Source organism: Brassica napus, chromosome C9 (genome assembly GCF_020379485.1).
Source record: "Brassica napus cultivar Da-Ae chromosome C9, Da-Ae, whole genome shotgun sequence".
Taxonomy (NCBI): domain Eukaryota; kingdom Viridiplantae; phylum Streptophyta; class Magnoliopsida; order Brassicales; family Brassicaceae; genus Brassica; species Brassica napus.
This window is the reverse complement of record NC_063452.1, coordinates 51,553,268-51,697,446: the sequence shown is the minus strand read 5'-3', so window position 1 is coordinate 51,697,446 and position 144,179 is coordinate 51,553,268. Positions and strand designations below refer to the sequence as shown.

Sequence of the window (144,179 nt, the reverse complement as noted above, 5' to 3'; positions counted from 1 at the left end):
CTTGTCTGACCTTGTGATTTGAAATGTTCTCTCAACACTCTGCATTGGGGTTGTACTGGAAAAGTTTTGATCGGAGCGTTAGAATAAACAAAAGGTGGTAACAGTTTTTTTTCCAGTTCAAAGTTAACAGACTAGCAGAGCCGTGATCTGAGACTTAGCTCACCACTATTACCCCTTCCTAAAGAAAGGCAAAGACAAGCGAAAAGTAAAGTACTAAATTCACACAATGCAGATGGATTATTAGTGAGCGCTTTATTGCAGAACATTGGAGGAAACAAAAACATGAAAATATATAATGCGGGATGAACCAAATGGTGATGTATCCATCTAGGATAGATTATCTAGTACTTCGGCTTTCTAAATTAAAAAAAAAAAAAAGTTAAAACAATTTTAACGTCTATAATGAGAGCAATACGGAAAATATGAAGTTCTTACCCATCAGATGAGATGGTAGTTGGAGTAAACCTCACTGGACAAAGTGGATGTGCCACTGTAACCAAAAACCTGCACAAGGAAAACCATGTAGGAGACAACCGTGAAACACAATCCTAATGGATAGCGAAAATTGTTAAGAAGCAGAACTTACGGGTCAGCTCGTGTAAGTCGACAGACTTCACAATAAAAGATTTCAGGAAGCGGCGGATTTGCATCCATAGACTTTTCAGGGACAATAACACAGCCAACATGCTCCCAAACATGGCATCTTGGATCCTCACACTGAAACCGAAAAGAGAACATAATTCAGCATCACAAACTGAACCAACAGTAATACACGTCAGGTCTATCGGTCAAACAGCAATAGACGCACTGAGTTTTACCTGTATCATTGAGTCAGTCTCCAGAGAACTTCCACAAACACATCGAACTTTCACTTCTTGTCGAAAGGAATCTTCAGGCTCTCCCTTGACTTTGGTATCTGAACTTACTTGTCCTTTTGATGCTAAATCACTTGCCCCAGATACTTGCATTTTCCTATGGAACACAAAAATAAATAAAAAAAAAAACATTGTGGTAACAACGAACCGCAATTCAACCAAGAAATCCACTGTAAGAAACGATCCCTCACCTGTATGTATCATCCACTAGTTTTGCAACGTCTTCCCTCGCCAATGTATTCTTTTTAGACCACAACCTGGCAGCTGTCCATATGAAACGAAGACAGAAGTGAGTTTTTTTTTAATACACAAAGACATGAATAAACAAAAGAGAAGTGGTTCAATTAACCTTGTCCATCAGAAACAAGCGTCAAAACCCGCTCAACAAGATCCTGTTAACGAAAAAAAAATCAAAAGGAGTTTAAAAAAAAAAGCAGATACTTCATTCACAATGGCAATACTCAAGATGGCACTACGGCTATTTAACAGTGCCCTGTGAGAGCCACAAACACAATCAGCAAAAAGATGATAACCTGTTTCTTCCCCTGTTTCGAAAGTCCAAGCTGAGTGAGCACATCCTTGAGCTCTTTTATCCTAAAAGATGAAAGTTTCTCCTGCAACACACGACCACAACAACCAACAAGAACTAAACTTTGAGAACATCCACTAATAACAATCAAAACAAAAGAAGAAGAAAAACAAAGCTTCTTGAAAACATCCGTTCTAAACACATATCAAACCACAACGCATCATATAAAGCATCGATCTCTCAGACGATAAAAAATACCTTACAGCTAGCTTCCAAATCCATGTCGTGAACCACCAGACACAAACAAGAAGCAAAAAGCTCTGCGTTCTAAATTTCACAAAATCAAAACAGAAACCAAGGGATCGGAGACTGATGAGAAATTAGGGTTTTCTATAGGTCGATAAGATTTTCCACCCAGGAAAAAGGAAAAAGAAAAGATGGATCCCCTCTCAATCTCAACGAGAGGAAACGCACACAAAAGAAAGGGTAGCCCGGACCAGTCGTCGATTATTCTAATCCGGTTTAGTCACGCGCAATACGTCCGGGTTTAGTTTCCGTGCGGTCACGTGCACGGTCCGATCCCTAAGTCCCCCCCCCCCCCCACCAAAAGTTGACGCGTTCTTTTTTTATAATTGACTTTCGTTTTCGTCTTCTTTCTCTCTCTCTCTCTCTCTCCACCCACTATTTAATTTAGATTTTACAATCTAAACGGTGCAGTTTCGTTGGTCTTCTTATCGAAATTTCCTTGATGACACCAGCCGTTGGATCAACCGGCCCGGTTTATAATACTTTTCTTCTATTTGCTTTCTAATCTCCCGGTTTATAGTATCTCAATGCAATTTGGAAGTATTACTTTTTTCAACTAGGGTTGTGTGCATCATATGCGTACCCCATTACTCGGTCAAATTTGGTAGGTAATATATACCTGAATTCCAAAAAATATTGATATCTAAATGTAAAAGGTCATTCTAGAAGAGCGTGCTATTCGATTCAGTGATTATCTGTATCTAAAATTTCTACAGTTGTATTTTTTTTTTTTTTTTTTTTTGAATTATACACAGTTGTATTTTAAACAATACACAGATTCTTCTCTTACACGGTTAACCTCCTTCATGTTGATATAGTTAAAACAAAAATTATACTATATCATAAAAATATCTTATGGTAGAGAACATTTGTCTATAATTATTTACGCTTTAATTTGTGGGCTAAAAATGTGGTTTAATCGTTATCATGGGCCGAGCAGGTTTTTTTTTTTATTTTCCGTCGCTCTCTTAATCCAACATAAGCAAGACTGCAAGAAGGTGGTACGTAATTGGCGGAAAGGGAAATCTGGAGGAGACTTTAGCTTTTTAATGTTGTTGTTTGGAAAATCTTAACGTGTTGCTTTTGTGCTAAAATTTCACTAATAATTATAACCACTTCCACATCTATGGCTACTTTGAGGATATTACATGTCATTCCAGCAGGTTACTGAATTATGTAGTACGTTCTCGTGTACAAGTCTGATATATTTTTTGTATAATCAAAAACTTAGAACTAGATTTTCATTTATCTACTTAGTGAAGATTCTTGAGTCTTTGGAGATGGTATCTTATTTAATTCGTTTTTTGCTTCCAGTGGAAACTATTTAACCTTTGAGCTAAGCGCATGATGTTGATAGTATTCACGGAATTGTCAACCTTTTCGTCTAAACCTTTCAATAGGCCCCTTGTCAAAGACAAACAAACAAAAAACTAAAGAAAATATTTTTTTTTTCTCTAATGGATGAGAGAATCAAACACCAAAAATGTGTATTCTGCAATACAATTCATACGTTGATAAGCTTTTCTTGTAGTTTTCAGACTGAGGATGTGCTAATCTTCAAGAGCACGCCCATGAGAAAACTAAACAAATTAAGACAAAAACAACTTTGAGAAAAGAGCAGGAACCAGATTGTCGTTTATAGTAAGGTGATCCAGAGGCTCAAGCCAAGGTCATGTAGTGACCAATCCTTTAACTTATTGCAATGTAAGTACAGTGAGAATATTTATAGATGACCATGTTACTTAAAGAAAGAAAGAAAAACAAATACGGCTTGAAATGGTATGCATCATTTGTTAGAGTGAAAGGTAATATTACAATATTAAACTGCAGAATGGTTTAACCGAATTACCTTGAAACTTCGAACTGTATCTCTCTGCTTTTAGACGCATTATATAAGGATTGCTACGTAGGAGAGATACCGTCACCATCTTCTAAACTCTTAAGAAGAAGTGATGGCGCTATCTCTCCTGCGAAGCGAACCTTTATTTGCAGTTTCCAAGCCATTGAAGAAGCAAGAACACTCATGATGATTCTGTATATATATGTGTGCAAGTGTAAACACTCTATTAGATTCATCTCATCCATGTATATATATCCAATGGTTTTCAAGAGAGAAAATATATACTATCACAATCGTTGCTCTTTAGTTGTCGTTTAGTTTGCCGCTTTCTTTGTGGCTACAATCAAATGAACTATTATCTCAAGTGAGGTCATCGTTTTCACGTCATGTCCAATTATTTGACATTACCTTTCACCTCCAAGGTGCTCTATCAATTTGATTATATTTCTTTTAAATCTTTGTCTATAGGTTTTGCTCTTCAATTTATTTGAGCTCTTGGTTTTGCATTGTTCTCAGATGTTACATATATACAACGTTCACTGACAGTGGCGAAAAATCTAGCAAGGTTTTATATGCATATGGAGGGGAAATGCGACATAAAGACCTTGGTTTTGCATCAAGGTCTCAAAAAACATTGACGTCTGATCCTTGTATAATGGTTTGTACTTTGTACTCCGAGTAGCTCCTGGATTGTCACTCTGTGGCACAACTTGAGCCATTGTATCGCTATGGCACTTATCCATACCAACTAAGATTTACACATTCTATTTGTAAGTATAATCTCATAAAACATTCTTTGAAATTTTTCACTATCACAATATTATTTTAGTAGTCTTTTTCTCTCTTGCAAAACATTGCAAGATTGGTTCAATCATCAATTCTATTAAATGGTATTGGATGAATGATGGTTCTGCTTGATATGTCTCTCGTACTGTGTAATAAATGGTGACAGTGACGTCAAAACTAACGTGGCTGTGTTTAAGACTCTGCTTGATATAGAAGTTAAAGGTGGAATTAACGTTATTAAACAAGGAACTCTTAAACAAGTTGGTTGTTTGACAAAAAAAAAAAAAACAAGTTGGTTTTAGAGAACAAGTTGAGGACTTGGACGATTTAACAATCGAGACTGCATTGATTCTCGCGAAGAAAAAGGAAAACTGAAAAGCGTTATTGTCCTTGTCCTAATTTTATTTATCAAATGCAAGTGAGAGAAGAGAAGGAAAAAAAAAGTTAAAAAGGAGCAAGAAGAAGAATCCAAAACTTTGGGTTGTCAATTGTCATGGGACTCATGAGGAGAAAAGCGGTAAAGTGAAACCGATATTTTTACTTTCACCGCTACTGAAATCATAGGATGTGACTGGTCGGAATTGTATATTCAGCCATACTATTATTTTCAATTGATATTAGTTAAGTTTCACTAATTAATACAATTAGATATGTTTATTGTGTAATTTGATATATTCCAAATAATTAAAAAAATAAAAAGTTATAAAAGTAGTTTCTTAATTAAACTTCACTAAAAACGGAGTATTATAATAAAAATATCAATACTATACCTTAATGAAAGATTTAGTCAAGTAAGTTACAAAAAAAAAAAAAGATTTAGTCATGTATCTTAATGCATTTGAATGGGTGAACAAGAAGATACTATACCTACTGCTACTACTAATTAATTGCACAGACAACAAGACAAAAGTCTTATATCTCGTGTATTACAATACCAAAGTGGATAGTATTAACTACATGGTACGACAATATATAATCTATAGACTCCTTAATCCTTTCCCAATTCAATATATCGTCTTTTGTTTCTCTTTCTTTAGGTCTCTCCCAAATTCTTGAATCTACAGAGAAAAAGAAATGCTTTCAACAACTCTTAGTGGCAACTATGGCTTCCCTCTTTGCATCTCTGGGATCTCTCGGCAGCTATCTCTCACCAAAGAGTAAAATATGTTTCCTCTCTTCATCTTTTTTCTTGAGATCTCCTCTGTTTATTTTTTTTTTACTTATGTTTCTCTTCTTTTTATGTTGAAGAATGGCAGATCATGACAAGAGGAGGAAGGTGATGAAGAAGAAAAGGAGATCAGAAGGCAAAGGTGAATCCAGGAGAAATGGTGCAGAAGAAGAAATGGGTGTGGAGAGATTCCATGAGCAATTATGGCTCCAAGAGATGAGAGAGAGTGAAGATGTTAGAGATCTAGTTGCTTTATTCCAAGATCTAGGGTCATGGAGCTTTTCTTCTCACACAGCTAAAGCTGCCTAAAAGAAACCCCCAAAACTCTCTTAGATCTCACTGAGATGTTGCTTGTTGTAAAACTGCAGATCAAAAAATCAATAAAAATATTCCTGAATGTTTCCACTGTTGTTGTTGACACGTTTATTTGTCCTTGGTGTGGTGATGTTTTGGTGCTTGCTGCCTCTTTTGGCATCATCCCTCTTTATTTTGGTTTTTAGTTCTTAGCTGGATAACCGCTCGTGAACTTTAATAATTTATTTAGTCAAGGCTAATTAATTTTGAAGTTTGTTTGCTTATCGTTGTTAAAACTATTTTTTGGTTCAAAAGCATTGTAATTTGTTAGAGCATCATTAACAATGCGTATCCTTAATATTTTACTCATTAAATACTCTTTTGGGTATTATTGATGAACAAGAAAATGACGAGTGTCTCGGACGGGTTTCTCAAACAAAGATGCTCTGAAGTTCCTTTAAACGACAGAACATGGCTGGGTTTAGGCTAAATCAAAAAGAAGCAACTTAACAAGGCATTCAATAACAAAGAAAATTAATTTGTAGCAAAACGAAACACTAGGCAAAATTATCCAGAAACTGCATAATTGTAACCCATAAGTCTCAGAGATATAATAAAAAGGAGGTAGAGATGAGAAAGTAACAGAAAATAAAAGAACAAAGGCTCAAACGCCATCAAAGTTTTTTTTTTAAAGCAAAGAAAACACAAAGACGAGAGAAGTCTCATCATTTTGCTCCCTTCTTCACTGCGGCCTTGGTCACCTTGGCACCGGTTGGGTCCTTCTTGTCAACGCTCTTGATGACACCAACAGCAACGGTCTGCCTCATGTCTCTGACAGCGAAACGTCCCAATGGTGGGTACTCTGAGAAAGTCTCGACAACCATGGGCTTGGTCGGAGTCATCTTAACCATACCAGCATCACCATTCTTCAAAAACTTGGGCTCCTTCTCGATCTCCTTACCAGATCGCCTGTCAATCTTGGTCAAGATCTCAGAGAACTTGACTGCAATGTGGGACGTGTGGCAATCGAGGACTGGGGCGTATCCGTTACCGATCTGACCAGGGTGGTTCATGATGATGACCTGGGATGTGAAGTTGGCAGCACCCTTGGCAGGATCATCCTTGGAGTTGGATGCAACATACCCTCTCTTAAGATCCTTGACAGCAACGTTCTTAACATTGAACCCAACGTTGTCACCTGGGAGTGCCTCCACAAGAGACTCGTGGTGCATCTCAACAGACTTAACCTCGGTGGTCAACCCTGAAGGAGCGAAGGTCACAACCATACCGGGCTTGAGCATACCGGTCTCAACACGTCCCACTGGCACCGTTCCAATACCACCGATCTTGTAGACATCTTGAAGTGGGAGACGGAGGGGCTTGTCTGAGGGCCTCTTGGGCTCGTTGATCTGGTCAAGAGCCTCAAGGAGAGTTGGTCCCTTGTACCAGTCAAGGTTGGTGGACCTCTCAATCATGTTGTCACCCTCGAATCCAGAGATGGGGACGAATGGGATTTTGTCAGGGTTGTACCCAACCTTCTTCAAGTAGGAAGACACCTCCTTGATGATCTCATCGTACCTAGCCTTAGAGTACTTGGGGGTAGTGGCATCCATCTGAGACCAAGATAAATAAAACACACTCGTTAGCAACAAACCACAATACAATTACAATAAATATACAAAAACGAGAATTTAACTCACCTTGTTACAGCAGCAAATCATTTGCTTGACACCAAGGGTGAAAGCAAGAAGAGCATGTTCACGGGTCTGACCATCCTTGGAGATACCAGCTTCAAAACCACCAGTGGTGGAGTCAATGATGAGGACGGCACAATCAGCCTGGGAGGTACCAGTAATCATGTTCTTGATGAAATCACGATGTCCAGGGGCATCAATGACCGTGCAGTAGTACTTGGTGGTCTCGAACTTCCAGAGAGCAATGTCAATGGTGATACCACGCTCACGCTCGGCCTTAAGTTTGTCCAACACCCAAGCGTACTTGAAAGACCTCTTGTTCATCTCAGCAGCTTCCTTCTCGAATCTCTCGATGACACGTTTGTCAATACCACCAAGCTTGTAGATCAAGTGACCAGTGGTGGTCGATTTCCCAGAGTCGACATGGCCAATGACCACAATGTTGATGTGAAACTTCTCTTTACCCATAGCTGTATGATAAAAAAAAAAGAGATCAAACCATTAGAACAAGAACAATTAAACAATTCACATCAAGAACAAGTACAAGTTAAATCAACAATACAATAAGGATCAATTGATGCAAAATCTTACAAAAATCTATGAAAATAAAATCATGAAATAAAGATCCAGCGATAATACATTAAATCTAACTAAACATGTAACATAATTAACATTACGCATCAAATGAATGATTCAACAACACAAATCAAGACAACACTAAAACAGTAGATCCCGATGATTATACAGCGTAGCAGTACGCGAAGCTACTAGCATACCAGATTTTCAAAAATTCAGAGATATGATGTGAAAAAAAAAAGTAAAATCTAAAGAGTAAACAAGACGATTCTCAGTACGATTTCATCAGAATCATCGTAATCTAATAATAGATCGATGAATAAACAGATCTTAAACTCCAGAATCGAAACAGTTAAACAGCATCTAGCAAGCGATAATCACAGTCAACATAGAGCTTATCATAAGGATCTGAGCAACGGAGATATATACAATAATACAGAAACAAAATCAATAATTCCAAGAAATGAAGATCGTAAATCTACAGAGAGAACTTTTCTCACCTGCAAGTAAGAATCAGAGAAGAGGACTTGCGGCTACGAAACTGAAATGAGAGCACACCCTAAGACTGAAATGAACGAAGGTACTTATAGCTACGAGCTTTAGGGTTTTCGCGTTTTCTCTGTGGTCCTAGTTTTACCAATTTGCCCTTATGCGTTTTGGATCTTTTTTTTGAAAATTCTTTTCTCCAAGTGTTGGGTGCACATCAGTACATGCCTGCAACTTTTTCAAAAATCGAGCATTTGCTATTCAACACAATGTGAACAAATTGATTCCTCAATTAAATAAGAACAATTAATTTTCATAACGAATTTATTTAAGACGTGTTTATAGATAGTCAACTAAAATTAAGATGATTGAAATAAAGAATTGATTAAGTACTCTACTGAATGTTTTATAATTAATATACATATAAATGATACTCCCTTTGTTTTTTACTATAAGTCGTTTTACAGCTATATACATAGATTAAGAAAATCATTAATTTCTTATATTTTCTAAACAAAACATCATTAATTATTTATCTAATCACAATTTAACCAATAGAAAAATAGAAGATATATTATCATTCGTCAGATAACATTAATTATTAATAAATGTTACATAAAAAATCGAAAACGACATATAATTTGGAAAAAAAAAGTTTCTCTAAAACAACTTATATTGAAAAACGGATGGAGTACTATGGAATGAGGATTACCTCAGACATTGGCATATACAGTAGATAGAACCTCTATAAATTAATACTCGATAAATTAATAATCTCTATAAATTAATAAATTTCGTCGGTCCCAACTTGGACCGGTGTGAAATACTATGACACAAATCGATAAAATAATAAGATAATATTGTTTTTAAAACTCATGTAAAGATATAGTCCCATTAAAATCATAAATTAATAATCTATATCTATATATTTTTTTATATAGGTACAAACTAAACATATATTGTTGGTTTTATATTTACAATGAAAATACTTTTATTTTCTTAATATTTTAATATATTTTGATAATATTTAGTAAAATTATATCCAAAATCACATAACAATTCTATGAAACATAAAAATATACACCAAATAAGATAATAAAATAATATGAAAGTCAAATTTAAGTAATTTATATACGATAGAATCAAATATTTTCTTATTTTATTAATAAAAATAGAAAAAATCTAAAAGAGAAAAAAAAATAATTAATATTTCTATAAATTAATAAAATTTTAAAATTCCTAACATTATTAATTTATAGAGGTTCTACGAGGTGTGTGTATATATACAACAACATAATAACATTTCGTTGGAAACACAGTAATATCGGAATTAAATTGTTGTATACAGGTACAAATCCATCTTGGTATGCAGAACCACCCTAATTAAATCACGGTTTTAATGTAAGAACTAAATGAAGAGGGAGGCAAATGTTCAAGGACTAAACAAACACATGTAAGCACTTAGTTTTTGATGAAAGCCATCAAAATCCCTTATATATTAATTGAGAAACATTACAACATTATTTTGTATCCACGTATCACCACAAGAATGAAATTCAAAATTCTTAGAGAAATAGGTTGATCCATCTTAGTTTATATTATATTTTTTATTAAATTAACTATTAAATTGATAAATAGTGTACAAAAGAATATTCTCACATTTTCCTTAAATAAAAGCTACAGAATTGTCTAATATGATTAACGTATATATGAAAATTAATGATTATGAATAATAAATATTTGATAATAATTTTTGTATTTTAACTCTTTTTTATTTAATTTTATATTATTAAAAAATATTAGACAACCACATTAACTATATAATAAAAAATTAAATTTTTTATATGTTATATTTTGAATTTTTAAAACGACTATAAATGATTAAAAACGTTAAATGGCTCACACTAAAATTTTGTGATCAATGGTTTAACATTTTTTGGTAATAACAAAATACAAATGATCATAAATAGTATAAATATGAAGTCTCATTTACTAGACATTCATATTATATAATAATATAGTTTAAAATTAAACTATATAACATAGAATAATACTTAAATATGAAAATTTCTAAATTTGTATTGAAAAAGTATTGAAACCTTAATATTTTAATTTTGAAATTTGCATTAAAAAAATCGCACATTAGAAATTTTGTGTTTATCATATGAATATGAATTCTTAAAATATAAAATATTTCTATTAAAATATACTGTATATCTATGTCCATGTTATTGAAATTTAGTTATATACCATATAAAATAAATAAATGATTTTTTTATTTATTTACCCTAAAAATATCGTAAATAAACAAGATGTATTGTTTTGATTTATGTCTTTACTCTAATTTAATTATATACATAATACGTAAATAAATACAAATAAATAATAGTAGATAGAAATTAGTTTTATATATAACATTTATCCCGCGCAATTCTTAAGCTAGTTTAGCTTGCTAAAGCACGAGGCTCTCTTGGTGGTGAGCTCGGGCCAGAATATTGGAGACTTGGGTTTCAACATCATTCTTCATGAGGAGTAGACTCAACTTCTCTTTTACTTCTCCAAAACTCAATGACTTCTCTGGATATCACCCACTCAGGATCATCAGGGAATCTAATCTCAACTATTATAGATCGGCCTTTTTGAAACTCATACCTGAGCCAAAATCTCCCAACCAGCTAGATGGTTTGCTACAATCAGATTATCATATATCAATAAATTCATTTCCAAGTGAGTTCATTTCTTTCGTACCATCTCAAATGAGGAGTAGTTAAAGGAATATTGTGTAGAGTCCAAGATTACTAGACCTTGTGTTATATGCTTTTGTGAATGGATGTCTCCAAAAAACAACAACAAAGTTTGTGTCAATATTGGTTAAAGATTTCTTCAGGACTAGGTTTGGTGAGATCCATTTGACCACTATGGATCTCATTATTAGTTTTACTGTTTGTTTATAAACCTACCTAATTACCAAAACAAAAATAAGTATTGATAAATGTTGATGTTCATACCTTTATATTTCGAAGAACGTTGATGAAAGTCATAACAATGTACGACTGACTGATTAGGGACGTTGTGATTGCAGGTCTTGCTCTTGGATAATATATTAATTTTGGTCTTATCGTGTGAAACTTGTATCTGCGTTTTACGTTGATCTTTTCCTCTTCCTTTCCAAAAGTCTAGGTACACAGTTCTATAATACATTCAACATAATTTTCCTATGATATTCCGATGCTTACATGCATCATATTTAAGTGATTAAAAAGTAATCACCGGGTAATTGTTGAGGTATTGATGGAAGATATAGAAGTAGCGTAGCATGTAGATTATTATTTTGTCCCCGGTATAAAAGAAGAATTCCACGAAGTATTACATTTTAATGTTGATTAGTTAGAAGTTAAAGTGGTCATATAATCAATGACATGGTGTGCAAATAAAGAAGTGAAGAAATGTGCCTAGCAGTGACGTGCTGTCTACGAGTTGGTATGGCATATCACGTTATGATCTCTTTCGTGTCTCCCACTACAAGAAAACAGCGATATTCTGACGGACATTCCGACGGAAAATGAAATCCTCGGAATATCCCGAGGAATTTCCGAGGAAATTCCGAGGAAACACAAAATTTGGTTTCTTCGGAATTTCCTCGGAATATACCGACGAAATTCCGAAGAAATATCAATCCGTCGGAATATTGTGAGGAAATTCCGAGGAAATTCCGAGGAAATATGTGTTCCTCGGAAAAAACCGATGAATTCCGAGGAAATATTATAGCCGTTGGAGAGCCGTTGGGGGATTTTACAAAATTCCGAGGAAATTCTGACGAACTAGCCGTTGGCATCGGAATTCCGTCGGAATTTCCTCGCACTACAAGAAAACACATACTTAGCGAGGAAATTTAACGAGGAAAAACAATCCTCGTAAATTTACGTCGATTTTACGAGGAACTTACGTGAAAAACTAAAGTCATCGTTATTTCCTCGTAACGTAACGACAAAAGTGTTTCATCGTAAAGTGGATGTAATTTAACGAGTATTTTACGAGGAAAAACTATTTCCTCGTAAATACGACGTAAACTTTGCGTGTTATTTACGAGGAAATAGTTTACGTGTATTTAGCGAGAAAATTTTGAATCCACCAACTTTGTAGGTGTTACACGTTTTTTTTCTGCCACCTAATTAATTTTCGTTGTAAATTCATAGGAAAATTACAACAACCAGATTCGAAATTTCCTATAAATATGGATGTTTGAACATCATTTTAAACACACCAACAACAAAAAACGTGAAAGAAAAAAAAAATGGCTGGCTCCGGGACTATTTACGAGTTGCGGAAGTGGATGTATATGCATAGAGATGCTAACGGGAGAGTGACGAAAGAATACCTTGCGGGTCTGGAGACATTTATGCATCAAGCAGATTCAACACCGCTCGCCCAAGAAAGTGGTAAGATGTTCTGTCCTTGTCGGAAATGCAATAATTCGAAACGGCAAACCGTGAAAATGTTTGGAAGCATTTAATAAATAGAGGTTGCCCGCCAAATTACTATATCTGGTTTCAACATGGAGAAGGTTTTAATTATGATCAGAATGAAGCTAGTAGTAGTAATAGCAATTTTCAGGAAAAAGAACCGGTTGATCATCATTTGCATAATGAACATAGTTACCATAAGGAGGAGATGGTAGATTATGATAGAGTTCATGATATGGTAGCTGATGCATTTGTAGCTCATGATGAAGATGAAGAACCTAATATAGATGCAAAAAAGTTTTACGAAATGTTAAACGCGGGAATCAACCACTTTACAGTGGTTGTAGAGAAGGTCTCTCTAAATTGTCGTTAGCTGCTAGAATGATGAATATTAAAACTGATCACAATCTACCTGAAAGTTGCATGAACGAATGGGCGGACTTGCTTAAAGAGTATTTGCCGGAAGACAATGTGTCTGCTGATTCTTATTATGAGATTCAGAAACTGGTTTATAGTCTTGGGTTGCCTTCGGAGATGATAGATGTTTGCATCGACAACTGCATGATCTATTGGGGAGATGATGAGAAGCTAGAAGAATGTCGATTCTGCAAGAATCCACGATTCAAGCCGCAAGGACGGGGACGTAATAGGGTACCGTACCAAAGGATGTGGTACCTACCAGTTACAGACAGATTGAAAAGATTGTATCAATCAGAGTAGACTGCTGGAAAGATGAGATGGCATGCCGAGCATACTCAGACGGATGGTGAGATGACTCATCCATCAGATGCAAGAGCCTGGAAACATTTCAACAAAGTACATCTGGATTTCGCTAGCAATATCCAGAATGTGTATCTCGGACTATGCACAGATGGATTTAGTCCGTTCGGAATGTCAGGGAGACAATATTCATTGTGGCCAGTCTTTCTTACTCCATACAACCTGCCACCGGAGATGTGCATGCAACGGGAGTTGCTATTCTTGACCATTTTAATACCTGGTCCGAACCATCCAAAAAGGTCCCTGGATGTTTTCCTACAACCACTGGTAAAAGAGTTGGATTTGTGGTCAACAGGGGTGAGGACGTATGACTGTTCAACGAAGACGAATTTTACGATGCGAGCGATACTTTTGTGGACCATAAGTGATTTTCCTGCCTATGGGATGTTGTCTGGATGGACTACACATGGGAGATTAGCTTGTCCATATTGTAATGGAACGACATATGCGTTTCAACTGAAGAATGGTAGGAAGACAAGTTGGTTTGATTGTCACCGTCGATTTCTTCCCATTGGTCATCCTTACCGAAGAAACAAGAATTTGTTTAGGCACAAAAGGGTTGTGAAAGACACTCCTCCTCCATATCTAACTGGAGAACAAATTGAAGCGCAAATCGACTACTATGGAGCTAACGAAATAGTTCGTTGGGGTGGTAATTGGCATGTCCCCGGTAATATGTCTGATTCTTATGGTGTTCATCACAAATGGCACAAGAAGAGTATATTTTGGGAGTTGCCATATTGGAAGGATCTTCTTCTGCGCCACAACCTCGATGTGATGCATATAGAGAAGAATTTCTTTGAGAACATCATGAATACAATATTGAATGTCCCAGGGAAGACAAAAGACAACATAAAATCGAGGTTGGACTTGCCGGATATTTGCTCAAGAAGCGAGTTACATATTAAAAGCAATGGACAAGTTCCCGTTCCGATATTCAGATTATCTTCAGAAAAGAAGTCGGTGTTGTTCAACTGGGTTGCATCAGAAGTGAAGTTCCCTGATGGGTATGTTTCGAACCTCTCTAGATGTGTTGAAAAGGGTCAAAAGTTCTCTGGGATGAAGAGTCATGATTGTCATGTCTTTATGCAACGACCACCGCCCTTTGCATTTGCGGAGCTACTTCCAACAAATGTACATGAAGCACTTGCAGGTACGTAGTGTATTATATCACAATAATTTAAAAAATAATATATGACTAACAATGTGTTTAATTTTTTTTGGAATATAAAAGGCATTGGAGCATTTTTCAGGGATCTGAGCACACGCACTCTTAAAGAAGAAGTTGTGGAACAGCTTCAAAAGAACATTCCCATCTTATTGTGCAACTTGGAGAAGATATTTCCTCCCAGATTTTTTGACGTCATGGAGCATCTAGCTGTCCACCTCCCATATGAGGCATTGCTTCGTGGACCTGTACATTACGGATGGATGTATCAGTATGAGCGAGCCATGAAATATTTGAATGGAAAAGCAAAGAACCTCGCCAAAGTTGAAGGTTCTATAATTGCTGGAAGTTTGACGGAAGAAGTTTCTCACTTCACATCGTACTACTTTGCGTCAAAAGTACGTACCCGGAGAAGAGCTCCAAGAAGATATGATGATGGTGGTGTTGCGCCAACATATGCAGTTGCTGGTGTTCCAGACATCTTTAGCCAGATTGGGCGACTCGGTGGGAAGTCTAAAGAGGTTTGGTGGTCGAGTGAACAAGACACTCATAGTGCACACACCTATATTCTACTCAATTGCGAAGATCCATTGATGCGTTATTTTGAAAGGTAACATATATTGACACTTCGAAACACATATAAGTATAATTAATTGTATAATTGCGAGAGATTCATTCATATAAAATGTGATTTTACAGCCTATTTGTTTCTCAAGTCGAAGAAACATTTCCTGGTATATCCACAAGTGACGTAGACAAAAGGAAAGATCAACACTTTATTAAGTGGTTGCGGAATCAGGTATTAACTCAAACTCTTTTTTCATACATGATCTGTATTTCATTAACATTTTCTTTATTTTTGCAGGTTGATTACGACGACGACGATGCAGATTATCCTAAGTGGTTACACGAAGTAATTCAATCTCCATTTGTAAAGGTCACCACATCACAGATGTATTTCACATGAGGCTATACTTTTCATACATATGAGTATGGTAGACAGCGGGCGACCAGTAACTATGGAATATGTGCGAAAGGTGAAACAGATTTCTACGGGATCTTGACGGAGATTATTGAAGTCAAATTTCCAGGGATACTGAAGTTGAAATGCGTCCTCTTCAAATGTGAATGGTTCGACCCCGTCGTCAACAGAGGTGTTCGGTCTAACAAATTCGGTGTAGTTGATGTCAACGGTGGACGAAGGTACAACAAATTCGAGCGTTTCATCTTAGCTTCACAAGCAGACCAAGTTAGCTTCCTTCCATACCCTCGGATGAGAGATTCACGTATAAATTGGTTAGCAGTGATCAAAGTTACACCTCGAGGACGAAATATAAAAATAAAGAATGCAGGCTCAATAATTTCACGTAAGCACAAATCGTCGTAAAGACCACGTATAAGAAATCATCGTAAATTCCACGTAGGCAGAAATCGTCGTAAAGACCACGTATAAGAAATCGTCGTAAATTCCACATAGGCAGAAATCGTCGTAAATACCTCGTAAGCTAACGAGGAAATAACGACGAAATTTAAAAATAAAGATGGAGTTTGGAATATATGAAAATAAGGAATATGGAGTTTGGGGTTTGGAATATGGGGTTTCGGGTTTCGGGTTTCGGGTTTGGGGTTTAGAGGTTTCGGGGTTCGAGGTTTGGGGTTTGGGGTTTCAGGTTTGGGGTTTGGGGTTTGGGGGTTGGGGTTTGGGGTTTGGGGTTTGGTGGTTTCGGGATTTGAGGTTTGGGGTTTGGGGTTTCAGGTTTGGGGTTTGGGGTTTGAGGTTTGGAGGTTTCGGATTTTAGGGATTTAAACATAATACTCGTTAATTCCACGTAAGCACAAATCGTCGTAAAGACCACATATAAGGAATCATCGTAAATTCCACGTAGGCAGAAATCGTCGTAAAGACCACGTATAAGAAATCGTCGTAAATTCCACGTAGACAGAAATCGTCGTAAATACCTCGTAAGCTAACGAGGAAATAACGACGAAATTTAAAAATAAAGATGGAGTTTGGAATATATGAAAATAAGGAATATGGAGTTTGGGGTTTGGAATATGGGGTTTGGGGTTTCGGGTTTCGGGTTTGGGGTTTAGAGGTTTCGGGGTTTGAGGTTTGGGGTTTGGGGTTTCATGTTTGGGGTTTGGGGTTTGGGATTTGGGGTTTGAAGGTTTCGGGGTTTGATGTTTGGGGTTTGGGGTTTCAGGTTTGGGGTTTGGAGGTTTCGGATTTTAGGGATTTAAACATAATACTCGTTAATTCCACGTAAGCACAAATCGTCGTAAAGACCACATATAAGAAATCGTCGTAAATTCCACGTAAGCCGAAATCGTCGTAAAGACCACGTATAAGAAATCGTCGTAAAGACCACATATAAGGAATCGTCGTAAATTCCACGTAGGCAGAAATCGTCGTAAAGACCACGTATAAGAAATCGTCGTAAATTCCACGTAGACAGAAATCGTCGTAAATACCTCGTAAGCTAACGAGGAAATAAAATTTAAAAATAAAGATGGAGTTTGGAATATATGAAAATAAGGAATATGGAGTTTGGGGTTTGGAATATGGGGTTTGGGGTTTCGGGTTTCGGGTTTGGGGTTTAGAGGTTTCGGGGTTTGAGGTTTGGGGTTTGGGGTTTCAGGTTTGGGGTTTGGGGTTTGGGATTTGGGGTTTGAAGGTTTCGGGGTTTGATGTTTGGGGTTTGGGGTTTCAGGTTTGGGGTTTGGAGGTTTCGGATTTTAGGGATTTAAACATAATACTCGTTAATTCCACGTAAGCACAAATCGTCGTAAAGACCACATATAAGAAATCGTCGTAAATTCCACGTAAGCCGAAATCGTCGTAAAGACCACGTATAAGAAATCGTCGTAAATTCCACGTAGGCAGAAATCGTCGTAAATACCTCGTAAGCTAACGAGGAAATAACAACGAAATTTAAAAATAAAGATGGAGTTTGGAATATATGAAAATAAGGAATATGGAGTTTGGGGTTTGGGATATGGGGTTTGGGGTTTAGAGGTTTCGGGGTTTGAGGTTTGGGGTTTGGGGTTTGGAGGTTTTGGGGTTTGAAGTTTGGGGTTTGGGGTTTCAGGTTTGGGTTTGGGGTTTCAGGTTTGGAGGTTTTGGATTTTAGGGATTTAAACATAATACTAGTTAATTTCACGTAAGCAGAAATCGTCGTAAAGACCACGTTGAATGAAATCGTCGTAAATACCTTGTAAAAAGATTTAAACATAACACTCGTTAATTCCACGTAAGCAGAAATCGTCGTAAATACCTCGTAGTGTAAAAACTAGAAAAAAAGGGAAAAGTATAAAAATACCAGATTAACATGTGGCAAGACTTCCAGCAATTATAATACGTAAGTCTCGCCCACATGAATTCTAATATCTTATCGTTTTCCTATTTTTTCAAATATTTATAATTTGAATAGGATTTTACCGATGAATGTGATTTCAGATAGGATGTGATTTGCGAGTTTGTGTGTGGTTTGAGAATGAGAGTTGTGGGTATATTTATAAGAAAGCAAGGCTCGTTAATTCTACGTAAGCAAAATCGTCGTTAATACCTCGTATATAAAAACACGGGCCTTTGCGATTCCTCGTAATTTCCTCGTATTGAAAAACCCGGGCCTTTGTAACTGCTCGCTATTTTGTCGTAATTTTACGACGAATTTGCGACGATATGTAATCTTATATATACCCCCGAGCGCTCACTCTCTCTTTCCTCTCTACTTCCTCTCCACCTCCTCTCCATTTCGTAGCAATGGTAAGTCTCTCTAATTCCTCTCTAATTTGGTTAGTTTAGGATATATTAGATGGTTAGTATAGGGAATTTAGATAGGTTTACGGATTTTATGTTATTTAGTGTTCATTAGGTGGATAATGTTGGGAAATATACTGTTGATGTTAATTTAAAAAATTTAATTTTTTTTCTCAGGTTCGAAAGCCAAGACTTACTGCCCATTATAGAGAGATCTTCGGTGAGCCGGGTAGTCGTTTAGACCCGGCCTCTTCTTCAGCCCCCGGTTCTTCGGGTCAGGAGACTGTCCCCGAGACTCAGTACATTTAGAGAGTCTTTGGGTCTACTTCTTCTAGTGCACCATCGGCTCCTCATGTGCCTTCCCCGATGGCTCATCCGACGATGCCTCCTCCTGTGCCTCCTCCGATAGCACCTCCGATGGCCGCCGATATTCATCCCGATTTGATGGTGCCTCCGAGTGCTCCTTACTCGTAGTACACTGTAGAGGACATTCTCCGTTTGCCATGCAGAGAAGGTTTACCAGTCATCGACCCCGACCGACCGGAGGGAACTTTGTGGTATGTTGCATTAATTTTTTTTTAAATCGTTTAAAATTCTTTTATAACATTAAAAAATAATTTATATTTTAAATTTGTATTTTCCAGGTAGGGGGTTGACGGATGTCTTGCATCGGACGTAACCGACACGATCAAAGGTTACTTCTCCATGGCACATCCGAACTGAAGTAAGACGCCTCACTACGTCAGAAAGACGTGGTTCAAAATTTACGCTGTAAGTTTCTATTAATTAATTATATATACTTTAATTTTTTCATGATTTATATATATATATTTTCTAAAAAACTAATTATTAAATTATTTTTTCCAACAGCAAAAATATAATTGGGCCTTGGGGATCGCTGAGAGGGTGAGGAAGAAGTTTAACGCGAAGGCGAAAGTTCGCTTGTTGGACACGGTCTCCAAAGTTCGCTTGTTGGACACGGTCTCCAACTGGAAGGGTGACTGGATCGTGAAGGGGTATGAGCGTGGCAAACCCGCTGAGCTCACCACGGATGTGTGGGATGGCCTCATCCGTATTGGCGCCTTCCTGATTCCATTAGAATCGCTCAGGCTTGCACTAACTCCCGTAACACGGTCGATGAGCACGGAAACGGGTCGATGCTTCACACTACGGGCCAAAAACCCCACGCCGGTGTCCGTTTGGAAATGGTAATTAAATATTTTATTAAATAATTTTTTTAATATATATATTTTTATTCTAATTTTTTTAAATGTTTTTTAGGCCAAAGAGACGGGACATCTCCCGTCTCTTATGGAACTTTGCGAGAGGACCCACAAGAACAAGGCAGACGTATTTGTAAGATGGCAAGTCTGAGCAAATCTACAACGACGTGGTTGCTCGGGTTGAAGACCGCCAGACCCAGCTGACCCAGCAGTCTACCGACGGATTACCCGTCACCTTATCCACACTTGAAGTGGATAAGATTTACGAGGAGGTAAATTTTCAAAAAAATTTAATTTTTTATTATTCATTTAATATAACTTTAAATTTTTACTAACAATATTTATTTTTTGTTTTTAAGGTTGTCCCTAAAAAAAAGGGACGGGCGTTGGGGATTGGTTCAGTCAACGATGTTCCGAGAGCGACATCGTCTTATGGTCAGCGACGGGATGATGAAGTCACTGAGCTGCGTAGAGAGTCCGCTCAGCTGCGTAACGAGTTGGCCGCGACAAAATCTCGTATGGGTGGAGTCGAGGGCTTCTTGGACGTTATAGCGGCCACAAATCCGGAATGAGAGTCCATGTTGAGGAACATGCGACAACAACATCCCATTCGAGGCGAGTCATCCGACGTACATAACGAGTCGGATGTTACGAGGAGGAGTGATGAATTCTACCAGGCGATGAACGACTCTTAGTTTTTTTTTTTCCGGTTGTTGTATTATAAATTCAAAACTTATTTATATATAAAATATTTTATATTGATTTATTTTTATTTTAAATTTTAATTTTATTAATAAATTAAATAATTTTAATTAGTTTTTAATTATATTTTGAAATTCTGTAAAATAATAAAAATGAAGTAAATTTGTAGCTAAGGTACGACCTATTTACGTGGAACCCTTATGAGGAAATAACGAGAAATAATAAATGAGTATTTTACGAGAAAACATTTACGAGGAAATAACGAGGAAAGATAAACGAGTATTTTACGAGGAAAAACTTTCAAGGTATTTACGTGTACTTTACGAGAAACTTGTTTCGAGGTATTTACGAGGAAATATAGCGACCTCCTTACGTGGAATGTTGATGTGGTCTTTACGACGAAATGATCTACTTCGTCTTTACGACGAAATGATCTACTTCGTCTTTACGACGAAATATATTCCTAGCTACGTTACGACGAATTAGCGAGGAAATATGTGTTACGACAGATGAGTAACGAGCAAACGTGGTTCCTCGCTAATTCGTCGTAAAGCTTCTTTTACGACGAACTCACGAGGAAAACCGCCCTCGTTAAGATTATGTTTTCTTGTAGTGTCGGTCTGTCGGCAGGATTTAAACTATAAATACAAGCACTCCTCTTCATCTTCATTCACTTCATATCTTCATCCTCCCTCTTACTCTATTTACACACGAATTTGATTCATAAAAAAGTATGTCTTCTTCAAATTATTTTCGTTCTTGGATCGATCGACCTCATTTGGATCCGAACACGAGATTGCTTACGGAAGAATACCAACGAGGTATAACTGAATTCATGGGGTTAGTTCACCGACAACCGGAAGCAAAAACAGGTATGTTAAGATGTCCTTGCTCTAATTGTAAAAATAGAAAGGTTATTAAAAAGTGGGATGTTTGGACTCATCTATATTTGAGTGGGTTTACACGAAGTTACAAATTTGGTATCATCATGGGGAAACTGATTATGAACATGGTAGTACTAGCGAACCTCAGCCAGCGGTTAGAATAGAAGAACCAATTAGAACGGATGTAGATTATGGTGTAGGTACTGAGCAGATGGTAAATGATCATTTTAGAGGGGAAGATTTACCCAATGCACAAGCTAGGAGATTTTATGATATGTTGGATGCTGGAAAGCAACCATTGTACGAAGGTTGCAGAGATGGTCATTCAGCTTTATCATCTTCTACAAGATTGATGGGCATTAAAACAGATTATAATTTGGCTGAAGACTGTGTGAATGTGATTGCTGATTTTGTAAAAGGTATTCTACCCGAGGATAATGTAGCTCCTGGTTCATACTACGAGGTTCAGAAACTCGTAGCTGGTCTTGGTTTATCGTATCAGGTAATAGATGTATGCAGCGACAACTGCATGATTTATTGGAGGGCGGATGAACAGAGTGTTACATGCAAATTTTGTGGAAAGCCTCGTTATAAAGATACGAGTGGAAGAGTTCCAGTGCCATATAAAAGGATGTGGTATTTATCTTTGACGGAAAGGTTGCAGAGGTTGTATATGTCTGAACGCACAGCGCAACCAATGAGATGGCATGCGGAGCACTCAACAGATGGTGAGATCAGACATCCTTCAGATGCAAAAGCGTGGAAGCATTTCCAATCAAAGTATCCCGACTTTGTGTATGAGAGAAGAAATGTCTACCTTGGATTATGTACTGATGGTTTCAGTCCGTTTGGCAAGAGTGGAAGACAGTATTCTCTATGGCCCGTCATTCTTACATCATACAACCTACCCCCAAACTTGTGCTCGAGAGTTTTTTTTTCTCTCGATTCTCGTTCCCGGACCAGAGCATCCTAAGAGATCACTTGATGTGTTTCTTCAGCCACTAATATATGAGTTGCAACAACTATGGGCTCAAGGTGCTGAAACATACGATGTTTCATGTAAAGAAAACTTTCAAATGCGGGTAGTACTAATGTGGACAATAAGTGATTTTCCAGCATATGATATGTTGTCTGGATGGACAACGCATGGAAGGCTATCATGTCCATATTGTCAAGATAACACTGATGCTTTCCAACTAAAACACGGAAGGAAAACGTGTTGGTTTGACTGTCACAGGAGATTCCTACCACAAGAACAAGAGGGTGTTTGACAGTCCACATCCGGAAATTTGTGGGAAAGATTTGAAGATACAACTAAGATATTTTGGGGCAGAAAGGACGCCAGACGTCGGTGGACATGAGCGTTTTCCGGTAGATGCTGTTTGAGAACTACATAACTGGCACAAAAAAGTATTTTCTCGGATCTGCCATACTGGGAGGATCATCTGCCAAGGCACAATTTAGGTGTCATGCATATTGAGAAGAACTTTTTTGAAAATCTCATGAACATGATCCTTAATGTTCAAGGTAAAACAAAGGATAATTTGAAGTCAAGACTGGATTTAGTCGATATATGTGCTCGTTCAGAACTTCATGTTGATGGGAATGGTAGGGCTCCTTTTCCCATATACTGACTTGATGCAGAGAGAAAAGATGCGTTCTTTGATTGGATTTCAAACGATGTGGAATTTCCAGACGGTTACGCATTAAATTTGCGTAACTGTATCGACAGAAAGGAAGGTAAGTTTACTGGCTTGAAAAGCCACGCTTGCCATGTAATGATGCAGCGCCTCCTTCCGTTCGCCTTCAAGGAACTATTAGCACGAAATGTTCATGAAGCAATTGCAGGGCTAAGTGGTTTCTTCCGCGATTTATGCACGAGATCAGTGACTCTTGAAGGTATTGAAAATTTGAAGACTAACATAGCCGTGATTCAGTGCAACCTTGAGAAGATATTTCCTCCCTCATTTTTTGATGTTATGAAGCATCTTGTTGTTCACCTGGCAAGAGAATTGGAACATGGTGGTCCTGTGCAGTGTAGATTGATGTATTTGTATGAGCGGTATATGTTCCATTTGAAGAAGATGGTGAAAAATTTAAGTAGGGTGGAAGGTTCTATAGTCGCACAGATGATCAATGAAGAAACTTCAAACTTTGCCGAGTACTACTTTCCAGCAGAAGTTCAGACAAAAAACAGAAGACCTGCTCGGCATGATGATAGAGGCGAACGGGCAACATATCATGTTACGGTTCCAGACATTTTCACAGACGTTGGACGACTTAGCGGAAAACCAAAGAACTGTCGACTTACTGAGCAGGAGCGCAGTCATTTGCAACCATATTTGCTCACCAACTGCGAAGACGTTCTTCAATATGAGAGGTAAATAAATTAGCTTACAAATTTTTATTTTAACAAGTAGAAATTTAAATCTTAATTAATTACATTATTGTCATCATATACAGGATCTTCATGGGAGAAAAGCGGTTCGAGTATAGATACGCCACAGAGGACGGACTAGAAGAAATGAAGCAGAGGGAATTTACTGGATGGATGTTTACTTATGTGAGTGCTTTAAACAAATTAAAATATATTTTATCACATATTTATACTAATTCACATTTATTGATATAACATATATATTTGTGCTATTAATAAGTGTCTGCTGGTTTGGCCAGAGGTGAAACATTTGACGATTGGATACGTGAGATGGTCGTTGGACCAAACTTTGTTGTGAAGTCATATCCGAGATTTTGTACTCGAGGATATGCATTCACAGCTCAGAAGAGGAGACGTTCGAGTACGACTTATGATGCTGGCGTTTGTTCTGCATCAGGAGATGATGTATACTACAGACACATACATGAGATTTTGGAAATCAAGTATTTGGGCATGGTTGGATTGCGTTGTACTGTTTTCTATTGTGATTGGCATGACAACACTCCAGATCGAGGTGTGAGAACATATGCATTTGGTGTTACATCAGTAAATTCGAGGCGAATGCTGCAATATTATGATCCTTTCATTCTTGCTTCTCAGGCAGATCAGGTAATTAAATATTAATTATTCAGAATGATTCATCATCATGTGTATTAATTTATAATTTTACTAATAATTTTCTAAATGTTACAGGTTTGTTATATCAAGTACCCCCGGGTAAGGAACAGAGATGATCCATGGGTTACTGTTACAAGACTGAACCCGAGAGGCCGAGTTCAGGGAAGTTCTGAGCTGGAAGACCCACTACAACCAAGCACATTCGACAACTTAAGTGCAGCAGAAGATTTTGCTGGAGTTGGCCTTGTAGTCGATTTAACCGACTTCGGAGAGGAAGCCGTCGTTCACGTAGAGGATGAACCAGTGATTGGAGAGTTTAACCAAGATCCAGATTCAGATTCATCTGGTAATGATGACTCGGAAACAGACTACCATTGATTTTTTTTTTAAAGAAATACCGAGGAAATTTCGAGGAACACTTCCTCTTTCCTCGTAAAAGCGTCAGAATTTTTCGAGGAAATTCCGAGGAACACTTGATATTCTCGATCGATCGATTGGATAATCTAATCGATCGATCACATTGTTACGCTTTGGTCCATCTTAGTGATCGATCGATGCATTTTCGGACATATATCCATCGATAGATCCGTTTATAAAAAAACCTACGAGATTTTTCGAGGAAATTCCGAGGAACACTTGATATTCTCGATCGATCGGTGGGATAATCTAATCGATCGATCACATTGTTACGCTTTGGTCCATCTTTGTGATCGATCGATGCGTTTTTGGATATATATACATCGATCGATCCGTTTATAAAAAACGTACGAGATTTTGTTCTCGATCGATTACATTGTTACCCCAAACCCTGTTTCCTCGGAAAAGCCTCGGAATATTCCGAGGAACACCTGATATACTCTATCGATCGATGCGTTTTTGTACATATATCCATCGATCAATCCGATCGATCCGTTTTAAAAAAAAAATTGACGTATTGAAACCCCAAACACTAATTCCTCGGAATTTCCTCGGAATATTCCGACGGAATTCCGAGGAAGAAAAGGGTTTCCTCGGAATTCCCTCGGAATATTCCGAGGCTTTTCCGAGGAAATAGGGTTTTTAAACCGAAAACAACGTTTTGCGGTTTGAATTACACCTATATAACCCTTATTAAGTGTCTTACGTTCATTATGAAGTCAAAATTTGTTCCTTACCGTATAATTAACACTTTTCCGATTGTATGAACGAAATCCCACAACATAAGAGAAACACTTATACCTTTTAATGAACGGTAAAGGGAATACTTTCAATTAGTTTTGAAATTTGTTATTTCATGGTTTATGCTCATCTATACAAAGAATCTTCAATGGTATGCATTACAATTATATAAGAAATGAAATACGGCAAAAAAATTGATGTTTTGAAACCCCAAACACTAGTTCCTCGGTATTTTCTCGGAATATTCCGAGGAAATTCTGACGGATATTTTACTATCCGTCGGAATTTCCTCGGAATATTTTCATTTTACCGGGCAAATATTTCGCGAAAATTGAAATTAGAATTCCGTCGGACCCTAGGTTTTATAACCACGAGCCACTTCTTCTTCCCCATTTCTCTCTTCTTCCTCTGCGCGACTCCTCTCTTCTCTCCGGCGATTTCCCCCTCAAATCCGACGATATCTCCGGCGATCTCCCCCTTCTCTTACACAAATCATGTAAGGACTCTATCCCACTCTCTTTGGTTCTATTTGTTAGGTTTCTGTGTAGTTTTGATAGATTTTTGTTAGGGTGATTGGTTAGGATTGTGATTTGGTTGTATAATAGATTTAGAATTGTGATTTGGTTGAATAATTTGTTTTGTTGAATTGATTTAGAATTTTTTTATAATTTTTTTACTTTTTTGTATTTATAAAATTGATTTTTGTATATAAAATAGATTTTTGTATTTTACAAAATGATTTTTGTATTTTACAAAATGATTTTTGTATATAAATTCGATTTTTTGGATGTTACAAAATCTTTTTTGTATAAAAATTCGATTTTTTCGATTTTACAAAACATTTTTAATATCTATAAAAAAAAATTTCTAATTGAAAACTATTATTTGGGATTTAAAAAAAAAAATATATATATATATATATACATATATTATTAAAACTATTTTTTTAATTATTAAACTATTTTTTATTTATTAAAACTATTTTTTGTTTATTAGAACTATTTTTATATATTTATTAAATATTTTTAATATCTATAAATCTTTTTCTGTGATTAAAAACTATTATTTGGGATTTTTTTTATAAAAAAAATTAATTTATATATTTCTGTATTTATTAAATATATTTTTTTAATTTATAGGTCTCATGATGATCAGACCCGGCCTCGACAGCGTCGTGGTCGTGGTGGTACGGGGAGTCAGTCTCGAGATTCCAGTCATTTTCACGATTCCCCTTCGCCCCACAGCTCCAACCATACATCTCCCTCTGTTGCACCCGCTCCTGCTCCTCTCGCTCCCGCTGCTGCATCCGCTCCTGCTCCTCCGGGTCCTCCGGGTCCTCCGGGTCCTCCGGGAGTGATGAGTGTTGCGGAGTTGGTTCAACAGCCCGGTCGTGACCATCTTCCGTATCTCACTCCGTATCCACATGGACGGGGTCAAACATGGTAATTAAACATTTTTTTCTTTAAATTTGGATTCATTGTTAACCGTTTGTTCTTTTTATTAGGTTCAACCGATCCGGGAACGGGATCAGCGCGTGGATCAACCGTATGATGTACTCGGCCCTGGACAGGGGACATCCGACTTTCACTCACTTCCCTACCGACAAGCAGGTTCTGTGGTTTCGTCAGTTTGCGGTAAGTATTCTAATTTTTACTTACATTTTTAATCTTTAATATAAATTTTCTACTAATTGTGTTTTTTTCAGCAAGAGTTCAACTGGAATTCCGATGAGACCCTCTTTATCTATCACCACTTCGTTCATAAAGTTATGGACAACTATGGGAAGCAGATCCACGAGTGGAAGAAGAAGTGGGAAATCAATAAGGTTCGATTTAATTTATTAAACAATTTTTTAATTTATTAAACTATTTTTTTATTTATTAAACTATTTTCTTTTTTTTTTTATTAAAAGGTCCCAAAGTCGATGAACGACACGGTCTGGAAGGAGTTGTGTGCGCATTGGGATAAGGAAGAGACGAAAGAAACTTCTTCCACAAACTCCACCAACAGCAGGAGCGACCGTAAAGGGAAGGGCATCTACAAGCATAACTTGGGTGCTCAATCTATTGCCACTCTGGGAGATCGCATGGTAAGTTCAACCGCTTTTTCTTCAATTATTTGAGTTTCAGAATTTTAATTTATTGTGCATTTCTTCTAATTTCTAATGTTTCTTTAATTTATGTTTTTTTTCAAGGCGGAAGAAAATGATGGCGAGCCGGTTGATGATCTCGACCTAATGAGGAGGGCGTATACCAACAAGAAGACCGGCCAGATTGATGACGGTCTTGTGAGGGACGTGGTCGACCTGGTCCAAACTCAGGTGGTAGACGAAGTGTCTCAGCTTCAAACCGAGGATGACGCTTCGACGGCTTCGACCAACTTGTCCCGGTTTCCAATCAACGAAATCGTTGAATCCGTAAGTTCTTTTTTTTTAAAGTTCAATTCATTTATTTCTTGGTTTAAATTTGTAAATTTGGCTATTTTCTATTCAGTCGGTTCCAAAGAAGAAGGGACGTTTGGTCGGTTTGGGTCGTCGCATCCGGTCGGTTCCTCCTTCTTCTGCACCACCGCCCTTTGTTGATCCAGAAGTACTTACGGCTCAGTTGAAGGACAAGGATGATCGCATATCTTTGTTGGAGACCCAGATGGCGGCTCAACAGGAGGGCTATGAGGCGCAGAGGAGGCTGAACCAGCAAATGATGGAGATGATGCAGATGATGTACCCGAACGAGGTGTTCCCGGACGTGCCATACACGTAGTTTTTTTTTCCAAAAACTCGGAATGTTTTATTTTTATTTGTGAAACTTTGAATATTAATTAATATGATTTCAATTTTAATTCTAATTTTATATTTTCGAAATTAAATTTCAAAAATTTTATTTTTTAAAAAAATAAATATTTTTTACATTCCGAAGAAATTAATTATATTTTTTACTCGATCGATGCGTTTTGGACATATATCCATCGATCGATCTGTTTATAAAAAAACGTTCGGAATATACCGAGGGACATCTTCCTCAGAATATACCGAGGGACACTTTTCCTCGGAATATACCTAGGGACATGTTCCTCGGAATATTCCGAGGAAAGGTGTCCCTCGGTATATTCCGAACGTTTTTTTATAAACGGATCGATTGATGTATATATGTCCAAAAACGCATCGATCGATGAAGTTCCGAGGAAATATCTCGACGAAGTTCTCCCTCGGTATATTCCGAGGAGATTTCCGACAAACTAGTGATCCTCGGAATTTCCTCGGAAATTTGTTTCCTCGGAATTCCGTCGAAAAATTCCGAGGGATTTCCGAGGAAAGAAGAAATTCCGAGGAATTATTTCCGAGGACTTGTTTCGTTGGTATGTCGTCGGAATAACGTTATTCCGGCGAAATTCCGACGATTTTTTCCCTCAGTATCCTTGTTGTTTTCTTGTAGTGTCCATGGTAAGCATACATTAACATGAAACTGTATTTATATAACACATACAGAGATTTAACTGATGTCGAAACAAGAGTCGGATCTTATATCTCCTTATTTCAGTTGCTAATAGTAGAAAAAAAGCAGATCGGTATCCAACAATTAAAAAGCTTATAAGAGAGTTATGAGGATTGGATGGCTTCCAAATATGAGAAACGTATATCTCTGGAGGATGTGGATAGCAAGTCACAGATACACGATTCAAGCACTTCCATCAAGAATGAGAGCTTGCATGAGAAAGAAGTAATCCATTCGGAACCTGGAGATGAACTTTACAAGTTGATATATGATTCAAGCGCTGCGAACAAGAACGGTACACCACAGGCCAAGCAAGAGTCAATCCAAGATCAGGCAATACAAGAATATGAATTCGAAGGAGGTACGCATATTCCACATAACATTTTAACCATAGTTGATAGCCATTGTTAATTAGGGCTAGAACCGTATATCGACGTATATATAATAGAACACGATTCTTATCCTTAGGAGATAGGCTTATTTTTCCATTCGCAAAATAACTTAATCTCCCTTTAATTTTATAGTAGATCTTGACCCAAACACCCAAACGACCGTGCATGTTTTTTTAATACAAAAATATTATAGATTATGCAATAAAATATATCAATAAATTAATTTTATAATAATATTTGTGTGGCGTATTATTTATTATTATAAAATTTATAAATTCTGTATTTTCTAACAAAATGTAATTTGAAAACTTAGTATGTAACAATACTGATTTACATAATTTTTTTTTTCTAAATTTAAAATATATTTGAAAATTAAATTAAGTTGAACCTACATAATAGAAAACTTGATATATAATGATTAACTAAACCAATTTAGTATAACTATTTAAATAATAAACCGAATTGGTTTTTAACTCAGGGGAGTACACATACGTTAATAACAGTAGACTAAAATCTTATATATACGATATGAATAAAGATCAAATGTTTCATCTTTGAAAAGAAGTGTAAACTAATTGTATTACAAGGTAAAAACATTTAAAGGTATGACTTCAAAGTGGTCTAGATTAAAAAGAAATCACATATGAAATAAGTCATAATTTATGTGCTAAATAGACAAGATATTTTTATTTTAAAATTAGAAATAGAAATGAATATTCCTTTTTAAAAACATCTTTTAAAATATTTCTTAAATTTAATTTTGAAATCAATTTAAAACTGTAATTATCATTAAAATATTATAATATTTTATATAATTATTAATTGTTGGTTTACAATTAAAACTAAACTAAAATTTAGTTTCTAATTATACTTTGTAATAATTATAATTATAATTAACTAATTTCGAAAATATTTTTAAAAGATTCTAAAAGATATTTGAAAGATTTTCTTAGATATTTCTTTAAGATATTTATTAGTATTTCAAATAAAAATTAATATATTAAAATATATTATAATTAAGTTATGTAAAATTTAATAAATTTTTCAGCGATGGTTCAAATAAAAAAAAATCACGCATGAAACTGTACGGTTAGCTTTATTTTTTTGTCAACTGTACGTAGGGCTGTTCAATATGATAAAACCGAACCGTACCGAACCGAACCAAACCGAAATAGATAATATGGTTTGAATTTGGTATATACCATACAAACCAAATGAATATGATTTTTAAAAAAACCGTAGGATTTGGATATGGTTCGGTATATAACCGATAAAACCGAATAAACCGAATAAAACCGATAAAAAAATAGAAACATGTAAATATGTATATATTTTATAACAACGTATGAAAATCATAAGTTAATTTTTTTGCTAATAACTATTACCATATTTTTTACAGTAATAAAATAGTCCTGATTTGTAAAACACTTGAACTATAATTAAATAACAATTCATCGCAAACATGCTTCTTATTTTCTTAGTCTTTTTTTGATCTTTTTGCTTTAATTTAGCATTGACTAAATTGAAATAAAGATTATAAATTTGATGATAACAGTTAGTGGAAATTCTTCACAATTTTTAATCTATAAACGAATAGAGTTTCGTGTTTAATGGAAGAAACATGACTTTGATGAACGGTAAATATGAAAGAATATAATAACTTATTTTTTGTGCTTCGTGCTTCTGTTTTATTTTTTATTTTTTATTTTTATTATCAAAATTTTGAGCTTTGATTTTAATTATAGATTTTATTATTTTATTAGATGATCGAAACATTTTTTATCTTTGTTCTTTTATTTAAACTTATAATATTTTTTAATAAATGAATGTGTTGACAACAAGACTCTAAAATTCATATAATATGATCTCAAAATAAAGAATTAGGTTGACAACAAGACTCTAAAATTCATATAATATGATCTCAAAATAAAGAATTATGTTTTTGGTATAAAACCGAATAAACCGAAAACCGACGGTATATAAACTGAACCGAACCGAAGTAAATATGGATTTAGAATGGTAGTTATATTTTACTAACAGAAATACCGAAAAACCAAAAAAACCGAAACCGAAACCGAACCGATATCCGGATTGAACACCCCTAACCGTACAGTTAGCTAAAATTGGAATAGGATTTAAATTGTTACATAAGAATTAACACGTCAGATAAGTTGAAAAAAAAAGAAGAATTTACTAACACGTCTTTTGAAAAGAAATAGAAGAGGTACGTACTTCACATGAAAGAAATACAATTTTTTATGTTTGAATATTAGAAAGAGTACCAACTATTTAGAAAAAAGTTTAAAAAATATTTATGTATGTGAAGTTCAAATAAAATGAACACGAATGTTCTTCTAGCTAGTAAACTTAAGTTTAGGGGTTAAAAGCTAATAGTTTGACTCAAGAAAAAAAAGGGAGTTGTGTTAAATCTGAGATTTGAATGGATCTCTTCCGCAAGTAGAAGCATTCAGCAGCTACAGCCTGACGGCAGAAAGACGTGGGACAGTGAGTGATGGATTCAATAAGGTGAAGACGTTTGATTTGAGAGGAGTTCAAAGTAGCAGCAGCACTGCATCAAGGGAAGAAAAACAATTGTTTGGCCCTGATTTTTTTCAGTCAGCTAATTACATTCTTCTTTGATTATATGTACATCATACTCAGACTCTCTCCGTGATTCTAATTTTATCTTGTGGGTTTCTTTTCTTTGGCATTTGCATATGTCTATCTTAATTTTGAGAGTTGATTGTTCTCAGAGTCACTTTTTAATTTTATCTTACACCCAGATGCACTTCATGCATGTAAGACACTTTAGCGTAGACCAAAGGTAAAATTGTGACAAGTTTGCTCTTAATAAAAACTAGATCTCGACCCGCGCAATCGCACAGATTTTTGTTTTCATTTATTTTTTATATATTTTTATATAATATTTTATTTTCAATTATAAATTGGTATATATTATAATATATGTGTCTATCAATTTTTAAAACATAATAAGTTTACGATATATTTTTTTTATTGAATAGATTGTTTTTAAAATTTCACATATATTTGTATCTTCTTCTATATATATATTTTTGGAATATTATTTTATTATTAAAATCGTAACTATATATATAAAGATTAGTAAAATGTTGTTTTATTGTCGTATTCAAAGATAGTGTAACATTTCACAAATTTAGAAAGTTTTTAAAAAATTAAATTTTTCGTTTCATAGATTTATATTATCGAGTAAATAATTAAACATTTAGTTTTTTTTTTAATTTTTTTAAAAAACTATATAGTTTAAAATTTGTTTTCATTGGTTTAAGATAGTAAATATTAATCATTGTTAGATAATATGATTTTTGTTATTTTAAAAAAAAAATCTTTATAATTTTAAAAGTTAACATCGACAAATATTTAAATATTTAACATATGGAGGTATAGTATTACAACATTAAATTATATTTATTTAATTTATACTATTTATAAATCCATTGGATCATCTATTCTCTAAATCCAATTATTGATAGCCCAATAAAAAATTTCTTGTAGGCCCAAAATTTAAGTGATAAGAGTATAGATTAAATGTAACATGACTTTGTAGGAATATGTCCATTTTTAAAAAAATGGCATATGAATCAAAGTTGTGACTTCTGTTTTAATATATAAGAAGATGAGAATTAGTTGTGTTTGATAAGGGGAACCCGGTTATGTTTCAACTTAGTTTTCTTTGATCTCGTTGATCTTTTTTTCTTTTATCTAAAAATTTAAAATATATAAAATAAATCTAATTGTGGTAATAAATTATATATGAAATTACCTATCTTTTAACATTCATTTTATATATATTTTTATATATATTAATATATATGCAAAAAGTGTGGACATGGATAAAAAAACAGAAGACGTTGACGTAGACGGTTGGATGTGAAACATTAATAAAAAATGTGGACATAGAAGGTTTTAAATTTGTTCAGAAACAGCCGTCCACAAACATGTGGAAAAAGCTGTGGACGTAAACGGTTTTAATCTATCGTGGACGGCTATTCGTGAAATGACTGAAAACCTTCTATGTCCACATCCTTTCACTATGTGGACGGATGTTTGTAAACGGGAAATGTGCAAAAAGAGAAGATATGGACATGTTTTGTGGACGGCTATATGCAAAAAAAAACTAACTCTTAGACAAAAGAAGAACATGAAGAATTGAAGATAGAATACTCAGTGCACTAATCCATTTCTCTAGTAATATAAAGAAACATAAATACGTTACGGGTGAAGCATCAGTTCCTATTACATAAATTCAACATTCCCAAAGGCAAAAACAAGATAAACAATCAACACTCCTAAATTTAGGCAAACAAAAATAAACATTGTTAGAATACACAGTGGCCAAACGTCAAATACCACTACTAGTAACGATCCACTATTTGATTGGAAGCACAAAGAGAGCAGGTCACCGACCAGAGATCCAATATTAAAAACTAACCAGAGACATTTTTGCCTCATTCAGCAGTGGACAATAGATCATCACCTTCGCCCCTGGGAACTGGTTGGATCCGACTGAGAGCTCCCGAGTTTTGCAGAAACTGGAGTTTGAAAAAAAAGAACACAAAGATTTTTAATGACTATCAAGAAAGCGACCACACGCAGCCATCAACTTTGAACGAGAAAGCAAAGAGATGAAATTAAGGAGATGAAGACCGTTTAGAAATGGAGACCACACAAAGACAAAGAGTGAACTCCAGACATATATTTAGAAACTCTATTCCTCAAATCGAGACAAAGAAGTTGAATTTCACAAAATATCAAAAAGAGGAAAGTGAATCTGAAACGAACCATCGGATAATTCGTCGGAGGAAGACAATGGCAAAGAGAGCGACGGACCATAGACTCTGTTGCAACAAGCAAAGGATAAAAACAGAAGCTCCACAGCCATAGACTGTTGCAGATGCAAGTCTGTCCATTCACACTGACAAAGTCCGAACCTTTTAACTCGTGACCCAATGAATAAAAGATCTGTTAAAAGAAAACTCTTAAGAAAAACAAACCATAATCTGAAACTAATCAAGTTACAAGCATTTAATTTTACACAGCCCAATTCAAATTATCACTCAAATGATCAAACTTCACAGAAATTATCACTCAAAGGCTTAGTTTACCTGAAGAAACGAAAATGGTGTTGGACTCGATTTGACGCGGCGAATGGTGTTGGACTGCTTCACAGAGGGGATCTAAGTCGGTTTCAGACATGTCTTCTCGACGACAAACACCATCTCTAGATATTAAAATCGGTTGGATCTCCAAGAAGATAGAAGAAAAATCTTACAAAGACAATGTAGAATATTATTAGCTCAGGTTACTTAGGTTAGAAGTTAGCTTCATCTAGGTCTAGTACTAAAAGTAAAGACACACACGATTTAACGAGTTCCCGGCCCTCTCGACGCGGTACGTTTCGTGGGAGAATTTCTGCTCCCAAAATCCACTAGATCAAAGAGACACTAGCAACACCAAATCAGTGTGCTAGGTAGATTGTTTACAAAGAACCAAATACTCCAAAGCTAAAGGATATAACAAAGCCCTTAGATAATAGTCTTAGGCCTAAGCTATATATCTTGTATTGTTGTCTCCTTCCTCTTGCTTACCAATCCTTGCTTAATCTGATTCTTGTTGTTGTAAATCCTGAGTTTCCTTAATGATTCCGTAACCCTAATCATCATACTCACATCTATTATATATGCTTTGTATGTGATCAGGTGTCATAAGCTGGAGTGGGCCTGTTGTGGACTCAGCCCATGGCGATATGGTGTTGTCCCTGGCCCATTTAATTTCTGGCGAGGCCCAAGCTTCACAAATCTCCACCAGCTTGAATCGAGCCCATTAATAGCCCATCGGGCAAATCTTGTTGCCGACAGCCCAGCTCCTCCTTGTCTCTTTGTCTTGATCGAAGAAAGACGAGTCAGTTTGACTCTCTCTCCTCTCTCTCCTCTCTCTCCTCTCTCGCGAACCTTCTCCACTGAAATGGACTCGGTCTCATCTTGAGAGATCTCCGTTTTCTCCACCTCGCAAACGTCGCTCCGATTGAAGAAGATCTCGTCAGCTCTACCACGATGGCGCCGCATCTCCTCTTTCTTTCTCCTCCAATTGAAGTCTCTTCACCGCAAGGCGATTTACTTCTCCGTGAGCGATGAAAGCTGACTCCGTCAAATTTTCCTTTCAATATCCTCAGGTACATCTACTCTCTCCTTGTCTCGAGTGATTAGGATCATCTGTTAAGAATGTCAAACAGATCTCGTTAGCGTTTAGCTAACCTGTGGCGTATTTTGCATGTCTTCTCAGATTGCTCTTTCGGATGCAGCTAAGAACCTGACATGTCTTTGAGCTCATGCCTGAGCTCCACCTCTTTCATAGATCAGGTAATCTCCTTATTCAACGGAACTATCTTCAATGACGTTAATCCTCTGCCGATCTGACTCCTCTCCTATGTTTCAGGAGTCGACTCAGCTCGATGATGAGCTATCTTGGTTTCTATATTGAAACCCCTTGATTAATCAGACACTGTCGCGTTCTGTTGGTAAGCCACTTCTGAACTACTCTTGTGACTCGTAACACTTCACGAACTTGTTACTAACACCTGCATCTTGTGGCTACATGTAGATTCACTGTCTCTGAAAGATTCCATTGATGATGCCTTTCTTAAGTTACCAGACCATGATGCTTGCTTCTGTATACCTCACAAAGCCCTTTCTAAGTCTGTTCCTGTATGGGAATGTCTAGTGGCTCACGGTTACTTCACCTGAATCGAGTACTCTTTCTCGATTCTCATTATCCTCCAGGTGATTCCTTGTTCTTTATTGACACTCCTTGTTGACTTAGATTCACAATTGCACACATACTGACCTATTGTTTGTTGTCTGTGTTGTGCGAGAGTGGGCCTATTCAACTTTGAATCACCTGGAGCGTCTCCAGTCTTATCAGTTCACATTCAAAAGCTCACAGCAAAGCTGGAACTTCTGACCAGGTACCGTCTTTGTTAGGAAGTCTGAAGGATTGACATTAGTGTGTATCTTGTTTAGGACAATATCTCCTGATTCCACTAGGTCTCGAATGAAGTTGAACTTGGTAGCTATATGCTTTGTTTTTTCATGATTGACTGGATTTCTTGCTAGAGCTAGGGCACTTTGAGAATCACAGTAGAGTTTGATTCCATGTTGCTTGAAACCTAGTTCATTGCATATTTCCTTTAGCCACATTGCTTCTTTAGCTGCTTCATTCGTAGCCATGTACTCTGTTTCTGTAGTAGATAGAGCAACCACTGATTGTAGACATGATTTCCATGAGATAATGTTACCTCCAAATTTGAATGCATATCCAGTTACTGAACGCCTTCTATCCATGTCTGTTGCATAATCTGAGTCTGAGTATCCTTCCACTAGGAGTGTAGAGTTCTTTCTGAATGTTAAATTTGAATCCACTGCTCCCTTTAAGTACCTTAGGACCCACTGAACTGCTTTCCAGTGTTCCCTTCCTGGTTTACTCATGAATCTGCAGATGTAGCCTACTGCAAAACCTAAGTCAGGTCTAGAGCCTACCATTGCGTACAAAAGGCTTCCCACGGCGCTAGCATAGGGAATCCTTTCCATCTGAGAAGCTTTCACCTTCCACTCATCATCTGTTAGGCTTCTCAATTTAAAATGTGATGCAGTAGGAGTAATCACAGGCTTAGCGTCCTGCATTCCAAACGTCTTTAGGACTTTCTCAATGTAGTTGCTCTGAGATAGGATCAGGGTTCCTCTTTCTCGGTCTCTAGTAATATCCATGCCCAAAATTCTTGAGGCCTTTCCCATATCCTTCATCTCAAATTCTCCACTTAGCTTTTCCTTAAGATCTTTGATCAGCCTCTTGTTTCCTGAGGCAATCAACATGTCATCGATATATAGGAGTAGGATGGCCTTGTCAGTTTTAACATCCCTCATGTAGACATACAAGTCTTTACTGCACCGTTCAAACAACTGATTCTTCATGAAGCTGTTGAACCTATGGTTCCATCTTCTTGGAGACTGTTTCAAGCCATACAGAGACTTCCTTAACATGCATACTTTGTTCTCTGTCCCTGGCTTTATAAACCCCTCAGGTTGTTCCATTAAGATCCTTTCCTCTAGACTTCCATGTAGAAAAGCTGTTTTGACATCCATCTGTTCTAGTTCCAAGTTTAGGTTTACCACAATGCTGAGCGTAAGTCTGATAGAGACATGTTTCACAACTGGTGAAAATATTTTATTGTAGTCAACCCCTTCTGTCTGAGAATACCCCTTTGCAACTAGTCTACCCTTGTATCGTTCATCCTCAACACCTGGGATTCCAGGTTTCAGCTTAAACAGCCATCTGCATCCAACAAGCTTTGCCTTAGCAAGCCTATCAATTAGATCTCAGGTTCTGTTCTTCCTATGAGATTCCATCTCCTCTTCAGCCGCATTCTTCCACAACTTCTTTTGTGGACTTTTCATAGTAGGATTTAGGTTCTTCAACCTCCAAGTAATTAATAACATTGAGCGCATAGGCTATAAAGTTTCCATCCTCATAACGTGATGGAGGCCTCACATTCTGTCTTCTTGCTCTATCTCGGGCTAAAACATAGGTATCTAAAGTTCTAGTGTCACCACTCTCACTTTCAACTTCGTCATTATGTTCTCGATTACTTGAGCTACTCGAGCTATCAGATGATGATTCTTCTCCACCTTGATCATATGTGTCTTTGGATTCGACAGAAGGAGAAGGCCCTCTGATCAAATCATCACTGAATGAGACCCTCTTTTTAGCTTGTTTCTATGTCTCTTTAGTCACTTCTGTGCTTTCCTTTGCTTTAGCAACAGTGTGCTTGTACAGCTCATCTTCATTGAAGACAACGTTTCTGCTTGTTCTACATCTGCCTTCATCCTCTATCCAAACTCGATAGCCTTTAGTACCTATAGGGTACCCCACGAAAACCCCTTTGATGGCTCTAGGTCATGTTTTCTCCTCAGTTATATGGACATACTCAGTGCATCCAAACGTTCTTAGATGTCCCAAGTCAGCGGTCCACACTTCCTCAGGCATTCTGAACTCGAGTGTAGAGTTAGGTGATCTATTGATCACATGGATGGCAGTGGATGCCGCCTCTGCCCAGAAGCTTTGGTCTAAGCCAGATTCGACTAGCATGCATCTAACCTTATCCATGATGGTTCTATTCATCCTTTCTGAAGCCCCATTCTGCTGAGGGGTGTAGCTGCAGGTTCTGTGACGTTTAATTCTCACCTGTTTGCAGTAATTATCAAACTGCTTATTACACAACTCCAACCCATTATCTGTCGTTAGGCATTTGATTTTCTTCTCTGTCTTCAACTCCACCTAAGCTTTCCATTCTCTGAACTTAGAGAATACCTCATCCTTAGTCTTCAGAAAATAAATCCAAACCTTCTTAGAGAAATCATCAATAAATGTCACGAAATACTTGTTTCCAGCAAGGCTATCTGGTGTAGATGGAGAACCCCAAAGGTCAGAGTGAATATACTCTAGAATCCCTTTAGTCACATGCTTAGCCTTAGGAAAACTTTGCTTGTGAGATTTCCCAATTATGCAGTGTTCACAGAAATCCAATGTCTTAACTTCCTTGTCAATGATAAATCCCTGTTTGACAAGTTCAGACATGTTATTAAGATTCATATGACCGAGGCGTGAATGCCAAACATTAGTCATATTTCTCTCAACTTTAGATAGATTAGTCTCTCCTCGAGAAACTGTCCCCTGTAGATAATATAATCCCTGATGATATTTCCCTGAGATAACCGGTTGATCATCCTTTTAGAAATTAACCATGAGATCCTTGCCTTCATATCTGCATCCTGATGTTTCCACCATTCCATAAGAGATTAAGTTTCTACTCATACCAGACATATATCTTACGCCTGTTAGAACCACAGTAGATCCATTTGGATTTAGAATTTTAATCTTTCCCATTCCTTGAATGTTGCTATGTGTGTTATTTGCCATTAACACTTTTCCACCTTTGAATTCTTCCAGATCGAACAGGAAGCTCTTGTCTAGTGTGATGTGGAACGAGCAGCCAAAGTCCATCACCCATTCGTCCTTGGAGTATTGGGTGCTTACGGTGAGAATTAAAGGTTCCTTGGACTCTGCCACAACATTAGCTGAGTCTGGCGTTTTGTAAGGCTTCTTATCAGGGCAATCACGCTTCCAGTGGTCCTCCTTTCCGCATACAAAACATCCCTTGGTGTTTTTGTTGTTTCTGGGACGCGATTTGGAACGTCCCTGTCTGCTCTTGGATCTTCCCCTGTAAGATTTTCCATTGCCTTTGCCAGAATGTTGGTCTGATCTTCCCCTATCTGTCACCATCAGACCTTCTCCACCTGACCTGGTAAACTTACCACTCTCGATCAACTCTCTTTCTTTCGACCTTGCAGCCCCTGTAACCTCAGCTAGGCTTAGGGTGTCTCTCCCATACTTGAGAGTCTCTTTGAGTTGATCATACTTGTTAGGTAGAGAACTTTGCAGTAGGATAGCTTGAACTTCCTCGGATACTTCAACTTGCAAATTGTTTAAATCTGCAACTAGCTTCAAGAATTCATCCACATTCTCATCAATGGATTTTGAGTCGGCCATCTTGAAAGTGTAGAACCTAAGCTGTAGATAAATCATGTTGGGTAAAGATGTCTCTGTGTACAACTTGTTCAGTGTACTCCACATTGCAGCAGCAGTCTCACAATGTTGGATTTTCCTTAAGACTTTGTTCCCAACATTCAGCACAATTAGGTCCTTCGCTTTCTCTGATTTTTCGAATTTTGCAGGATCAATTGCAGGTGTGGGCGCAACAAGCCCAGGTGTGGGCGCCACAAGCCCAGCTAGCCCCTTCCCCGTGTCCTTTATGGCAGACTCGGGTTCATCCTTCGGATCCACGTCATCCTTTAAAAGCTTCTCATCGGTGAGAATAGCTTTCAGTCCAAGCACTCCAAAGTGAGCAAGCATCCTCACCTTCCATAGGGCGAAATCACCATCACCCTCGAACCGATCTATATCCACACGTTCTTTCGACTTCCCCATCGAACAGGTACTGGATATAGCTCTCTCTTTTTCTCCTAAGCAACCTTGATATAACCCGGAAGCTCTGATACCACTTGTAGAATATTATTAGCTAAGGTTACTTAGGTTAGAAGTTAGCTTGATCTAGGTCTAATACTAAAAGTAAAGACACACACGATTTAACGAGTTCCCGGCCCTCGGCGCGGTACGTCTCGTGGGAGAACTTCTGCTCCCAAAATCCACTAGATCAAAGAGACACTAGCAACACCAAATCAGTGTGCTAGGTAAATTGTTTACAAAGAACCAAATACTCCAAAGCTAGAGGATACAACAAAGCCCTTAGATAATAGTCTTAGGCCTAAGCTATATATCTTGTATTGTTGTCTCCTTCCTCTTGCTTATCAACCCTTGCTTAATCTGATTCTTGTTGTTGTAAACCCTGAGTTTCCTTAATGCTTCCGTAACCCTAATCATCATACTCACATTTATTATATATACTTCGTATGTGATCAGGTGTCATAAGCTGGAGTGGACCTGTTGTGGACTCAGCCCATGGCGATATGGTGTTGTCGCTGGCCCATTTAATTTCTGGTGAGACCCAAGCTTCACAGACTAGAACAAATCTAATGAAACTGACCATGGGTGTCGAGCTTCTTCTTTCGAGGGGATCACCGCTTCGACATGCTGTTCGAACGTTGAAATCTACGCCAAAATTATATCAGATTGAAGATAAGAGGGTATGTCTCAAGGCGATTGAGAAGAAAGTGAAAATTTGGAGGCTCTAGGGTTTCTTGCTTTTGAGAAAAAATGGAGAAATATCCCAAATCTAAGCGGGGTTGATTTGAAATTCAATTGGGAACATGTTCAGTTTTGTTCCGTTTTCTTTAGTGCAAGGTCATTCTTGTCTTTACGGCGTATAAAAGTGTGTCTCAAGCACTCTGTGCCTTGAGTGTAATTGCAAAGTGAAAAAGTATCCCACAACGTAAAATATTCTAATTTCGATCGTTTGCAATTTTCATAAATAAAATGTTTTCTTTAAATAATTGCGCAAGTAAACCAATGTAAAAGTTCAGTGTAAATCAATATATTTACTTAAAACTAGGTGGATGCACGCGATTTCGTGGATTTAAATGTTTTGTAACAATATATTTATTGTAATTTTTCAAATTAAAATATGTTTTATCATTAAGTATTTTTTGTTAAATATTGTTTCTAAAAATGATTGTTTTTTAAAAAGGATAAATATGACTATTTAAAATACTTTTTGATATTTTGTATTGATAATTGTGCTAAAATTAGTTATATATAATATTCATGATTCAGTTTTAATAAGATTACTTAAGTTTTGAAGGCATGTAATACTGAAACTTTTAAAATATTTTATATAGTTTAGAAATTTTGAATGTTTTGTAACAATATATTTATTGTAATTTTTCAAATTAAAAGATGTTTTTATCATTATGTATTTTTTGTTAAATATTTTTCTAAAATGATTGCTTTTTAAAAAGGAAAAATATGACTATTTAAAATACTTTTTGATATTTTGTATTGATAATTATGCTAAAATTAGTTATATATAATATTCATGATTCAGTTTTAATAAAATTACTTAAGTTTTGAAGGTATATAATACTGAAACTTTTAAAATATTTTATATAGTTTAAAAATACTTGATTCCTAAAAATTATTATATGAAGCTTTATATATATTATATAAATCACATATTTAATTACCATAAATTATTTTGTGAAATATAAATTAATCGTTTGGATAATGATAAAACTGGTTCTAGAACTGATGTTCGTACTCATCAAAAAAAAAAAAATTGAAAACATTAACAAATCAAATTATAATATTAACTCTTAAGTGACTTCTCAATTAATATATAGTAGCATAGTAGCATGAAATTTTAAAATAGATTTTATAAATTAATTTATAAGCTCTTATAGATGACTTACAAACTCTTATAATAATTTAAAATATACAATAAGCCAATATAAATAATTTGATAAATGTTTTTATATATGTTTTATAAAGCATGTAATATGAACTTTAAAAGATGTTAACAATTATTATGATAATTTATAAAAAATATAATGCCTTTAATTAAGAATACAAAATCATTATATTGATTTATATAAACTGTTTGTCGTTTATTATTTATGTATTTTATAAATATAAAACAATTGATATATATTACATATTATCGACCAATAAATTTATAACATTTTTTTTAGGATATCATATATGATCGACACATAAGAAAAAATCTGTTAAGTCACTTCTCAATTAATATATAGTAGGATATTAGGATGAGATTTTAAATTAAATTTTTTAAATTAATTTATAAGCTCTCATAGATGACATACAAACTCTTATAATAATTTAAAATATACAATAAGCGAAGATAAATAATTTGATAAATGTTTTTATAAATGATTTATAAAACATATATATAATATGAACTTTAGAAGATGTTAATAGCTATTATGATAATTTATACAAAATATAATGCTTTTAAATAAGAATATAAAATCATTGTATTGATTTATATAAACGGTTTGTCGTTTAATATTTCATGCATTTTATAAATATAAAAAAATGATCAATTTATTTCTCTTCCTATAATTTAAACAATTAGTTACCATAAATCATTATTTTAAATATTATGTAAATTATTTGGTATGTGATATTAATTGGTTATACACTTACCATTCTTTTTTTATCTAAATAAAATAAATAAAAATTAAAAATCATCGACCAATCATATTATAACAATTTTGTAAGAGTTCACCTATGATCCACACTTCAACAAAAGTGACTTCTCAATTAATATACAGTAGGATTTTATAAATTAATTTATTAGCTCTTATAGTGACTTATAAACTCTTATGATTATTTAAAATATACTATAAGCCAAGATAAATAATTTGATAAAATTTTTTATATATGATTTATCCCCTATATATTATTTGTGAAACATTACAACTTCTTTTTGTAGCCACATGTCATCACTAGGATGATTCTTAGAATTATTAGGGAAATAGGTTGGTCCATCTAATTATATAATAAGCTTTTTATTAAACTAACCATAAATTCATTTTTAATGTCATTTATTATTTCCTTAAATAAAAATTACGGAATTGCCTAATGTGAGTAAAATATATTTGACAATTAATGATTTTGAATAATAAAGATCTGATAAAAAAAATATCTTCTATCAAATTTGTTTAATTTAAAACTATTAAAATAATTTAAAAAAAACACAATAACCATATTATAAAATTTAAAATTTTCTGTATATTTTATATTTTGAATTTTAAAAATGACTATAAATTACTAAAACTGTTAAAAGTCTCACATTCAAATTTTGCGATCCATGGTTTAAAATTTTTGTTATGACAAAATACAAATGATTACAAAATCATATAAATAAAAGTCTAATTTAATTAATCATTAAGATTTAAAATATATATGTATATATATCATTCTAAATTAAACTATAAACTATATTGAATAAATAAATATTTTAGTTTCAAAATTTACTATGAATAATTTTTTTTGGATAAAAGTTTTGAACTAACATTGATAAAATTTTTTAAATTATCAATTACTAAAATTATTAATCCCACAATGAAAATTTTGTTATCAGTAATTTAAAATTTTTGCTATTAAAAATACACATGATAAAAAAAACATATGAGTAGAAAGCATCATTTAAAAAAAAAATAGACATTAATATTTAAAATATATTATGTATGTTAATATCATTTAAATTTAATTACATATCCTATCAAATTTTTTTTTAAAATGTTTAGATTAATAAAATTGATTTATACGTTCGCACCAAATTATTATATATGTAATAGTTACTGATTTTTAATTATTCAATATATATTTATTATTTCATAATATGTAAGAACATATAATACATAAAATAATTTATATATATAATGTTTATTCCGCGCAAGGCGCGGGTCTTAATCTAGTAAATCATATAATATGAACTTTAGAAGATGTCAATAGTTATTATGATAATTTATATATAGTATAATGCTTTTCAATACGAATATAAAATCATTATATTGATTTATATAAATTGTTTGTCATTTATTACTTTATGTATTTTATAAATATTAAAAATTGATCTATATTAAATAATATCGACCAATCAATTTATAACAATTTTTTAGAATTTCATAAATGATCGACACATAAACAAAAGTCTCTTAAGTCACTTCTCAATTAATATGGAGTAGTAGGATAGTAGGATGTGATTTTAAAATAATTTTTATAAATTAATTTATAAGCTCTCATATATGACAAACAAACTCTTATAATAATTTAAAATATATAATAATTTGATAAATGTTTTTATAGATTATTTATAAAGCATGTAATATGAACTTTAGAAGATGTTAATAGTTATTCTGATAATTTATACAAAATATAATGCTTTTAAATAAGAATATAAAATCATTATATTGATTTATATAAACAATTTGTCTTTTATTATTTTATGCATTTTATAAATATAGAAAATGATCAATTTATTTTTCTTTCTATGATTTAAACAATTAGTTACCATAAATCATTATTTGTAATATTATGTAAATTATTTGGCAAGTGATATTAATTGGTTATAAACTTACTTTTCTTTTTAGATCTAAATAAAATAAACAAAATTAAAAATCATCGATCAATCAAATTATAACAATTTTGTAAGAGTTCACCTATGATCGACACGTAAGCAAAAGTCTATAAAGTGACTTCTCAATTAATATATAGTATGATTTAGAATGTATAGTATATCATAACTTGTAACTATTTTTAATTGAAATTGGCTTAGGATCAAGAACAAAGCTACTAAGGTCCAAATAAATTTTTGTCCTTAAATTTAACATGGATACATTATAAAGTTTATCGTCTGTAGTGTATGCATCATTTTGTACATATGAACAGACCTTATGTTACAACAAGCATAATAAAAACACTATGCACTCCCAAGTGACTTTCAAGTAATGTCTTAAATCCAATATATATGCGAACATGATTGTAATCTGATCACTGAGAGACGACATTCGCTGATCATCTTAGGCCACAATCGGGTACGATGCACATGTCGCAATACCTGCAGTTCAAGAACGAATCAACAACATATATAGAGAGAGAGGCCAAATATGATAACATCTGAAATTCTGATTATCTGGTAACATGGTATGACAATGGTTTAATGAGAGTTAAAGAACTTACCACACATGTTCTTCCCCATCTCCATCTTGAAGTAACCTTTGTCACCCCAATCTGCTCCCCATGAGTTCTTTATAAGCCAATATGGAACACCGTCTTCAATTCCATAACCAACCGCCAAAACAGCGTGGTTCACGTCCTAGTGCCACATTTGAGAAAACGAATCAGACACTAACTAACAAGCTAAGATTAGTCTACATGCAACAGTATTATATTTCATTTAACATTTTAAGCAGTTTGAAGAACGAAGTCTCACCATTGGAGTCTGTCCACAGTGACTATCACTGTAAACTCCGCTCTTGTAAAGCCGGAATGAGTGTATAACCTCGAATGCTATGCTTACTGGTCTTAGCAATCCAACCGCATGCTTCAGTTCATCTTCAGCACCCTGTTGTTGTCATCGTTTGAATCCTCATTACAGATAACATATACTTGTAGGCAGGTGAGATCCAAGTATCCCGTAAAAGATGCTTACCAGAGTAATGTTGACTGAGTCAAGGACTTGTACACCGACGTTTTCAGCTGAATACTTGCAGGTTCCATCTTCACCGGTGTAAGGATAAGCTTCCTCCGTGTCGAGGCCGCCGTTGGATTTGATGTATTCAAAGGCTTGGGAAGGAAGGCCACCATTGCAGCCATAGTTGTTGAAAGCTCCAGCACAATCCACAAGCTGTTGCTCAGAGAGTGATATTCCTTTTCCAAATGCTTGGTGATAAGCTGCCTCAAGCGCTCCAGTAGTACTACAGAGCAGAGATAGATCATATGACTTTTCAATTTTTGTATCAAGAGATCCCCCACAATTTCAAAATATACCTGAATGTCCAGCACGATCCACAACCCCCCTGGTCTTTGACAGGGCTAACAATACCATCTTCTCTCCAGTCTTTCTGCAGTTACACAATTTTAAGGCTCAGAGACAAATTAAAGAAAAAGGCCTGCAGCTAAAATACGTTTTCTTTAAGCTGAAAAAAAAAACAGGAACTGAATGGTATTATTGGTCTCAGTGATGCAAGAATAAGAATACTGGACTTACGGTTTCCGGAAGAGCTTCTCCTGTGAGTTTGTGGGTTCCCTTTAAAGTGGCAGAGCAGTTTTGAGCAGCACCAAGCTTGGTCCTTTGAAACTCTTGCCACGTCATATCAGTAAACTCTGTATTGATGATCCATTCAAGAAACAGTTAGCAAAGTTCAGTTTTTTTTTTCAGACTTTAATCAGGACATCTAAAATAATAAAGAAGCAGAACAAATAAACTTTGATGCTACATATTCACACGCAAACTAGTCTCTCGTGCTCATATACTCCAATCTTGAGACACGTGAAGCAAGGCATAAATAAAAATCAAAACTTAAAAAAAAAAAAAAAAAAAATCAACGTAGAAGATCCCCAGACGTAAAAAGGTTATTTATATATATATATATATATCCATGTGTCAGTTTGGTTGGACCTGTTTCTACTCGGACACTATATTTTTTTGGTAACCAGGTTAATAGTCAGACACCAGTTACAAAACATTACTCATGGAGAAGAGAGATGATAAACTTACGATTGACACCGAGTTTGTAAGACAAGCCTTTCTTATTGGTGGATCTGATCAAATCCAGATTCTCCTTGAATATCGAGAACCTGAGCTTCATCTCCTCCGCGTTCTCGTACCTCTTCCCGTACCTGTGAGCGAAGCGAGCGAAGGAGATAACGTGGCGTGATTGGCCTAAGATCTGGACAACGGATTCCTCTACCTCCCGGAGACGGTCGGAGACCATACGGATCGGGTTTGACTCATCATATGCGATACTCTCCGCCGTCGATGCGGCGATGAGAATCAGCAGAACTGCCGATGGTAAGATTGTTCTCACAGACATCATTGTCTTTCTTGTCTCAACGAACGCTTCTGCCTTTGCTTTAGCTAGAAGAGCGATGTGAGAAGAGTACTAGTAGAAGACGGAAGAGAGAGATAGAGAGACGGGAACGTTATCGGGACACGTGGGTGTTTGTGAGTGGAGAGTTGTCCTATATACTTGGACTGTTGACGTGTACGGTGATGTCATTTTATGCCAACAAAAAATCAATCAATCATAATCATAAGAGGCTCCATGATTTTTTAATATACTGGAATATTGCAAACTAGTCCCATGGATTATGGCCTAGTTTAGCTCAGAACCCTTTTTATTTATTTTATACAAGCGCATCCTTTCAACAAAGAGTATTTGTACAACGTTTTGTATACAAGAATTGACTTTGTTATAAGAGATTTTCCAGACTATTTTTTCTTCTTCTTTTGACAGAAAAACCGGGGGCAAGTAATTGGGTCTGGCCTCACTCTTGCTGCTGTTGCTGTTGCTGTTGCCTTGGTTGTCTCTCAAATCAAATGTCTTCACTTTGTTAAATCCATCAACCATAATCGGGTGCCGTGAATGCCGGCCGTAACTTTGACTAATTCTATAGTACAGACAGAGGTGCCCCTTTTCTCCATTCATGAGATTTATCATTGGACTGTACATGTAACTTACCTTTGGGAGCCGCTTTGTCTTCTTTCTTAGTCTTCCTGCTCTTCCAGTGATATATGTTTATGAGAGTTTGAAAGCATCCTTTTCTCGTTTCTATCTTTGTATTTTTCTCCATGTATCAAAGAACTTAATTTCGTTTTTGTGCTGTAATGGAAGTATAAGGAGTAGAGATAATATTTGACTGGGTTGGGCTGCTTATGCTTCAGCTTGTACTATGTTTACCATATAAATATAAACGGTTTCATGTGAAATGTGTTTATGAAGAGATAGAGGGAGATCATAAAAAAAAAAAAAAAAAGAGGGAGATCATAAAGAATATGTCATGAGATATACGTACGTAAACGCTCACTACTTCATCCTTGCTTCTAATTTCTTTTGTTAATTATATTCATTTAATAATTAGATTTATCATGATTTGATCTTATTATTTTGAACTGAACATATATACGTAAGTAAAACTGACATATCGTATTTGAACACGTTAACCACGAGTTCGTTGGTTTTGTTTTGCTTATCTTCTTTCTTTGGCCGGCGTCTTTTTTTTTTCTTTTTATTTTGTAAATGTTAAATTTATACCATCTTTTTAAGTTTAACATTGTTGCAGCGAGAAAATTAAAACAACGAGAAGAAAGGAAAGCGCCACCTAGGCCTGGGCATTTTACCCGAACCGGAACCGACCCGAAAAACCCGGTTCGGGTCGGGTACGGGTAGAGGCCAATTACCCTATTGGGTCTTGATTCTAAAGACCCGCAGGTAGGAGACCCGACCCGGACCGTACCCGATACCCGATCGGGTATTTGTAGACCCGAATTAAAAGCCCTAAACCAGACTAAACCACTTGTAGATAGGTTTTTCACATACCGATGCACATTTAGCCCTTTTTGCTTGTGTCGTGAACTCCTTCCACTCCCCCATAAGCGTTTGATTCGAAGTGTTTGTCGTCGATTTATAACCAATAAATTCGAAATCAAACATCACCAAACTGGAATCCCATCAGAATCAGAATCAAGTTCTTCATCAACGGCAACAGCCCTTAACCCTAGCGTCTTCTTCCTCAACAGCGTTGTCTACAAATCGATTTAGGGTAAGTCTCGAACTTTAGTTGTGATTTTTTTTTTATGGCTTTGAGTGTTGAATGTTGATTTTTGTTTATGGCTTTGATTAATCTGTTTGATTACGATTAAGTTTTGTTTCTTCTTCCTTGATTCCCGATTTGAATTTGAAACTTTGAGTCTTATTATGAGACATTATGTTGTGTTTGTTCTTTGACTCTTTGTTAAACAAAGTTTGTTTGTTTTGAAACTTGAATATGTTCTGCTCTATGTTTCTTTGTTGTAAAGCTTGTAACTTGTTGGTCTAGAATTGTTTTTAATCTTGTCTTGTGTATAATACAGATGGTGTCTTCATGTGATGATGATCCCGAAGGAGATGAAGTTCAGACACCAATCTCTCGTAACAAAGGCAAGCGTAAGAAAACAGAAGGCTGCAGTGGTTCAAGGTCAGAAAAGAAAAGGACGTCAAAGGTCTGTGAACACTTTACTAGAAAGAAAGAAGATAATGATAGAGCTGTCTGCAACTATTGTGGGAAGGAGATGGCATGTGTAACAAAATCAGGAACAACAAGCTTGAAGAAACATGTTAATATTGCGTGCAAGGCTTACGAAGCATGGCAGTATGTGAACAAAGACAATAATCAAGGTGCTTTAGATGTCGACGATGGTAACATCAGAGTGTGCAAAGTTTCTGAATCTGTCTTCAGAGAGGCGACAAATGAGATGATGGTTGTTGGAGAGTTGGCTTTATCTTGGGTGGAGAGCGTAGCTTGGAGGAATTTCTGCAACAGGACTAAGCTTTACGTGCCTCATTCTAGAAGAACAGCGACCCAAGATATTGTTGAGACCTTTGTGAAAAAGAAAGAGGCAATGAAGAAGATTATTAAGGAGAACAATCAACGGCTGTCACTGACGACTGATATTTGGAATGCTCCTCATACCGGTGCCAGTTACATGGTGATTACGGCTCATTTTATAGACACCTCGTGGCATTTGAGGAAGCTCATCATTGGATTCAAGAATGTGTATGATCACAAAGGATCAACAATATCTAAGGTACTTCTTGATTGCTTAGAGGAATGGGATATCAAAAGGGTGTATGGCATAACCGTAGATAATGCCACAGCTAATTCTTCTGCATTGAGGCGGTTTACTGAAGCTTTTATTGAGAAAAATGGCGCTGATGCATTGGTTATAGATGGGAAGTATCTGCATTTTAGGTGTGCTACTCACATTCTCAATCTGATCATTGAAGAAGGTTTGCTGGAGATAGAGAGCAGTGTCAATGCCATTCGTAATGGCATTTATTTTGTGAGGTCTTCAACTCAGAGGCAGATTTCTTTTGAGCGACATATAGAGTCAGGAATACTTCAGAGAGGAAGCTTACCTTTGGATGTGAAAACTAGGTGGAATTCGACCTATTTGATGCTAGAGCAAGCATTAAAGTTCAAGGTGGCTTTTGAGAAGATGGAAGCTGAGGACAAGCCCTACAACGACTACTTCAATGAGATTGTGGATGGACAAAAATGAGTTGGACCACCAAGTAAAGAGGATTGGGAAGCTGTTGATAGGTTAGTCCAGTTCTTAATTATTTTCTACGAGGCTACTTTGGTTCTGTCTGCATCAAATCATATTACTGCGCATAAGTTGTATCATGCGATTGTCACAGTAACAAGGAACATTAGTGCTTTAAGCACTGCTCCTGGTCCTGATGAGAGTTTAAGGTCTAAGACAGCAAACATGTTATGTAAACTTGGCAAGTATTGGAATCCATTTGGAACAAATCCTGAGAAGATGAATAAGCTTGTCATTGTTGCTGGTGTTCTTGACCCAACCAAGAAGATGAAGGTTACCACAAAGTTATTTGAGAAGCTGTATGGAGAAGACTCGATTCAGGTTACTCTTTTGAAAGGTGAAGTCGAGGACATTTTGAAGAGTTTATTTGATCAGTACAACAGTTGAGGTAGCAGCAGTGCTGGTGAATCTCAAGGACCATCTTCTCAGTCTCAATCTCAAGGACCGTCTTCTCAATCTCAAACTTAGTCACATGATCAGTTAGGAGAGGAAGTTTCTCAGCGGACAGTACTTGGTAATGGCCTTGCTTATGAGAGCATGAATGACATCTACAAAAAGCTTGTTCAAGAAACATGATTTCAAGAAAAAACTAGTAAGTTGGATATGTACTTGAAAGAGAATGTGGAGATTCCAAATCTTAAAGCTGGTTCAGAGTATGATGTACTCTCTTTCTGGAGGTTTAATAGTGCAAAGTATCCAGTTCTATCAGTGTTAGCTAGGGATGTACTTGCAATGCAAGTGAGTTCAGTTGCATCTGAATCTGCCTTCAGCACCAGTGGACGCATTTTAGATCCAAGCAGAAGCTGTTTGACTCATTTTATGATTGAAGTATTAATGTGCACAGAGCAGTGGCTCAAATGTTAGCTTAGACTCAAAGGAAAAGGAATCACAGGAAAGGAACAAATGCTTAAGCTGTTAGAAGATCAAGATGATCTTATGAGAGGTATAATTTCTGGTTTCTAATCTCTTTAATTTGTATGTCCAATGTTCATTACTCAATTGCCATTATGTTACTCAATGACCACTGATCTTTGTGTTTCAGAATTTGAACATGTGTTTCAAGGTTGAATGTTGCTGCCTTGCTGGTTTGCTGCGCATTAGAAGAGTCAAGAGTTCGAGACTGAGACTGAGTAATGAGTATCAGTTTGTTGTTGTTGTTTTTGAATTTGCACTTCTTCAGTTTTTAACTTCTTATGGCTACTTAATACTTATGGTAAAGCTTGTCCTTAGTCGTTTTATATTGTGATTCTGGTACTAAGTTGTAGACCTGTGGTATTGTTATGAACTTGTTGTTTCTTATGAAGGTATGATGTTTGAAAATTGTCAAAGAATCTTATTGCACTTTTGAAGCATTGCAGGTTGTGTTACAAGACTATAGGGTAATTTCTCGGGTATATAGGGTAAGTTGGACCCAAATACTGTATACCCGAACCGAGATTGAAGAAACCCGACCCAAAAAACCTTAAACAGACCCGAAAACCCGAAAATCGACCCGGAAACCCGGAACCCGACCCGAAAATTTTAAGACCCGAAACTACTCGGGTATTAACGGTTCCAAAAGTATAATACCGACCCGACCCGAACCCGGTACGACCCGAACCGACCCGAACCCGGTACGACCCGAACCGACCCGGAACCGAAAATTTCAAATTACCCTATCGGATCTTAAATCCTAAGACCCGACCGACCCGAACCCGAGAAGACCCGACCCGAGGACCCGAATGCCCAGGCCTAGCGCCACCAAAGCAATCCTTTTGTTATTTTTTTTTAGTTGTATCTTGGGAGATCTCAGTGAGCTTAGGACATAAGCATGAATCAATTGCCGTAAAAAAAAAGCATGAATCAATTTAATATCAACAAGAAAATTTATGATGTCTTTAGAAATACTAGGTTTTGCATTTTCCATATATTTCACATACAGAAAGAGTGTTTCGACCTTTTTAAACTTCTCAGATGCTTGTGTATAATCTGTCCGCAAGCCAACCACAAATAGTATATACGGCCAGTTAAGACTTAAGAGTCACTTCCTAGGCATAAACCAACCTCTTAAAAGATGATACAGGAGAATGGAACATGTGTCAATTGCCTTGGTTCAGCTAGCTAGTTGAAATCCCATCTGATTATGAGATTATATATACTAGAAAAGTGGTTTCACAATATGTATATATATACTAAAAATTCATACAATAGTGACGAAATCTATTCGGCAATACACAAAAAGTGGATATTGGGTTTCTCGTAACTTATTTGACTTGTTTTCCCATTGGCAAACATGATAGTTCTACGTTGTCTTATTCCTATATCATGATAGTTTCATGAATTTGGATGTACAACTAATCAGAACTTGTATCATGTTAATGGAATGTAAGGTTTTTCCAAGTTTACACAAATACAAAACAAAGTAATCTTAAGTTCTATGAAGTTTGACAAACGAAAATAGAAAACTTTCAAAAAGTTTTACCAAGTTATATAAACTTGTATTGATTGAAAATGTTTTTTTTTTTTTTTACTTTGCCTCTTGTATTTTACTTTGGTTTTGTGGTCATTTAGTCTATTTTCTAATTTACATAAATATTTATTAAAATGGAAAATAGACAAGAGCATTTGAGATTTTTTTTTTTTTTTTTTGGCTTGTGGAGTATACGAGACTTTGATCCGTTATGGACCTTTTGATTCAGTGGATGATAAAAAAGTTTCTCAAAATCTGCCAGTTTCTATAACAATGAACCCCATTCTTATCCTTGGCAATATGTTTGCACCTCCGATAAATTCTTAACGTGAACTAAACCATTATACAAACTTGGCAATATGTTTGCACCTCTGAATTGATTTCTATAAACTGGGTATTTTATTTGGGTTAATTAGGTGAATATACAAATTTTGAATATAAATTGGTAAAATGTGTATATTTTAAAATTAATTTGCGATCCATGTGATATATAGGAAATAAGAAAATTACATGAGTAACCTCTAGTTGAGGTTGGAAACTATTTGATTTGCCCGTTGCCGGTTATTTTGTCTTTTTATGACACCCACATGTTTTTCCATGGCGTCAAGTCTTCGTCGCGGCTCCATTCTCGGCGTCACGAATTGGTGTGATAGATTTCAGCCACTGATGTCGCTTCTTCCTCTTCGCCATGCTCTCATCTCCAAGCCGTGGTCTCCGCCATCGCCATCGTCAGAATCAGCCTCAGATTACGCAAAGAGAAAGCTCGTTGTTTTCAATGGTGGATTTTAAAATATTTTCCATACAGGTCCCTGAACTTCTACTTCTTTATAAAACAGCCCAGGATTTTCTAAAGTGCAGAAACATCCATAATTTAGCCCCTTAGCTTTTAATTGTGACAATATAGACCCGCGTGTAGTCTGTCTTTTGCACCATTGATCCCTGTATTTTCTTCTTATATCGTCTTGGCCCCAGCTGTTTCTGATTTGCAGAAATAACCTTCTAATGTCGCCTAAAACTTTTAATTGGACACTCCAAACCCTTATGCACATAAATAGACAAATATATGCAATTTAGACACCTAGATGCAATCTAAAGTGATTAAAAAGAAATAATTGAGATGCTAAATAACATTAAATACACTATAATATATTAATCGGACCATAAACTCAAATCGTATACCCTAAATCCAATTACTGCACCCTAAACCCAATCCATATAACCTTAAACATAAATCCTAGACCATAAATCCAAACAGTAAACCATAAACCAAAATCATATACTCTAAACCGAAATCCTAGACCCAAAACCCAAACCGTATATCGTAAACCCAAATCTTACACCATAAACCCAAACCTTAAACTCTAAACCTAAACCCTATACCGTAAATTTAAATCTTAGACTATAAACTCAAACCGTAAACTTTAAACTCGAACCCTCCCAAATCTTAAACTCTAAACCCAAATACTAGACCCTAAACCCAAACCGTATAACCTTAAACCTAATCGTAGACCATAAACCCAAACTGTAAACCGTAAACCCAAATCATATACCATAAATTTAAATCCTAGATCCTAAACCCAAACCGTATACCGTAAAACAAATCCTACACCATAAACCCAAACCGTAAACTCTAATCTCAAACCCTATACCCTAAACGTAAATTCTATACCCTCAATCCAAACTGTGAACTTTAAACCCAAACCTATAGCGGCTAGGTTTCGGAGTTCGATTTAGGGTTTGGGTCTAAGATTTAAATTTAGGGTATTCCAAATTTAATATCTGATTAACATTCACGTTGTGCACAAAATAAGATTAAGACTGACAGATACGTATTACGCCAACTCGTATAACCATATTCATTTCGAACACTAAAAATGTGATATTTTGTATCTGACAAGCTTCCATCTATATACTTGGAAATCCTAAAGGTGAGTGATATGTTGTGTTCACTATATATAACGGTAATAAATTATGAAAATTTTTGTCGTGTAACCGAATGTATAATATATTAACCAGATTTATTTCGATTCTAATTATGTGAAATCCGGAGCCCTTATGCACATAAATGGACAAATATATGCAATGTAGACACCTAGATACAATCTAAAGTGATTAAAAAGAACTAATTGAGATGCTAAATAACATTAAATACACTATAATATATTAATCGAACCATAAAACCAAATCGTATACCCTAAATCCAATTACTACACCCTAAACCCAACCTGTATAACCTTAAACATAAATCCTAGACTATAAATCCAAACAGTAAACCATAAACCAAAATCATATACTCTAAACCAAAATCCCAGACCCAAAATCCAATCCGTATACCGTAAACCCAAATCTTACACCATAAACCCGAACCGTAAACTCTAAACCTAAACCCTATACCGTAAATTTAAATCGTAAACCATAAACCCAAACCATAAACTTTAAACTCAAACCCTCCCAAGTCTTAAACTCTAAACCCAAATACTAGACCTTAAACCCAAACCGTATAACCTTAAACCTAAATCCTAGACCATAAACCCAAACTGTAAACCGTAAACCCAAATCATATACCATAAACTTAAATCATAGATCCTAAACCCAAACTGTATACAGTAAAACAAATCCTACACCATAAACTCAAACCGTAAACTCTAATCGCAAACCCTATACCCTAAACGTAAATTCTAGACCCTAAATCCAAACTGTGAACCTTAAACCCAAACCTATAGCGGCTAGGTTTCGGAATCCGATTTAGGGTTTGGGTCTAGGATTTGAATTTAGGGTATTCCAAATTTAATATCTGATTAACATTCACGTTGTGCACAAAAGAAGATTAAGACTGACACATACGTATTACGCCAACTCGTATAACTGTATTCATTTCGAACACTAAAAATGTGATATTCTGTATCTGACAAGCTTCCATCTATATACTTGGAAATCGTAAAGGTGAGTGATATGTTGTGTTCACTATATATAACGGTAATAAATTATGAAAAGTTTTGTCATGTAACTGGATGTATAATATATTAACCAGATTTATTTTGATTCTAATTATGTGAAATCCGGATATAAAGCTTACGTACCTGGGTATAATAACGATAGAATATGACGACAAAATTTGAAGAATATTGTTATGTGGGCTTTGTACAGGTTAGTAGCAATAATTACGTCTTCAGATATTATATAAAATACAAAATTACTACTGTAAAAATGACCAAATAAAGCGATTATTGTATGTAAATCCATGAATTTTTGGTATAACCGGATAAACTATTCTATAACCGGCTGTAAATAATATGTATAAATCATTACATATTCTTTTGATACAATGTTCAAGTGCATATGCTCCTATCCTATAGTAGTGATATCCCATTATTTTAATAGTGTTTAGAATTTATTGCTTAATCATATTTGTGTTTTGAGTTGCATATTAAGTGTATATATTGCATTAGAGTGTTCATTTACATATCATAGGGTTTAAAGTGCACATTTGAGAAGTTTGGGGCAAAATCACGGGTTATTCTAGTGAAATCAGGGACATCCGGGACGAAACAAAAGAATAGGAGAATTCAAGGACTAAGGCTGCAATTTGAAAATATTCGCTTGGGTTAAACTGCACAATCGAAAGTTCAGGAGTTAATTCAAGTGGACATTCCTGCCCAATCAATAGTGTTGGGGTCAAAGAGTAGGTAGCCAAAAGGTCAAGCGCCAGATGTGCAAATATTCTAAACTCCACCATTGGAGAGAACCGTGCTTTCTCTTTGCAGAATCTGACGGCGAGCATGATTCCGACGATGAGCACGGCCAAGAAGGTGAGCTGATCACGGCGAGGAGGTGACTTGGAAGAAAGACCACGCGGTGTTGAATCAAAGTCCGGTGGAGGTCGTCGATGGCCAGAGCTGGATGCTGCCTGATTTACAAAGCACGACGGAGAGTTCGGTGGCGGAGTTTGGTGGTCGTGGCTTGGAGAAGACGGTGGCGCGCTCTCGGATTTGTCTTATCACAACGGGGAAGCTTGGTTACGCGGTGCGGACTGGAGACATAAATTTAGATAGATTTTGGGTTGCACATATAGAAGAGGAATATGAGAGGGGATCCAGTTCTGTGTAAGTTTTTTTAGAGAAAGTTAGAATTTATCAGAAAGAATGGAGAAAGAGAAACAGAAACAGAAAGAAAAAAAAGATGACTAAAGAAGTAGAAGGTTTTGTGGGGTTATGTCTGCAAGAAGCAATGAGGCAAGTCTTAGAATTATGAAAATTACACAGCACCATGGCCATTTACCTAATAAAATAAAATTTTATGTATATGTAGTACAATTTCCCATTTTATTTCCTATCTTCGAAGAAATAGTTAGGGTCTTTCTTATATCATTTACAAAAGTGGCGAATAGGTATGTCATATAACATGATACTAGGTTAAGATACGCACCTTGCGCGGAATAAATATTTTATATATAAACTATATTTATATATTATTATTTATTTAATGTTTTCTACATATTATGCAATAATAAAATAATAAATATATATTGAAATATTGAGAAATCGGTAATATTACGTATATAATTATATTGGCTTGCACATATAAATCAAACAATCACTCTTGTTTATTAACGATCATTTTATGGTAAATAAATAAAAAAACAATTTTATCCATTCTATATTATATAATTAAATTTAAATGATAAACATAGATATAAAATATATTTTTAGTAAAGTTGTTTATTAAATGAAAACTTTAATCATATGGTTTTATGATTATTGTTATCTTATAACAAAAATTTAAACCATTAATAAAAAAATTAATTTGAGTTGTCTAATAGTTTTAGTAATTTATAATCATTTTTAATTGAATGCAAATTTCAAAATTAAAATATTAGTTAAGTTCTCAATATTTGTTCAATGCAAATAGGCATGAGGAAAAAAATATCGGAACCGAAGAATCGAACCGGAACCTAACCGAAATACCTGAAACTGGAATTGGACCGAGACCCTTAAATATCCGAACAATTCCCATATTTATATATCCAAACCAAACCGAAACCGAACCAAGAACCAAACGGGTATCCGGATATATAACACTATTAATTATATATAGTATAACATAGCTAAATATATATTTATAATTTAAAAATCTATTAAAAGTACCAAATAATATTTGAAAATAACTAAATTATTATAAAGTATCCAAACTACCAAAAAATATCCGAAATCCGAAACTATCAGAAATCCGAAACTATCCGAATAGTATTATCTGAAATATCCAAAATAATCTGAAATATCTAAATTTTTTATCTAAATCATCGTAATTTTTTTAATATTTTATCCTAAATAACCGATATTTTACCCGAACTATCCGAACTACCCGAACCGGAACCAAAACCAAATGAGAACCGATTTTTTCGGGTATTTTTGGGTTCTTAATTTTACTATCCGAACCGAACCAAAATCGAAACTATCTGAACCAAACCGAACCAAAAATATGTGAAGTAGTAAATGAATCCTCTAACCCCCTACCCGAACTACCCGATACCTGAAATACCCTAACCGAACCAAATCAAAACCCGAAATTCCCATGCCTAACTATCAATATATGGTTTGTATTTTATATGATATGTAGTTTAACTAAATGATATATATATATATATATATATGTATATATATATTAATATAAACAATTATTAAATAAGACTTCTTACTCATGTGGTTTATAACTATCTATACTATTAAAAGAGAATGAGTTTTAAAAAATCTACTTAAACAAGGTTGTTTCACCCTTTCATTAACTTACCTAGACCAACTAAATAATCTTTCTAAATATCTCCTAATAGTATTAGCTCCTATATGTAAGATTCTGATCTAGAGTATCATTAATATACACAAAATATTTTGGGTATTTTTGGATACACGATCAGGTCTTGGGTAAGACATGGACTCGACAAGCACATGCGGGTCCAAAAAAATCCAATAGTTACTTTTCTCTGGACTCGGACCAAATCCAAATCTGTATTTTTTGAGTCGGTTTCAGTTCAGTTTTTGGGTATGAGTAAAATGCTCAAGCATAAGAAAGAATTACATAAAAGTGTGTACATACAAAATCTCAAATAAACTAATTCATAAATTATATAATTTTTAAAAATATTCTTCAATATAATACAACTTTTAACATAATAATCACTACAAGAAAACACATGCTTAACGACGAAAATTAACGAGGAAAAACAATCCTCGTACATTTGCGTCGAGCTTACGACGAATTTACGTGAAAAACTAAAGTCATCGTTATTTCCTCGTAACGTAACGACAAAACTGTTTCGTCGTAAAGTGGATGTAACTTTACGAGTATTTTACGAGGAAAAACTATTTCCTCGTAAATACGACGTAAACTTTGCGTGGTATTTACGAGGGAATAGTTTACGTGTATTTAGCGAGGAAATGTTTGAATCCACCAACTTTATAGGTGTTACACGTTTTTTTTGCCCACCTAATTAATTTTCGTCGTAAATTCATAGCAAAATTACAACTACCTGATTCGAATTTTCCTATAAATATGGATGTTTAAACATCATTTTAAACACACCAACAACAAAAAACGTGAAAGAAAAAAAAATGGCTGGCTCCGGGAATATTTACGAGTTGCGGAAGTGGATGTATATGCATAGAGATGCTAACGGGAGAGTGACGAAAGAATACCTTGCGGGTCTGGAGACATTTATGCATCAAGCAGATTCAACACCGCTCGCCCAAGAAAGTGGTAAGATGTTCTGTCCTTGTCGGAAATGCAACAATTCGAAACTGGCAAACCGTGAAAATGTTTGGAAGCATTTAATAAATAGAGGTTTCACGGCAAATTACTATATCTGGTTTCAACATGGAGAAGGTTTTAATTATGATCAGAATGAAGCTAGTAGTAGTAATAGCAATTTTCAGGAAAAAGAACCGGTTGATCATCATTTGCATAATGAACATAGTTACCAGCAAGAGGAGATGGTAGATTATGATAGGGTTCATGATATGGTAGCTGATGCATTCGTAGCTCATGATGGAGATGAAGAACCTAATATAGATGCAAAAAAGTTTTACGAAATGTTAAACGCGGCGAATCAACCACTTTACAGTGGTTGTAGAGAAGGTCTCTCTAAATTGTCGTTAGCTGCTAGAATGATGAATATTAAAACTGATCACAATCTACCTGAAAGTTGCATGAACGAATGGGCGGACTTGTTTAAAGAGTATTTGCCGGAAGACAATGTGTCTGCTGATTCTTATTATGAGATTCAGAAACTGGTTTATAGTCTTGGGTTGCCTTCTGAGATGATAGATGTTTGCATCGACAACTGCATGATCTATTGGGGAGATGATGAGAAGCTAGAAGAATGTCGATTCTGCAAGAAGCCACGATTCAAGCCGCAAGGACGGGGACGTAATAGGGTACCATACCAAAGGATGTGGTACCTACCAATTACAGACAGATTGAAAAGATTGTATCAATCAGAGCAGACTGCTGGAAAGATGAGATGGCATGCCGAGCATACTCAGACGGATGGTGAGATGACTCATCCATCAGATGCAAGAGCCTGGAAACATTTCAACAAAGTACATCCAGATTTCGCTAGCAATATCCGGAATGTGTATCTCGGATTATGCACAGATGGATTTAGTCCGTTCGGAATGTCAGGGAGACAATATTCATTGTGGCCAGTCTTTCTTACTCCATACAACCTGCCACCGGAGATGTGCATGCAACGGGAGTTACTATTCTTGACCATATTAATACCTGGTCCGAACCATCCAAAAAGGTCCCTGGATGTTTTCCTACAACCACTGATAAAAGAGTTGAAGGATTTGTGGTCAACAGGGGTGAGGACGTATGACTGTTCAACGAAGACGAATTTTACGATGCGAGCGATGCTTTTGTGGACCATAAGTGATTTCCCTGCCTATGGGATGTTGTCTGGATGGACTACACATGGGAGATTAGCTTGTCCATATTGTAATGGAACGACAGATGCGTTTCAACTGAAGAATGGTAGGAAGACAAGTTGGTTTGATTGTCACCGTCGATTTCTTCCCATTGGCCATCCTTACCGAAGAAACAAGAATTTGTTTAGGCACAAAAGGGTTGTGAGAGACACTCCTCCTCCATATCTAACTGGAGAACAAATTGAAGCGCAAATCGACTACTACGGAGCTAACGAAACAGTTCGTTGGGGTGGTAATTGGCATGTCCCTCGTAATATGCCAGATTCTTACGGTGTTCATCACAACTGGCACAAGAAGAGTATATTTTGGGAGTTGCCATATTGGAAGGATCTTCTTCTGCGCCACAACCTCGATGTGATGCATATAGAGAAGAATTTCTTTGAGAACATCATGAATACAATATTGAATGTCCCAGGGAAGACAAAAGACAACATAAAATCGAGGTTGGACTTGCCGGATATTTGCTCAAGAAGCGAGTTACATATTAAAAGCAATGGACAAGTTCCCGTTCCGATATTCAGATTATCTTCAGAAAAAAAGTCGGTGTTGTTCAACTGGGTGGCATCAGAAGTGAAGTTCCCCGATGGGTATGTTTCGAATCTCTCTAGATGTGTTGAAAAGGGTCAAAAGTTCTCCGGGATGAAGAGTCATGATTGTCATGTATTTATGCAACGACTACTGCCCTTTGCATTTGCGGAGCTACTTCCAACAAACGTACATGAAGCACTTGCAGGTACGTAGTGTATTATATCACAATAATTTACAAAATAATATATGACTAACAATGTGTTTAATTTTTTTTTGAATATAAAAGGCATTGGAGCATTTTTCAGGGATCTGAGCACACGCACTCTTAAAGAAGAAGTTGTGGAACAGCTTCAGGAGAACATTCCCATCTTATTGTGCAACTTGGAGAAGATATTTCCTCCCGGATTTTTTGACGTCATGGAGCATCTAGCTGTCCACCTCCCATATGAGGCATTGCTTCGTGGACCTGTACATTACGGATGGATGTATCAGTATGAGCGAGCCATGAAATATTTGAAGGGAAAAGCAAAGAACCTCGCCAAAGTTGAAGGTTCTATAATTGCTGGAAGTTTGACGGAAGAAGTTTCTCACTTCACATCGTACTACTTTGCGTCAAAAGTACGTACACGGAGAAGAGCTCCAAGAAGATATGATGATGGTGGTGTTGCGCCAACATATGCAGTTGCTGGTGTTCCAGACATCTTTAGCCAGATTGGGCGACTCGGTGGGAAGTGTAAAGAGGTTTGGTGGTCGAGTGAAGAAGACGCTCATAGTGCACACACCTATATTCTACTCAATTGCGAAGATCCATTGATGCGTTATTTTGAAAGGTAACATATATTGACACTTCGAAACACATATAAGTATAATTAATTGTATAATTGCGAGAGATTCATTCCTATAAAATGTGATTTTACAGCCTATTTGTTTCTCAAGTCGAAGAAACATTTCCTGGTATATCCACAAGTGACGTAGACAAAAGGAAAGATCAACACTTCATTAAGTGGTTGCGGAATCAGGTACTAACTAAAACTTTTTTTTCATACATTATCTGTATTTCATTAACATTCTCTTTATTTTTGCAGGTTGATTATGACGACGACGATGCAGATTATCCTAAGTGGTTACACGAAGTAATTCAATCTCCACTTGTAAAGGTCACCACATCACAGATGTATTTCACACGAGGCTATACTTTTCATACATATGACTATGGTAGACAGCGGGCGACCAGTAACTATGGAATATGTGTGAAAGGGGAAACAGATTTCTACGGGATCTTGACGGAGATTATTGAAGTCGAATTTCCAGGGATACTGAAGCTGAAATGCGTCCTCTTCAAATGTGAATGGTTCGACCCCGTCGTCAACAGAGGTGTTCGGTCTAACAAATTTGGTGTAGTTGATGTCAACGGTGGACGAAGGTACAACAAATTCGAGCCTTTCATCTTAGCTTCACAAGCAGACCAAGTTAGCTTCCTTCCATACCCTCGGATGAGAGATTCAGGTATAAATTGGTTAGCAGTGATCAAAGTTACACCTCGAGGACGAATCATCAGTGGAGAAGAACCACCATTGCAAGAAGAACAGATAAATGAAGTCGAGGAACCTGAACAAGAAATTGATGACATCCTTCTCATTGATCCGCATAATCACGAGTACGAAGATCTTACCGATGATGCCACAGACGAAGCTGTTGAAGACGAGTTTAATGAAAATGATGATGTTTCTAGTGATGACGAGAATGTCGATGTATCCGATTGATGTATTTGTTTTATGAATAAGATGAGGGAGTTTGTTTTATGAATAAGATAATGTGGGGTTTGTTTTATGAATAAGGTAATGCTGGGAGTTTGTTTTATGAATAAGCAAATGTGGGATATTGTGGTTTGGAATGGAAATAAAGATGGAGTTTGGAATATATGAAGTAGAAAATAAGGAATATGGGGTTTCGGGTTTTTGGTTTCGGGTTTTGGGTTTCGGGTTTCGGGTTTGGGGTTTCGGGTTTGGGGTTTCGGGTTTCGGGTTTGGGGTTTCGGGTTTAGGGTATGGGGTTTGGGGGTTGGGATTTCGGGTTTCGGGTTTCTGATTCTAGGGATTTAAACATAACACTCGTTAATTCCACGTAAGCACAAATCGTCGTAAAGTCCACGCAGGATGAAATCGTCGTAAAGTCCACGTAGGATGAAATCGTCGTAAAGTCCACGTAGGATAAAATCGTCGTAAAGTCCACGCAGGATAAAATCGTCGTAAAGTCCACGTAAGACAACGAGGAAATAACGACGAAACCTAAAATTAAATATGGGGTTTGGAATATATGAAGTAGAAAATTAAAGATGGGGGTTTGGAATATATGAAGTAGAAAATAAGGAATATGGGGTTTGGGGTTTCGGGGTTGGGGTTTTGGGTTTCGGGTTTCGGGTTTCGGGTTTCGGGGTTGGGGTTTCGGGTTTGGGGTTTCGAGTTTCGGGTTTCGGGTTTGGGGTTTCGGGTTTTGGGTTTCGGGTTTCGAGGTTGGGGTTTCGGGTTTCGGGGTTGGGGTTTCGGGTTTCGGGTTTGGGGTTTGGAATATATGAAGTAGAAAATTAAAGATGGGGGTTTGGAATATATGAAGTAGAAAATAAGGAATATGGGGTTTGGGGTTTCGGGTTTGGGGTTTAGGGTATGGGGTTTGGGGGTTGGGATTTCGGGTTTCGGGTTTCGGGTTTCTGATTCTAGGGATTTAAACATAACACTCGTTAATTCCACGTAAGCACAAATCGTCGTAAAGTCCACGCAGGATGAAATCGTCGTAAAGTCCACGCAGGATGAAATCGTCGTAAAGTCCACGTAGGATGAAAACGTCGTAAAGTCCACGCAGATGAAATCGTCGTAAAGTCCACGCAGATGAAATCGTCGTAAAGTCCACGCAGGATAAAATCGTCGTAAAGTCCACGTAAGACAGCGAGGAAATAACGACGAAACCTAAAATTAAATATGGGGTTTGGAATATATGAAGTAGAAAATTAAAGATGGGGGTTTGGAATATATGAAGTAGAAAATAAGGAATATGGGGTTTGGGGTTTCGGGGTTGGGGTTTTGGGTTTCGGGTTTCGGGTTTCGGGTTTCGGGGTTGGGGTTTCGGGTTTGGGGTTTCGAGTTTCGGGTTTCGGGTTTGGGGTTTCGGGTTTTGGGTTTCGGGTTTCGAGGTTGGGGTTTCGGGTTTCGGGGTTGGGGTTTCGGGTTTCGGGTTTGGGGTTTGGAATATATGAAGTAGAAAATTAAAGATGGGGGTTTGGAATATATGAAGTAGAAAATAAGGAATATGGGGTTTGGGGTTTCGGGTTTGGGGTTTGGGGTTTCGGGTTTAGGGTTTAGGGTTTGGGGTTTCGGGTTTCGGGTTTCTGATTCTAGGGATTTAAACATAACACTCGTTAATTCCACGTAAGCACAAATCGTCGTAAAGTCCACGCAGGATGAAATCGTCGTAAAGTCCACGCAGGATGAAATCGTCGTAAAGTCCACGTAGGATGAAAATGTCGTAAAGTCCACGCAGATGAAATCGTCGTAAAGTCCACGCAGGATGAAATCGTCGTAAAGTCCACGTAAGACAGCGAGGAAATAACGACGAAACCTAAAATTAAATATGGGGTTTGAAATATATGAAGTAGAAAATTAAAGATGGGGGTTTGGAATATATGAAGTAGAAAATAAGGAATATGGGGTTTCGGGTTTCGGGTTTCAGGTTTCGGGTTTCGGGTTTGGGGTTCTAGGGATATATGAAGTAGAAAATTAAAGATGGGGGTTTGGAATATATGAAGTAGAAAATTAAAGATGGGGATTTGGGTTTCGGGTTTCGGGTTTGGGGTTTCGGGTTTGGGGTTTGGGGTTTGGAATATATGAAGTAGAAAATTTTAAGATGGGGGTTTGGAATATATGAAGTAGAAAATAAGGAATATGGGGTTTGGTGTTTCAGGTTTCGGGTTTCGGGTTTCGGGTTTCGGGTTTCGGGTTTGGGGTTTCGGGTTTCGGGTTAGGGGTTTCGGGTTTCGGGTTTCGGGGTTGGAGTTTCGGGTTTGGGGTTTCGAGTTTCGGGTTTCGGGTTTCGGGTTTCGGGTTTTGGGTTTCGGGTTTCGGGGTTGGGGTTTCGGGTTTCGGGTTTGGGGTTTGGAATATATGAAGTAGAAAATTTTAAGATGGGGGTTTGGAATATATGAAGTAGAAAATAAGGAATATGGGGTTTGGTGTTTCAGGTTTCGGGTTTCGGGTTTGGGGTTTCGGGTTTCGGGTTTGGGGTTTGGAATATATGAAGTAGAAAATTAAAGATGGAGGTTTGGAATATATGAAGTAGAAAATAAGGAATATGGGGTTTGGGGTTTCGGGTTTGGGGTTTCGGGTTTCGGGTTTCGGGGTTGGGGTTTCGGGTTTCGGGTTTGGGGTTTCGGGTTTGGGGTTTGGGGTTTCGGGTTTCGGGTTTGGGGTTATAGGGATTTAAACATAACCCTCGTTAATTCCACGTAGGATGAAATCGTCGTAAAGACCACGTAAAAAGATTTAAACATATATCACGTTAATTCCACGTAAGCAAAATCGTCGTAAAGTACACGAAAAGAAAAACACGGGCCTTTGTGATTCCTCGCCATTTCCTCGTAAAAAAAAACACGGGCCTTTGTAACTGCTCGCTATTTCGTCGTACATTTACGACGAATTTGCGACGATATGTAATCTTATATATACACCCGACCGCTCACTCTTTCTTTCCTCTCTACTTCCTCTCTACTTCCTCTCCATTTCGTAGCAATGGTAAGCCTCTCTGATTCCTCTCTAATTTGGTTAGTTTAGGATATATTAGGTGGTTAGTATAGGGAATTTAGATAGGTTTGCGGATTTTATGTTATTTAGTGTTGATTAGGTGGATAATGTTGGAAAATATATTGTTGATGTTAATTTTAAAAATTTCATTTTTTTTTCCAGGTTCGAAAAGGAAGACTTACTGCCCATTACAGAGAGATCTTCGGTGAGCCGGGTAGTCGTTTAGACCCGGCCTCTTCTTCTGCTCCCAGTTCTTCGGGCCAGGAGACTGTCCCCGAGACTCAGTACACTCAGAGAGTCTCTGGGTCTACTTCTTCTAGTGCACCATCGGCTCCTCATGTGCCTCCTCCGATGCCTCCTCCTGTGCCTCCTCCGATGGCACCTCCGATGGTCGCTGATATTCATCCTGATCTGATGGTGCCTCCGAGTGCTCCTTACTCGCAGTACACGGTAGAGGACATTCTCAGTCTGCCAGGCAGAGAAGGTTTACCAGTCATCGACCCAGACCGACCGGACGGAACGTTGTGGTATGTTGCATTAATTTTTTTAATTCGTTTAAATATCTTTTATAACATTAAAAAATAATTTATATTTTAAATTTGTATTTTCCAGGTGGGGGGTTGACGGATGTCTTGCATCGGACGTAACCGACACGATCAAGGGTTACTTCTCCATGGCACATCCAAACTGGAGTAAGACGCCTCACTACGTCAGAAAGACGTGGTTCAAAATTTACGCTGTAAGTTTCTATTAATTAATTATATATTTTTTAATTTTTTCATGATTTATATATATACTTTCTAAAAAACTAATTGTTAATTTATTTTTTCCAACAGCAAAAATATAATTGGGCTTTGGGGATCACTGAGAGGGTGAGGAAGAAGTTTAACGCGAAAGCGAAAGTTCGCTTGTTGGACACGGTCTCCAACTGGAAGGGTGACTGGATCGTGAAGGGGTATGAGCGTGGCAAACCCGCTGAGCTCACCACGGACGTGTGGGATGGCCTCATCCGTTATTGGCGCCTTCCTGATTCGATTAGAATCGCCCAGGCTTGCTCTAACTCCCGTAACACGGTCGATGAGCACGGGAACGGGCCGATGCTTCACACTACGGGCCAAAAACCCCACGCCGGTGTCCGTTTGGAAATGGTAATTAAATATTTTATTAAATAATTTTTTTAATAATTATATTAATTTATTCTAACTTTCTTAACTGTTTTTTAGGCCAAAGAGACGGGACATCTCCCGTCTCTTATGGAACTTTACGAGAGGACCCACAAGAACAAGGCGGGCGTATTTGTAGATGGCAAGTCCGAGCAAATCTACAACGACGTAGTTGCTCGGGTTGAAGACCGCCAGACTCAGCTGACCCAGCAGTCTACCGACGGATTACCCGTCACCTTATCCACACTTGAAGTGGATAAGATTTACGAGGAGGTAAATTTTCAAAAAAATTAATTTTTAATTATTCATTTAATTTAACTTTAAATATTTACTTACAATATTTATTTTTTTGTTTTTAAGGTTGTCCCTAAAAAAAAAGGACGGACATTGGGTATTGGTTCCGTCAACGATGTTCCGAGAGCGACATCGTCTTATGGTCAGCGACGGGATGATGAAGTCACGGAGCTGCGTAGAGAGTCCGCTCAGCTGCGTAACGAGTTGACCGCGACAAAATCTCGTATGGGTGGAGTCGAGGGCTTCTTAGACGTTATTGCGGCCACAAATCCGGAATGGGAGTCCATGTTGAGGAACATGCGACAACAACATCCCATTCATGGCGAGTCATCCGGCGACGTACATAACGAGGCGGATGTTACGAGGAGGAGTGATGAATTCTACCGGGCGATGAACGACCCTTAGTTTTTTTTTGTTGTTGTATTATATAAATTCAAAACTTATTTATTTATAAAATATTTTCATATGAATTTATTTTTATTTTGAATTTTAATTTATTATTAAATTAAATAATTTTAATTATTTTTTTATTATATTTTAAAATTCTGTAAAATAATAAAAACGAAGTAAATTCGTAGCTAATGTACGACCTCTTTACGTGGAAATCTTACGAGGAAATGACGAGAAACAGTTTACGAGTATTTTACGAGGAAGTATTTACGAGGAAATAACGAGGAAATGTTTACGACCATTTTACGAGGAAATCATTTCGTGGTTGTTACGTGTATTTTGCGAGGAAAATCTTTCAAGGTATTTACGTGTAGATTACGAGGAACTGTTTTCGAGTTATTTACGAGGAATTGTAGCGACGCCCTTACGAGGAATTGTAGCGACATCTTTACGACGAATCGTTCTACTTCGTCTTTACGACGAAATATATTCCTCGCTAAGTTACGACGAATTAGCGAGGAAATATGTGTTACGACGGACGTGTAACGAGCAAACGCGTTTCCTCGCTAATTCGTCGTAAAGCCTCTTTTACGACGAAATAACGAGGAAAATCGCCCTCGTTAAGATTATGTTTTCTTGTAGTGAATATATAATAATTAGATTATACTATTTTATTTAAAAAAAATATAATCCAAAATAACCCGCGCTTCGAAAGCGCGGGTCAAAATCTAGTTTATATCTTATTATAATAAAAAATTTAAACCATTGATAACAAAAATTTGTTTGAGATTTTTAACAATTTAGTAATTTATACTCCTTTTTAAAAATTCAAAATACAACATATACGAAAAAAATTAATTTTTTATTATATGGTTAATGCAATTGTGTAATTTATTTTAATAACAAAGATTTAAACAAAAATGATTGAGTGTATACAAATTGTTAGCAAATCTTTATTATTGAAAATCATTAATTGCATATATATTTTTTAATAACATTAGGTAATTCCGTAACTTTTATTTAAGGAAAGAATGAAAAATAACTTTTAATACTAATAAATGATTTTATGATGAGTTTAATGAGAACTATAGTTTATATTTAGATGGATCAACTTACTTTTCTAAGGACTCTCAAAAATTATTTTCATGATAACACGTGTCCTGTTTCTAATGTTGTAATGTGTATTTTTTAATATATAGAAGATTAGTTGAAGCCAATAAAGTAAGAGACGCGGCGACATTCTACCCACATATTATATAGAAAGACTGAAATTGTTATTATTCTTCACATCCCCTGTATATTAATTGAGGAACATTTGAAAAGACGTAACCTCAATTTTGTATTAATTAAAATAGGCTCCAATGCATAGGTGGCACTCAATTAGGTAGTCAATTACATTCAATTGAAAAATAAGTAGGTTCACATTCGATTTTTATATGTTGTTAGTCAAACTATATGATATAATGATATGATATGTTATTTTCTTTCCTTAAATCAAACCTACGGAATTACCATAAATGACTAATATATATATGACAATTAATGATTTTAATAATAAAGATTTGATAACAATTTATATCTCCTCCATCATTTTTTGTTTAATTTTATATTATTAAAATAAATTAAACAATCAAATTAGCTATAAAAGTAAAATTTAGATTTTTTCGTATATGTTATATTTTGAATTTTTAAAAATGACAATAAATGACTAAAACTATTAAAATTATTATGTTAAAAATTAATGATCAATGGTTTAACATTTTTATTATAAGAAGATACACATGATTTTAAAACCATATGAGTAAAAAATATCATTTAATAATAAAATAAATATATATATATATATATATATATATATAAATTAAACACTATATACCATAGGATTACATAAATATTTTAATATTAAAAGTTTCAATGAATTTTCAAGAACATTTATAAATTATAAACTTATTAAAGATTTCAGATTGAAAATTTTGTTATCGATGATTTAAATATTTTGTTATAAAATGATATGAATGATCATAGAACCGTATGATTATAAATTCTTATTTATTAAATAACTATATAAAATATACTATTCTTAGAAAAATAGGTTGGTCCATCTTAACTTATATTACACTTTTTATTAAACTAACTATCGAATTGATAAATAACGTACCAAAAAATGTTTTGCACTTTTCTTAAATAAAAGCTACGAAATTACCTAATATGATTAACATATATGTGAAAATTAATTATTATGAATAATAGATATTTGATAACAATTTTTGTATCTTAGTTCTTTTTAAAAAATTTTTATATTATTAAAAGATATTAAAAATCACATTAAATATATAATAAAAAACATTTATATTTTTTTATATGTTATATTTTGAATTTTTCAAAACGTCTATAAATTATTAGAAATTTGAAGATCACCACTCTTAAAATTTTGTGATCAATAGATTATTTTTTTTGTCATAATAAGTTACAAATGATCATAAAATTGTATTAATATGAACTTTTATTTAATATTATAAGAAGATACACATGATTTTAAAACCATAGGAGTAAAAAATATCATTTAATAATAAAACATATATATATATATATATATATATATTAAACTATATACCATAAGATTACATAAATATTTTAATATTAAAACTTTCAATGAATTTTCAAAAACATTTATAAATTATAAACTTATTAAAGATTTCACATTGAAAATTTTGTTATCAATGATTTAAATATTCAGTTATAAAACGATATGAATGATCATAGAAGTGTATGATTATAAATCCTCATTTTATCTCATTTAATAAATGACTATATAAAATATACTATTCTTAAAAAAATAGGTTGGTCCATCTTTAACTTACATTATATTTTTTATTAAACTAACTATCGAATATTCGAATTGATAAATAATCTACCAAATATTATTTTTGCACTTTCCTTAATTAGAAGCTACGAAATTACCTAATATGATTAACGTATATATGAAAATTAATTATTATGAATAATAAATATTTGATAACAATTTTGGTATCTTAGTTCTTTTTTTTTAATTTTATATTATTAAAAGATATTAAAAAATCACATTAAATATATAATAAAAACATTTATATTTTTTCTTATATGTTATATTTTGAATTTTTCAAAACGTCTATATATTATTAGAAATTTGAAGATTCTCACTCTGAAAATTTTGTGATCAATAGATTATTTTTTTTGTTATAATAAGTTACAAATGATCATAAAATATAACGCATATGAATTTTTATTTAATAAATATTCAAACTAAATAATATATATATATATATACTAATGATTTAAAGCAACACGATTGGTTGATCAATTTAGTTGTCCAGTTGAAATCTTTCAAAAGTATGTGAAAGACTAAAGTCAAAGTAAATATGGATTTAGAATAGTAGTTATATTTTACTAACCAAAATACCAAAAAAAACCGAACCGAATCGAAACCAACCTGATATCTGGATTGAACACCCCTAATCCAAATGAAGCCAAACTATTATTTCATTCTCCAAAATATAATAAAAATAATAACTTAATTCCGTCTTATCCTAGTCTATTATACAGGAGGATTCAACTTCTTGTTATTTTAACCGTCTATAATATCATAAGACCCAAAATGTTTTGAGTGTAACCATCAATCATATAAGAGAATATAATAAGATTTAAATTGTCTGTATTCGTCAAGATATTAGTCGTCCATAGTTTACTATTTCATGTGCTCCGGTGACTGGACCTATCGTTATTATATTCACTAATCAGTATAATAAATCGTATAAATAAACGGCAAAGCAAAAAAAAAATAAACGGCAAAGCAAAGCTTTAGTGAGCAAGCTGCAAGGTTGCAATCATATGCCTCTTTTGTTATCTCTCTTCACTCTATAATATTTTCTATTTTTAGAAAATGAATTTTTGTTGTTTCTGTTTCAATAAGAAGAAGGTTTGTTTTTTCAATTCACAGAACAAATTTAAGAAATTTACATTTCAATGGTTTTAAATTTATATATATATATATATATATATATATATATATATTATGTGATAAGGGTTAATGTAGCTTATACTATGAACTGATTATTTTAATTGCAGGAGACAGTACCAGACGGGGTAACGGAACCAGAAGTCAAGATCCAGCAGCAAAATGAAGGCAAACGACCTATTAACATAAAAAAAGCGAGTAAACCGCTCAATGATGATACCAGCAGCTCAAACGGGACAGCATCGCAAAATTATAGTTTCTTGGAGCAGGCAAAAGGTGTCAGGGCGGGTGCTGCTGAGGCAGCTGAGCAGGTAAAAGTTATAGGTGCGGGTGCTGCTGTGCAGGTGAAAGCTATAGGTGTCGGTGCGGCTGAGAATGTAAAAGCTATCGGTAAGGGTGCGTTTAACCTTCTTCCTAACGATATAAAAGGGTATTTTGGAAAGAAGAACGATAGAAAAGAGTTTAGGGCAGTGAAACCGCAACATTGGAAGGAAGAAGAAGAGATGAGACAAAAGAGGATCAGGCAGGAGGAGGAAGAGAATAGGAGGCAACGAGATTTAGCGGAAGAAGAGAAAAAACAAGAGAAGATCAGGCAAGAGAAGGAAGAAGAAGAGAGGAGGAAACGAGCTTCGGAAAATAACTCAGGTGCTTGCATCATCTTGTGAAAACACACATCTTACTTTCCTCTAGTTTATTATCATTTTATTTTTATTTTTTGAATTGGTGATCGGTTTGAGCTCCATGGACTAGAATTTCATCTCATCTTCTAAAATAAAAGATTGTATATATCCTCATTTTCTCGTGGTACAGTTTTTGTTGATTAACATTAAGATATGTGTTAACCATCTGATGCGCAGAAGGAACCTCAATGGTGGCAGGAATCACAGGAAGTTTGTTGAGCGCGATATCCACAGTAACAAATGCATCTGCGCAAGCACTAGGAGCCGTACAACGAAGTACATCCACGCAAGCACAACGAACAGGAGAATCAAGTACATCAACGCACACACAAGGAACTTGGCGACCAAGTACGTCAACGCACACACAAGGAACTTGGCGACCAAGTACATCAACGCAAAACCCATATTCATCACAAAGAGGAAACACAACCAGTTGAAAAGAAAGGGAAGAACGCGGGTATTCCAGTTTTCATGATAATGTTTCGAGTCCATGGACTAGAAAATTCATCTTATCTACTACAATAAAGTTTGTGTCCTTATTTTCTATATTAGTGCTGTTCGTTTCATCAACGCAGGTCCGGCGTCTGCGGCTATGTTTTTCATTAAAGTTTGTTCGTTTCATCGACGCGGGTACCTGCGTCTGCGTCCGAACGCAGCGTCCAGCGTCAGCCGCAAAAAAAACCAGCGATCGCAACTTAAATTCCGCGTCTACTTAATCTATTTACCATTTTTCCCTTAACCTAATTCACTAATTACCAAAAATACTTAACCTAATAGACGCAAACACATCCTTTCTCCGTTAGACGCATCTCTTCTCCAGCTCTCTCTCTCTCGAATCTTGATCTCCAACCCACCTATCTCTCTCATCTCTCGATCTCGAACCCAGCTCTCTCTCTCTCTCTCTCTCTCTCTCTCGATCTCAACCCGGCTATCTCTCTCCATCTCTCCATCTCGAACCCAGCTCATCTCATCTTGAAGCTCTCTTCTCCATGGCATCTCATCTCAAAGCTCTCTCTTCTCCATATCATCTCGAATCTTGATCTCCAACCCAACTATCTCTCTCATCTCTCGATCTCGAACCCAGCTCTCTCTCTCGATCTCGAACCCAGCTCTCTCTCTCGATCTCTCCATCTCGAACCCAGCTCATCTCATCTCGAAGCTCTCTTCTCCATGGCATCTCATCTCAAAGCTCTCTCTTCTCCATATCATCTCGAAGCTCTCTCTTCTTCATAGCATCTCGAGCTCGGCCAAACCCGTCCGGTGGACATACTGTATATGAGCCGAACGGTGATAGAGTGATGGAAGCTTTGCGTAAGAACATCACAGATGAATATGGTAGAGGTCGTTTACCGTATTAAATGTTTAAGTTAGTGATTTGGTTTTTCTTTGCTTATAACTTTGATTATCATTTCTATGTGATATTGAAATATTTGTTTTATTTATTTAAGACTATGTATTATTTAGATTTTGTTTTGTGATAAATATTTTGATATATTATTTTTTCTTTAATTTAGCTTATAATTTATGATAAAAATGTTGTTAAATTTGTATAGTTGACTAAAAATTTATTATCAATTAAATATAATATTTTGATGCATGTAAATATATGTAAACTACATTTTTTTATTTAAAATATAATTTTACAAATTCAAACTACATTTTATTTATTTAAAATACAATTTTACAAATTTATAAAATTAAAATATAAACAAAATCAAATAGCCGAAGCGTCTGCCAAACGAACAACACTAAATCAATTTCATGCGTCTGCGTCCAGCGTCTGCGTCTTCGAAACGAACAACAAGCTGCGTCTGAATCTGAGTCTGAGTCTGCGTCTGAAAAACGAACAACACCAAAACGAACAGACGCAGACGCAGACGCAGAGTCAAACTCAGACTCAGACTCAGACTCAGAAAGCTGCGACAACCAAACGAACAGCAATATTGTATTTCTACTGTTTTGTCTGCCTTAAGACTTGATCATCCATAGTCAGTTGTCGAATGATATCCTTATGTTTGGTTAACTAAAATCGAGTGTTCTTCAGTTCAATAAATAAATAAAAGATATATCGAGTCTTCTGAAAATCATTATGAATACAAAGCTCATGTAATAGATCAATGATCATTGACGTTTGTGTGATATTATAGCAATTTTGTTTCGAAGTTTTCTTGCTTCTCTAGCAGATACATAAACAAATGAAAGACATGCTAGTATATCGTTATACAGAATTTAGAAATGAATGTAGTTTTGTGTAATTTTTGTAAATGATGATACATATTGATGGACTGAAATGAATACTGTTTAATCTCAACATAACTAAGTAACTAACATATATGTGTACCCATACGAGTCTGCACATTTCAGTAGCCGATAAACACAAAACATAGCTATCAAAACCACAAAATTTTTTTTCGCTAAAACAAAAATTATGTTTCTTTTGCTATTTCTGTAAAATCATAAGTCTTCTTCGTTAAAACTGCAAAATTATGTTTTCTGTCAAAACTGCAAAACTGAAGTTTTAATCTTTACTTGATTTCATGAACGAGAAAATGTGATTTTGTGGTTTTGACATGAAATACTTTTTTTTTTTTTGTGATTTGATAGAAAACGTGATTTTATGATTTTGACAGGAAAAAATGTGATTTTGCGGTATTTATGAAAAACATGGTTTTACGGTTTTAGTGGATTTTGCACTATTGACAAGAGAACATGATGTCGTGGTTTTGGGTAGAAAACATAATTTTATAGTTTTGGTAAGAAAATGTGATTTTACGAGCTTGCTTGATGAAAAACTTTGATTTGATGATTGATTGTTCTAAGCTATAATTAGTAAGTGTACAAGTATCTTAGAGTGGCGTATAGTTTAGTTGTGATAAAAACTCAAAATATGTCATCAGTATAAATCACTTTGATTTAATTGTATTATTTTAATTTGGGAGTTGTGACCTGGAAAAAGAAAAAAGATAAAATTTCTCAAAAAACTTCAACACCGTTAGATCATCTTACATGAATCAGTTTGACGGCCGTGAGGGACTCACTCACACGCCTTTAGGCTGTTTTTTTTGTCAGAGACACCTTTAGGCTCGTGAAAAAAACCCTACTCTCCTCTCCTCTTTTACCCCTTCCAAAAATTACGCCGGCGGCGAAGCCAAAACTCTTTTAAGGCTAGCAGAGAGGATCGTGAGCATGGCGGAAGGAGCTAACAACGGGACGAGGCGCCCAAGGCCGAACCTACTAATCACGGGGACTCCCGGTACCGGTAAATCGACGACGGCTTCTGCTCTGGCGGAAGCCACGAACTTCCGTTACATCTGCGTCGGAGATCTGGTCAAAGAGAAGAACTTGCACGATGGTTGGGACGATCAGTTCGAGTGCCACGTCATTAACGAAGACCTGGTGAGTTTGTTCATCTATCTTTCAGCTACTTCGGGTGGATTTAACTTAAAGCTTAATTCTCTAATCAGACAAATAGCGAATTCAATTTGTTTACTTTTCTATTGTAGTAGAAAGTTTGCTTTTTTTTTTTTCTTTTTCTTTAACCGACGCTTATATTATTATTATCTTATATCGAAAATTGATTTGAAGCTGGATGGTTTCGGTTATTATCTAATGGATATATCTTTTGATAAAACTTGTTATTGAACATATTCGAATCAGTAGCTCTCGTCTGTCTTAGCTGTTATTGTATTTTTGTAACTTTTGATCAGGTGTGTGATGAGCTTGAAGATGTAATGGAAGGAGGAGGTGTCATTGTAGATTACCACGGCTGTGACTTCTTTCCCGAGCGTTGGTTTGATCGTGTTGTCGTCCTTCAAACTGAGAACTCTGTCTTGTATGATCGTTTAACCAAGAGGTCGGAATCTAAACCCAATCCTTTATTCATCGAAAGTGTTAGGTTTAGTTGTTTTTTTTGGCTTTTTAACATGTTTTGGTTTTGTCCTCAAATCAAATCGAATCAAACCAGGGGTTATTCGGGAACCAAGCTTACTAACAACATCGAGTGCGAGATCTTCCAAGTCCTGCTCGAAGAAGCTAGAGATAGTTACCAAGAGGAGATTGTCATCGCGCTGCAAAGTGACACAATCGAAGATATCTCTGACAATGTCGCAAGTTTGACGGAATGGATTACCACATGGCATGGCACTGGCAGCCCTGAGAAATGTTGATGACAATGCATCTTGCAATTTACTAGTTTCTTTTGATGGGTTCTGTGTCGGCCACGCTTGCAATTTGTATACTAATATTCTGAAAGACAATGCAGCTGTTGCACTCAGCTTATGTATGTTCCCTTTGATACTTATTAAAAGAAAGCTTGTCTTATCTTCCCTCATCATGTTGTAATGTTCAGAGTGACATATGTTGTATGTTATTACCGTATTAGTCACTAGTACGCAACTCAGTTTAATCACAGCCTGAGCTCAAACGTCGAGTACACAAGTAAACTAGAGTTAACTTGAAGAAGCAAAGTGTATATGTGTTTTTCTCTCATTTTACGTAGTTAATCTTTATTGGTCTTCCTTATTCCTGGGGAATTTTGATTATAAGATTAGTATATGATCCCTATATGTTAGCAACTGGGAACTTTTAACTTTTAACTTTTAACTGCATGCCTAGAAGCTGTTCGACAAAATGACTCAATGAGAACAAGTTACCACTGAAGAAGAGTATGTGATATAATTCGTGAACTTTTTTTTCTTTGTTTGATTGTTCAGGTAAAGCGATGCTGGCGCAGACATTTCTTCCGAGAAATGTCCTTGTTTCGAGGTGTTTCTCATCAGTTACTTCAAAGACACTTAAAGTTGGAGATATTTTAAGAGAAGCAAGAGTGCACTCAAGTGAAGATGTTAAGAGCTATGCTGAGGTGAGCCATGATTGGAACCCACTTCATTTCGATCAAGAACTCGCCCGTAAAGCCGGATTCGAGAATCGCCTTGTCCATGGAATGCTTGTGTCTTCCTTGTTTCCCCGTATTATCTCTTCCCATTTCGTAAGTTCTCTTGTTTTTACTAGTTTGCATTTATTAATTTCTACATGTCCTAATAGACCAATAGTGCTTGGCTAATACAGATTTAGAGAAACATGACTGAATGTTTTTTGGTATTTGTTGCAGCCTGGAGCAGTATATGTATCTCAAAATCTGCATTTCAGATCACCAGTTTATATAGGGGATGAAATTCTCTGTCTGGTACAAGCCACAGCATTAAGAGAAACCAAGAATAAGTACATGTAAGCTAATTTATTCAACCCATTGAATACAAATTTTTAGTAGTATTTGTTATTCTATGTCATAACTAGATCCTCATTTCACTTTCTCAGTGTCCGATTCTCAACCAAATGCATCAAGAATCACAATGAACTTGTTGTTCTTGATGGTGAAGCTACTGCAATCTTACCAAGCCTCGAGTTGCGACAACCAAGGTAGAAAACAGATCTTCCAAGGTCCGCAAGTTTCTTTGAGCTTTTTTGTTTTTTCTCATTTCCAATATCCTTTTGATATTTTTCACAGTTGTTGAGGATTCTTTGCCGTGATATATTGTTTTGATATTCAAGATTTTTAATATTTAAATTTGAACTTTTACTGAATTTGTCTAAGGAAAAAAATTTTTACGTTGAGATAATATATGAACTAAAACCACTAATTTCTCTAACTAACATCTTAATAGTCTTTAACTACAAAAAGATATACGACTCTTTCCCAATTGGGAGGAGAAGAAAGATAACGAAAACAACTATGGAAAACAGAGGACTCCCTCTAAGATCAATCATCTCACATTCTCTCTGGATAACACTAGTTGGAATCCTTCTCTTCAGTCTCTCCACCACAAAAAAACACAACTTTGGTTACACCAAATTCTTTTCTATATGCGGAACGTTACTCATGACCATACCTTGGATAATCCAACTTCTTCTCACTTCTGCTGTCATATTACTGCATAAGAGTATAGGTTACAACCTTATGTGGGTTGTTCGGCCACCAAAATCATCTAAAGAGAATCATCATCCCACTAATGTCGTCACTATCTCTTCTTCTTCTCCATCATCTCCTCTTTCGTCCGGCCAGGCTCTCAAGAACGGCGACGCGGGTGAGATCGAGATTAGGATTGTGATTCCAAGAAGTCCAAACTCAACTCATTTGGAGATTGAAGGAAGAAACAACTCCAAACTTCTTGCAAATGGATCACCTGTTTCTTAAAATGTGACTACTCTCTTCTTGTTCTGTTTTGCTTCTTTTTTCATTTCTCTTTTCTTTAAAGACTATGATCTGAAACTTGTAGTGCTTACAATATTTCCGTTGTAAGTTTCCATTAGTAATTGCTATTTTATAATTCATATTTAAATCTCTATTAACAAGTGGACTAGTATGTAGCTAAACGAATACACACTGACTACACAGATTCACATTCACATTCACATTCCTTTTTACTTAGTTTTTCCATATGTGATTGTGTGATGGAGGAGAGGCTGATGGTGCTAAAGAGCTTCTTGAAATGAAGACTATAGCCACTATGAGATAAAAAAAAAGGGATGGTGGTTGAAAGCTTATATTCATTTTAAAGGAAAACAAGAAAATACAAATTAAACCAACAGGGATAAGACTGGACATTACTTTCTGACAAATTCATTGATCCGAGACAAAGTGAGAGAGATACAAACAACAATCTTGAAAGCTAGAAGATCTGCTTTCTTCTATATGTACATTTGGTGTTTACCTATGACTAACGATCTTATTATCCAATGTGTGCCATCACGGCTCATTCTTTTGAAGGGGAGCCATTGACAAAGGAAGAAGAGATGGAGGAAGCTGACCAGTTACTTGAAGCTACAAGAGAGGCTGCATCAATCAAAACCGAAGAATGACTACTAACCCCCACAGTATATGGTGAAACATCAGGCAAAGGCAGGCTGTTGTTTAAGTATAAAACCACTTGTTCCATCGTAGGCCTCGATTCCGGCACAGTACTTGAACATAGCAAACCAAGTTTCATAACCATCTCCACTTCCTCTTGCAAGAACTCATATCCCAGTCTCGGGTCAACAGCCTCAAGCAAAGCATCCCTTTTCCAGCACTCACAAACCCATTTGATCAGAAGCCGTTTCTCGCATTGTAACTGTGGTTCCACAGGTCTCCTCCCACATGTCACTTCAAGCATGAAAACACCAAAGGCATACACATCAGTTCCAGTGGAAGCCACCATATCGATCACTTCCGGCGCAATGTACCCTATAGTTCCAACGGCTCCTGTTGGGTATGCATACCCTCCATGGTCATGAAACCTCGCCATACCAAAATCCCCTAGCCTTCCATTGAACTCACCGTCCAACATAATGTTTGAAGATTTGATATCTCTATGCAGAACAACTTGATCAGCACCTGTGTGCAAGTAACAAAGAGCAGAAGCTATCCCTTTAAGGATCACAAGCCTCTGAGGCCAAGAAAGTACTGGTCTCTGATCATCAAACAAATGCTCGTCAAGACTACCGTTGGGCATGTACTCAGAGACCAAAAGAAGCTCATGCTTTCTCCTGCAGTAACCAAGAAGTGGAACAAGGTTCCTGTGTTTTAAACACCTCATGGTCACCACTTCAGACACAAACTGCTTCACACCTTCATCACCATTATAAGACATTCTCTTCACAGCTATCTCTTTGCTCAGCATAAGAGTTCCTCTGTACACTTCACCAAAGCCTCCTTTTCCAAGAAACCCATCTTTGCTGAACCCGTTTGTTGCTTTGTATAGTGACTTGTAAGAGAATCTATGTGCACCAAACTCCTTCTCCCATTCCTCAGTCACTTCTGCGTACTTGCATTTCCTGAAAAGATACACTCCTATGAGAACACCTAACCCCATGGTAGCCACAAAACCAAGCAAGACTATGAACAGCTGATAAAGATTCTTGTGCTCAGATCTTGGAGGAGGAACATCAGGGAGTCTTGACAAGTCAAGACTCTGTAAAGATCCTCCGTTTGTGCAAAAACTCCAAGAAAGAACATACTGATAGCTTGTAGCTGTCCCTGTTGCAGCAGAGAATCCAACGAAAAGACTTGAACTATTAGGAAACACTTCTGTAAGATTGATGAATTGTGACAGCAGAGGCCGGCTTGGCTTCTCAACTTCAAGAGGAGCCATTGAGACATTGAGCAAAGTGCCTTCATATTCCACCCACACCTGTATTGGCTTCCCACTCAGGAGGTTTATGCTTTCGTTCTTCCTCTTTATGTCTGAATAGTAGGAAGCTGAAGCTATTCCTACAGAGAGAGGACTGTGGACATCAATCCCCACATGGTTCTTGTCTATATCTTCAAAATCTGGATTCCAAATAGTGTCGAGCTCAACAGCAAGCACATCAGAAGAAGGGTAACCATTTTTGGACACGTTGAAGATCCCCAAGTATCTAGTTGATTCTGCATGCGAGAAATCTGTAGAAGGAGATATTACAAAGGCCATGCCATGACCACCTTCATGCCCTGGCTGAGGAACCAGAGCGCAAACGAAGTGTGTTGAGAAAGAGAGTGGTTTATAAGGACTGAGCTTGATTGGTTTCTTGTAGAAAACATGAGCCATTTGATGATCTCCAGCGTTTGTGAGCTGTAATAATCCACTGGGAAGAACTGTTGCAGATCCATCAAGGTAAAGATTTTCTTGCTTGTGAAAGTTGTCGTAGAGAAACTCTATCTCTTGTTGAGTTGATAGATAGATGAGATGGAAAGAAGAGATCATGAGGATCTGAAGCAATCTACAAGTCATTGCTGATGATGAATAAGAGATAGTGTGGATCTGTGTTGAAGAACATAACCTGAAGGAAAAAGGAACAAAGAAAGAAGTGAGGCTTTGTGTTTTAGTGTAAAGTATTGTTTGTTTATCCAAAGGGAATATTAGTTAGCATCACCGTTTTTTCTTTCCCCCTTTCCAAACTGGACTTCAATAATGCTACAATATAATAAACTAACAATAAAGCTTCATTTGAGACAATATTTTAACATAAATGACCCAAGTTCAACCCAGTGAAACTACGCAACACTGCATGTGGGTGTAGCTAGAAACGGTGATAACGGGTCAAACAAAAGATTAAACTCTAATCTATGTCTTAGATCTTACTCAGAGCCAGCTGCTAGCTTATATCTGCTGACCCAAAAAATCCTTAAAGACTGTACTTTACATATTTCGTTGGGCCTTTTCCCTATGCAGAAACCAAAAGAAATGTCTTTTGTAGATAGAGGTTACTTGCTTTGCAAGGCACTAAAGTTCTACGTTCGATTTCATCTTTATTGCTTTAGAGCATGTTTATCCGGGGTACTTAGTGAGGTTTTCAGTGCTTGGGCCCCCCCACAAAATTCTTAAGGATCGGTTACAAAAACTACTAATTAAAAACCGATTATAGTGAGTTTCTTACACTGTTCGCGGGCCCCACTGACTCGTGGCGGCCCGCGATTGGTTTGCTTTTTAAATTTTTTTTTTTTAAAACCTAAGTTGGTTTCTTAGGGATAAACATGCTTTTAGAAAGAAAATATGAACTTTTGTTTATTGAATTTAGTAGTGTTTTGGTTTGGCATGGTTGTTTGAGCACCCGCAATGGCGAGTGAGACTCACCACGGAGTCCTTAGCCATATAAAACTATTATTATTATTTATTATTATTATTTTTTTTAATAGTTAAGGATCCTAATCCAAAAGTTTAGTCCAATGGTGAGTCTCAGTTTGGAGTCCTTATGAATAAAAAAATATTAAATGTATTTTATTATTTTAGAAAGTAAAATATAAAATATTTACTTATAACATGATTATATAGATGATTAAATATAAAGATGATTATATATAAAGAAAAACACGACGGTTTATAAGATGATAAAATATAAAGATACAACATGATTATGAATCATCAAATTTGTTCCAAATATTTTCAATTAAATCATATTTCAATCGATGATGTGCCTGGGTATCGTGAACATCATCCTGAATGCCGAGCATATTATGGATATTTGTAGGCCTGTCGTTACCCACCCGTGAACTTCTTGTAACGTCTTCTTCTTCAAATTCATAATCATCGTACCGAATGTATCCATTTCGTTCATTTTCGACTATCATATTGTGTAGTATGATACATGCTCTCATAATCTTCCCTATCTTTTGTTTGTCCAATGAAAGAGCCGGGTTCTTCACAATCGCAAATCGAGATTGCAATACTCCAAAAGCCCGTTCAACATCTTTGCGGGTTGCTTCTTGTTTTTTAGCAAATAATTCTGCCTTAGGACCTTGAGGGCTTGTGATAGATTGGATAAAGGTTGCCCATTTGGGATATATACCGTCTGTGAGATAGTAGGCCAAGTTATACTTGTGTCCGCTGACCACATACTCGACCGTGGGAGCTCGGCCTTGGAAAATGTCATCAAAAACAGGAGACCGATCCAAGACATTAATATCGTTTAAAGTACCTGGCGGACCAAAGAAAGCGTGCCATATCCAAAGATCTTGTGAAGCCACAGCCTCTAAGACAATGGTCGATTTTCCTGATCTACGTGCGTACTGTCCTTTCCAAGCGGTTGGACAATTCTTCCATTCCCAATGCATGCAGTCAATGCTTCCAACCATCCCAGGAAACCCGCGTTTCTCTCCAATATCGAGCAATCGTTGAAGATCCTCTGCTGTCGGCCTTCGTAGATACTCATCTCCGAATAGCTGTATTATTCCGTCAGTGAAATGGTGTAAACACGAAAGTGTCGTGCTTTCACCAATTCGGAGATATTCGTCTGCCAAGTCAGCCGCCGTACCTTAAGCAAGTTGACGAATAGCCGCCGTACATTTTTGTAGTGGAGAAAGACCTAACCTCCCGGTTGCATCTTTTCTGTGTCTAAAAAATCGAATGTTCTCCGAGAGGCTCACCACAATACGCAAGAATAAATCCTTATTCATGCGGAACCGGCGTCTGAAAAAATGTGCCGTGAATGTTGAATGTTCGCTGAAGTAGTCATTCCATAGACGGTTGTGTCCTGCTTCACGGTAAGAAAAAAAGAGAAGATCCGCTTCCGATTGAAACCAAAATCGATCTGAAACCCTATATACAAACGCACCCTCTCCCCAAATCGATTTATCCCCAAATATTTTTTAAACCCTAATTTCAATCGTTAAAAGAAATCGATATAAACCCCCATTATCCAACTCGATTGAGAGGAAACAAGAAGATAACTGATCTAATTAAGCGAAAATCAACGATTTTAGAGAAAAATTTACCAAAAACGAAACAGAGATGAATCGCCTCCGATATCACCTTTCTTTCGGGATGATTTTTTTTTCTACGGTTTCGGTCGAGAATGAGATTTCTCGCTTGACCCAACGAAACACAAACCGACGCCCACCCAGTTAGAAGAGGACACATACTCTAGGATCAGCCCCTTAAAATCCTTCTCGACGGGACAATTTTTAGGTTTACACGGATAATTAATATTATTATATTAACCCTAAGCTAAGGATTAGCGCTAAGGATCCGACATGGACCGCCGTTGCACTTGCTCTTACATTGTTTGTTTTTGTATTGGATCGAATAGTATAAGTTTATCTGGAGTGAAATATCCACCCATATATGCAACAGTCATTTTAATATAAACTACATTGTGTAAATCAATGGCTTACATAATACACACATCATTAGCCACTTGTCACATCTATTGTCAGGTTCAGTTACTACTACATTTGTCGTCATTTGTAGGTGTGACAGTTATCATATCGTCACATCATATGTTGTTTTAACATTTTCTCTCCAATACATTCCAATTCTAACAATTTAAAACTCTTTCAATAAAACCATACGTATTTTCCTTAAGTACACGGAATCTCTTTCCCAAATCCCACAAATACATATTCTGATTCATTACCACACACAGTTCTGGCTCATTAACCAAAACAGCTTCTAACAGAGAGTCATTTGATATCTGATCTGACCAGCATGTTTCGAGGAATCATAATGCCTCAGGAGAAATCTCATTTCTGCACTTGGTAAAGCAGAGAGAGGCAAAATAAACTAAATGTTTATAATCAATCATTAAGTGGATAGACATTTTGCAAAGGGACAAACTGATTATACTGGAACAAGTGAGACAGATTACACAACAATCTTGAGAGCTACTAACATCTGTTTGCTGATATGAATGTACATCAGGAAGTCTTGTAACTGATGCTGTAAAAATTGGAGTAAAACTCTTCTGTTGGCGACGTGACAATTTCAACAGCTGCTAAGGAAGTCTTGTCACTGAAAATTTTGTAACATATTCTCATTCACTACCATTATTTATTCTCATGTTTGAATAACATTTAAACACTTAGGCGCAAATAAACTCATGCAAGAAGAGAGAAAACCACAAAAGTTAGACAAACAAGCAGAATAATAGGAAGCTTCTTATGTGGAGCTGAAGAATGAGGAACTTCAACAAGTCTTGAGATATCAAGTGGCTGCAGTGATCCTCTGCTTGTACTGAAACTCCACCAAATAATATAGTGACCACTCACTGCGTTCCCTGTTGCTGCAGAGAACCCAACAAACAGTTTCGTATTCGGAAAAATCTCTGAAAGGTTGATGGGATGTGACAAAAGAGGCCGACTTGGCTTCTTGACTTTAAGTGGTGCGATCGAGACATTGAGCATAGTGCCGTCATAATCCACCCAAACCTGTACAGGCTTTCCACTCAAGAGGTTTATGCTTTCGTTTTTCCTGTTCATGTCAGAATAGTAGGACGCCGGAGCTACTCCTATAGATATAGGATTATTCACATCGATCCCCACGTGATTGCTTTTAGTATCTTTGAACTCAGGGTTCCAAAGAGTGTCAAGCTCAACAGCAAGAACCTGAGATCCATTTGTTGACGCGTTGAAAGCCCCCAAGAATCTCTTTGCTTGTGCGTGGGAGAAATCCATAGAAGGAGATACTAGGAAGGCAATGCCATGACCACCTTCAATACCTTTCCTAGGAACCATAGCACACACGAAATGCGTCGAGAAGGAGACTGGCCCAGAGGAACTGAACTGAATTGGTTTCTTATAGAAAGCATGGCCGATTTGGTGGTCTAAAGCGCTTGTCAGCTGTAATAATCCACTGGGAAGTACTTTTGCAGATTTATCTAGATAAAGATTTTCTTGGGAGCTAAAGTTTTCATAGACAAAACTTGTCTCTTGTTGACTTGATGGAGAGATGAGATGAAGAGAAGAGATAATCAGGATATGAAGCAGCCAACAAGACATCACTAATGATGAAGCAGAGAGAGTTCGGATCTGAGGTGCAAATCTTTTACCTCAAAACAATGCATCTTATAACCTTTCAAGCATGATACAAAAATGAACAAAAATAAAATGTGAGCTTCTATTTTAGTTTATTTAATAACAAGCAAAACGTGGTTTAGTTTTCAAAAATATTCAAGATAGATCTCAACTTGAATCAGAGTAGACAACCGCGTCTGCTATAATATGGAGCTACCCTGAAACAATAGTATAATGCACCAACTTGAAGCTATCTTAAATGGAAGCAGACAAAAGATACTATTTAGAAAATAACATATTTTAAACATGGCCTTGACCTTCCGGTGTTTAGTGATGATTTTGGACACAATTATCTGGGAGACCAAAAGGAAGAAGCCTAGGAAAGCCTGGCATATGCATGACACCTACGAACGTTCTTTAGATGATGAATATGACATCTGATGGAAACTATCGTTAAGTCCTACCTTTAGATATTCCTAATTCTGCTCAACAGTTGCAGGAGAATACATCGTCACATGAACAACATACTCATATCACAAAAGCTAATATTGGAGAGAAACAGATAACCACTACAGCATAATATTTTCTTCCGCAACTCAGAGCGTCTTTTTTCCTGGTTCGGTTATGTCACAGTAGTAGCCACTAGCCAGTAGCCACACCAAGACTACAAAAAAGATTATTCTGGAACAGTTTAGTTCTATTAGACAACCTGAATTCTGCAGAGGTCTAATACATATATGATTGGTAGAAATTTTGCTGTAGAATTTATGTAATTTTGTCATATAGATGTGTCAATTAAATGAGGAAAAGAAGAATTTTTTTTTCTATAACAGTATATTTTCTTTACTGCTTACTAAATAATGATTTAGAAAATAAAATTGCTATCTTTGGTAATTTTGATGGTTGCAAGTAAAATATTAAAGACACAAGCTACACAAGCAAGCCACATGTTCTAGAGGCAGCAGACAATGGTGAATCTCCATTAGTGTAAATTGTAAAGTGAAAATCAAATAAAAGATCAATGGACAAATGCTTTCACCTTGTGTAGCTTTGAGGGAAACAGAGGCGTATGTAGAAAAAGAATCCATCGTCCTTCCTGAACCCTTTTGTTGTTTTGTATAAAGACTTATACCTACGAGAATCGGTGTGCATCAAGCTCCTTTTCCCATGCCTCAAACAAAATATCCTAATACGTATTGTTGTAACAAGACAAAGTTTGAAATAGTGTTGTTCAAAAAAAAAAAAAAGACAAAGTTTGAAATAGAGTTTTGTAAAGGAATAGATAATTTCCACAGAAAATAGAACTAAATGAAAAAGTAACATTTTCTGAATAATACTTTGATTTGTAATACATGAAATTATAGAAAAAACATTACTGCACTTATTAACTCACATACTAATTAATGTTTCATATAATCAAGAAGAAATTTGAATTGCAAACTACTGTACTAAGCAAAATATCAGGGACAACAACTACAACTCTTGTTACATATTCAAAACCCGGAATAAGCATATTTTTAATTTTTTTTCAAATCAAAATGATATCGTTTTGCCTTATCAACAGTTGACTAACTTATAACAACAAATCTACACAATTTAAATTGCAAACCACTAAGCAAAATATCAGGGACAACAACTACAACTCTTGTTACATATTTAAAACCCAAAAGAGCATATTTTATTTTTTTTTTCAAATCAAAATGATATCGTTTTTCCTTGTAAACGGTTGACTAACTTTTGACAACAATTCTACACTATTTAAACTATTAACCGATCCAAAAAGCCATATCAGTGGAACATTATCAACATAAACCATAGTAGAAAGCAGACTCCCAACAAGGCTACCATTTTATTCTCATGTTTGAATAACATTTCAACACATATGTGGAAATAAACTCATGCAAGAAGAGACAAAACCACAAAACTTAGACAAACAAGCAGAATGATAGGAAGTTTCTTATGTGGAGCTGAAGAATGAGGAACTTCAACAAGTCTTGAGATATCAAGTCGCTGCAGTGATCCTCTGTCTGTACTGAAACTCCACCCAAGAATGTATTGATCACTGACCGCTGCACCTGTTGCTGCAGAGAACCCAACAAACAGCTCGAACTATTTCTAAAAACTTCTGTAAGATTGATGTGTTGTGACAAAAGAGACCGACTTGGCTTCTGGACTTTAAGTGGAGCAATAGCAACATTGATTACAGTGCCTTCACAATCCACCCAAACCTGTATAGGCTTTCCGCTCAAGAGGTTTATGCCTTCGTTTTTTCCTTTCATGTCTGAATAGTAAGATGCTGAAGCTACTCCGACAGATACAGGACTGTTCACATCAATCCCCACGTGATTGTTAAAGACATCATTGAACTCAGGGTTCCAAATAGTGTCAAGCTCAACAGCAAGAACGTGAGAAGAGGGAGATGATTCAAGTGCTGATGCGTTGAAAGCCCCCAAGTAACTTGTTGCCTCTGCGTGTGAGAAATCTCGTGAAGGAGATACTAGGAAGGCAATACCATGGCCGCCTTCATGACCTTTCTTAGGCACCAGAGCACACACGAAATGCGTTGAGAAAGAGAGTGGTTTAGAGGAACTGAGCTCAACTGGTTTCTTGTAAAAAGCATGACCAATTTGATTCATTGAAGTGTTTGTCAGCTGTAATAATCCACTGGGAACTACCTTTGCAGAAGCATCTAGATAAAGATCTTCTTGGTCAAGAAAGTTTTCATAAACAAACCTTGTTTCGTGTTGACTTGATAGAGAGATGAGATGAAGAGAAGTGATAATCAGAATATGAAGCAGCCAACGAGCCATTACCAATGATGAAGCAGAGAGGGTTTGGATCTAATGTGTAGATCTTCTTGACCTCAATACAATGCATCTTATAACCTTTCAAGCTGGATAGAAAAAATGAACATGAAAAAACGTGAGCTTCTATTTTAGTAATCAAAGCCTACCAAACTTTCTAATATTGTTTATTTTAATAACAAGCTTCAGAACGTGGTTTGATTTTCAAAATATTCCAGTTTGAGACGTATTTTAACTTACAGATCTCAACTTCAATCAGAGATTCAGAGTAGACAACTGCGTCAACTAATGGGCTATTCTGAAACCTGAAAGTAACAATAGTATAATGCACCAACTTGAGCTCTATTAAATGGAAGCAGACAAAAAAATACTATTAAAATAACATATCCTAAACATGGCCCTGACCTTCCGGTGGCAGAATAAAAAAAACATGTTTTGTGATGATACTTCGACGCAATTATGGGCGAGACCAAAAGGAAGAAGCCTAGGAAAGTCTGGCATATGCATGACAACTTTCTTTAGATGATGAATATGACAACTTATAGAAATTATAGTTAGGTGACTTAGGTCCTTCCTTGTCAACCTAACCCTCTCTAGAGTTGCAGGAGAATACATCTTCACATTAACAACAACTCTTCTGCAACTCAGAAACCGCAAATGACTGTGGGAATTGTATATATAAAGAGCGTCTTCTTTCATGGGATGAAAAGAAGAGATCATCAGGAACCGACGCAACCTACAAGTCACTGCTGATGATGAATAAGAGAGTCTAACCGGGGCTTCTAGCTCTAGTGGTAAAGGGCTTACAGCTGTGAGTAGCGTCACTTGGGTTCGAATCCCGACCACTGGAGAATTAACATTTCGGCATCACCAGGGACAGAAGACCGACACGTGGCAACACATGACTAGTCTGGATCACTTCTGTGGGACCAGGATACCTTTGTATAATTCAAAAAAAAAAAAGAATAAGAGAGTCTGGATCTTTGTTGAAAAACATAACCTGGAAAGCTGAAGAGAAAGCAGTAATTATGAGAAAAAAATATTAGCATCGTATGCATACAGTCGCCGTTTACTTCCCTTTACAAACGAGACTCCAGTAATGCCATGCTAGTATTAGATAAATCAACAATATAGCTTTATTTGAGACAACATATTAACTAAAAGGCAGAAAATCAACGCAATGAAACTACCGAAATGCTGCATGTGGGTGTGTACCTAAAACGGTAAAAACGGGTCAAACACATAAAACATTAACTTATACTCCCTCTGTTTCAATATATTTCAATATAAATGATGCTTAGTTAGGAATATAGGTTGCTGTAATGTGCTCTATGGCTGCTTCTACTGAGAACCAATCGGTGTTTGTTAGAGGTCGGTTGTTGATGGAGAATGTGTTACTTGCGTCGGAGTTGGTTAAGGATTATCACAAAGAATCTGTTTCCCCGAGGTGCGTGATGAAGATTGACATCTCGAAAGCATTTGATTTTGTGCAGTGGCCGTTTGTTTTGCAGTGTTTGGAGGCTCTAGGTGTCCCGGGAAAGTTCATTCACTGGATAAAGCTCTGCATATCTACTCCTTCCTTCATAGTACAAGTTAATGGGGAACTAGCTGGGTATTTTCAAAGTGTGAGAGGGTTGAGACAGGACTGTTCTCTCTCCCCTTACCTGTTTGTCTTGTGTATGAATGTGCTCTCTCACAAGTTAGACAAAGCTGTAAGAGATAAGAAGTTTAAGTTCCATCCTCGGTGTAAATCAATTTCTCTGATTCATCTTTGCTTTGCTGATGATCTTATGGTGTTTATAAGAGGAACGAAAGAGTCTATTGAGGGGGCCTTGTCTGTCTTTGATGGTTTCGCAAAGTGTTCTGGGCTGAGTATAAGCATAGAGAAATCAACAATTTATATGGCTGGTGTGTCAAGGGATGAAAGGAGTAGGGTATTAAAGGATTTCCCATTTGCTGAGGGTGCGCTTCCGGTCCGCTATTTGGGACTTCCATTGATGACAAAAGTTATGAATAAGCAAGACTACTTGCTTTTAGTGGAAAGGATTCGTTGTAAGATCAACTCATGGACGTGCCGATTTCTTTCTTATGCGGGGAGGCTGCAATTGATTAAAGCTGTATTGATGAGTATTGTTAATTTTTGGGCAGCTGTGTTCAGGCTACCTAGTAAGTGTATGAAGGATTTGGAGTGTCTTTGTGCTTCGTTTCTCTGGTCAGGGCCTGTTCTAAAGTCTGTTGGAGCAAAAGTTGCATGGAAAGATATAAGTAAGATGGAGAGTGAAGGAGGTCTGGGGATTCGGGTATTAAAAGAAGTCAATATGGTATATGGACTAAAGCTCATTTGGAGGTTGCTATCAGGTGACTCGCTTTGGGGGAAATGGATAAAATCCTATCTTCTAAAGAAGAAGTGTTTCTGGGAAGTGAAGTTTAATACTCAAGCCGGTTCTTGGATGTGGAGAAAAATGTTGAAGTTGAGAGATGTCGCTAAAACTTTCTGTAAAAAAGAAGTGGGAAATGGCCGTCATGTCTCGTTTTGGTTTGATAATTGGTCTGCTAAAGGGGTGCTATTTGATACTTTGGGAGAACATGGTATCATTGCAATGGGTATAAGGAGAGATGCTACGGTTGAGGAAGCTGTTATGTCTAGGAGGAGGAGAAGAAGACACAGAACATATGCGCTAAATGAAGTAGAAGCAGTGATGATTGAGGTTAAAGAGAAGATGAGGCAGAATATTATGGATGTTACTCTTTGGAGGAGGAAGACGAGATTTAAATCTACTTTCTCTTCTTATGAAACTTGGCTGTTGGTGCGTGAATCTCATGTTCAATGCTCATGGGCAAGAGGCGTTTGGTTTTCTATGGCTACACCAAAGCTTGCTTTCATGACTTGGTTGGCGATGTTGGACATGTTATCTACCCTGGATAGAGTCTCCAAATGGTTTCAGGGTAAATGCCACAGAGATTAGAAACCATTTATTTTTTGAGTGCTCTTATTCTACTCAGTTCGGGGAATCTCTCACTCTTGGTATTCTGGGAAGCTCTCACTCAAATAATTGAATGTTATAGTGGCTCAGATTTCGGGAAGTACTATGAGTAAGATGGGTTCATTTTGCGTTAGATATGCTTTCCAATCTGCAATTTACGCGTTATGGAGAGAGCAAAACATGATAAAACATGGAGGGAAGTCTATGGTTATTTATGTTCTGAAGAAACTAGTTGATAAAGGGGTAAGGAACAAATTAAGCTTGATGAAAGGGAAGAAGGGGAGAAGTATGGATGGTGCTCTCCAATTCTGGTTTGGTACTAGAGTGTATTGGAGTAGATTGAAAGTAGAGGTATAAGGAGTAATAGTTTTTTTTGAAATTTGTCTACACCTGGTTGTAAAAAGGCTTTTTTGATGAATAAATTTAACATTCATTCAAAAAAAAATGATGCTTAGGAATTTAGTTTTTCAGTTTAAATGAAGTTTTCAATAATTTATGTAAGAATTTAAACTACTTAGTTTTTTTTTACTATTTATAGTCTGTAATGTGATTTTTATTGGTGGAGTTTGTTTTAAATAATGCTATTTTGAAGTAGAAAAGATAAAATTTAATAAAAAAATAGTTTTTTTAATAAATGTATCAAAACATTAAACATCAAATAAAACAAGACAGAAGGAATATATGTCTTTCAAACAAACGACAATCTGCACCGAATCTTAAAAACAAAAACCAACGCGGCCTAATTGCAACATAATTTCTCAAGTTTGAAATTTGGTTTAGTGTTTTGTGTGTGTGTGTGTCAGATTGGTTCCACTCAGCGTTTTAGACCGCACTGGCCAGCCGTGAATCGGAGAGTTATCCGTTTGGTTCATTGCGGAACCTCTAAAATCCATTAAAAATGCCAAAACCGGTGAGAATCTGCTCAAACCGGAGAAATACTAAAACTAAGTTTTCAACACTGTTTTAGTGACTGGGCATTAAGTTGATCGTTTCTATCTAATTTGAAGGATTTCTTCTAACTAATATAAAAAACTGATGAAGAAACAAAAAGGTGGGAGAATGAATGGTTTTACAAAACTTTGAATTCAAGAAAGAAAAAAAAAACTGAACGGAAAAAAATTGAGGAGGTGTGGCTTGCGTTTTTGAGAGAAGAAAAATTTAATTGATAAATAGGGTTTTGTTTAATACGTGTATTAAATAAAGTAAAGAATATGTTAAAAAATTGGGTTTTTAGTGATAAATCCCTCCAACTAAATATTTTTCGTAAAAAATTTCCCCAACTTATTATCTTGTAATTTAACCCCTCAAGTTCTTTTCCGTTAGATTTTGTTACCCTCCGTCTATTGTTCTGTTATTTATGGACGGATACCGTTTACACTCAAACGCAGAGTTTCATTTTAGTGATAAATCCCCCAACTAAAGATTTTTCGTACAAAATCCCCTCAACTTATTATCTTGTAATTTAACCCCTCAAGTTTTTCTGTTAGATTTTGTTACCTCTGTCTATTGTTTCGTTATTTATGAACAGATACCGTTTACACACAAACAGAGAGTTTCATTTAAACTATAAAACATGTTTTCTTTATTAAATGAAATAGAGCAAACAATGAAGCTCAAAATCCCAAATCGAAAGTTAGGTGTTCCAAAATAGCAATGCAAAGATCATAAAACATTGAAAACAAACCATAAAACAGAGCATTGAAAAAGACAACGTTAATTTAGACAAAAATTAGCGTTGTCTGCTCTTTATTTATGGTCTTTTTCAAAGCTCTGTTTTATTAGGGGTGGGCAAAAAAATCCAAGCAGAACCGAATCAAATCGAACGAACCGAGACGAAAACGATTCAAACCAAACTATACTAATTATCAGTGTTCTAAAATACGGCCTAGGCGCCCGCCTAGGCGGCGTTTAGGCGCTATACGGTAGACAACCATATTGTTTTTATGTTATACAATGTTTTAAACGGATTTACATAATTCGGGGGAATAATAGCGTTTAGGCGGAAATTATGCGGTTTACGCGGACGCCTAGGCGGATTTTAAGCATTAATATTCAAAAAAAACTATTCATATTATTATATTTTATTAATGTTATTATTTATATTACTTTTACTTATTTTATGTGTTTATATGATTGTAGATATTAGTATAATTGTTGCAAAATTATTTTAAAATTATCATCTTTTACATATTTAAAATGACTTTAATTTTTATAATTTAAAACTATTCATATATGTTAAACTATATACTTATACATAAAATTGGATTTAAAATATATTTATGTTCAAAATTTTCAAAAATAATGTATATATATTAATATTATACTTATATTTCGTGTAAAAATATATATCAGTATATACCCCGTTTAGGCATCCGCCTATACGGCTAGATGCTACACAGTCATCTAACGCGTAATGAAAGCCTAGCCTGTTTTAGAACACTGCTAATTATGGTTTACTTTGGTTGAAAAAAAATTCTAGAAACGAATTAACCAAACCAAACCGAATCTATAAATAACCGAAGTGCCACTCCTACAACTTATAATATTTATATTAGGTTCAAAGATAATAATCTAAAATAAGAAAATTACATCTTTATGTTTGGTTTTAAATTTAAATACAAAAAAATTAATGATTTAGTGTCAAACGATGATTTCTTTTATGTTTTACAAATTAAATTTTCATAACTAAACTAGAACAAAAATAAAAATCAACTCGACTAAACACATTTAATAAAGAAAACATGTTTTTTTTAGGTTTAAATGAAACTTTGCATTTGTGTGTAAACGCTATCTATTCATAAATAACGGAACAATAGATCGAGGTAACAAAATCTAACAGAATAGAACTTGAGGGGTTAAATTACAAGATAACAAGTTGAGGGAATTTTCTTCGAAAAATCTTTAGTTTGGGGGATTTATCACTAAAATGGAACTCTGCGTAAACGATATCCGGCCATAAATAACGGAACAATAGACGGAGAGTAACAAAATCTAACGGAATAGAACTTGAGGGGTTAAATTACAAGATAACAAGTTGGGGGAATTTTTTACAAAAAAATTTTAGTTGAGGGGATTTATCACTAAAAACCCTAAAAAATTATGTATGATATGCATTTACTATGTATTGTTGCCTTGTTGGGTATTATACGAACCAGAGTTGAAATGGTTAGACCGAATTGACCCACAACACTAATGAATTTATGGTTATATGTCTGGTCCGGTTTAAAACCACAGGTTCCCACACCTATTGCTTGAGATTACAAATGCAAATGCAATATATATTTTAGTTTCAAGATAGTGAACCGGATTTGTTTTAATTTAAACCAAACCAAAAGTCAAACTGACCAAGTATAGGCTTCAATTGGTGATCACATTTTAAACAAAAAATAATGGTGAAATTCTTATTTCTCAATTTTTATGTCATTCATGCTAATTTTTTTTTATCAGATTATAGACCAATGGATCCCACTCTATTCATCTAATTTCCTTATACTTCTTCAAAATATGAAAAAATCATTCTCCAATTTAGACGATGAGCAGATGAAAACTAATTCATATATTTTTGTTTATTCATTTCCTCAACTGAATTTTTATTCATTACTTTGTTCAAGTTCAATTAAATTGTCACCAATTGAAACGATGTAAGTAACATTTTAAACCAAGTCAAATCCAAAGTAAAATGCTCAAACAGTGTCATCTCAAACTTTTTTTTTTTTTAATTTTATCTCAAACTATTTAAAATGCTAAAACAATATCATCTAAAACTATTCGAAGTCAAATCAATAGACAACACATGAACTGATTGATTTCTGCATTAAAACTGGAATGGACTTTCAAGCCATTTGTTTCTACTATAGTTCTTTTTTTTTTTTTTTTTTTTTTTTTTTTTGAGCAATTTTCTACTATAGTTCATCTACAGCGTTTCTTCCGAGAGAACGATTTTAAATTTTCAAATCTCTTATATACTAAACCACAAATCACATGGCCAATCAAATTTTGACATATGGTTTGTACTTCAATATAAATTTTAAAACAAAATTAAAAGACATTATCAATACAGTTAAAAATTTTTCCGATGAAAAAATAAAGTTGCGTAGATCTAAACAGGTTTCTTCATATCTTCTTCCTTTTTCTACATAAATTTGAAACTTTTATCATTAAGTTTCATAACTTATGCTGCAAAATCTGAGTAAACAAAAAAAACAAGCATCAATCTTTGTACTATTCAGTTTTTGAAACTCTTTTATTTGTTCACGAGAAATCAAAGCTAAAAGAAGAATGAGAAGATGTGAGAAATCAAAGAAAAATTAAGATAAGATATTTTCTGAGTAAGTTGGCAAGGGTTGAAGACGAATGTAATTAGATGGAGTTGCAGAATGTTTGACCATTCATAATTCACGTAAACAATAATTTTGTTACTTTTTAGTCTTTGCAACTTTCTTTTTTGCTTAAACCTGAACGTCTGCAACTGTTTAAAAAAATTAATTTTAAAATTATTTTTGTAATAAATTTTAAAATTTCTCAAGTTTTCTTTTACAAATTTCCTCGGCCTTTTAAAAACTATCGAAGACATAAAATAATTAATATTGTTAGATTTACACCTTTCCATAAACCCTTTAAAATAATAAAACAGTTTTCTATTGGATTAAAAAAATCTCAATTTATGACTTTTAATCTTAAAAGATAACATAACAAGTAATGTGGTTAAAAATAAAAACAAGTCTTGAAAATCAAAATTTTAGTTGTAAAAAAAATTCATACTTTTAATCTTAAAAATAAAATTTAATCTCAATATTTTAGAAAAATATTGCAAACATGTGACCATTTTAAAATAATATCAAAAATTATTGTGTAACCCCTCCCCGTTCAACCTATTTTTTAAAAATTTGAATGCACCACTGTTATTAGGTTCATAAAATATTTGACAGAAAATAATTTAGCTCTAAATAAGAAATTATAACATTATCAAATAATATAAGACAGTAAAATTGATCCACACAGGCGTGATACATCATATCTAATAATCTGTAATTGTTGTGGAAAAGAAAATTTAATATTTAACATTTTCTCGGTTTCATATTGAACATGCCCGTGCGAAGCACGGGAGATAATCTAGTTGTATATAGATCGATATACACAAAGATACAAGTGCTTTGAGGGTTTCTCGTATACCTTTGAAACAACATGCTTCTGCAAAAGAAACAAGGGAAAACGTCAGAATGAATCAATATTCTACAGAAACAGTCCAAAGGCACAATGGAACATACACTTTCTCATTAATTTGGCAATAAACACCACAAGTCAGTTTTAAAAGCAGCAACAAGATTTAGACCAAATGAATCAACAATGATACAGAGGTTCTTGTAGGCCACTTCATTGAGTGAAAGAGTGATAAAGTTGGTAGCAACCGCATTGAACAAAACCTGGTAATCATCAAAGAAGACATAGGGTAATTAGTCTTCAACATCTTACAAAAAGTCAGAGAAAAAAGAAAAGCAATATAAGTTGTACCTCCGTGTCCTTTTGATTAATTGAAAATGTTGAATAGTTGAACGAACAGAGGTTTGATATCTTCAGATTTCATAAGCAATTAATATCCTTTTACTTGTACACAAGTACGGTCGAACCTCCCCAAAAGTTAATTTTTATTTTATAGAATTTATCCAAAATAATATCATTTTGATAAATTACCGGAGGACAAACGGCTTGACAGTTTATGTAGTATTTTTAAATCTTTAATTTGATAGAATTTATCTAAGATGACGTCGTTTGGATGAATTAACGGACTAACACTTTTAACGGTCAATATATATAAGCACGATTTTGAAAATTTATTTAGTATTTTGAATTTCTGTTTAGTTCAATATGAAATATGCACTAATATAAAGTACGGAACGGAAAAACTACTATCCGTGAAGTTCATGTAGTATTTCTCATCTTCAAATGTGTGCCACCATTTCCCGTATAAGAAGCAAACAGAGTTAGTACTTGCAAGTGTTGTTTACACAACTATCTTCATAAAGAATGACGTTCAGATATATATTTCTTCCTGAAGAAAGTGATGATGAAGAAGGAGGCGAAGGGGAAAATAATAATGAATTTTTTTTTCATGTACTCAAGAACAACAAAGAGTAAATGCTAATAACTGGAGAGCAAGTATAGCAGCAACTATGTGGACAGATGCTACGCATATGTGTTCTTGATGCTACACATTGATCATGATGCAACAACTTTTTTCGTTATTTTATTTTATATTGTCTTTTTTCTAGATTCTTTCTTCTTTTTTATGAAGATTTAAATTCATTTGTTTTCTATGTTTATTGTTTGTGTTATATATTTATTTTTATTAGAAATAAGCTCCAGTGAGCAAATATATCAGCCGTGTACTGTAATTTAATTATTTTGTTTTAAAAGTATTCTTTTATAGCATGTTTAAGCTTTTACAACAGTTGAATCTGTGTCCAAGCTGTTCTCATGGTATTGTTTTTGTAGTCATTAACCAAACCTAGCAACTTAATGTTGGAAGCTGAAACACAATACATGAACTTAGAGAAGAAAAAAACATAATTGCACTTACTAACGCACATACTTAATTAAAACCGCAAATCACTAAGCAATAAATAAGGAGTAGTAACTACTACAATTTTGGTTACATATTCCCCATTCATTACCATTTACCCTCTCAATTTTCAATAACAATTCAACACTTACTAGCAAAAGTAAAAACTCATGCAAGAATAGCCGACACCACAATAGCCAGACAACCAAAGAGAATAATAAACAGCGCAAGAAGCTTCTTATCTGTACCTGTAGGATAAGGAAGTTCAACAAGTCTTGAGGTATCAAGTCGCTGCAGTGATCCTCTGTCTGTACTGAAACTCCACCACATTATGTACTGATCACTCACAGCGTTCCCTGTTGATGCAGAGAATCCAACATACAGTTTCGATATATTAGGAAAAATCTCTGAAAGGCTAATGGGATGTGACAAAAGAGGCCGGCTTGGCTTCTTGACTTTAAGTGGAGCAATGGAAACATTGAGCACTGTGCCTTCATAATCAACCCACACCTGTATAGGCTCTCCACTCAAGAGGTTCATGCTTTCGTTTTTCCTTTCTATATCGGAATAGTAAGATGCCGGAGCTACTGCGACGGATTTAGGACTGTTCACATCGATCCCCACGTGATTTTTACCTTTGATGTCGTTGTACTCAGGGTTCCAGATAGTGTCAAGCTCAACAGCAAGAACGTGAGAAGAGGGAGATTCAAGTGTGGAAGCGTCGAAAGCCCCCAAGTATCTTGTTGGCTGTGCGTGGGAGAAATCCATAGAAGGAGATACTATGAAGGCAATACCATGGCCGCCTTCGATGTTTTGCTTTTTCACCAGAACACACACGAAATGCGTCGAGAAAGAGGAACCGAGCTCAAGTGGTTTATCGTAGAAAGCATGACCGATTTGATACTTTGAAGTGTTTGTCAGCTGCAATATTCCATTGGGATGTACTTTTGCAGACGCATCTAGATAAAGATCTTCTTGGTCAAGAAAGTCTTCAAAGACAAACCTTGTCTCTTTTTGACTTGATAGAGAGATGAGATGAAGAGAAGAGATAATAAGGATCTGAAGCAGCCAACGAGCCATTACTAATGAGTAATGATGAAGCAGAGAGAGAGTTTGGATCTGAGGTGCAAATCTTTCACCTCAAATCAATGCATCTTATAACCTTTCAAGCTGGTTAAAAAAGAAATGAACATAAAAAAACGTGAGCTTCTATTTTAGTAATCAAAATCTACCAAATTTTCAAATATTGTTGATTTAAATAATAACAAGCTTCACGTGGTTTGGTTTTCCAAAGATTCCAGTTTGAGACAATATTTTAAGTTATGAGATCTCGACTTGATCAGAGTAGACAACCTCGTCTGCTGCATGGGCTGAAACAATAGTATAATGCCAGCTTGAAGCTATCTTAATATATATGGAAGCAGACAAAATAGACTATTAAATAACATATTTTACACATGGTGTAGAGTTCGCCCTAATCATGTGACATAATACAGCATGAACTAGTTGTCACTCGTATGTATGTCAGACTCAGGATGAACTACTACTAGATTTGTCGTCTCTTGTATGTGACTGTTGTCCAATCGTCACATCATATGTCGCTTAACATTTTCTCTCAAATACAATCAAAGTTCGAACACTTTAAAACTCTTATAGCAATTAACAACCATACATATTTTCCAAACAACATCCAATCTCTTTCCCAAATACTAACATAACACACGCACACAGTTCCAGCTTATAAACCAAAACAGATTTCGATTAGAGAGCCACTCGGAAGTCGGAATAATGATATGCCAGATGAAACATAAACTAACTGTTTATAATCAACCGTTTAAGTGGATAAACATGTTGTAAAGGGACACACTGAACAAATTGGTACAAATAAGACTGATTTTTTTTTTTTTGAACAACGACAAATAAGACTGGTGGTTATTAGAACAATCTTGAGAGCTACTAAAGATCTGTTTGCTGATATTAATGCAGAATTACCTCCGGCTGATGATTCTGTGAATATTGGACTCAAAATCTTCCGTAGGTAAGAAAGTCTTAAGTCTTAGGCTTCTCTGGCTCTGTAACTACGTGAAGAGAGTTCTTAGTCTCAGACGATGGCTGATCTGTTGGCTGACAAGCGTATGGTGAGTGGTTGGAAGAAGACATCGAGGGACCTGACGAACTCCATGAAGCAGATGAGGCTAGTAAGGAAGCTGCATCAACCATAAACGGAGCAAGTGTGCCGATTCCCAAAGTATATGGTGAGAAATCTGGCATAGGCAGGTTTTTGTTTAGGTATAAGACCACTTGTTCCATCGTTGGTCTAGACTCTGGCACTATATTTGAACATAGCAAACCCAGTTTCATAACCATCTCGACTTCCTCCGGTGAGAACTCATCTCCCTGTCTCGGGTCAGTGGCATCAAGCAAAGCGTTCTTTTTCCAGCACTCACAAACCCATTTGATCATATGACGTCTCTCAGGTTGCAACTGCGCTTCAACGGGTCTTCTACCACATGCTACTTCAAGCATGAAAACACCAAAAGCATAAACATCAGTTCCAGTTGAAGCTCCCATTGTCACTAGCTCAGGTGCCATGTACCCTACTGTTCCAACAGCAGCTGTTGTGGCTGTGTTGCCTCCGTGTTCATGAAACCTGGCCATTCCAAAATCTCCTAACCTACCATTGAACTCGGCGTCTAACATAACGTTGGAAGCTTTAACATCTCGGTGCAGAACAACGCGGTCAGCACCTGTATGAAGGTACCACAGAGCAGATGCTATTCCTTTAACAACCACAAGTCTTTGTGACCAAGAAAGAACTGATTTGGCATCATCAAACAAATGCTCGTCAAGACTACCGTTAGGCATGTACTCCGAGACAAGAAGAAGCTCATGCTTTCTCCTGCAATACCCGAAAAGTGGAACAAGATTCCTGTGCTTCAGATATCTCATGCTCACAACTTCAGCCAGAAATTGCTTCAAACTTTCATCACCATTATGGGACACTCTCTTCACTGCTATTTCTCTGCCTTGCGGAAGAGTTCCTCTATAGACTTCACCAAAGCCTCCTTTCCCGAGGAACTCATCTTTACTGAAACCCTTTGTTGCTTTGTACAAGGACTTGTAAGAGAACCGATGTGCATCAAACTCCTTCTCCCATGTTTCAGAAACTTCAGAATACTTCTTCCTCCTGTGGACATAAACTCCTACAAGAAAAGCCAAAACCGCAACAGCCACACAAACAACAAGAACAATAATCCATGTAGCCAGATTCTTATGCGGAGCTTTGGGATGAGGAACTTTAGGAAGTTTTGAGATGTCAAGACCATGCAGTGATCCTCTGCCTGTGCTAAAACTCCACCAAAGAATATAGTGATCACACACCTTGCTCCCTGTTGCTGCGGAGAAGCCAACACACAGTTTGGATCTATTCCAAAATATTTCTGAAAGGCTGATGTGTTGTGACAAAAGAGGCCGACTTGGCTTCTTGACTTTAAGAGGTGCGATCGAGACATTGAGCACAGTGCCGTCATAATCCACCCAGACTTGTACAGGCTTTCCAGTCAAGAGGTTCATGCTTTCGTTTTTCCCTTTTGTGTCTGAATAGTAAGATGCTGAAGCTACTCCTACAGATATAGGACTGTTCACATCAATCCCCACGTGATTGCTTTTGAGATCATTGAACTGTGGGTTATAAATAGTGTCAAGCTCAATAGCAAGAACAGGAAACCCACTTGTTGTTGCGTTAAAAGCCCCCAAGAATCTTTTATCTTGTGCGTGCGAGAAATCCATAGAAGAAGATACTAAAAAGGCAAGACCATGGCCGCCTTCTTTACCTGGCTTAGGCACCAGAGCACACACGAAATGTGTTGAGAAGGAACTGAACTGAATTGGATTCTTGTAGAATGCCCGGCCTATTTGATGATCTGAATCGTTTGTCAGCTGCAATATTCCATGGGGAAGTACTTTCGCAGAAGCATCTAGATAAAGATCTTCTTGGGAGCTAAAACTTTCATAGACAAACCTTGTCTCTTGTTGACTTGATAGAGAAACCAGATGAAGAGAAGAGATAAGGAGGATCTGAAGCAGCCAACGAGCCATTGCAGATGATGAATCAGAGAGTGTGGATCTGATGTGAAGATCTTCTCTCAACACCAAGCGACGCATTTCGAAAACCTCGCAAGCTGGAGAAAAGGTGAACAAGAAAAAGATGTGAGCTTCTGTTTCAGTGATCTAAGCCTGTCAATGTTGTTTTCTTATAAAACTGGACTCCACTTAACACGTTGATATTAAATAAAGTATAACGTGGTACATACGGGGTAGTAGGGCGGGGTGTTCGGCTACCCATTCGGGTTCGGTTCAGAACTATTTGGGTTTCGGATTTTCGGGTTTAAAGATTTCAGTCTCGTTCGGATATTTTTAAATTTCGGTTCGGGTTCGGTTCGGATCTTTGCGGGTTCGGTTCGGGTTCGGATAACCCATTTAAATTATTTTTTAAATTTTAATATTCATTATATGCTTAAAATTTCTCAAAATCTATAAAAATATATATATATATATATGTAATATATATTTGTATAATATATGTCAAAATACCTAAAATTAACATATAAATTGGTTTGATTTGAATATTTGGATAGAAAATCAATAGATATTTCAATTATTTTGGTGTTTTGAATTTATTTTAGCTATTTTACACATTTACTTTTGACTATTTATGTATATTTTCAAGTATTTTAGACAACTTAAAAAGCATTTTATATATTTTGGATGTTTTTAATATATATTAAATCTAAAAATAAGTAATATATTTAAGTGTATAAATCTATTTCGGTTACATTCGGGTACCCGAAATATTTCGGTTCGGATCGGGTTTGGTTTCGGTTCTTTAGATATCAAAATTTTGAATCCGTTCGGATATTTAATCAATTTCGGTTCGGGTTTGGTACTACTTTTTCGAATCGGGTTTGGTTCGGTTCTTCGGATATGGGTTTTTTGCCCAACCCTACGGGGTAGCAAACATAATTAAACTAATCAAACCATGAAACGTGAGAGAAACGGTAGTTAGGTCCTACTTTGTTTACCTAACCCATTACGATTATTTAATTAAGCTCTGCAGGGTGCAGGAGAACACGTTCACACATGAAAAATAAATCAAATAACTATAGCATAATACACTCTTGTGCTACTCAGAAACCGCAAGTAAGGGCGGGAATTGCACAGACCGCCTTCTTTCATTTGTTGGTTATGTCTCTGCAGTAGGTTGAAACTAAGAAAACATAAAGTCCCTAAATGTACAATTTATAAACTTAATTACAAGCTACCAGCTTTACCTTGGGGATGGTATGGTATCGTAGAGAAAATTCATTAATGTAAATGAGAATCAGATGAGAGGTTGGTGGTCGAATACCTGCTCTAACGAAGGAAGAATCCAACAATCAGCAGGGGATATGACATGCAACTTCAAGATTCCTTCACTGAGACTCTCAGTTCTGGCACATGATTTGTGCAAAGCAAAACCTCAGCTGAGAATTCTACGCTCAACACTCGGGTCCACCGACAGGCATCCACACATGTCTCTTTTCAAAGGTTACTTCAAGCACAAAGGCATACATGTCGGTTGCACAGAAAGCTGCCATTGTTGCAAGCTCTGGGGAGATTGTGGTATCCAGCTCCCACAAATGCTGGCTGCGGTGATTATGTTGTCACAGTGATCGTAAAAGCCTAAACATAACAGAACTTATTAACACATCAGTATCTAACATAACATCAGAAGCCTTGATTCAATCAATCAACTTATTGAGCCCCTCTGTGCACTACCTTTACAAGTAGAGACTCCAAGAACCTAAGATCACTTTTAAAACCAGTAGAAGGAAGCACTGTGCTGAGATTTTAAAACGAATTCATCAAATACCAAGCAGATAAAAGGAGATTCACCTTCTCCTAATCCCTAATCGGGGGGATTCCTGGGAATTAGTAGGGAACGAAAGAGACAGATACTCAGACAAGATTCGTATCAAATCAAAATACATTACAATCAAGTCTCCACATTAGCATTTGAAGACTCAACAATCGACAGAGTAAGCAAAACGGATATTACATTTTTCATTAGAAAGAATACTTGCACATCACCATTAACTCTTTGTGATTCAAATCAAACCAAGCAAACGAAAGAGAAGAATTAAAACAAAATAGCAACACAGAACACACAAACAAAGAAGTAACAAGCTTGCTTCACAGATCTCCTGGGTAGGAGGAGGGCATGATGACTGAAGAACAAATGGAAGAACAAGAGAGAGACTTAGAACAGAAATCAAGAGTAAGAGAAATAGAGCAAAGTAGGATTTTATTTTCCTCAGATTTAGATCTGTGTAAAAAGGATTTTTATAGCCAAATACATAAACATTAAAGATATGGAAAAAAGAAAAAGAGATGAGATTCCAACAGCTATATCCAACAACTATATTTTTGAATTTGAACTTCTTTTGGACTGTAGTGAACAGTGCTGCGAATCCCTTCAGCACCAAAGTGCTCAATGCAGGTTTCTCAAATCGCTCACTTTGACCAAAGTGCTCAATGCAGGTTTCTCAAATCGCCCACTTTGATGCCGTAGGTAATATGTTCTTTTCCCTACAACATCAAAGTGCTCAATGTAGCTATCTCAAAGTTCTCACTTCAATGCTGTAGGCAAACTTGATCTCTTAATATCAATACTACTCCTCAAGCTTGACCATAAGAAATGGGTAAGTTTGGAACCCATGAAGACATCCCTCATTAAAACCTTTGTGTGAAAAGCCAGTGGGACAAAAACAGACAAAGGAAAAAAAAGTAGATGCTTCATGGCTAAGGAAATCATGATCTAAATAGGTTTATAAGTCCCAACCTTGGATGAATGAACTTACAGACTTTGGTGCTTGCCCCTTTGGTAAAGATATCTGTCAATTGATCTTCACTTCTTGTATAGCAAGGTAAGTTGATCTTCTGCTCTACTGCTTGTCTCACTTTGTGACAGTCCACTTCAATGTGCTTTGTCCTCTCATGAAACACTGAGTTTGATGCAATGTGAATGGCCGCCTGATTATCACAATGCATTGTGATTGGTGTGGTTATCTCTATGCCCAAGTCTCTTAGGAGGTTTTTGATCCAAATGAGTTCACTCGTGAGCTTCCTCATTGCCCTATATTCTGCTTCAGCACTTGAACATGACACCACCTTCTGCTTCTTGCTTTTCCAAGTCACTAGGTTACCTCCAATAAAGGTACAATAACCGGTTGTGGACCTCATGTCCACTCTATCACCAGCCCAATCTGTATCACAATGTCCCACAATCTCTGTGCTCTTGTTGCAGCCCATTCATACACCATGGCCTGGAGCTTCTCTTAGGTACCTCAAGATCCTTTCCACCATATTCCAATGGTGAACTTTAGGTGCTTGCATATGCTGGCTGACTTGATTTACAACAAAGCAGATGTCTGGTCTTGTGATGGTGAGATAAATCAACTTCCCAACCATTATTCTATAGAGTTTGAAGTCTCCAAATGGCTTATCTTCAAACTCCCCCTCACGCAAGACTTTGTAACCTTCTTCAAGTGGTGTTTTGGCTACTCTTTCTCCAAGTTTTCCTGCCTCATTTAAAAGATCAAGTGTGTACTTTCTTTGAGATAAGAAAAGCCCCTTTTTAGAGCGGCATATTTCTATCCCTAGAAAGTACTTTAGCTCACCCAAATCTTTAATATCAAAGGTAGATTTAAGAAAAGCTTTAGTAGAGATGATACTTTCCTTGTCACTTCCTGTGATAATAATGTCATCCACATAGATCAGTATCACCATAATTTCTTGCTTGCCTGTGAGAGCGAAGAGAGTATGATCAGTTTCTGATTTTACAAACCCTCTTCCATTGAGGGTTGTACTCAGCTTGTGATACCAGGCTCTTGGAGACTGTTTTAATCCATAGATTGTTTTCTTCAGCCTTAGGACATTTCCTGGCTTGACCATGTCTTCCATACCAGGTGGTGGTCTCATATACACTTCATCTTCAAGCTCTCCTTGTAGAAATGCATTCTTGACATCCATCTGCCATAGATCCCATTCCAAGTTCACAGCCAAAGAGAGCAGAATTCTTATGGTGTGGAGCTTAGCTACTGGTGCAAAGGTGTCTAGATAGTCTTCTCCATAGACTTGGGTGTATCCTCTTGCAACTAGTCTTGTTTTCTTCCTTTCTGGCTTTCCATTAGCCAAGTACTTGACAGTGTAGATGAGGCGACTTGTTACTGCTCTCTTGCCTTTGGGAAGTTCAGTTTCATACCAAGTATCATTCTTGACCATGACATTGACTTCATCTCCAACTGACTCTCTCCATTCTTCATCAGCCATAGCTTCCTCATATGTTTTTGGAACATACTCTTGGTCCAGGTTACTAATGAAAGCTACATGCTCTTGAGGATAGCTTGCAAAGGAGCAGGTTGCTTGGATAGGATGAGCCACTGCGTTGCTGTTGAAGTATATTCTGGTGTCGACCCACTTGGATGGTTTCCTCACTCTAGCACTCCTCCTCAATGGTTGAATCTGCTCTTCTACCACTGCGTCTTCATACTGATCAGATTCAACTCCATCTTGATCATGAACTGATGCTGAATCATCTTCTGGTGTTTCTGGTGTTGATTCATGCTCATTGCACTACAAGAAAACAGCGGTATTCTGATGGACATTCTGACGAAAAATAAAATCCTCAGAATATCCCGAGGAATTTCCGAGGAAACACAAAATTTGGTTTCCTCGGAATTTCCTCGGAATAAACCGACGGAATTCTGAGGAAATATTAATCCGACGGAATATTCTTATGGAATACCGAGGAAAAATGTATTCCTCGGAAAAAACCGATGAATTCCGAGGATATATTATAGCCGTTATAGAGCCGTTGGGGGATTTTAAAAATTCCGACGAAATTCCGACGAACTAGCCGTTGGCGTCGGAATTCCGTCAGAATTTCTTCAGGCTGTCGGTAGGATTTCAACTATGAATACAAGAACCCCTCTTCCTCTTCATTCACTCCATATCTTCATCCTCCCTCTTACTCTCTTTACACACGAATTTGATTCATAAAAAAACATGTCTTCTTCAAATTATTTTCGTTCTTGGATCGATCGACCTCATTTGGATCCGAACACGAGATTGCTTACGGAAGAATACCAACGAGGTATAACCGAATTCATGGGGTTAGTTCACCGACAACCGGAAGCAAAAACAGGTATGTTAAGATGTCTTTGCTCTAATTGTAAAAATAGAAAGGTTATTAAAGAGTGGGATGTTTGGACTCGTCTATATTTGAGTGGGTTTACACGAAGTTACAAAATTTGGTATCATCATGGGAAAACTGATTATGAACATGGTAGTACTAGCGAACCTCAGCCAGCGGTTAGATTAGAAGAACCAATTAGAACGAATGTAGATTATGCTGTAGGTACTGAGCAGATGGTAAATGATCATTTTAGAGGGAAAGATTTACCCAATGCACAAGCTAGGAGATTTTATGATATGTTGGATTCTGGAAAGCAACCATTGTACGAAGGTTGCAGAGATGGTCATTCAGCTTTATCATCTGCTACAAGATTGATGGACATTAAAATAGATTATAATTTGGCTGAAGACTGTGTGGATGCGATTGCTGATTTTGTAAAAGGTATTCTACCCGAGGATAATGTAGCTCCTGGTTCATACTACGAGGTTCAGAAACTCGTAGCTGGTCTTGGTTTATCGTATCAGGTAATAGATGTATGCAGCGATAACTGCATGATTTATTGGAGGGCGGATGAACAGCGGGTTACATGCAAATTTTGTGAAAAGCCTCGTTATAAAGATACGAGTGGAAGAGTTCCAGTGCCATATAAAAGGATGTGGTATTTGCCTTTGACGGAAAGGTTGCAGAGGTTGTATCTGTCTGAACGCACAGCACAATCAATGAGATGGCATGCGGAGCACTCAACAGATGGTGAGATCAGACATCCTTCAGATGCAAAAGCGTGGAAGCATTTCCAATCAAAGTATCCTGACTTTGCGTATGAGAGAAGAAATGTCTACCTTGGTGCATGTACTGATGGTTTCAGCCCGTTTGGAAAGAGTGGAAGACAGTATTCTCTATGGCCCGTCATTCTTACACCATACAACCTACCCCCAAACTTGTGCTTGGACGAGAGTTTTTGTTTCTCTCGATTCTCGTTCCCGAACCAGAGCATCCTAAGAGATCACTTGATGTGTTTCTTCAGCCACTAATATATGAGTTGCAACAACTATGGGCTCAAGGTGCTGAAACATACGATGTTTCGTGTAAAGAAAACTTTCAAATGCGGGCAGTACTAATGTGGACAATAAGTGATTTTCCAGCATATGGTATGTTATCTGGATGGACAACACATGGAAGGCTATCATGTCCATATTGTCAAGATAACACTGATGCTTTCCAACTAAAACACGGAAGGAAAACGTGTTGGTTTGACTGTCACAGCAGATTCCTACCACCTGATCATCCATATCGTAGGAGTAGGAATTTGTTTACAAAGAACAAGAGGGTGTTTGACAGTCCACCTCAAGAAATTTGTGGGAAAGATTTGAAGACACAACTAAGAGATTTTGGTGCAGAAAGGACGCCAGACGTCGGTGGACATGAGCGTTTTCCGGTAGATGTTGTTGGAGACATACATAACTGGCACAAAAAGTATTTTCTGGGATCTGCCATACTGGGAGGATCATCTGCTAAGGCATAATTTAGATGTCATGCATATTGAGAAGAACTCTTTTGACAATCTCATGAACACGATCCTTAATGTTCAAGGTAAAACAAAGGATAATTTGATGTCAAAACTGGATTTAGTCGATATATGTGCTCGTTCAGAACTTTATGTGATGAGAATGGTAGGGCTCCTTTTCCCATATACCGACTTGATGTTGAGGGAAAATATGCGTTCTTTGATTGGATTTCAAACGATGTGGAATTTCCAGACGGTTACGCATCTAATTTGCGTAACTGTATCGACAGAAAGGAAGGAAAGTTTACTTGCTTGAAAAGCCACGATTGCCATGTAATGATGCAGCGTCTCCTTCCGTTTGCCTTCAAGGAACTATTACCACGAAATGTTCATGAAGCAATTGCAGGGATAAGTGGTTTCTTCCGCGATTTATGCACGAGATCAGTGACTCTTGAAGGTATTGAAAATTTGAAGACTAACATAGCCGTGATTCAGTGCAACCTTGAGAAGATATTTCCTCCCTCATTTTTTGATGTTATGGAGCATCTTGTTATTCACCTGGCAAGAGAATTGGAACTTGGTAGTCCTGTGCAGTATAGATGGATGTATCTGTATGAGCGGTATATGTTCCATTTGAAGAAGATGGTGAAAAATTTAAGTAGGGTGGAAGGTTCTATAGTCGCACAGATGATCAATGAAGAAACTTCAAACTTTGCCGAGTACTACTTTCCAGCAGAAGTTCAGACCAAAAACAGAAGACCTGCTCGACATGATGATAGAGGCGAACGGGCAACATATCATGTTACGGTTCCAGAAATTTTCACAGACGTTGGACGACTTAGCGGAAAACCAAAGGACCGTCGACTTACTGAGCAGGAGCGCAATAATTTGCAAACATATTTGCTCACCAACTGCGAAGATGTTCTTCAATATAAGAGGTAAATAAATTAGCTTACAAATTTTTATTTTAACAAGTTGAAATTTAAATCTTAATTAATTACATTATTGTCATCATATGTACATGATTTTCATGGCAGAAAAGTGGTTCGAATATAGATACGCCACAGATGACGAACTAGAAGAAATGAAGCAGAGAGAATTTTCTGGATGGATGTTTACCTATGTGAGTGCTTTAAACAAATTAAAATATCATTTATCACATATTTATACTAATTCACATTTATTGATATAACATATATATGTGCTATTAATATAGGTGTCTGCTGGTTTGGCTAGAGGTGAAACATTTGACGATTGGATACGCGAGATGGTCGTTGGACCAAAATTTTTTGTGAAGTCATATCCTAGATTTTGTACTCTCGAGGATATGCATTCACAACTCAGAAGAGGATACGTTCGAGTACGACTTATGATGCTGGCGTTTGTTCTGCATCAGGAGATGATGTATACTACGGACACATACGTGAGATTTTGGAAATCAAGTATTTGGGCATGGTTGGATTGCGGTGTACTGTTTTCTATTGTGATTGGCACGACAACACTCTAGATCGAGGTGTGAGAACATATGCATTTGGTGTTACATCAGTAAATTCGAGGCGAAAGCTGCAATATTATGATCCTTTCATTCTTGCTTCTCAGGCCGATCAGGTAATTAAATGTTAATTATTTAGAATGATTCGTCATCATGTATATTAATTTATAATTTTACTAATAATTTTTTAAATGTTACAGGTTTGTTATATCAAGTACCCCCGGGTAAGGAACAGAGATGATCCATGGGTTACTGTTACAAGACTCAACCCGAGAGGCCGAGATCAGGGAAGTTCTGAGCTGGAAGACCCACTACAACCAAGCACATCCGACAACTTAAGTGCAGCAGAAGATTTAGCTGGAGTTGCTCTTGTAGTCGATTTAACCGACTTCGGAGAGGAAGCCGTCGTTCACGTAGAGGATGAACCAGTGATTGGAGAGTTTCACCAAGATTCAGATTCAGATTCATCTGGTGATGATGACTCGGAAACAGACTAGCATCGACTTTTTTTTTAATAGAAATACCGAGGAAATTCCGAGGGAAGATAGGTTTTCCTCGGAATTTCCTCGGAATTTCCTCGGAATAGACCTTGTCGATTTAGGGATTTGATTAGAGTCTTTTTCCTCGGAATTCCCTCAGAATATTCCGACAGAATTCAGAGGAAGATAAGGGTTTCTAACTAGGGTTTTTAACCGAAAACAACGTTTTGCGGATTGAATAACACGTATATAACCTTCATTAAGTGTCTTAACCAGATTATGAAGTCAAACTTTGGTGTTTTACCCAATAACAAACACTTTTACGATTGCATGAACGAAAACCACACAACATAAGAGAAACACTTATACACTTTAATAAACGGTAAAAGGAATACTTACAATTATTTTTGAAATTTTGTTATGTCATAGTTTATGATCATCTATACAAAGATTCATCAATGGTATGCATTGCATTTGTATAAGAAATGATATAGGGCAAAAAAAATCGATGTTTTGAAACTCCAAACACTAGTTCCTCGGTATTTCCTCGGAATATTCCGAGGAAATTCCGAGGAAGTAGGGTTTTTAAACCGAAAACAACGTTTTGCGGTTTGAATAACACTTATATAACCCTTATTAAGTGTCTTAGACTGATTATGAAGTCAAAAATTTGTTCCTTACCCTATAATAAACACTTTTCCGATTGTATGAACGAAATCCCCACGACATAAGAGAAACACTTATACACTTTAATGACCGGTAAAGGGAATACTCACAATTCGTTTTGAAATTTTGTTATTTCATAGTTTATGATCATCTATACAAAGATTCCTCAATGGTATGCATTGCATTTGTATAAGAAATGATATAGGGCAAAAAAATTTGATGTTTGGAAACCCCAAACATGTGTTCCTCGGAATTTCCTCGGAATATTCCGAGGAAATTCCGAGGAACAATATAAACAAATAGAAATACATACATAGGATATTCTTTTTCCTCGAATTAATGAAATATCCGAGGAAATTCCGACGGATATTTAAGTGTCCGTCGGAATTTCCTCGGAGTATTTTCATTTAACCGGGCAAACCAGCCGCAAAATATTTCGTGAAAATTGAAATTAGAATTCCGAGGAAATTCCGACGGAAACTATCCGTCGGACCCGGTTTTATAACCACGAGCCGCTTCTTCTTCCTCATTTCTCTCTTCTTCCTGTCCGGCTCCTCTCCCTCCTCTCCGGCGATCTCCCCCTTCTCTCCGACGATATCTCCGACCAATCCTCTCTAAACCTACACAAATTATGTAAGGACCCTATCCCACTCTCTTAGGTTCTATTTGTTAGGTTTTTTGTGTAGATTTGATAGATTTTTGTTAGGGTGCTTGGTTAGGATTGTGATTTGGTTGTATAATAGGTTTGTGTGGTTTGGTTGAATAATTTGTTTTGTTGAATTGATTTAGAATTTTTTTTAAAATTTTAAATTTTTTTTTGTATTTATAAAATCGTTTTTTGTATATAAATTCAATTTTTGTGTATAAATTCGATTTTTTTACTTTACAAAACGGTTTTTGTATATAAATTTGATTTTTTGGATTTTACAAAACGTTTTTTGTATATAAATTTGATTTTTTGGATTTTACAAAACATTTTAAATATCTATAAAACTTTTTTGTGATTAAAAACTATTATTTGGGATTTAAAAAAATATATATATATATAATATAAATTTCTATATTTATTATACATTTTTAATATTATTAAAACTATTTTTTGTAATTATTAAACTATTTTTTATTTATTAAAACTATTTTTTGTTTATTAGAACTATTTTTATATATTTATTAACCCTTTTTTAATAACTTCAAAACTTTTTTTGTGATTAAAAACTATTATTTGGGATTTTAAAGTATATATATATATATATATATATATATATATATATATATATAATATAACTTTCTATATTTATTAAACATTTTTAGTATTATTAAAAATATTTTTGTAATTATTAAACAATTTTTTATTTATTAAAACTATTTTTTGTAATTATTAAACTATTTTTTATTTATTAAAACTATTTTTTGTTTATTAGAACTATTTTTATATATTTATTAAACATTTTTAATATCTATAAAACTTTTTTGTGATTAAAAACTATTATTTGGGAATTTAAAAAAAAAAAAATTTAATTTATATATTTATATATTTATTAAATATTTTTTAAAAAATTTACAGGTCTTATGATGATCAGACCCGGCCTCGACAGCGTCGTGGTCGTGGTGGTACGGGGAGCCAGTCTCGGGATTCCAACCACTTTCAGGATTCTCCTTCGCCCCACAGCTCCTACCATACATCTCCCTCTGCTGCACCCGCTCCTGCTCCTCTCGCTCCTGCTCCTCTCGCTCCCGCTGCTGCACCCGCTCCTGCTCCTCCGGGTCCTCCGGGAGTGATGAGTGTTGCGGAGTTGGTTCGACAGTCCGGTCGTGACCATCTTCCATATCTCACTCTGTATCCACATGGACGGGGTCAAACATGGTAATTAAACATATATTTTTTTCATTAAAATTTGATTCATTATTAAGCGTTTGTTCTTTTCATTATGTTCAACCGATCCGGGAACGGGATCAGTGCATGGATCAACCGTATGATGTACTCGGCCCTCGACAAGGGACATCCGACTTTCACTCACTTCCCTACCGACAAGCAGCATCTGTGGTTTCGTCAGTTTGCGGTAAGTATTCTAATTTTTTACTTATATTTTTAATCTTTAATATATATTTTCTACTAATTGTGTTTTTTTTTTCAGCAAGAATTCAACTGGAATTCCGATGAGACGCTCTTTATCTATCACCACTTCGTCCATAAAGTTATGGACAACTATGGGAAGCAGATCCACGAGTGGAAGAGGAAGTGGGAAATCAACAAGGTTCGATTTAATTTATTAAACAATTTTTTAATTTATTAAACTTTTTTTATTTATTAAACTATTTTCTCTTTTTTTTTATTAAAAGGTCTCAAAGTCGATAAACAACATGGTCTGGACGGAGTTGTGTGCGCATTGGGATAAGGAAGAGACGAAAGAAACTTCTTCCACCAACTCCACCAACCGCAGGAGCGACCGTAAAGGGAAGGGCGTCTTCAATCATAACTTGGGTGCTCAATCTATTGCCTCTCTGAGGGATCGCATGGTAAGTTCAGCCGCTTTTTCTTCAATTATTTAAGTTTTGAAATTTTATTTTTTGTCTATTTCTTCTAATTTCTAATGTTTCTTTAATTTATGTTTTTTTCAAGGCAGAAGAAAATGATGGCGAGCCGGTTGATGATTTCGACCTAATGAAGATGGCATATACTAACAAGAAGACCGCCCAGATTGATGACGGTCTTGTGAGGGAAGTGGCCACCCTTGTCCAAACTCAGGTGCAAGACTAAGTGTCTCAGCTTCAAACCGAGGATGACGCTTCGACGGCTTCGACTAACTTGTCCCGGTTTCGAATCAACGAAATCGTTGAATCCGTAAGTTCTTTTTTTTTAAAGTTCAATTCATTTATTTCTTGATTTAAATTTGACTATTTTCTATTTCAGTCGGTTCCAAAGAAGAAGGGACGTTTGGTCGGTTTGGGTCGTCGCACCCGGTCGGTTCCTCCTTCTTCTGCACCACCGCCCTTTGTTGATCCAGAAGTACTTACGACTCAGTTGAAGGACAAGGATGATCGTATATCTTTGTTGGAGACCCAGATGGCGGCTCAACAGGCGGGCTATGAGGCACAGAGGAGGTTGAACCAGCAAATGATGGAGATGATGCAGAGGATGTACACGAACGAGGTGTTCCCGGACGTGCCAGACCTGTAGTTTTTTTTTTTCATAAACTTGGAATGTTTTATTTTTATTTGTACAACTTTGAATATTAACTAATATGATTTCAATTTTAATTTTAATTTTATATTTTCGAATTTAAATTTCAAAAATTTTAGTTTTTTAAAATTTTTTTTTTTTAAATTCCGAGGAAATGAACCCTCGGAATATACCGAGGGACATGTTCCTCGGAATATACCGAGGGACTGATTCCTCGGAATATACCGAGGGACTCGTTCCTCAGAATTTTCCGAGGGCTCCGTTCCTCGGAAATTCCCGATGAAAATTCCGAGGAACATTTCGTCGGAACTTCCGAGGATTGGACCATCGGAAATTCCATCGAAATATCCCGAGGAAGTTCTCCCTCGGTATATTCCGAGGAGCTTTCCGACGAACTGGTGGTCCTCGGAGTTTCCTCGGAAATTTGTTTCCTCGGAATTCCGTCGGAAAATTCCGAGGGATTTCCGAGGAAAAATGAATTTCCGAGGAGTTATTTATGAGGACTTTTTTCGTCGGTATGTCGTCGGAATAACGTTATTCCGACGACATACCAACGATTTTTTCCCTCAGTATGTCGCTGTTTTCTTGTAGTGTTGTCCCCCTCAGGATCAGGATGGACTGGTTCAACAATTGGTACTACTTCTTCATTGGTTACAGCCACTAGTGTTGAGGGAGAGGTTCTAGGCGCCTCACTGCTCTGAGGCTTACTGATTCCTAAACTTTCCAGGATGATCTTCAGGTTTTTTGCTCTATTAGATGGTCCATGTGAGAGATCCCTAAGGTTTTCCCAGCTCTTTTCATCATAGTACCCTTTGATTCCACAAACTTGACATTCCTTGAGACCATTACCCTTCTTGAGTATGGGAGGTAACACTTGTATCCTTTCTGTGTGTAAAAGTATCCTATGAACATAGCTTTGATACTCTTGGGATCAAACTTGGTCCTTTGCTCACCTGGTAGCAACACATAGCACACACACCCAAACACACGCAAGTGATCAATAGGAGGTTTAGTTTTGTTCAATACCTGAAATGGAGAGACATCTTTGAGGACTCTGGTTGGGATTGTATTGATGAGATAGCATGCAGAAATCACAGCATCTCCCCAAAATCTCTTTGGAACATTGGTGTGAAACATCATGCTTCTTGCAACCTCCATAAGATGGCGATTTTTTCTCTCAGCCACTCCATTTTGTTGTGGTGTGTATGGACATCTTGTCTGGTGAATAATTTCATGTTTTGCTAAGTGTTGTTTGAAGGCATTGCTAGTGTATTCTCCCCCATTATCAGACCTAAAAACTTTGATCTTGGAATTGAAATGGTTAGTTACATAGTTTTGGAAGTTAATAAAAGCTTCTAAAACTCTATCTTTACTTTGAATCAATGTGAGCCAAGTATATTTTGATTTCTCATCTATGAATGTCACAAAATATTTATGGTTTTCTCTAGAAACACAAGGTGCAGTCCAAACATCAAAGTGAACTAGATCAAAACAATTCTCATAAATAGTCATAGATGAAGGAAAAACAGATTTATGATGTTTACCAAGAATGCAAGCCTCACAAGTTTCATTTTTAAGAGATAGATTAGGTAACATCAGTTGCAAAGCATGAAAATGAGGGTGGCCTAATCTAGCATGCCATAACAGCAAGGATATGTTCTAAGCTTGGTATCTTCAAGGAAATACAGATCTCCCTTGCTCACGCTTTTGCCTAGCATCTTACTTGTTTCAATATCCTGAAAGCACACATCATTAGGACTAAAAATAATATTGCAATTTAAATCATTAGTGGCTCTTTTCACAGATAAAAGATTAGAGGAAAAGAGAGGCATATAAAAAGCTTGAGATTCTTTATCAAACATATTCAAATTTTCTACTCCTTTAATTGGAATTCTATCACCATTTGCAATCACAACACTTCCTAGATCATTGGCCTAGCAGTGTGTGATCCATTGTGAATAGAGTTTAAGGCATTAATACTTTGGTTACCAGGATTTGCATTGAGAGCCTTGATCAAGGCCTCAATGTCTGACTTCCTGATAAATGCATCCTCATGAGATGGCTGAGGCATGGCGTGAGAGGTGGAGGCACCAGTGTGGGTTGTAGAGACCAAGGCTCTCCCATTATCTCCCATGTGCATGTAGCTTGGTGCTGGATGCTCCTGAGCTCTTGCTTCATGGGCTCTGGTCTGGTTGTATTTGTTGGCTGAGGCTGGCCTAAGATGAGGATGGATGATCCAACAGTTGGTTTTGGAGTGTCCTTGCTTCTTGCAATGTTCACAAGTCATTGTTTTGTCTCCTCCTCCCCTTGGCTTGAAGTAAGCTTTGTTAGCTGATGCTCTATCCATATTCTCAGCCTGTGTGCCATAGAAAGACCTCCTTTTTCACCTCCAAAGAGACCATCTGAGCCTATCTCCTTTTGAAGTTGAGCACACACTTCATCATAGCATGGAAGTTTCTTGTCTCTCAATATATGTTTCACCAGATCATTGAAGTTTGGGCTGAGTGTGAGAAGCAATCCAAAGGTCTTGTCTTGCTCACGCCTGGCTTCAAGTGTGTCAGGATCATTGGTGCTTGGCCTTAGCATCTCCAGCTCAGACCACAACTGACTATACTTCCCAAGGTGTTTGGTGAAGTCTCCTTCTTCTTGCTGTAAGTTGTTGATGGCTCTCTTCACTTCAAAGATTCTGCTGAGATTTGAAGTGTTGCCATACACCTTGTGCAAAGTATCCCACAACTGTTTTGTGGTGTTACAATGTGAGTAAAAGTTCATAAGAGGACCATCAAGAGAGCTTTGCAAGGTAGACAGCACCATGAGATCTTCCTGAACCCATTTGCCTTCATCTACCACTACAACCTCTTTGCCATCTTCTCCTTGGGTGATTTGCTTTGGAGCTGAACTTGAAGAGACATGCTCCCAAAGACTTCTACCTCCAAGGGCTGTTCTGGCCATCCTAGACCAGGTAATATAGTTTCCTGGTCCGTTGAGTGTGACTGGAATGTGAATTGCTCTGTAGTGCTCCATTTCTCTCAATCTCTCAAGAAATAAGATTAGAGACAAAACAGAGTGAGCACAACCAAGAATTTTGAAGAAAATACTGAAGAATACACAAGAACTCAGATTTATTATCCACTCGATAAAAGAAATCTGTAGAGAAATTTTGTGAAATAAAACCAGAGAGAAATAGAGTAAGCTTGCGGAAGTAATTGAGGTAATCAAGAGCTTAAAGCTCTGATACCATGAAATTGAATGAAGAACAAAGTGAAGAACAAGAGAGAGAGTGAGAAGAGAAATCAAGAGTAAGATAAATAGAGTAAAGAAGGATTTTATTTCCCTTAGATATAGATCTGTGTACAAAGAGGGCTTTTATAGCCAAATACATAAACATTAAAGATATGGAGAGAAGACAAAGAGATGAGATTCCAACAGCTATATTCTCAACAACTATATTTTTGAATTTGAACTTCTTTTGGACTGTAGTGAACAGTGCTGCGAATCTTTACAGTACCAAAATGCTCAATGCAGGTTTCTCAAATCGCCCACTTTGACCAAAGTGCTCAATGCAGGTTTCTCAAATCGCTCACTTTGATGCCGTAGGTGATATGTCTTTTTCCTACAACATCAAAATGCTCAATGTAGCTATCTCAAAATTCTCACTTCAATGTTATAGGCAAACTTGATCTCTTAATGTCAATAGACCTAACACAAGCCAAGAAGACAACAAACGTTTAGTATGGAAAGTTCAATACCATTTCACAGCAAAGCAAGAAACGTTCTTCAGTAACTTTATCTTCCCATTGAACTCTTTCTATCCATTGGTCGTCACTGTAACTGATGACAAGTTCATCACCACGAAGGCAGCTTCCAGAACTGAGTGGAAGCTTTCTCAATGTTGGACACCTTTCTACATCAATCGCAGAGGATTCCTGTAGATGCTCTTCAACTTCGGTAAGTTACAATTCAAGCCTTTTAAGCTTATCAAACGGAGTCTTTGTGCCTCCTGCGTTTTGTCCACCCGTCAATTTCTTCTCGCTTATGATTTCTTCTACCTTATCTAAACACTGAAGCTTAAGGTAGGTAAGCTTTGAAACAAACAACAACCACGTCAGATCCTTAAGTCCATTGCAGCCAGTTATAGTCACACTTGAGAGGCTCCCTAGTTTTGGATGTATCAGAAACGTGTCGTATGATGCTCTCCCAATATCTATCTCCAACACACCACACCTCTTTATGATGAGCTTACGGAGTTGCATCATTGTTGTTGGCAAAACCAAACATGCTTCGTCACTCTGAAGATCTCTAATACACACCTCTTCAATCCAATATGCCAACTCAGGAGCGCTAAGCAATTGCTTCAAAGCTGAACTGGAGGATATGTCTATGTTTAACCTTTCTAGTCGTTCGAAGCATTGCAGCTCCTCTATCGTGCTAGCATCGAGCAAAACGTTTGAATCTAGTAGTGCCAATACCCCTGACTTGATGCATTTGATAACCCATAAATGCTCTTGAGTCTCTTGGCCGTTTCCAAGTTGAGATGTTCTAGACGTTTCAACTTTCCTAAACCATCTGGTAGTCGCTCTATCTTTGTCTGTGACAAGTTGAGATATCGCAAAGCGAACAAACGTGATATCTGTTCCGGCAATTCCTCGAGCTCAGTGAAAGACATATTCAAAACAACTAGCATTGGCATATACTGAAAGAACTCACCAGAGATACACACCAAGTTGCTGTTTTGTTGGAGAAAGAGAATCGTAAATTGATGACACTCGTGACCGCCAGATATCTCTTCAATCTCATTATTCATCAGCGACATCTTTCTCACTCCGGTCTAGTTTTGAACAAGTGTATTGATATTTTCATAACCTCGATTCTTGGCTATATAACGACTTCCGAATCCACCCACACATCCTTCGACTTCCCAATACTCTATCAAACTATCTTAACTCAACATAGAACCTGCAGGGAATAGAGCACAGTACTGGATGCATGACTTCAACTTTCCATCTTTCAAACTGTCATAGCTACACTTGAGAATCAAGAGAATTTCATCTTCCTTTTCTGCAAACTCTATGCGAGGTGAAGAATTCAGGACGCGCAGTGCATCATTCCATTCTCGCACCTTCTTCTTGCAAGACATGGTCTCGCCAAGAACATTCAGCGCCAGTGGTAGACCATGACATCTTCCAGAAACTTCTCTTGCCGTCTCCTGAATTTTCGAGCAGCTTGCGTGTCCTCCAACTTTCATCTGAAACAAGTCCGAAGCATCATTCTCAGCAAGGCACTGGACTTAAATCGGGTCAGCAACCCCCATCTGCACACAGACCTCTCGAGAGCGGGTGGTGAATGCTATTTTGCGTTTGTTTTCCTTTGTTGGTGATGGGACTCCTACCTTCGTTAAGTCCACTTTCGTCCACACATCATCCAGTAACAACGCAAATCTCCTGTCCTTCATGAAGTTGTGTATATCATTGGCCTTCTGGCTTTCCTCTTTTTGGTTCCACTCCTCCCCATCAAAGCCTAGCTTCTTACCAATCTCTTCTTGAATCTTCTTGACATGCAGATGTTGAGACACAACAACCCAAATCACAAACTCAAATCTGGCAGTGATCTTGTTGCTGATCTCTCGGAGAATAGTTGATTTGCCTACGCCACCAACTCCGTACAGACATATACTCCCGGTTTCACCACTCACGAGGAGGCTCAAAGTCCTTTTGAGAATTGTTTCCCGGCCAACAATATCCAGTCTGGATCTGGAGAGCCTCTTCTCCTTTGTAGACGTTTCAGTAGCCGGCTCAGCCACAACTTCAAAAACTCCTTTAGAGTTGAGGTCATTAACCTTTTTCAACACTAAAGACACTCTTTTCCCATAACCGTAGTTTGATCTTGACTTCTTTGAACATAACCTTTGAAGTTCAGTAGTTCTATTGCTAAGCAGATAACTGACTTGTCTACTGACGTTATCAACATTTTTAAGCCATACGTTGACTTCTGCAAGCCGTTGCATACTTTTGGCTTCCTCTTCCCTCTTGACCTTTCTTAACACATCAGTTTGTCTTGCCTTGAGCTCTTCCATGTCTCTCTGCATAGCTGCGAGATTCTCCTCAAGACTATTAATGTAACTCGCTTTGAAGCATGAAAGGTGGGAAACATCTTTCAGTACTTGATCACCAGACAAGGGAACAGAGAAAAAACCTCCCATCTTTGATCAGACGAGAAAGAGGGAACCGAAAAAATGATATAATGTGAGAAAGAGAGTTCCAAAACAAGAAACTTGAAGATGGTTTCACCTGCACACACCGTTTTTTTTTGTCATACGGTAGATTAAGATTAGATCAAACATTCGGTTACACACATACAATAAAGACATTGTCTGAAGCCAAGAGCCGACGAGGTAATATATACCTCCCAGAGCCAACAGATGAACAAAACACAAACCCCCAAAGCTAACAACAACAAAGAAAAAGAAAGATGTCGAGATGCAGGATAATAGAACAGAACAACCGGAGAGGAGGCTTCAACCTTGTACCCAAAGACGAGGTTACCTAGCGAGAACTCATCAACAATAACCTCAAGATAAGAAGAGCAGCGAGATAACCTGGAAGCACACGAACATCACCAAAACATAAACTGGGTCGAGAGAGGTTTGAATCCTTAACCGTCGCTATAAACACCCTTCAATCCCAACTAAGATTTGCCATTGGACTTTGAGTAGGTTCTCTACGCGCCTCATACGCACCAACACCCCACGGCGAAGCCTATAAAAGCTTCCCAAACACACGTCTTATTCACACAGCCGGTAACTGGATGAAAACCACTCCAACACCAGGACTATTACTAACAGAACGGCGGAAATCGACCAGCAAAGAAGCATTAACTCCAAAACACAGGTATCTCCATCCTATCCTCACAAAACTAGAATTGAGCTCACAGCAAGGCTCTGACCAATAAAGATCAACAACCACCAGAGATAACTCCAGAGAAAGGGGAGACACTCCCAAGCCTAGGTAAGTCGCCAACCCCCAACCGCATCTAAAGCTCACAAACCCCTCCACAAAGACCAATGCTGCTTGTCACAGAGAAGAAACAGAGGATAGAGCATGTTTCCAAATCATCCACGCCGACATCGAAACAAACAGAACCCAGATCTACAAAGAAAAAAACGAGATCTGACACAGATACATCTTAAAAGCCGACTCCCTTACCCTTCAAACCGAAGACGTCTCGTCGATGCTCCAACAAGGAGCCCCAGACCGCCGAATCTAGCTCTCCCGGAGCAGATCAAGAATCCAACGCCGAACAGACCCCAACAAGAGGCACCATACATATTGACGCCATCAACTAAGAGGAGGAGGAGAGCAAAAATACAAGGAGAAGAGAGAAGAGAAGCAGTCAGTGGCGACGAGAAAGGCCGAACACAAGTGCTCGATGTTTCTTCTTCAAGATCGCTCTTTTTTTCTTTACGGCGACTCACGCTTTTCTGGCGAGTATGATCCTATTTTAATTTTCTTTAGATGTGAGAAATTAACAAAAAGTCAAATTTATTTTTTAACTAGGTGTTTTGCCCGCGATACGGGCTTAAACATTTTTATAATTTTTGAAAAGTTATTTGTACACTATATTCATTATACTAAAATAAATCTTAAAATAACTTAATATTATAGTTTTAATTATATAATTAAAATTTTTATTTGATTAATATTTAATTATATAATTTATGTTTTTAACTTTTTACTAGAATACTTTTTCAGATAACAATACAATATATATATAGAAAATATATATTTTTTAATTATATTTTTAGATTTTGGATAATTTAATATTCTATTTTTAATTATATAATTAAGAATTTTATTTGATTAATATTTAGTTATATAATTCATGTTTTAAACTTTTTACTAAAATACTTTTTCAGATAACAATACAATATATATACAGAAATTATCTCGATTTTGGATAATTCAATATTCTACTTTTAATTATATAATTAAGAATTTTATTTGATTAATATTTAGTTATATAATTCATGTTTTTAACTTTTTACTAAAATACTTTTTCAGATAACAATACAATATATATACATAAATTATCTCTTTTTTAAATTATATTTTCAGATTTTGGATAATTCTTACTATTATTATTTTTAATCAAATAATTAAAATTTTGTTTTTATTTTTTAATTTAGTTATACATTTTATTTATTAAGGGTATAAACGATATTAACCATTCTAACTTTTAACGTGAGAGGTCGATTCCAAAAATTTATAAAAAATTTATTTGATTAATATTTAATTATATAATTTATGTTTTTAACTTCTTACTAAAATACTTTTTTAGATAACAATACAATATATATATAGAAAATATATATTTTTTAATTATATTTTTAGATTTTGGATAATTTAATATTCTATTTTTAATTATATAATTAAGAATTTTATTTGATTAATATTTAGTTATATAATTTATGTTTTAAACTTTTTACTAAAAGACTGTTTCAGATAACAATACATTATATATACATAAATTATCTCGATTCTGGATAATTCAATATTCTATTTTTAATTATATAATTAAGAATTTTATTTGATTAATATTTAGTTGTATAATTCATGTTTTTAACTTTTTACTAAAAGACTTTTTCAGATAACAATACAATATATATACATAAATTATCTCTTTTTTAAATTATATTTTCAGATTTTGGATAATTCTTACTATTATTATTTTTAATCAATTATCTAATCAAATAAATTAAAATTTCGTTTTTATTTTTAATTTAGTTATACATTTTATTTATTAAGGGTATAAACGATATTAACCATTCTAACTTTTAACGTGAGAGTTCGATTCCAAAAATTTACTTCGCAAATAATAGTATAGATTTGCACACACCATTTAAATTAGCAAAAAAGTCGTTTATTCTAGTCTTTTTAAAATATTTTTTTTTCTGACTGAAAACTGAGGTCTTGTATTGTATAATAATCAATAAGTAATAAATCCGGTTATTAATTTATTTTTATAGTCAAGCTGACCTAAAACAAACCAAGGTCTACTTAAAATATTAGCCAAATTATAAATTCAGTAAAATATTATTCTCTTGAAGAATTGCATCAACACGGATTAGGAAGTCACAAGGAAGATCAAGAATCAACGACTAAAGCCGTAAGAGTGACCAACAAGCTCTCCTAAAGCAACTTATCTGCGAAACTATACAGTGTAAACCACTTCAACGACAAGACTTCAGCTCAGTTTTCAATCAATCAAAATGATTTGTCTTAATTCAACATCGGAGAGAAATGAGTTCCCCTGTATGCATTTAATATGTTCTCCGTGTGCCAACATATATGTATGTATACCTGTTTGTTTTGAGTTAAAACAATAGTTATGTACCGTTGATTTAATATCCCTTGAGTTAGAGGCTAGAGGAGCATGGCTACGCATTCCGTAGCTACAGCAAGCTCAGTTTGTAGTTTTGCCATAAGCTCTTGCGAAAGAAAACATAACAAGTGTAATCATTAGCCTTTTCAAGCCATAACGGTCCTGAAGTTGTTCACAGAGACAATTCATCAAACACGTGGAATGCACCTGGTTCCACGAGTTGTCGCTGAGATTTTGAGAGCAACAAGATCCGTAATGGAAGCATTTATTATAATTTATAAACCCTAGACTGACAAACCAGACACGAATCCAGAAACCGTAGTAACAGAGACATAAATACCATCACAATCCGTCGTCAAGTAAAGATTGTTCTTTTTTTTGTGGCGGGTAATATTATAGCCGTTTCCTTGAAACGGTTAGCCTATTGATGTGTTTTGATCTGACGATCCAAATTTTGCCACGTTGCTGGGCAATTTTCACTGCTATCATTTGCTCGTGTCTCATATAACCGACTACATATTACTTTTGTTAAGGGTTTTTATTTGTCAGAATTGATTTCATATATATTTGTATGAGCAATTCTACGAGGGACTTTTTATTTTGATTATTGCATCATTCGTTGCAGATATACGTGTAAGTTATCCAATGAATTTTCTTTTATAAATTAAAATTTAAATATTAGAACGTACGTACAAAACATTTTAAGTAAAAAAAAACTAAATTAGCTAGTGCATACTATATTTTTAAAAATGAATTTTTTTTTTTTTTTGAACTTAGCTTTTTAAAAATGAATCTTTTCCTGTCAAAATCTTGTCTTCCTGTCAAATCGAGAGTCAAAACCGCAAAAAAAAAAAAAAAAAAAAAAGAATTAAAATGTTTTGAATATCGAAAACCCCGTATAGTAGATTTGTATTGTAGTATGTTTGCTTTGTACTTTCAATGACTCATTATAACAAACAGATTCAATTTGTAATTTTATATTTCTTTATCTTATATGGTACTTATTGGATCCCATAAATAGCCTATGTAAACATGATCGTTAATGAGCCGAGTCCTAATGGACATGGTTACTATTTATCCACAAACAAAAAATGTCCATACGAACATAAAAACGCGAACAGGCCAATTGACAGCTATAAAAAATCCGGCAACGGAACCAATTCTTCAAGATACTGGACAACTTGTTCCAAGTTAGGTCTCGCTTCCGGCACAGACAGAGACGAAAGAAGATTCTCCACTCAGTTTGTGATCACGAGTTTTGGGTATAGCTTTCTTTCTCCAACACTCACTATTTATGGGACACTCTCTTCACTGCTATTTTTCTGCCTTGAGGAAGATTTCATCTTAAATATAGATTTCACCAAAACCTCCTTTCCTGACGGCCTATGTGCCTTCTGAATACTTACTGTTGAAACGAGACAGTCTCAAAGAGATAATTCTTATTCACGGAATACTTTTCTGAATAATACTTTGATCTTCTCTGATGATTAGAATTAAAACATAATACAATAATTTTTAGAAAGAGAAACGTAACTGCACTCATATTAGATTTAGCTCACATACTGATTATTTGATATTATAATAAATAGAAATTAACCCTCAAAACTGATTAAACCATAATACATGAATAGCAACCAAATTAAACTTTTGCAACATATTCTCTGTAACATTCCGAGTTGTGATATGTGAAAAGGCTTAAGAGAATTGATTTGGCTACCTATGTCACCAAAGTTGACTTACCTTTTCCGGAGCACATCCTGAAAGAACTCCAGAGTTAAGCGTGCTTGAGCTGGAGTAGTGGAAGGATGGGTGAGTGATTCGCGATAGCGTGCGAGTGAGGCCAAAGCATAGGAAAAGGTCGGGTGGTGATTGCAGGGTCAGTAAACAATGATTTCGAACCTTGGAAAATTAACGGACCGACCGTCGGATGGGATGGGGCCCACGGGCCGAGAGAGCGGGCGTGGGTGGCCCATTAGCCGTGGGCGATCGGGGCCTTATATTCTCATTCATTGTCATATATGCTCATGTTTGAATCACATTTCAACAAAACGGCAGAACAATAATAAAAAGCGTATGAAGCTTCTTATGTGGAGTTTTTTTTAGGATGACGAACTTGAGGAAGTTTTGAGATGTCAAGTCGCTCCAGTGATCCTCTCTCTGTACTGAAACTCCACCCAACAATGTATTGATCACTGACCGCTGCACCTGATGATGCAGAGAACCCAACAAACAGTCTTGAACTATTTGGAAAAACTTCTGTAAGATTGATGTGTTGTGACAAAAGAGGCCGACTTGGCTTCTTGACTTCAAGTGGAGCCATTGAGACATTGAGCATAGTGCCATCATAATCCACCCACACTTGTATAGGCTTTCCACTCAAGAGGTTTATGCTTTCGTTTTGCCTTTTCATGTCTGAATAGTAAGATGCTGAAGCTATTCCGACAGATACAGAACTGTTCACATCAATCCCCACGTGATTGTTATCAATGTCACTGAACTCCGGGTTCCATATAGTGTCAAGCTCAACAGCAAGAACGTGAGAAGAGGGAGATACAATTGTTGATGTGTTGAAAACTCCCAAGTATCTGTTTGGCTGCGCATGAGAAAAATCCATAGAAGGAGATACCACGAAGGCAATACCGTGGCCACCTTCATATCCTGGACGAGGCACCAGAGCGCAAACAAAGTGTGTTGAGAAAGAGAGTGGTTTAGAGGAACTGAGTCCAATTGGTTTCTTGTAGAAAACATGACCAGTTTGATGCTCTGAAGCGCTTGTCAGCTGTAATAATCCACTGGGAAGTACATTTGCAGATTTATCTAGATAAAGATTCTCTTGGTCAAGAAAGTTTTCATAGAAAAACCTTTTTTCTTGTTGACTTGATAGAGAGATGAGATGAAGAGAAGAGATAATCAGGATATGAAGCAGCCAACAAGACATCACTAATGATGAAGCAGAGAGAGTTTGGGTCTAATGTGCAAATCTGTCCCCTCAAAACAACGCAATCTCATAACCTTTAATTTCAAGCTGGATAAAAAAATGAACAAAAAAACGTGAGCTTCTATTTTAGTAATCAAAGTCTACCAAACTTTCTAGTACTGTTTATTTAATAACAAAATTCACATGGTGCTTCTCAAAATATTCGATCTGAGAAAATATTTTAACTTATTTAGATCTCAACTTGAATCAGAGTAGACAACCGCGTTTGCTGCATGGAGCTACCCTGAAACAATAGTATAATATGCACCAACTTGAAGCTATCTTAAATGGAAGCAGACAAAATATACTATTAGAAAAATAACATATTTTAAACATGACCTTGACCTTCCGGTCTCACAATAGAAAAACCCATGTGTTTGTGATGATACTTCGACATAGTTATGGGCCAGACCAAAAGGAAGAACCCTAGGAAAGCCTGGCATATGCATGACAACTACGAACGTTCTTGATATCTCCGGTGTATATATAACAAGTCATGATTAGTCCAAGCATGAAACTTCACTTGTCATGATTAATTCTTCAATACCAAGAAGATGAGGGAAAATTCACCTTGTCCCAAAGTCCAACTGAGGCTTCCTTCCCGATGCAGCAATATGAGTCAGAACTGAAAAGCTAGGAAAGCTTGGAGAGTAAAAACACACTTATGTTCTCTAGATGATGAAGTTAGCTTTACCGTATTGGGTCTTACTATATTAACCAAACCCTTCATGTGCAAAAGCAATCACTGAAGCTAAGTATGGAGAGAGTAGAATAGAAAGCTGATGTGAGAGTGGGAACTCCCATAGTTAAGCAATGAAGATACCAGATCTTCTTCACTTGTTTTGATTATGCAAGCAGCCACCAATATCAGAACAAGATTAAACTTAGTGAACAAGAAAAAATGAATTTAGTTGAAAATTGGTTCGGAATGGTTTTTGGTTTAAAACTTCAACACTTCTTCCATTCGGATTCAAAATCTCTATGACTAATTTATAACCATTTTAACCAGATTGAAATCAATTATAAGTTCTGAAAATAGTTTATTTGTTTATTGGATCGAATACTTATATGGACTGAAACATCCATCCATATTTACAACAATCATTTCAATATAAACGGTTGACATAATACACACATCATGAACTAGTTCTCACATGTATGTTAGACTCCATTACGACTAGGTTTGTAGTCTCTCGTAGGAGTGACTGTTATCCAATCGTCACATCATATGTAGCTAAACATTTTCTCTCGAGTACAATCAAAACCCTGACAATTAAAAACTCTTGTTGCAATAATAACCATACACATTTTTCCTATATGTTTATAATCATATCACCAAAGTGGATAAACATGTTGCGAAGGGACAAACTTAGTACATTAGGACAAGGGAGACTGATCGCTACAACAATCTTGAGAGCTGCTAAAGATCTGTTTGCTGATATGAACGGGAATTACCTCTGACTGCTGATGCTGTAAAGATTGAACTCAAAACTCTTCTGTAGGCGACCTGACAGTTTCAACAGCTGGTTAGAAAGTCTGAGTCTTAGGCTTCTCCGCTTCTGAAACTATGTGAAGAGAGTTCTTAGTCTCTATTGTCTGTCCCCAAGGCTGATCTGTTGACTGACCAGCGTAAGGTGAGTGGTTTGCAGAAGATGATGACATCGAGGGCGCTGACCAACTCCATGAAGCGGATGAGACTACCAGGGAAGCTGCATCAACCAGAACCGGAGCAAATGTGCCGATCCCCACAGTATATGGTGAGAAATCAGGCAAAGGCAGGTTGTTGTTTAGGTACAAGACCACTTGTTCCATCGTAGGTCTAGACTCTGGCACGATATTTGAACAGAGCAACCCGAGTTTCATAACCATCTCGACTTCCTCTGGTAAGAACTCATCTCCCAGTCTTGGATCAGTGGCATCGAGCAAAGCATCCTTCTTCCAACACTCGCAAACCCATTTGATCATATGTCGTTTCTCAGGTTGCAACTGCGGTTCCAATGGTCTTCTCCCACATGCTACTTCAAGCATGAAAACACCAAAGGCGTAAACATCAGTTGCAGTGGAAGCTCCCATTGTGATTAGCTCAGGTGCCATGTACCCTACTGTTCCCACAGCAGCTGTTGTGGCTGCATCGCCTCCGTGTTCATGAAACCTAGCCATGCCAAAATCTCCTAACCTACCATTGAACTCAGCGTCCAACATAATGTTTGAAGCTTTGACATCTCGGTGCAGAACAACTTGGTCAGCAGCTGTATGGAGGTACCATAGAGCAGACGCTATTCCTTTAACAACCACAAGTCTCTGTGACCAAGGAAGAACCGGTTTCGTCTCATCAAACAAATGCTCGTCAAGGCTACCGTTAGGCATGTACTCCGAGACAAGAAGAAGTTCCCGCTTCCTCCTGCAATACCCAAAAAGTGGAACAAGATTCCTGTGTTTCAGACATTCCATGCTCACCACTTCAGCCACAAATTGCTTCACACCTTCATCACCATTATGTGACACTCTCTTCACTGCTATTTCTCTGCCTTGAGGAAGATGACCTCTATAGACTTCACCAAAGCCTCCTTTTCCGAGGAACTCATCTTTACTGAAACCCTTTGTTGCTTTGTACAAGGACTTGTAAGAGAACCGATGTGCATCAAACTCCTTCTCCCATGTTTCAGAAACTTCAGAATACTTCTTCCTCCTGTGGACATAAACTCCTGCAAGAAAAGCCAAAACCGCAACAGCCACACAAACAACAAGGACAATAATCCATGTAGCCAGATTCTTATGCGGAGCTTTGGGATGAGGAACTTTAGGAAGTTTTGAGATGTCAAGACCATGCAGTGATCCTCTGCCTGTGCTAAAACTCCACCAAAGAATATAGTGACCACTCACTGCGTTCCCTGTTGCTGCGGAGAAGCCAACAAACAGTTTGGATCTATTAGGAAAAATCTTTGAAAGGTTGATTGGATGTGACAAAAGAGGCCGACTTGGCTTCTGGGCTTTAAGAGGTGCGATCCAGACACTGAGCACAGTGCCGTCATAATCCACCCAGACATGTATAGGCTTTCCACTCAAGAGGGTCATGTTTTCGTTTCTCCCTTTCTTGTCGGAATAGTAAGACGCCGGAGCTACTGCTACAGATACAGGATTGTTCACATCAATCCCCACGTGATTCCTACCTTTGGTGTCTTTGTACTCAGGGTTCCATATAGTGTCGAGCTCAACAGCAAGAGCCTGAGATCCATTTGCTGAGGCGTTGAAAGCCCCCAAGAATCTTGAATCTTGTGCGTGCGAGAAATCCATAGAGGAAGATACTAAAAAGGTAAGACCATGGCCGCCTTCTTTACCTGGCTTAGGCACCAGAGCACACACGAAATGTGTTGAGAAGGAACTGAACTGAATTGGATTCTTGTAGAATGCCCGGCCTATTTGATGATCTGAATCGTTTGTCAGCTGCAATATTCCATGGGGAAGTACTTTCGCAGAAGCATCTAGATAAAGATCTTCTTGGGAGCTAAAACTTTCATAGACAAACCTTGTCTCTTGTTGACTTGATAGAGAAACCAGATGAAGAGAGGAGATAATTAGGATCTGAAGCAGCCAACGAGCCATTGCTGATGATGAAACAGAGAGTCTGGATCTGATGTGTAGATCTTCTCTGAACACAAAGCGATGCATCTCATAACCTCGTAAGCTGTGGAGAAAAGGTGAGCAGAAAAAGGATGTGAGCTTCTGTTTCAGTGATCCAAGCCTATGATGCTTTTAAATATTGTGTTCTTAACAAAAGGAATCATTATTTTTTAACTTTACATACTGTACTCGATTAGCACGATGATATTAAATAAACCTAGAAATAAAGCTTAACGTGGTTTTCAAAGTATTCCATTTCAGACAATATCTTTTTAACGTATTATGATATTTCAACTTGAGTCCAAATTGACAACGCAACCTGCTGCACTGAAACAGTAATATAATGCGTGTAAGAAGCATTAAATATACGTGTAGGGGCAGATCGTGCACCAACTTTTATGGGATTCGTCTTCTACTTGAAGCTATTTTCCAAGGAAGAGGACAAAAAAAGAATGATATTTTCCAAAACCATATGTTAAACATGCCCTTGACCTTTCAGAGCAGAATAAAAAAGTCTCCATGTTTTGTAATGATATTTCAACACATAATAGACTAAAAGGAAGACGCCTAGGAAAGCCTGGAATGATCATGACAACAAGAAGTGTTTTTAAAACTAAAAGTAATAGAAACCTATGGTTAGGTCCTACTACCTTGTTTACCTATAACCCTATAGGATTTCTTAATTAAGCGCTACATGTGTAAGAGAATACATATTCACACAAGAACTATAAATCAAATCACTAAGCTAAGACTAGAGAGAAGAACTATAGACAAAGACTATATCATTATACTTATACATTCTTCTGCTACTCAGAATCCGCGTGTTCTTCCATTTTTTGGTTACGTTATGTCACTGTTGTAGCCAGACTAAGAGCAGTACAAGATTAGATTGAAGCAGTTTACTTCTCTTAGAAAAGCGAAAGTACACAGAGGTACAATTACTAGCTACCATCCTTTTTTTTGTGAGGCTGCAGGAGATAGTATCTTAGTGAAGAAAATTCATTAATGTAAATGGAAACTAGATGAGAGATCGGTGGTCAAATACCTGCTAACGAAGGAAGAATCATCAAATAATCAGTTCTGGCAATCCTCAGCTGAGAATTCAATTCTCAAACTCGGATCTAAACCATTTTCCAACCGGTTTGTCGAGTGGCATCCACAGATTGTCTCTTACCAAAGGTTACTTCAAGCACAAAAGCATACATGTGTCGGTTGCTCAGCAAGCTGCCATTGTTGCAAGCTCTGGGGGGCAATGCGGCTTCCAGTTTCCACAGAGACTGCAGTGGTTAACCTTCCCCTAACCTCAGTATCTAACATAACATCAGAAGCCTTTGATATATCAACTTGGGGCGCACCTGTGTGCGCAACGACCTTTACTACCAGGAATAACCTTGTATCATGCGATAAGCTACTCCAAGAACCAACCAAGTTCACTATTAAAACCAGTAGAACCAAGGAAGCACTGTGCTGAGATTTTGAAAACCAATTTCATCAAAATGCATAGCAGATAAAAAAGGGGATTCACCTTCTCCAAAACCCTAATCGGGGGATTCCTTATCGCGCAATGGTTCAGAATCTACGAGTGTCTAAATGTTTCCTTTCCCGTTCACCGGTCTCTATCCCGGCGATGAGTACAGCTGATATGCACATTCTTTCCTGCGAGAGAGAGACCAACGACAATCGTCATCTCCGTCGAGAGGTTTTGGGACGAGGAAGACGAAGGAATAAACTAAAATTGACATTTAAATCCTCAACTTCTAAAAACTAGCTAAAAAAAACTCTGAACTCCTAAACGGATCATTTTAATCCAGAACCCTTTCTCGACACACATCATAAATTACCAGAGCTAATGTTGGATCAATAAAAGGCCGATGCCTTTATTAAATAATGTGAATGCAATGACATTGGGCTTCTGATATTTTAAGCCCAAAGATATGTCTATTAAATGAATAATGGTTATGGGAATTGTCCCACATCAGCCAGAAGAGTCATGAAGCTGTTTATATATTGCCAAGCACTTGGTGTTGGTTAAACAGCTCAGAGAAAAAGAGAACCTCCCACTCGCGCGCCGTCGCCACCATCCGGCCGGTTCGGCTAGGTTTTGGTGAAGGATCTCTAGCCCAATAAAAAATTTTTTGGACCAATTTAAGCTCTACATTTTTTCCATTTCATTTCTAAAAAACAGCATGACGTTCGTGAATAAACGACACATAATTTGTCTAAAAACGACACGAAGTTTGTCTGTTCGAAATAGATCAGAACGAGTCAACAGAAGAGAGATCTTGCGGAGAAAATTTTTCAACTCTCCACTCTCGAGATTTCATAGATATTTTCGCTAAATGTGTGCAACAGTTTCGAAAATCAAATCTGGTTCTCTTCTTTAAATACTCGCCTCTTCTTCATTCATTTTCATTACGTTTTACATAAAAAACCAACAGAGAAAATCTCTTACCGTAAGTCTATAGTTCAAGAGTGTTTCGTAGATTTATAGTTCGATAGGGCGATTCACGAGTGAAGCGTGATCGTCTACCATGGTTGTATCATGGGACTCGATATTCGTACAGTCCCGTCTCACTACGAAGCGAATATTTAGAGTTAAGGAAAGAGATTATATCTCGACTCCATGTATCTTTTGAATCGTCTTTTCCTTAACATCGCTTTTACTATTTCATTTATTTAAATCCGGTTTTCCGGCTTATACAATCTTAACTCTAAATCGCTTTATGTCTAAAGCTCTAATCGGGTTGAAGAACAATTTATAAAAACGGGTTTTGGAATGGTGTTTGCGATTTGCTTTCTAGCAAATGATTTGCGTTTTGCTATGTAGCACTACCGAAAAATGTTTATTGATATACGATTCGTGGAAACCTTTCTGGTTTCATCCAAACGATGTTTGCAATTTGATATATGCTTATCCGTGAAACGTTTTTTGTTTTGTTGAAAACGAGTTTGCGATTTGCTTTATAGCCCTTCCGCAAAACGTTTCTTATTTATTTCATAATGCTTTGCGGATTGCTTTCTAGCATTATCGCGAAACCTTTTTGATACATTTTTCAAAACGTTATACACATGAATCGTTTCAATAACCGCTTTCTTAAGCGAGTTTGTGAAACATTCTAAGTCTATACAAAACGGTTTCTGTGAATGCTTTTAAGCGAGTTTGCAAAACGTTTTATCAAGACTTATATCGATATGATTTGGTTCAATCACCAAAAATGAACATCGATTTTAGACTATTATTTTCTTTAAAATAATATGTTATTTGTTGAATGGAGTACTAATCCGTTTTCATGTTTTCTCTACAGAAAAATGACAAACGATAACAACACCCCCATTGACACCACCAATGTCACAACAACTCCACTCAACATTGCAGCCATTGATGCAACTGTGACAACCGCTGGAAACATCACAGCGTCAACCGCTTCAACAACCACAAGCACTATCCTCCCTGCGGAAAATGCTGCTGATGAAACTACTCGTTGTAGCCTATTCGGTGCTGGTCTTTATCAGACGGGTTCAGTTTCAGCAACCGCAAGTGGTCTGGTGGCAGTTCAAACTCCTCAGTCTATCCCTAGCGTGTTCACTCAAGGACTGATGTCAGACAAGTTTGATGGCAAAGGCTTCAAACATGGCAGAAGAAGATGATGTTCTTCCTGACAACGATGAAACTGGACAAGTTCATCCAGGAGGACAAGCCCCTTGTTCCTTACGGGATTGATGATGTTCATAGTCTCGCAACTGTTGACATATGAGTGCATTCCGACTTTATCTGCAAAGGTTACATTTTGGGTCCTCTCATTGACCCATTGTACCGGATCTACTGTGAGATCCCCACGGTGAAATAGCTATGAAGATCATTGGACAAGAAGTATAGAGGTGAGGACGCTGACTGCCAGAAGTATGTGGTCTCAAAATTCCACGAATTCAAAATGGTGGATTCAAAATCCATCATGGATCAGGTGGAAGCGCTTCAGCTCATTTGCCATGAAATTGCTGCTGAGGGAATGTCCATATACGAGACATTCACAACTCTCAGCTTCATTGAAAAGCTTCCTGCAAGCTATGCGGATTTCAAGAACTACTTGAAGCACAAAAAGAAGAAGATGGGGCTCGAGGAGCTCATCATGAGGCTTCAGATGGAATCCAGAAACCGAACTGCTGACAAGGTCATTACTAAGGAGCACAATGTCAACATGGCTGAGCACAAAGGCAAAGGAAAGGCAAACGCCCATTCTCCTGCCAAGCCTTCCAAATCTGCTGCAGCCCTGAAGGCTTCTGGAAAAAAATTCAAGAACAAAGGCATTGAAATCATTGCAAATGCGAATGTGGAGAAGTTCAAGGGCAAGTGTCACTACTGCCAGAAAGTGGAACACAAGACTGCTGAGTGTCGCAGCAAGATTAGAGATGAGAAGCATCAAGCGAATCTCACTGAGGAGCATCTCGTTGCAATGGTGACTGAGGTCAACGTGGTTGAAGGCAGCAATCCCAAGGAATGGTGGTATAACACAGGAGCGACCATCCACATTTGCACTGATAGGGCGATGTTCAGCACTTATCAGAAAAGCAAGACTCAGGAGAAGCTGTTCAAGGGAAACACTGCAGTCTCCAAGATTGAAGGCCGCGGCAATGTGGTTTTGAAGATGACATCAGGACGTGAAGTCACTCTGACGAATGTGAAGCATGTGCCCGACATGAGGAAAAACTTGGTCTCAGGAACCTTTCTCAGTAAGAATGGATTCGCCACAAGTCTTGAGGCGGACAAGCTCGTGATTAAAAAGAATGGGATGTATTTGGGAAAGGGTATGTTAAGGATCTTGTCAAGATGAATGTAATGACAGTCCCTCCGAAAGTTGTAGCTCTAAATGTTTCAATGAATAAGAATCCAGTTGCTTATTTGGTTGAGTCTTTTAATACATGGCATGAAAGATTAGGCTATGTAAACTACAAATCTATACAAAGATTAATGAATTTAAATCTAATTCATAAATGCAAAACAAGTAAACAAAAATGTGAAGTATGCGTACAGGATAAGCTCACAAAAACTCCATCACCCCGTGTTGAAAGAACTAACAAACATCTAGATTTAATTCACACCGATTTATGTGATTTAAAATACATACAAACTAGAGGTGGCAAAAAGTACTTTGTGACCTTCATAGATGACTGTACAAAATATTGTTATGTATACTTGTTACATAGCAAAGATGAAACTTCGGAAAAATTCCAAGAATTTAAACTCGAGGTCGGAAATCAGCTTAAAACAACTATTAAAAAACTCTGAACTCCTAAACGGATCATTTTAATCCAGAACCCTTTCTCGATACACATCATAAATTACCGGAGCTAATGTTGGATCAATAAAAGGCATCGGCCTTTATTAAATAATGTGAATGCAATGACATTGGGCTTCTAATGTTTTAAGCCCAAAGATATGTCAATTAAATGAATAATGGTTATGGGAATTGTCCCACATCGGCCAGAAGAGTCATGAAGCTGTTTATATATTTCCAAGCACTTGGTGTTGGTTAAACAGCTCAGAGGAAAAGAGAACCTCCCACTCGCGCGCCGCCGCCGCCATCCGGCCGGTTCGGCTAGGTTTTGGTGAAGGATCTCTAGCCCAATAAAATTTTTTTTGGACCAATTTAAGCTCTACATTTTTTCCATTTCATTTCTAAAAAACAGCATGACGTTCGTGAATAAACGACACATAGTTTTTCTAAAAATGACACGAAGTTTGTCTGTTCGAAATGGATCAGAACGAGTCAACAGAAGAGAGATCTTGCGGAGAAAATTTTTCAACTCTCCACTCTCGAGATTTCAGAGATATTTTCGCTAAATGTGTGCAACAGTTTCGAAAATCAAATCTGGTTCTCTTCTTTAAATACTCGCCTCTTCTTCATTCATTTTCATTACGTTTTACATAAAAAACCAACAGAGAAAATCTCTTACCGTAAGTCTATAGTTCAAGAGTGTTTCGTAGATTTATAGTTCGATAGGGCGATTCACGAGTGAAGCGTGACCGTCTACCATGGTTTTATCATGGGACTCGATATTCGTACAGTCCCGTCTCACTACAGAGCGAATATTTAGAGTTAAGGAAAGAGATTATATCTCGACTCCATGTATCTTTTGAATCGTCTTTTCCTTAACATCGCTTTTACTATTTCATTTATGTCAATCCAGTTTTCCAGCTTATACAATCTTAACTCTAAATCGCTTTATGTCTAAAGCTCTAATCGGGTTGAAGAACAATTTATAAAAACGGGTTTTGGAATGGTGTTTGCGATTTGCTTTCTAGCAAATGGTTTGCGTTTTGCAATGTAGCACTACCGGAAAAATGTTTATTGATATACGATTCGTAGAAACCTTTCTGGTTTCATCCAAACGATGTTTGCAATTTGATATATGCTTATCCGTGAAACGTTTTTTGTTTTGTTGAAAACGAGTTTGCGATTTGCTTTATAGCCCTTCCGCAAAACGTTTCTTATTTATTTCATAATGCTTTGCGGATTGCTTTCTAGCATTATCGCAAAAAGTTTTTGATACATTTTTGAAAACGTTATATACATGGATCGTTTCAATAACCGCTTTCTTAAGCGAGTTTGTGAAACATTCTAAGTCTATACAAAACGGTTTCTGTGAATGCTTTTAAGCGAGTTTGCAAAACGTTTTATCAAGACTTATATCGATATGATTTGGTTCAAACACCAAAAATGAACATCGATTTTAGACTATTATTTTCTTTAAAATAATATGTTATTTGTTGAATGGAGTACTAATCTGTTTTCATGTTTTCTCCACAGAAAAATGAAAAACGATAACAACACCCCCATTGACACCACCAATGTCACAACAACTCCACTCAACATTGCAGCCACTGGAAACATCACAGCGTCAACCGCTTCAGCAACCACAAGCACTATCCTCCCTGCGGGAAATGCTACTGATGAAACCACTCGTTGTAGCCTATTCGGTGCTGGTCTTTATCAGACGGGTTCAGTTTCAGCAACCGCAAGTGGTATGGTGGCAGTTCAAACTCCTCAGTCTATCCCTAGCGTGTTCACTCAAGGACTGATGCCAGACAAGTTTGATGGCAAAGGCTTCAAACATGGCAGAAGAAGATGATGTTCTTCCTGACAACGATGAAACTGGAAAAGTTCATCTACGAGGACAAGCCCCTTGTTCCTTACGGGATTGATGATGTTCATAGTCTCGCAACTGTTGACATATGAGTGCATTCCGACTTTATCTGCAAAGGTTACATTTTGGGTCGTCTCATTGACCCATTGTACCGGATCTACTGTGAGATCCCCACGGTGAAAGAGCTATGAAGATCATTGGACAAGAAGTATAGAGGTGAGGACGCTGACTGCCAGAAGTATGTGGTCTCAAAATTCCACGAATTCAAAATGGTGGATTTAAAATCCATCATGGATCAGGTGGAAGCGCTTCAGCTCATTTGCCATGAAATCGCTGCTGAGGGAATGTCCATATACGAGACACTCACAACTCTCAGTTTCATTGAAAAGCTTCCTGCAAGCTATGCGGATTTCAAGAACTACTTGAAGCACAAAAAGAAGAAGATGGGGCTCGAGGAGCTCATCATGAGGCTTCAGATGGAATCCAGAAACCGAACTGCTGACAAGCTCGTGATTAAAAAGAATGGGATGTATTTGGGAAAGGGGTATGTTAAGGATGGACTTGTCAAGATGAATGTAATGACAGTCCCTCCGAAAGTTGTAGCTCTAAATGTTTCAATGAATAAGAATCCAGTTGCTTATTTGGTTGAGTCTTTTAATACATGGCATGAAAGATTAGGCTATGTAAACTACAAATATATACAAAGATTAATGAATTTAAATCTAATTCCTAAATGCAAAACAAGTAAACAAAAATGTGAAGTATGCGTACAGGATAAGCTCACAAAAACTCCATCACCCCGTGTTGAAAGAACTAACAAACATCTAGATTTAATTCACACCGATTTATGTGATTTAAAATACATACAAACTAGAGGTGGCAAAAAGTACTTTGTGACCTTCATAGATGACTGTACAAAATATTGTTATGTATACTTGTTACATAGCAAAGATGAAACTTCAGAAAAATTCCAAGAATTTAAACTCGAGGTCGGAAATCAGCTTAAAACAACTATTAAAAAATTCTGAACTCCTAAACGGATCATTTTAATCCAGAACCCTTTCTCGATACACATCATAAATTACCGGAGCTAATGTTGGATCAATAAAAGGCATCGGCCTTTATTAAATAATGTGAATGCAATGACATTGGGCTTCTCATGTTTTAAGCCCAAAGATATGTCAATTAAATGAATAATGGTTATGGGAATTGTCCCACATCGGCCAGAAGAGTCATGAAGCTGTTTATATATTTCCAAGCACTTGGTGTTGGTTAAACAACTCAGAGGAAAAGAGAACCTCCCACTCGCGCACCGCCGCCGCCATCCGGCCGGTTCGGCTAGGTTTTGGTGAAGGATCTCTAGCCCAATAAAATTTTTTTTGGACCAATTTAAGCTCTACATTTTTTCCATTTCATTTCTAAAAAACAGCATGACGTTCGTGAATAAACGACACATAGTTTGTCTAAAAATGACACGAAGTTTGTCTGTTCGAAATGGATCAGAACGAGTCAACAGAAGAGAGATCTTGCGGAGAAAATTTTTCAACCCTCCACTCTCGAGATTTCAGAGATATTTTCGCTAAATGTGTGCAACAGTTTCGAAAATCAAATCTGGTTCTCTTCTTTAAATACTCGCCTCTTCTTCATTCATTTTCATTACGTTTTACATAAAAAACCAACAGAGAAAATCTCTTACCGTAAGTCTATAGTTCAAGAGTGTTTCGTAGATTTATAGTTCGATAGGGCGATTCACGAGTGAAGCGTGACCGTCTACCATGGTTTTATCATGGGACTCGATATTCGTACAGTCCCGTCTCACTACGGAGCGAATATTTAGAGTTAAGGAAAGAGATTATATCTCGACTCCATGTATCTTTTGAATCGTCTTTTCCTTTACATCGCTTTTACTATTTCATTTATGTCAATCCAGTTTTCCGGCTTATACAATCTTAACTCTAAATCGCTTTATGTCTAAAGCTCTAATCGGGTTGAAGAACAATTTATAAAAACGGGTTTTGGAATGGTGTTTGCGATTTGCTTTCTAGCAAATGGTTTGCGTTTTGCAATGTAGCACTACCGAAAAATGTTTATTGATATACGAGTCGTAGAAACCTTTCTGGTTTCATCCAAACGATGTTTGCAATTTGATATATGCTTATCCGTGAAACGTTTTTTGTTTTGTTGAAAACGAGTTTGCGATTTGATTTATAGCCCTTCCGCAAAACGTTTCTTATTTATTTCATAATGCTTTGCGGATTGCTTTCTAGCATTATCGCAAAACGTTTTTGATACATTTTTGAAAACGTTATATACATGGATCGTTTCAATAACCGCTTTCTTAAGCGAGTTTGTGAAACATTCTAAGTCTATACAAAACGGTTTCTGTGAATGCTTTTAAGCGAGTTTGCAAAACGTTTTATCAAGACTTATATCGATATGATTTGGTTCAAACACCAAAAATGAACATCGATTTTAGACTATTATTTTCTTTAAAATAATATGTTATTTGTTGAATGGAGTACTAATCTGTTTTCATGTTTTCTCCACAGAAAAATGAAAAACGATAACAACACCCCCATTGACACCACCAATGTCACAACAACTCCACTCAACATTGCAGCCACTGGAAACATCACAGCGTCAACCGCTTCAGCAACCACAAGCACTATCCTCCCTGCGGGAAATGCTGCTGATGAAACCACTCGTTGTAGCCTATTCGGTGCTGGTCTTTATCAGACGGGTTCAGTTTCAGCAACCGCAAGTGGTATGGTGGCAGTTCAAACTCCTCAGTCTATCCCTAGCGTGTTCACTCAAGGACTGATGCCAGACAAGTTTGATGGCAAAGGCTTCAAACATGGCAGAAGAAGATGATGTTCTTCCTGACAACGATGAAACTGGACAAGTTCATCTACGAGGACAAGCCCCTTGTTCCTTACGGGATTGATGATGTTCATAGTCTCGCAACTGTTGACATATGAGTGCATTCCGACTTTATCTGCAAAGGTTACATTTTGGGTCGTCTCATTGACCCATTGTACCGGATCTACTGTGAGATCCCCACGGTGAAAGAGCTATGAAGATCATTGGACAAGAAGTATAGAGGTGAGGACGCTGACTGCCAGAAGTATGTGGTCTCAAAATTCCACGAATTCAAAATGGTGGATTTAAAATCCATCATGGATCAGGTGGAAGCGCTTCAGCTCATTTGCCATGAAATCGCTGCTGAGGGAATGTCCATATACGAGACACTCACAACTCTCAGTTTCATTGAAAAGCTTCCTGCAAGCTATGCGGATTTCAAGAACTACTTGAAGCACAAAAAGAAGAAGATGGGGCTCGAGGAGCTCATCATGAGGCTTCAGATGGAATCCAGAAACCGAACTGCTGACAAGCTCATGATTAAAAAGAATGGGATGAATTTGGGAAAGGGGTATGTTAAGGATGGACTTGTCAAGATGAATGTAATGACAGTCCCTCCGAAAGTTGTAGCTCTAAATGTTTCAATGAATAAGAATCCAGTTGCTTATTTGGTTGAGTCTTTTAATACATGGCATGAAAGATTAGGCTATGTAAACTACAAATCTATACAAAGATTAATGAATTTAAATCTAATTCCTAAATGCAAAACAAGTAAACAAAAATGTGAAGTATGCGTACAGGATAAGCTCACAAAAACTCCATCACCCCGTGTTGAAAGAACTAACAAACATCTAGATTTAATTCACACCGATTTATGTGATTTAAAATACATACAAACTAGAGGTGGCAAAAAGTACTTTGTGACCTTCATAGATGACTGTACAAAATATTGTTATGTATACTTGTTACATAGCAAAGATGAAACTTCAGAAAAATTCCAAGAATTTAAACTCGAGGTCGGAAATCAGCTTAAAACAACTATTAAAAAACTATGAACTCCTAAACGGATCATTTTAATCCAGAACCCTTTCTCGATACACATCATAAATTACCGGAGCTAATGTTGGATCAATAAAAGGCATCGGCCTTTATTAAATAATGTGAATGCAATGACATTGGGCTTCTCATGTTTTAAGCCCAAAGATATGTCAATTAAATGAATAATGGTTATGGGAATTGTCCCACATCGGCCAGAAGAGTCATGAAGCTGTTTATATATTGCCAAGCACTTGGTGTTGGTTAAACAGCTCAGAGGAAAAGAGAACCTCCCACCCGCGCGCCGCCGCCGCCATCCGGCCGGTTCGGCTAGGTTTTTCTGAAGGATCTCTAGCCCAATAAAAAAAATTTTGGACCAATTTAAGCTCTACATTTTTTCCATTTCATTTCTAAAAAACAGCATGATGTTCGTGAATAAACGACACATAGTTTGTCTAAAAATGACACGAAGTTTGTCTGTTCGAAATGGATCAGAACGAGTCAACAGAAGAGAGATCTTGCGGAGAAAATTTTTCAACTCTCCACTCTCGAGATTTCAGAGATATTTTCGCTAAATGTGTGCAACAGTTTCGAAAATCAAATCTGGTTCTCTTCTTTAAATACTCGCCTCTTCTTCATTCATTTTCATTACGTTTTACATAAAAAAACCAACAGAGAAAATCTCTTACCGTAAGTCTATAGTTCAAGAGTGTTTCGTAGATTTATAGTTCGATAGGGCGATTCACGAGTGAAGCATGATCGTCTACCATGGTTGTATCATGGGACTCGATATTCGTACAGTCTCGTCTCACTACGGAGCGAATATTTAGAGTTAAGGAAAGAGATTATATCTCGACTCCATGTATCTTTTGAATCGTCTTTTCCTTAACATCGCTTTTACTATTTCATTTATGTCAATCCAGTTTTCCGGCTTATACAATCTTAACTCTAAATCGCTTTATGTCTAAAGCTCTAATCGGGTTGAAGAACAATTTATAAAAACGGGTTTTGGAATGGTGTTTGCGATTTGCTTTCTAGCAAATGGTTTGCGTTTTGCTATGTAGCACTACCGAAAAATGTTTATTGATATACAATTCGTAGAAACCTTTCTCGTTTCATCCAAACGATGTTTGCAATTTGATATATGCTTATCCGTGAAACGTTTTTTGTTTTGTTGAAAACGAGTTTGCGATTTGCTTTATAGCCCTTCAGCAAAACGTTTCTTATTTATTTCATAATGCTTTGCGGATTGCTTTCTAGCATTATCGCAAAAAGTTTTTGATACATTTTTGAAAACGTTATATACATGGATCGTTTCAATAACCGCTTTCTTAAGCGAGTTTGTGAAACATTCTAAGTCTATACAAAAGGGTTTCTGTGAATGGTTTTAAGCGAGTTTGCAAAACGTTTTATCAAGACTTATATCGATATGATTTGGTTCAAACACCAAAAATGAACATCGATTTTAGACTATTATTTTCTTTAAAATAATATGTTATTTGTTGAATGGAGTACTAATCCGTTTTCATGTTTTCTCTACAGAAAAATGACAAACGATAACAACACCCCCATTGACACCACCAATGTCATAACAACTCCACTCAACATTGCAGCCACTGATGCAACTGTGACAACCGCTGGAAACATCACAGCGTCAACCGCTTCAGCAACCACAAGCACTAT

The 144,179-nt window shown here is 36.5% G+C and overlaps 14 protein-coding genes, 1 long non-coding RNA gene and 1 pseudogene across 16 annotated transcripts in view; 4 read left to right on the top strand and 12 right to left on the bottom strand.

The window, feature by feature from the left end:
• The window catches only part of LOC106401501 (E3 SUMO-protein ligase SIZ1), a 5,328-nt gene extending 3,408 nt beyond the window's left edge, over positions 1–1,920 (bottom strand). Inside the window, exons 1-8 of the mRNA XM_048767323.1 lie at positions 1,663–1,920; positions 1,409–1,489; positions 1,225–1,267; positions 1,067–1,139; positions 819–972; positions 587–717; positions 436–504; positions 1–55 (exon numbers count right to left, since the gene is read on the bottom strand). The exon at positions 1–55 is cut by the window's left edge and continues 33 nt beyond it. Coding sequence (XP_048623280.1) covers positions 1–55; positions 436–504; positions 587–717; positions 819–972; positions 1,067–1,139; positions 1,225–1,267; positions 1,409–1,489; positions 1,663–1,686 — 630 coding nt within the window. The 5' untranslated portion in view covers positions 1,687–1,920. The remainder of the gene's footprint in view (positions 56–435; positions 505–586; positions 718–818; positions 973–1,066; positions 1,140–1,224; positions 1,268–1,408; positions 1,490–1,662) is intronic.
• A 3,279-nt stretch (positions 1,921–5,199) lies between these two features.
• Positions 5,200–5,909, top strand: BNACNNG38770D. The gene is made up of 2 exons (XM_013839948.3): positions 5,200–5,493; positions 5,585–5,909. The coding sequence occupies exons 1-2, from the start codon at positions 5,411–5,413 to the stop codon at positions 5,811–5,813; spliced, it is 312 nt and encodes a 103-aa protein (XP_013695402.3). The 5' UTR covers positions 5,200–5,410; the 3' UTR covers positions 5,814–5,909.
• Positions 5,910–6,320: 411 nt separating this feature from the next.
• On the bottom strand, positions 6,321–8,784 carry LOC106400771 (elongation factor 1-alpha 1). The gene is made up of 3 exons (XM_013841158.3): positions 8,569–8,784; positions 7,499–7,962; positions 6,321–7,411 (listed from the first exon to the last, which is right to left on the bottom strand). Exons 2-3 carry the CDS (start codon positions 7,958–7,960, stop codon positions 6,524–6,526), a joined length of 1,350 nt encoding a protein of 449 aa, XP_013696612.1. The 5' UTR covers positions 7,961–7,962; positions 8,569–8,784; the 3' UTR covers positions 6,321–6,523.
• Positions 8,785–33,811: 25,027 nt separating this feature from the next.
• On the bottom strand, positions 33,812–36,085 carry LOC106399801. Its single transcript, XM_013840254.3, has 3 exons — positions 34,775–36,085; positions 34,452–34,631; positions 33,812–34,201 (listed from the first exon to the last, which is right to left on the bottom strand). Exons 1-3 carry the CDS (start codon positions 34,863–34,865, stop codon positions 34,143–34,145), a joined length of 330 nt encoding a protein of 109 aa, XP_013695708.1. The 5' UTR covers positions 34,866–36,085; the 3' UTR covers positions 33,812–34,142.
• A 9,553-nt stretch (positions 36,086–45,638) lies between these two features.
• On the bottom strand, positions 45,639–47,800 carry LOC106401153 (thiol protease aleurain). Its single transcript, NM_001315991.1, is given in 7 exon segments — positions 45,639–45,819; positions 45,942–46,077; positions 46,195–46,326; positions 46,414–46,678; positions 46,752–46,825; positions 46,972–47,087; positions 47,482–47,800. Coding segments are annotated over 7 exon segments (1,080 nt in total). The 3' UTR covers positions 45,639–45,781.
• Positions 47,801–76,377: 28,577 nt separating this feature from the next.
• Positions 76,378–77,744, top strand: LOC106396991 (adenylate kinase isoenzyme 6 homolog). The gene is made up of 3 exons (XM_013837511.3): positions 76,378–76,732; positions 77,044–77,189; positions 77,301–77,744. The coding sequence occupies exons 1-3, from the start codon at positions 76,523–76,525 to the stop codon at positions 77,500–77,502; spliced, it is 558 nt and encodes a 185-aa protein (XP_013692965.1). The 5' UTR covers positions 76,378–76,522; the 3' UTR covers positions 77,503–77,744.
• On the top strand, positions 77,676–78,919 carry LOC106396992 ((R)-specific enoyl-CoA hydratase-like). The gene is made up of 4 exons (XM_013837512.3): positions 77,676–77,804; positions 78,049–78,323; positions 78,447–78,562; positions 78,653–78,919. Exons 2-4 carry the CDS (start codon positions 78,057–78,059, stop codon positions 78,756–78,758), a joined length of 489 nt encoding a protein of 162 aa, XP_013692966.1. The 5' UTR covers positions 77,676–77,804; positions 78,049–78,056; the 3' UTR covers positions 78,759–78,919.
• A 295-nt stretch (positions 78,920–79,214) lies between these two features.
• Positions 79,215–79,529, top strand: LOC106400416. The gene has a single exon (XM_013840778.2). It carries the CDS (start codon positions 79,215–79,217, stop codon positions 79,527–79,529), a length of 315 nt encoding a protein of 104 aa, XP_013696232.2.
• Positions 79,530–80,047: 518 nt separating this feature from the next.
• Positions 80,048–82,489, bottom strand: LOC106399833 (putative L-type lectin-domain containing receptor kinase I.10). Its single transcript, XM_013840284.3, has one exon. The coding sequence runs from the start codon at positions 82,081–82,083 to the stop codon at positions 80,089–80,091; it is 1,995 nt and encodes a 664-aa protein (XP_013695738.1). The 5' UTR covers positions 82,084–82,489; the 3' UTR covers positions 80,048–80,088.
• A 5,986-nt stretch (positions 82,490–88,475) lies between these two features.
• On the bottom strand, positions 88,476–89,389 carry LOC106398580 (L-type lectin-domain containing receptor kinase I.9-like). The gene is made up of 2 exons (XM_013839108.1): positions 88,741–89,389; positions 88,476–88,660 (listed from the first exon to the last, which is right to left on the bottom strand). The coding sequence occupies exons 1-2, from the start codon at positions 89,387–89,389 to the stop codon at positions 88,476–88,478; spliced, it is 834 nt and encodes a 277-aa protein (XP_013694562.1).
• Positions 89,390–99,094: 9,705 nt separating this feature from the next.
• Positions 99,095–100,006, bottom strand: LOC106397256 (L-type lectin-domain containing receptor kinase I.9-like). The gene has a single exon (XM_022702462.2). The coding sequence runs from the start codon at positions 100,004–100,006 to the stop codon at positions 99,095–99,097; it is 912 nt and encodes a 303-aa protein (XP_022558183.1).
• Positions 100,007–100,727: 721 nt separating this feature from the next.
• On the bottom strand, positions 100,728–105,266 carry LOC106397255 (L-type lectin-domain containing receptor kinase I.9-like). Its single transcript, XM_013837841.3, has 3 exons — positions 104,744–105,266; positions 104,334–104,647; positions 100,728–103,107 (listed from the first exon to the last, which is right to left on the bottom strand). Exon 3 carries the CDS (start codon positions 103,088–103,090, stop codon positions 100,976–100,978), a length of 2,115 nt encoding a protein of 704 aa, XP_013693295.2. The 5' UTR covers positions 103,091–103,107; positions 104,334–104,647; positions 104,744–105,266; the 3' UTR covers positions 100,728–100,975.
• Positions 105,267–117,598: 12,332 nt separating this feature from the next.
• LOC111206114 lies at positions 117,599–123,086 on the bottom strand (annotated as a pseudogene).
• Positions 123,087–124,560: 1,474 nt separating this feature from the next.
• Positions 124,561–125,540, bottom strand: LOC125592350. Its single transcript, XR_007328234.1, has 2 exons — positions 125,069–125,540; positions 124,561–124,967 (listed from the first exon to the last, which is right to left on the bottom strand). It is a non-coding gene; the product is annotated as an uncharacterized LOC125592350 (long non-coding RNA).
• A 1,404-nt stretch (positions 125,541–126,944) lies between these two features.
• Positions 126,945–127,799, bottom strand: LOC125592721 (L-type lectin-domain containing receptor kinase I.9-like). Its single transcript, XM_048768096.1, has one exon. The coding sequence runs from the start codon at positions 127,797–127,799 to the stop codon at positions 126,945–126,947; it is 855 nt and encodes a 284-aa protein (XP_048624053.1).
• Positions 127,800–129,091: 1,292 nt separating this feature from the next.
• LOC106401289 (L-type lectin-domain containing receptor kinase I.9) lies at positions 129,092–133,185 on the bottom strand. 2 transcript variants are annotated; one of them, XM_048767321.1, is made up of 3 exons: positions 132,985–133,185; positions 132,505–132,892; positions 129,092–131,523 (listed from the first exon to the last, which is right to left on the bottom strand). In XM_048767321.1, exon 3 carries the CDS (start codon positions 131,505–131,507, stop codon positions 129,366–129,368), a length of 2,142 nt encoding a protein of 713 aa, XP_048623278.1. In that variant the 5' UTR covers positions 131,508–131,523; positions 132,505–132,892; positions 132,985–133,185; the 3' UTR covers positions 129,092–129,365. The 2 variants fall into 2 exon arrangements, with proteins under 2 accessions (XP_048623278.1, XP_048623279.1); XM_048767322.1 differs by having other exon boundaries at positions 132,505–132,867; positions 132,985–133,163.
• Positions 133,186–144,179: the final 10,994 nt, after the last annotated feature.

Bases quoted from the DNA above. Each gene is read 5' to 3' on its own strand.
- LOC106399833 (XM_013840284.3), bottom strand. From the start codon at position 82,083: ATGACTTGTAGATTGCTTCAGATCCTCATGATCTCTTCTTTCCATCTC.
- LOC106396992 (XM_013837512.3), top strand. From the start codon at position 78,057: ATGCTGGCGCAGACATTTCTTCCGAGAAATGTCCTTGTTTCGAGGTGT. The intron at 78,324-78,446 runs GTAAGTTCTCTT...TATTTGTTGCAG, and splicing joins GTATTATCTCTTCCCATTTC to CCTGGAGCAGTATATGTATC. The intron at 78,563-78,652 runs GTAAGCTAATTT...TCACTTTCTCAG, and splicing joins GAAACCAAGAATAAGTACAT to TGTCCGATTCTCAACCAAAT.
- LOC106397256 (XM_022702462.2), bottom strand. From the start codon at position 100,006: ATGGCTCGTTGGCTGCTTCAGATCCTTATTATCTCTTCTCTTCATCTC.
- BNACNNG38770D (XM_013839948.3), top strand. From the start codon at position 5,411: ATGCTTTCAACAACTCTTAGTGGCAACTATGGCTTCCCTCTTTGCATC. The intron at 5,494-5,584 runs GTAAAATATGTT...TTTATGTTGAAG, and splicing joins CAGCTATCTCTCACCAAAGA to AATGGCAGATCATGACAAGA.
- LOC106400771 (XM_013841158.3), bottom strand. From the start codon at position 7,960: ATGGGTAAAGAGAAGTTTCACATCAACATTGTGGTCATTGGCCATGTC. The intron at 7,412-7,498 runs GTGAGTTAAATT...TCTTGGTCTCAG, and splicing joins TGATTTGCTGCTGTAACAAG to ATGGATGCCACTACCCCCAA.
- LOC106400416 (XM_013840778.2), top strand. From the start codon at position 79,215: ATGACCATACCTTGGATAATCCAACTTCTTCTCACTTCTGCTGTCATA.
- LOC106396991 (XM_013837511.3), top strand. From the start codon at position 76,523: ATGGCGGAAGGAGCTAACAACGGGACGAGGCGCCCAAGGCCGAACCTA. The intron at 76,733-77,043 runs GTGAGTTTGTTC...ACTTTTGATCAG, and splicing joins ACGTCATTAACGAAGACCTG to GTGTGTGATGAGCTTGAAGA. The intron at 77,190-77,300 runs GTCGGAATCTAA...GAATCAAACCAG, and splicing joins TATGATCGTTTAACCAAGAG to GGGTTATTCGGGAACCAAGC.
- LOC106397255 (XM_013837841.3), bottom strand. From the start codon at position 103,090: ATGCGTCGCTTGGTGTTGAGAGAAGATCTTCACATCAGATCCACACTC.
- LOC106399801 (XM_013840254.3), bottom strand. From the start codon at position 34,865: ATGTCTGAAACCGACTTAGATCCCCTCTGTGAAGCAGTCCAACACCAT. The intron at 34,632-34,774 runs GTAAACTAAGCC...TTCTTTTAACAG, and splicing joins CACCATTTTCGTTTCTTCAG to ATCTTTTATTCATTGGGTCA. The intron at 34,202-34,451 runs GTTCGTTTCAGA...TTCAAACTCCAG, and splicing joins CTCCGACGAATTATCCGATG to TTTCTGCAAAACTCGGGAGC.
- LOC106401289 (XM_048767321.1), bottom strand. From the start codon at position 131,507: ATGCATCGCTTTGTGTTCAGAGAAGATCTACACATCAGATCCAGACTC.
- LOC106398580 (XM_013839108.1), bottom strand. From the start codon at position 89,389: ATGGCTCGTTGGCTGCTTCATATTCTGATTATCACTTCTCTTCATCTC. The intron at 88,661-88,740 runs GTCGGTCTCTTT...GGTTCTCTGCAG, and splicing joins ACTTAAAGTCCAGAAGCCAA to CAACAGGTGCAGCGGTCAGT.
- LOC125592721 (XM_048768096.1), bottom strand. From the start codon at position 127,799: ATGTCTTGTTGGCTGCTTCATATCCTGATTATCTCTTCTCTTCATCTC.